The sequence below is a fragment of the Osmia bicornis genome, chromosome 7, assembly GCF_907164935.1.
Source record: "Osmia bicornis bicornis chromosome 7, iOsmBic2.1, whole genome shotgun sequence".
Lineage (NCBI taxonomy): Eukaryota > Metazoa > Arthropoda > Insecta > Hymenoptera > Megachilidae > Osmia > Osmia bicornis.
Genome location: NC_060222.1, coordinates 1710 through 135679, shown reverse-complemented (window position 1 = coordinate 135679; position 133970 = coordinate 1710). Strand labels below are relative to the sequence as shown.

At 37.3% G+C, this 133970-nt stretch overlaps 22 protein-coding genes and 1 long non-coding RNA gene across 88 annotated transcripts in view; 12 read left to right on the top strand and 11 right to left on the bottom strand.

The window, feature by feature from the left end:
* Nucleotides 1-737, bottom strand: part of LOC114878390 — a 3756-nt gene extending 3019 nt beyond the window's left edge. For both annotated transcript variants that reach the window (XM_029192159.2, XM_029192160.2), the window contains exon 1: nucleotides 1-737. This exon is cut by the window's left edge and continues 1021 nt beyond it. In XM_029192159.2, coding sequence (XP_029047992.1) covers nucleotides 1-613 — 613 coding nt within the window. In that variant the 5' untranslated portion in view covers nucleotides 614-737.
* A 398-nt stretch (nucleotides 738-1135) lies between these two features.
* LOC114878378 (regulator of MON1-CCZ1 complex) lies at nucleotides 1136-4452 on the top strand. Its single transcript, XM_029192128.2, has 11 exons — nucleotides 1136-1533; nucleotides 1615-1920; nucleotides 2024-2198; nucleotides 2283-2442; nucleotides 2536-2641; nucleotides 2708-2861; nucleotides 2948-3011; nucleotides 3078-3297; nucleotides 3368-3537; nucleotides 3643-3918; nucleotides 4033-4452. Exons 1-11 carry the CDS (start codon nucleotides 1414-1416, stop codon nucleotides 4292-4294), a joined length of 2013 nt encoding a protein of 670 aa, XP_029047961.2. The 5' UTR covers nucleotides 1136-1413; the 3' UTR covers nucleotides 4295-4452.
* Nucleotides 4453-4888: 436 nt separating this feature from the next.
* LOC114878380 (GTP-binding protein Di-Ras2) lies at nucleotides 4889-10552 on the bottom strand. Of its 2 annotated transcripts, none has more exons than XM_046286512.1 (5): nucleotides 9807-10552; nucleotides 6682-6949; nucleotides 6470-6615; nucleotides 6125-6390; nucleotides 4889-5765 (listed from the first exon to the last, which is right to left on the bottom strand). In XM_046286512.1, the coding sequence occupies exons 2-5, from the start codon at nucleotides 6866-6868 to the stop codon at nucleotides 5558-5560; spliced, it is 807 nt and encodes a 268-aa protein (XP_046142468.1). In that variant the 5' UTR covers nucleotides 6869-6949; nucleotides 9807-10552; the 3' UTR covers nucleotides 4889-5557. The 2 variants fall into 2 exon arrangements, with proteins under 2 accessions (XP_046142468.1, XP_029047967.1); XM_029192134.2 differs by lacking the exon at nucleotides 9807-10552 and adding an exon at nucleotides 7053-9800.
* Nucleotides 10553-10649: 97 nt separating this feature from the next.
* On the bottom strand, nucleotides 10650-23267 carry LOC114878379 (protein N-terminal asparagine amidohydrolase). Of its 3 annotated transcripts, XM_029192130.2 has the most exons (8): nucleotides 22668-23267; nucleotides 18377-18513; nucleotides 13837-14024; nucleotides 13706-13771; nucleotides 13364-13546; nucleotides 13059-13267; nucleotides 12807-12968; nucleotides 10650-12736 (listed from the first exon to the last, which is right to left on the bottom strand). In XM_029192130.2, the coding sequence occupies exons 3-8, from the start codon at nucleotides 14021-14023 to the stop codon at nucleotides 12611-12613; spliced, it is 933 nt and encodes a 310-aa protein (XP_029047963.1). In that variant the 5' UTR covers nucleotide 14024; nucleotides 18377-18513; nucleotides 22668-23267; the 3' UTR covers nucleotides 10650-12610. The 3 variants fall into 3 exon arrangements, with proteins under 3 accessions (XP_029047963.1, XP_029047964.1, XP_029047965.1); XM_029192131.2 differs by lacking the exons at nucleotides 18377-18513; nucleotides 22668-23267 and adding an exon at nucleotides 14368-14466; XM_029192132.2 differs by lacking the exons at nucleotides 18377-18513; nucleotides 22668-23267 and adding an exon at nucleotides 14108-14239.
* A 19-nt stretch (nucleotides 23268-23286) lies between these two features.
* On the top strand, nucleotides 23287-32328 carry LOC114878376 (zinc finger protein 652-like). 7 transcript variants are annotated; one of them, XM_029192127.2, is made up of 3 exons: nucleotides 23287-23376; nucleotides 23701-23769; nucleotides 25434-32328. In XM_029192127.2, the coding sequence occupies exon 3, from the start codon at nucleotides 27236-27238 to the stop codon at nucleotides 29669-29671; it is 2436 nt and encodes an 811-aa protein (XP_029047960.2). In that variant the 5' UTR covers nucleotides 23287-23376; nucleotides 23701-23769; nucleotides 25434-27235; the 3' UTR covers nucleotides 29672-32328. The 7 variants fall into 7 exon arrangements, with proteins under 7 accessions (XP_029047960.2, XP_046142467.1, XP_046142465.1 ...); XM_046286511.1 differs by having other exon boundaries at nucleotides 25258-32328; XM_046286509.1 differs by having other exon boundaries at nucleotides 23701-24610; nucleotides 25258-32328.
* Nucleotides 31654-37435, bottom strand: LOC114878375 (lysosomal alpha-glucosidase-like). The gene is made up of 17 exons (XM_029192121.2): nucleotides 37111-37435; nucleotides 36443-36827; nucleotides 35888-36360; nucleotides 35617-35791; nucleotides 35449-35539; nucleotides 35205-35373; nucleotides 35014-35083; nucleotides 34842-34946; nucleotides 34508-34765; nucleotides 34218-34420; nucleotides 34014-34121; nucleotides 33724-33901; nucleotides 33506-33654; nucleotides 33332-33416; nucleotides 32981-33251; nucleotides 32687-32886; nucleotides 31654-32623 (listed from the first exon to the last, which is right to left on the bottom strand). Exons 1-17 carry the CDS (start codon nucleotides 37122-37124, stop codon nucleotides 32561-32563), a joined length of 2997 nt encoding a protein of 998 aa, XP_029047954.1. The 5' UTR covers nucleotides 37125-37435; the 3' UTR covers nucleotides 31654-32560.
* A 9168-nt stretch (nucleotides 37436-46603) lies between these two features.
* On the top strand, nucleotides 46604-48598 carry LOC114880734 (tryptophan--tRNA ligase, mitochondrial). 2 transcript variants are annotated; one of them, XM_029197050.2, is made up of 6 exons: nucleotides 46604-46833; nucleotides 46963-47130; nucleotides 47311-47573; nucleotides 47758-47882; nucleotides 47972-48242; nucleotides 48328-48598. In XM_029197050.2, the coding sequence occupies exons 1-6, from the start codon at nucleotides 46795-46797 to the stop codon at nucleotides 48560-48562; spliced, it is 1101 nt and encodes a 366-aa protein (XP_029052883.2). In that variant the 5' UTR covers nucleotides 46604-46794; the 3' UTR covers nucleotides 48563-48598. The 2 variants fall into 2 exon arrangements, with proteins under 2 accessions (XP_029052883.2, XP_029052882.2); XM_029197049.2 differs by having other exon boundaries at nucleotides 46611-46869.
* Nucleotides 47514-47860, bottom strand: LOC114880735. The gene is made up of 2 exons (XR_003790124.2): nucleotides 47768-47860; nucleotides 47514-47689 (listed from the first exon to the last, which is right to left on the bottom strand). It is a non-coding gene; the product is annotated as an uncharacterized LOC114880735 (long non-coding RNA).
* On the bottom strand, nucleotides 48577-50648 carry LOC114880733 (reticulon-4-interacting protein 1 homolog, mitochondrial-like). Of its 2 annotated transcripts, XM_029197046.2 has the most exons (7): nucleotides 50515-50648; nucleotides 50010-50278; nucleotides 49701-49933; nucleotides 49422-49631; nucleotides 49235-49347; nucleotides 48893-49160; nucleotides 48577-48796 (listed from the first exon to the last, which is right to left on the bottom strand). In XM_029197046.2, the coding sequence occupies exons 2-7, from the start codon at nucleotides 50257-50259 to the stop codon at nucleotides 48689-48691; spliced, it is 1182 nt and encodes a 393-aa protein (XP_029052879.1). In that variant the 5' UTR covers nucleotides 50260-50278; nucleotides 50515-50648; the 3' UTR covers nucleotides 48577-48688. The 2 variants fall into 2 exon arrangements, with proteins under 2 accessions (XP_029052879.1, XP_029052878.1); XM_029197045.2 differs by having other exon boundaries at nucleotides 50010-50648.
* A 4418-nt stretch (nucleotides 50649-55066) lies between these two features.
* LOC114880736 (protein still life, isoforms C/SIF type 2) lies at nucleotides 55067-77598 on the top strand. 12 transcript variants are annotated; one of them, XM_029197057.2, is made up of 30 exons: nucleotides 55067-55323; nucleotides 56717-56901; nucleotides 56985-57103; nucleotides 57499-57706; nucleotides 57931-58178; nucleotides 58253-58820; nucleotides 59637-59990; nucleotides 60061-60117; nucleotides 60189-60459; nucleotides 60682-60909; nucleotides 61192-61324; nucleotides 65969-66114; nucleotides 66178-66445; nucleotides 66521-66664; nucleotides 66725-66907; nucleotides 67232-67486; nucleotides 67573-67743; nucleotides 67847-68033; nucleotides 68453-68719; nucleotides 68790-69070; nucleotides 69135-69329; nucleotides 69433-69541; nucleotides 69654-69833; nucleotides 69898-70016; nucleotides 70139-70315; nucleotides 70433-70620; nucleotides 71038-71450; nucleotides 71565-71633; nucleotides 71706-71786; nucleotides 72151-77598. In XM_029197057.2, exons 1-30 carry the CDS (start codon nucleotides 55157-55159, stop codon nucleotides 72327-72329), a joined length of 6150 nt encoding a protein of 2049 aa, XP_029052890.1. In that variant the 5' UTR covers nucleotides 55067-55156; the 3' UTR covers nucleotides 72330-77598. The 12 variants fall into 12 exon arrangements, with proteins under 12 accessions (XP_029052890.1, XP_029052889.1, XP_029052891.1 ...); XM_029197056.2 differs by having other exon boundaries at nucleotides 71703-71786; XM_029197058.2 differs by having other exon boundaries at nucleotides 71565-71786; nucleotides 72151-72216; nucleotides 72687-77598.
* An 88-nt stretch (nucleotides 77599-77686) lies between these two features.
* LOC114880737 (NPC intracellular cholesterol transporter 1 homolog 1b-like) lies at nucleotides 77687-84994 on the top strand. 3 transcript variants are annotated; one of them, XM_029197064.2, is made up of 23 exons: nucleotides 77687-78539; nucleotides 78618-78838; nucleotides 78924-79054; nucleotides 79163-79301; nucleotides 79393-79579; nucleotides 79664-79780; nucleotides 79888-80105; nucleotides 80175-80273; nucleotides 80346-80548; nucleotides 80674-80874; nucleotides 80939-81143; nucleotides 81227-81343; nucleotides 81410-81590; nucleotides 81710-81837; nucleotides 81920-82183; nucleotides 82247-82410; nucleotides 82489-82604; nucleotides 82683-82819; nucleotides 82935-83131; nucleotides 83189-83420; nucleotides 83507-83620; nucleotides 83696-83858; nucleotides 83976-84206. In XM_029197064.2, the coding sequence occupies exons 1-23, from the start codon at nucleotides 78314-78316 to the stop codon at nucleotides 83990-83992; spliced, it is 3777 nt and encodes a 1258-aa protein (XP_029052897.1). In that variant the 5' UTR covers nucleotides 77687-78313; the 3' UTR covers nucleotides 83993-84206. The 3 variants fall into 3 exon arrangements, with proteins under 3 accessions (XP_029052897.1, XP_029052898.1, XP_029052899.1); XM_029197065.2 differs by lacking the exons at nucleotides 83189-83420; nucleotides 83507-83620; nucleotides 83696-83858; nucleotides 83976-84206 and adding an exon at nucleotides 84856-84994; XM_029197066.2 differs by lacking the exons at nucleotides 83189-83420; nucleotides 83507-83620; nucleotides 83696-83858; nucleotides 83976-84206 and having other exon boundaries at nucleotides 82683-82833; nucleotides 82935-83027.
* On the top strand, nucleotides 84930-85819 carry LOC114880752 (mediator of RNA polymerase II transcription subunit 10). Its single transcript, XM_029197112.2, has 3 exons — nucleotides 84930-85155; nucleotides 85396-85479; nucleotides 85546-85819. Exons 1-3 carry the CDS (start codon nucleotides 85034-85036, stop codon nucleotides 85733-85735), a joined length of 396 nt encoding a protein of 131 aa, XP_029052945.1. The 5' UTR covers nucleotides 84930-85033; the 3' UTR covers nucleotides 85736-85819.
* LOC114880743 (chitooligosaccharidolytic beta-N-acetylglucosaminidase) lies at nucleotides 85807-89486 on the top strand. Of its 5 annotated transcripts, XM_029197086.2 has the most exons (8): nucleotides 85807-86023; nucleotides 86263-86470; nucleotides 86579-87027; nucleotides 87318-87732; nucleotides 87799-88245; nucleotides 88354-88865; nucleotides 88955-89085; nucleotides 89158-89486. In XM_029197086.2, the coding sequence occupies exons 3-8, from the start codon at nucleotides 86957-86959 to the stop codon at nucleotides 89388-89390; spliced, it is 1809 nt and encodes a 602-aa protein (XP_029052919.1). In that variant the 5' UTR covers nucleotides 85807-86023; nucleotides 86263-86470; nucleotides 86579-86956; the 3' UTR covers nucleotides 89391-89486. The 5 variants fall into 5 exon arrangements, with proteins under 5 accessions (XP_029052919.1, XP_029052916.1, XP_029052921.1 ...); XM_029197083.2 differs by having other exon boundaries at nucleotides 86263-87027; XM_029197088.2 differs by lacking the exon at nucleotides 86579-87027 and having other exon boundaries at nucleotides 85912-86023.
* On the bottom strand, nucleotides 89381-95098 carry LOC114880740 (adenylate cyclase type 2). 6 transcript variants are annotated; one of them, XM_029197073.2, is made up of 20 exons: nucleotides 94714-95098; nucleotides 94419-94492; nucleotides 94101-94273; nucleotides 93706-94035; nucleotides 93410-93604; nucleotides 93217-93323; nucleotides 93011-93122; nucleotides 92663-92790; nucleotides 92436-92594; nucleotides 92230-92362; nucleotides 92087-92163; nucleotides 91721-91826; nucleotides 91588-91652; nucleotides 91348-91539; nucleotides 91024-91264; nucleotides 90787-90956; nucleotides 90450-90693; nucleotides 90111-90365; nucleotides 89929-90046; nucleotides 89381-89823 (listed from the first exon to the last, which is right to left on the bottom strand). In XM_029197073.2, the coding sequence occupies exons 1-20, from the start codon at nucleotides 94722-94724 to the stop codon at nucleotides 89558-89560; spliced, it is 3156 nt and encodes a 1051-aa protein (XP_029052906.2). In that variant the 5' UTR covers nucleotides 94725-95098; the 3' UTR covers nucleotides 89381-89557. The 6 variants fall into 6 exon arrangements, with proteins under 6 accessions (XP_029052906.2, XP_029052908.2, XP_029052907.2 ...); XM_029197075.2 differs by having other exon boundaries at nucleotides 90450-90612; XM_029197074.2 differs by having other exon boundaries at nucleotides 91024-91246.
* Nucleotides 94524-101106, top strand: LOC114880746 (epimerase family protein SDR39U1). Of its 4 annotated transcripts, XM_029197100.2 has the most exons (8): nucleotides 94524-94765; nucleotides 99456-99640; nucleotides 99746-99852; nucleotides 99932-100202; nucleotides 100274-100539; nucleotides 100621-100734; nucleotides 100800-100941; nucleotides 101008-101106. In XM_029197100.2, exons 2-7 carry the CDS (start codon nucleotides 99616-99618, stop codon nucleotides 100926-100928), a joined length of 912 nt encoding a protein of 303 aa, XP_029052933.1. In that variant the 5' UTR covers nucleotides 94524-94765; nucleotides 99456-99615; the 3' UTR covers nucleotides 100929-100941; nucleotides 101008-101106. The 4 variants fall into 4 exon arrangements, with proteins under 4 accessions (XP_029052933.1, XP_029052932.1, XP_029052931.1 ...); XM_029197099.2 differs by having other exon boundaries at nucleotides 99519-99640; nucleotides 100800-101106; XM_029197098.2 differs by having other exon boundaries at nucleotides 100800-101106.
* LOC114880742 (histone-lysine N-methyltransferase E(z)) lies at nucleotides 95379-99512 on the bottom strand. 6 transcript variants are annotated; one of them, XM_029197078.2, is made up of 12 exons: nucleotides 99289-99512; nucleotides 98395-98708; nucleotides 98039-98305; nucleotides 97724-97955; nucleotides 97542-97562; nucleotides 97249-97349; nucleotides 97011-97188; nucleotides 96559-96933; nucleotides 96185-96475; nucleotides 95885-96067; nucleotides 95637-95802; nucleotides 95379-95565 (listed from the first exon to the last, which is right to left on the bottom strand). In XM_029197078.2, exons 1-12 carry the CDS (start codon nucleotides 99422-99424, stop codon nucleotides 95505-95507), a joined length of 2325 nt encoding a protein of 774 aa, XP_029052911.2. In that variant the 5' UTR covers nucleotides 99425-99512; the 3' UTR covers nucleotides 95379-95504. The 6 variants fall into 6 exon arrangements, with proteins under 6 accessions (XP_029052911.2, XP_029052913.2, XP_046142452.1 ...); XM_029197080.2 differs by having other exon boundaries at nucleotides 97542-97565; nucleotides 97739-97955; XM_046286496.1 differs by having other exon boundaries at nucleotides 97739-97955.
* LOC114880751 lies at nucleotides 101106-102173 on the bottom strand. The gene is made up of 2 exons (XM_029197111.2): nucleotides 101628-102173; nucleotides 101106-101494 (listed from the first exon to the last, which is right to left on the bottom strand). Exons 1-2 carry the CDS (start codon nucleotides 101725-101727, stop codon nucleotides 101118-101120), a joined length of 477 nt encoding a protein of 158 aa, XP_029052944.1. The 5' UTR covers nucleotides 101728-102173; the 3' UTR covers nucleotides 101106-101117.
* Nucleotides 102174-102178: 5 nt separating this feature from the next.
* Nucleotides 102179-106591, top strand: LOC114880749 (autophagy-related protein 101). Of its 4 annotated transcripts, none has more exons than XM_029197107.2 (3): nucleotides 102179-103163; nucleotides 103478-103566; nucleotides 103975-106591. In XM_029197107.2, exon 3 carries the CDS (start codon nucleotides 103983-103985, stop codon nucleotides 104637-104639), a length of 657 nt encoding a protein of 218 aa, XP_029052940.1. In that variant the 5' UTR covers nucleotides 102179-103163; nucleotides 103478-103566; nucleotides 103975-103982; the 3' UTR covers nucleotides 104640-106591. The 4 variants fall into 4 exon arrangements, with proteins under 4 accessions (XP_029052940.1, XP_029052939.1, XP_029052942.1 ...); XM_029197106.2 differs by having other exon boundaries at nucleotides 103410-103566; XM_029197109.2 differs by lacking the exon at nucleotides 103478-103566.
* Nucleotides 104037-110630, top strand: LOC114880745 (prolactin-releasing peptide receptor-like). 5 transcript variants are annotated; one of them, XM_046286507.1, is made up of 4 exons: nucleotides 106690-107482; nucleotides 107569-108915; nucleotides 109232-109451; nucleotides 110369-110630. In XM_046286507.1, coding segments are annotated over exons 2-4 (1194 nt in total). In that variant the 5' UTR covers nucleotides 106690-107482; nucleotides 107569-107943; the 3' UTR covers nucleotides 110371-110630. The 5 variants fall into 5 exon arrangements, with proteins under 5 accessions (XP_046142462.1, XP_046142463.1, XP_029052928.1 ...); XM_029197095.2 differs by lacking the exon at nucleotides 110369-110630 and having other exon boundaries at nucleotides 107569-107779; nucleotides 107863-109404; XM_029197093.2 differs by lacking the exon at nucleotides 110369-110630 and having other exon boundaries at nucleotides 107569-107779; nucleotides 107852-109404.
* Nucleotides 110631-111364: 734 nt separating this feature from the next.
* On the bottom strand, nucleotides 111365-114142 carry LOC114880748 (N-alpha-acetyltransferase 30-like). Of its 3 annotated transcripts, none has more exons than XM_029197103.2 (4): nucleotides 114059-114142; nucleotides 113469-113784; nucleotides 113000-113175; nucleotides 111365-112709 (listed from the first exon to the last, which is right to left on the bottom strand). In XM_029197103.2, the coding sequence occupies exons 2-4, from the start codon at nucleotides 113743-113745 to the stop codon at nucleotides 112392-112394; spliced, it is 771 nt and encodes a 256-aa protein (XP_029052936.1). In that variant the 5' UTR covers nucleotides 113746-113784; nucleotides 114059-114142; the 3' UTR covers nucleotides 111365-112391. The 3 variants fall into 3 exon arrangements, with proteins under 3 accessions (XP_029052936.1, XP_029052938.1, XP_029052935.1); XM_029197105.2 differs by having other exon boundaries at nucleotides 113469-113714; nucleotides 114063-114093; XM_029197102.2 differs by lacking the exon at nucleotides 114059-114142 and having other exon boundaries at nucleotides 113469-114052.
* Nucleotides 114143-114259: 117 nt separating this feature from the next.
* Nucleotides 114260-116256, top strand: LOC114880750 (40S ribosomal protein S8). Its single transcript, XM_029197110.2, has 5 exons — nucleotides 114260-114356; nucleotides 114850-114980; nucleotides 115292-115543; nucleotides 115643-115772; nucleotides 116130-116256. The coding sequence occupies exons 1-5, from the start codon at nucleotides 114353-114355 to the stop codon at nucleotides 116237-116239; spliced, it is 627 nt and encodes a 208-aa protein (XP_029052943.1). The 5' UTR covers nucleotides 114260-114352; the 3' UTR covers nucleotides 116240-116256.
* Nucleotides 116257-116752: 496 nt separating this feature from the next.
* Nucleotides 116753-124040, bottom strand: LOC114880739 (protein kinase C-binding protein 1). 6 transcript variants are annotated; one of them, XM_046286492.1, is made up of 10 exons: nucleotides 123957-124040; nucleotides 122995-123146; nucleotides 122830-122895; nucleotides 122628-122758; nucleotides 121424-121917; nucleotides 121028-121349; nucleotides 120738-120918; nucleotides 118528-120642; nucleotides 118081-118442; nucleotides 116753-117498 (listed from the first exon to the last, which is right to left on the bottom strand). In XM_046286492.1, the coding sequence occupies exons 5-10, from the start codon at nucleotides 121873-121875 to the stop codon at nucleotides 117370-117372; spliced, it is 3561 nt and encodes a 1186-aa protein (XP_046142448.1). In that variant the 5' UTR covers nucleotides 121876-121917; nucleotides 122628-122758; nucleotides 122830-122895; nucleotides 122995-123146; nucleotides 123957-124040; the 3' UTR covers nucleotides 116753-117369. The 6 variants fall into 6 exon arrangements, with proteins under 6 accessions (XP_046142448.1, XP_046142447.1, XP_029052900.2 ...); XM_046286491.1 differs by lacking the exon at nucleotides 123957-124040 and adding an exon at nucleotides 123388-123475; XM_029197067.2 differs by lacking the exon at nucleotides 123957-124040 and adding an exon at nucleotides 123388-123475 and having other exon boundaries at nucleotides 116753-117495.
* On the top strand, nucleotides 123604-132172 carry LOC114880744 (inositol hexakisphosphate kinase 1). 10 transcript variants are annotated; one of them, XM_046286503.1, is made up of 11 exons: nucleotides 123604-123667; nucleotides 124414-124660; nucleotides 125181-125307; nucleotides 125539-125662; nucleotides 125728-125807; nucleotides 126036-126211; nucleotides 126363-126568; nucleotides 126798-127079; nucleotides 129974-130237; nucleotides 130637-130848; nucleotides 130919-132172. In XM_046286503.1, exons 2-11 carry the CDS (start codon nucleotides 124535-124537, stop codon nucleotides 130990-130992), a joined length of 1671 nt encoding a protein of 556 aa, XP_046142459.1. In that variant the 5' UTR covers nucleotides 123604-123667; nucleotides 124414-124534; the 3' UTR covers nucleotides 130993-132172. The 10 variants fall into 10 exon arrangements, with proteins under 10 accessions (XP_046142459.1, XP_046142458.1, XP_046142457.1 ...); XM_046286502.1 differs by lacking the exon at nucleotides 123604-123667 and adding an exon at nucleotides 123676-123847; XM_046286501.1 differs by lacking the exon at nucleotides 123604-123667 and adding an exon at nucleotides 123676-123856.
* The last annotated feature ends 1798 nt before the right edge of the window (nucleotides 132173-133970 follow it).

The following is a 133970-nucleotide window of genomic DNA, read 5'->3' as shown; positions in this document are numbered from 1 at the left end:
CATTCGATGGTTCCTTTGCAAGAAATAAAAGTCTCTTTTTTAATCTATTTTGTTTTCTTTGGTTTTTCATACTTTTGGGTCTATATTTATCCCCATTTGGTGTACTATTAATACTTTGATGCAAATTGGTTTCTGTGTACTTCGATTCAACTTGATTAACATTTTTTTTTTCAGTTATACAAGTAACATTGTTATTTTGAGCGGTACTTGATCGATCGTCTATAGCATTTAAAACTGTACAAGTCTTAAGGGATAGTTTGTTTTGTTTATCAAACATTTGATTAGTTTTGGTTAATATAGCATATTTTAATTTTTCACAATGTCTATTCAAAATTGCATCATTGTAACTTATTTTTTCTAAACTTACATTTGCAATTTTTGAAGGAGATACAGGGCTATGATTGACAAATGTTTGCTTGCCATTGGAGCATCCAGGTTTATTATTTCCTAACCATGTATCATCATGATACTCGATATCTGTTTGTTTGAGCGATTCGTTACCAGAATCTGTCAAGTTTGAACCACAACTTAAATTTACTTTTAGTGAACTACGTCGATGCTTTACGCTCTCATCTAAAATTACTTTAATCTTCTTGCCTTTATTTACATTCATCGTTAATTCAATTAACACATGTCTGGTCACAATTTAAAAGAAAAATTGTAACGGGTAATTGTGGATCAAGTACATATTTTTACATAAACATGTTCGTACACGCAGCCAGTGACTACAGATAGTAGAAGGCTGGACTGGACATGCCTTTGTTTTCGAGGGTCATGATTTACGGGGTCCCAGACACCCCCATAAAATGATTTATTGAAATTGGAATTTGATGAATGATGAAGGAATGAATGTACAGAAAAGCTATTTGAGTTTTGTTTATGATAAAATAAATGATTAACGAAAATGTTTGGTAAAGGCGACGTTGAGAATTACTCCTGAATGAACATTTTCTTCTTTATCGATTTACGACGCCGGCCGCCACGAACACGGGAACACTGGCGCTATCTATTTAAAAACGGCTGAAACTACTCGACAACTTACCGACCGACCGATCGGTCGGTCGGTCGGTAAGTTGTCGAGTAGTTTCAGCCGTTTTTAAATAGATGGCGCTGGAGGCGAATTAAAAAAATAGCTTGTGGTTTTTTCCTAAAATACAAGTTTTTCGAATTTGAGATTCCTTTTTATGGACGACTTGATTTTGCAATTAATTCATGATTAACGTGTGACGTCATTAAAAGCTTCACAACGAGCATACTTATTTGGTATCGATGATATTTCAAAGCAGTAGAGCAGATGACGCCCGTGTTGATAGCGCAGATTGTTATAGAAACTGAAACAATCTGAATCTGACAGCGTTAAATTTGACAGCAATCAGGTGTTTTTATTATTTAACTTAATCGTAAAGTTGTGAGATGGAGACTGATGATCAGGATACCAATGACGACTATTATTTGGAATTATCATGTGATCCAATTAAGTTTGAGTCGATTAGTTCTCTAACAAATGTATTCTTTGACGATTCTAAACAACAGGTTAAGTTTTCGTATAGCCCTCTTTTTTGTTTCCATTTATATGTACATATATGCATTCATTTAAAATGTATTCATTTTTAGGTATTTGCAGTTCGATCAGGAGGTGTAACAGGTGTTTCAGTTAAGGGACCAAATCTAAACATAAATTTTCGAATGGAAGATAAGGGTGCAGTGATATCTATAAAATTTTCTCCCGATATGAATATACTGGCTATACAACGATCCAATTCTTCAGTTGAATTTGTTAATTATTCTCCTGTTGCTGGGCTTGATAATATAGAATATTCGCAACCGTGTAAAGGAAAAAATGCGAGTATATTGGGATTTGTTTGGACGCATGGAAATGAAATATTACTCGTTACCGATTATGGAGTAGAATTGTTTCAAGTAAGGGTTCGACTAAATAATATTTATGTTTTTGCAGCTGGCAAGAAATCTGAATTATTCTGAATTAATCTGAATTAATCTGAATTAATCTGAATTATTTTAGGTAAATCCGGAAAAACGAACTGTCAGAGTTTTGAAATGTTTAAGTTTAGGTGTAAATTGGTTTGTATTTTGTCCAGAAAGTTATTTAGTTTTACTATCATCTAGTACGGCAGGGAATCAAATGCAAGCATTGCACGTAACACCTGGAAATCTTCATAAACTAACAAAATTTGAAAGTATGATATGAAAAATTGAATAGTTAACAATCGTCAACATTTGTAGAGATATACGTATATCGGTTAACTAGGAAATTGTTTCAGTGGAAACTGGTTCAGCAAAACCAGGTAAACTGGCCGTTTCCGAAAGAGACGTAGCTTTGGGAGTTTTGTACGGAACACCCTGTATTATTCTGCTACGACATCAACCAGGTGCTAATCGTTCAACGGGATCTGCTTCCGTATATGTATATACTGTTAATAAGTATGCTTTTTAATATTCTGAATTTGATGAAAAGTTTGACAAATATATGCTACATATATATCGTTCTGTACCTTTCCATTCGTTTATAAATAGAATGACAACAATCAGAAGAAGTCATATTTTAAAGCTTGACGTCAGCGGCAGATTTGCCATTAACGTTGTAGATAATCTTATAATTGTTCACCATCAAGCATCAAAGGTGAGTAATGTTGGATATAAAATAAAAGGGGTAAACGAGGTATAATTATTCCGAACGATTTTCCAGACATCGATGATTTTTGATATCATGTTACCGGGTGTGAGCGATGGTACTGTAATGCATCACACTAGCGTCGCACCGGCAAAACCGATGAAACCGTATAATTTAAAAGTACCAGGAGCAACGTTATCGAACGAAACTTATCAACCTTGTCAATTATGTATCCTTGCAGAAAAGTTGAATTTATACATATAACGATATTGTAAATTAATGCAATTAATCCTTAACGAACGAAAAATGGTATAGATTCGCCAAATTGGGTTGTTTTTCAGCCAAACATAATCATCGATGCAAAATTGGGTTGCCTGTGGTAGGTGAATTATTTTCTCTTCTCTTCTGTCTCTCTATTTTAAGTTTAAAGTTTTACTAATGACAGGTTCGTCGAATTGAAGTTGGAAGCTTTGGTAAAACTTATCACGGATAAAGTATTGTTAGTTGAATTTTTAATGCAACGAACGAACGGAAAGCATATCTTAATACAAGTGTTAAAAAATTTCATGATACTGTTACCTATTAGTTTAATGGATATGCCAACGATATTCGACAAGTTGAATTGTGTATATAGGAATCATTTAGAAAACGAAATACAAAATCAGGTGAGTATAGATCGATAGAAGAAGAAAGTTAATCAATTTATTTGTTTAATAATAGTAAAAACATGTTTAGATGGGAACACCTTTGCAAAATAATATTAAAAATCTGAGTACAATAACAGAAGATTACAAATATAAGGTATCGCTTGATCAAAGTGACATGTACAGTTACATATTATCGAAATTTTCGGAAAATACAATCGAACCGAAAATGATTGTATGGGTTCTCTTGGAATATATTAGGTAGATTTCTGATTTCTGATTTCTGATTTCTGATTTCTGATTTCTGATCAGGTGGTATACGTCTGAAAACTTTCTAGACGCGTTATGTGTGCCCATTTATTTTAGATCTCTAGCTGAACACGAAATACCCGTGCAACATTATTTACACGAATTAATTATTACGACGTTAGTACAACGTAAAGCATATTATCAGCTTCACCAATTATTACAATATCACGTAGTGGCGGATTCAAAACCTCTAGCATGTCTGTTACTTTCTCTGGAAAATCTATATCCAGCTGCGCATCAGCTTGCTTTGGATATGCTTAAACGAGTTGGAAATGCTCACGAGGAAATAATCGAAGTTCTTCTCTCGAAGGGTTATATTTTAGCAGCGTTGCGGTAAAATCTTATCATGAAATAAATAATTAATGATGAAATGATGAAAATGATGAAAATGATGAAAATTATAAATATAAAAGAAGAAAAAGATGCACTGTTTCTTTTGTATTTTAGATACGTCCGGTCAGTCGGAATGGTAGATCAAATGTCTGCTAGGAAATTCTTAGAAGCGGCAAAAGCAACCGAAGATGCGACGTTATTTCATTCGGTTTATAAATTTTTCGAGCAGCGTAACTTACGACTGCACAATACTACAGCTTTTACAAAAGGAGAACACTGTCAGCCTTACGTTCAACATTTCAAATATTTATTCCAAGGGACAGATAACGGTTGTAATTCGGATACAAACTCGAACGTGACAACGATCTCGTCATGAAATTCTCATCTTGTTGATGCTATTTATTCTTTATGTTTCTTTATCGAACGAGAATGCAGAGAATGCAACTTGCTTTTATTTTTTTCATAATAATGTGGAATAATATGGAATAGATTTGAAAAATATATGTATGTATGATACAAGCAGAAGATTTATAATTGGTGATAAAATTTATTTGACACATAATAATTGCACTTGTCAAATGCGCGGATGAAAGGTGTTTGATACGTATTTATTATACGTTCAGAATGAAAAGAAGGGTGGTGTTATGGCCTCCTAACGATAAGTAGTTTCATTGGCGACGTGGTCCTAAATTAATGAAATTGCAAAAGAAACAAGTACAACTAAGAAATTTCAATGTTTAAATTTGTCAGTTTTGCAAGAAACTGAAGAGAATAATAATAATCTATATTAACGCAGGTACATGAAAAGATTTTTCCTTACTTAAGCTATTCGATGGTACGAACATGTTACAGATAGAAACGGACGGACCGGACCGGACCGGACAGGATATGCATACACTGTTTAATGACTGGACATAAGAAGATGCGAGACAAAGATAGATTAGAAGTACATGACATGTACATACATATATGAACGTTTTGGTTTGATTTACTTTCGTTCCATTATTGGTTTGTATCGAATTTCAATTATACATATATGAATTTAGATACCTATACGTATACAGATCTAGTTTCTTAAATAACGATAATAGTTTCGTACATGTTTGAAAGTGAAATTTAATTACTGAACAATAATGAAATTGTATAACTGATAATTAATAAAAAATTCTTGATAAATTATTATTGGAGAAAAAAGTAAAAAAGAGAGTAAAGAAGTGAACGAAGGCGAATTCAGATTGGTCCATTTATGTTTGTCTTTAACGAGACACAATGAAAGAAAAGAAAAGAAAGAAGGTGCAAAAGAAGAGGATCGAATATTAATCGTATTTTTGTAAATACATTATTAAAGCTGAAACTGTTGGTCCTTCCTTTATCGTTAAGACAAAGTTTTCAACAAGCGATTTCAGTACTTTGACATTGAGATTGACAATTAAATGACAATGCGGACGTTTCAACTACTATTATTCCTTTTTCGCTTTGGGTTCTTTTTTATTCTTCTTCGGAGAAGAGCGGAGAAGAGCTGGTAGAGCGTTAATTGATATACTCTGAATACGTATAAGGACGCGGTTCGAAAGGTTTTTACCTTTTTTAGATAGGATATAGGATAGGTGTGATAGAGAGATAAAATAAAAGGAGTAAATTAGGAAATGTTGCAATCGTCCGTGTGAGCATCTCTGATCTGCTGTTTAGTTTTTCGCGATGTGCGTCGGATCAAGCTACGACTGCGCGGTTTGCATTTTGCTTCCTCGTTGACGACCACGGGGACGTTGGAAGTTTGCGGTGCGATCACTTGCTGAGAACTGCCCCCAGAGCCGGCGCTTCCGGTTCTGCCGCGTGGACTGCCAGACCTAGCGATATTTGATTAAATTCACAGGAAGAGGAACGAGGAGGATCGTGCGATCGAAAATGGAGATCGAAAATAGATTGGTAAACGAGGGGAGGGGGCATTTTCCTTTTATTCGATTATCGACTTTTATCGAACTCTAACGAAATTACGTTCATTGATTGACGGTTTACGAAACATTCGATTGGATTACGAGGACCAAAACGCGTGTCGCGCGTTTTCACAATTTAACACAATTTTCACTTTGGAAAAGTTATACAATCAAGAACCATTGAATACGCCTGAATGAAAATGAAAATGAAAATGAAAATGAAAATGAAAATGAAAATGAAAATGAAAGGGGAAAAAGAAGCGAAGGAATACCTGCGCGATCCATACGCCGAAGATCTTCGTCGGAGACCGGATTCGTCCGCTTCACCGGTATGATTCTTCGGCACGATTTTCGACAGAGTGATGAAACATCGAAAAATGTCTTTGATATTGTAATCGTCTTTGGCAGAACATTCCATCACTTTGGCACGAAGCTTGGGTAACTCGCAAAACAACCATTCGCTAACATCCTCGATCGGTACTTCTCTTCGCGTCGAGGCAAGGTCCACCTTGTTTCCGGCAACGACTATTGGTACTTCCTGTCGCGAGAAACGTTGATAAAGCTACCTCCCCTTGATAAATTTTCTCTGTTTTTCTGTTTTTCTTTTTTCGCGCTACCTGAAAGTCCGGTCGTTGTTCCCTGACTTCTTCGAAACATCGTTTCACGCAGTCGAAGCTCGGCAAGGAGGTTGTAGCGTAAACGAGAAGAAACGCGTGAGCCGTGGCAATGCTCAGCCTTCTCATAGCTGGAAACTGCAAGTCCCCTGCGAAATGAAATACATATAGAGAGACATAGAGAGTAGGTACTTAGATGGAACGAATTTCCTTACCAGCAGTGTCCAATAGATCGACTTTTAGCGTCAGCGTGCCGAGAACGCATTCCCTCGAATAGAGATCCTCGACGGTGGGTCTGTATCTCTCGCTGAATCCTTGACCAAGTAGACGACGTATAATTGCGCTCTTGCCCACGCCAGCACCGCCCAATACCACCAGCCTGATCCTTTCGTGATCGGCCATCCTCTCGCGATCTCAAAGATGAAAAACTCGCAGAGCAAAAACGAAAGCAATCGTTGGTTCAAGGAGGCATTTTTCCGTTTGCTGAAAAAGAAACGCGAGGACAAAGGTCGAGAGCTGGTAACGAGAACGAAATCGGGCTCGTTATTATTTATTCGCTGATACGATCGCGCACCAAATTAATTACCGTATTTATTTTTACTGTCCACAATCTTGTAGCTATTTCTACCAGCCTGCCTGGCAATCAACGCGTTAGTTAATCGGTAACTCCTCGATGTTTTAAATTACCGGTTAATCGATAAGTCTTACTTTGTTCGTTCATCGAGAAGAAATCGCGCAGAGTCCAAGGTATCGATCGAATCAACTTGGAAGAGAAATCTCTGCTCTTTGAAAGACTCTATTGGGACCGCTATCCGTTATCCGTTATCCGTTATCCGTTATCGGTTAACCCTTCTGTCGCGAGAACCGTATCAACCTTCCTATTTGCTAGTCGCGGTTCTCGAGAAACAAGCAACTTTCTACGATACCAGATTCATCTCGTAACTAATTCCATTCTACTGGAATTTCACCGATAAACCGACGCGACGAAGCCGAAACCAAATGTATTTTCTCCAAACGTCTCCCCTTTGAGCAGCTCGAATGCTCAAATAATATTTCCAGAATCCGTTGTCAACTTGTTGCTACTTTTTACATAAGTAGGTTAATTATGTTCGTTAAAACGAGCTTTCCTGCCTACTTTCGCTCGTATAGCTAGTCATTTACGCCTCCTCGCGTACAATAATACTCGTATGTAAAACAGAAAGATTGTTTAAAAGTGATCGGAATGAATTTTCGAGTCGTTGGCTATGTTAGAATTAGAACCACGCAAACGAGCGGGCGCGGCGCAAAGCTTTTATTTGCACGCAACCTTGGGAAACTAAAATACCGAATACCTAACCACTTCCATTTACTATTTACTATTTCGTCAGATTAATGTAACTTTATAACTTTTTAACTTTTGACTAGCTACGCAAATGAAAAACACGATATGTGGCGAAAGAGGTGTGGGTGTTAGGGTGTTAGGGTGTTAGGGTGCTAGGGTGCTAGGGTGAGGAGAAGGCCGGGTATGGGACGCTTCGTGTATCGAAACTGATCTACCGTGAAACGATCAAAGCCAGTGGTCAGAGGGCTGTTACTAGCTCATCTATTTCTAACTATTTTCCCTTTCGTCTTCCTCTCTTCGTCAATCTAGTCAGCCGACCGACCACCACCCTTCTCTACTTCATCGCGTTCCTTCCCTTTCGCGCGTTTTCCTAAAAGATCCTAAAGCTCGTTTATCGGAAAAACACTCGCATCTCGACCTTTCCTATCGATCGGTGCCAGTAAAAACTCTACGTTCCTCCTGCGCTTTCCGAAGCTCATCCCCAATTATTTCTACATTATTTATTTCTCTTCGTCCTTCTCTTTTATTTTTTCTATTTACATATCGAAATCGAACGGTGATTTCAGAGAACCTGTTCAATACGAACTCCGATGTCAGTTGCAACCAACTCTAGTAATTATTCTAGCAATCAACCCTTTTCATTGTTCGTTGTTCGTTCTATTTTTTTTTCGATATTAATTTGTGCGCAAAGTAATCGGAAATTTTATCGGACCGTCGCGTCGCGTCGTTAATGTCAAAGGTCGATTCTCAACACCTCTATAATTGGAACGTGTTTTTCAATTGTGTTTCGAACAAGATTATTCGCATGTTCTGTTACGGTAACGGGAAATAGAGAAAATACTTGATTAAAAGTCACAGAATACCTAGCGACAAACTTGAGACAAACTTGAGATAAAACTCGAAATAAGAGCGTGATTCCGTTCAACTGGAGGAGAAGAAGCGGAGCGCAATATCTTTGAAAGCCACGGACGTCTCGAGAAAACGTTATCACGGCCGTGATAAACCGATCAGCTTCCAAATGACGCGCCAAACAAATTTATTGTCTTGTAGCGATTCAATCGTAAAAATAATAACGATTCTTACCAACCTCATCGATATCTCTACATTTAGACGCGCTTCTCTTATTTTCTTTTTACCAATACTTTAGTATACGCTCTAGAAATTTCAACTGAAAAACACACAACCCCTAACTATGCATAAACGTTTCAAAGAATGGGAAGAAAAGAAGGAAGAATATGATTTCATGATTGTAATATATCTACAGATAAGTGAACCGAGATTCGAACGATTCATGCTTCTTTTAACAGAACAATAATTCCTTATTTTAAACTTACACTCGTTCAAAGAATCGATTCGATTCGATTCGATTTCTGCGATCGTATCTTAAGTCGGCGAAAGACACAGTAGGTATCGCTGTAATCGTTCGCCTCGATTAATCGAATTGTTTGAACGTATTTGTTCGAATGAAATTTTTCGTGAAAGAAACGTAAAAAACTTTCCGTTCCTAGTAAATGCTTCTCTATATCATTGGTCGAAACAAACATCCACATAACCTTAAAAATCTTAGCATTCTAGCGAAACAATATCTAAATAATCGTGTGTTTTATTGAGAAAATGAAAAACAGGAAAAACAGGAAAAACAGGAAAAAAGACAATAAAATGGAGTTGATAAGACTTGTTGCGATATTAAAAAAGGTGTCTGGACATGCATACGTATATATGTATAATTATGCGTTCGTCGAACAATTAAACAAATGAAAATCCAAGTTTCAAAATAATTTCTTTGTTCGTCGATAGACGAAAAGAAAAATATTTCACCAACGAATGTATAATGGAACGAACCTAACGAGATCATCTGCTCTCACATGTACATGTACGTTCACGTTTTATTTGCGAATAATGAAAAGAAAAATAAATAAAAATAAAATAGCTGTGTTACAACGATCAAAACTGACAATGAGAGGAATTATTTATAAATGATATACCGATAAATATAAATACGATGGAAAAATGACTTACCAAACACGAATAATAACGCGAACGTTGGTCGATAATGCTTTAAAAAAGACGTTTGAACGGCGTGCAACAGCAAATCGAGAAATAAATTTCCATAAACACCTTCCCCACCCGCTGTTCAGGCGGCACTGAACCAGCTCCTTCAGCCAGTGTTGTGACTCGCGTTAACCGCCGAGTACTACGAAAATCAACTTTAAGGAGCGTGCGCAGCGTTATCCACTTTATAATAACACGGTCGATTCTCCTACACCTGTGGAGTAGGACGCGGTAAACCGTTTTTCCTTTTCCTTTTCTTTTTCCTTTTCTTTTTCCTTTCCTTTTTCTTTTCCTTTTTCTACCCTTCGCTTACTTCCATTCTTCCATTATACGCAGAAAAAGTCAACATCAGTCATCGTTAAAATTCGATAAAATACAGCGACCTACTCTTGATGTTAGCGTTCTGCCGTAAAAAGTTTTGCAGAACGTTCTCTTGTCTCACGCCATCTATAAAATAATTCAATTTCATTATCTATCGGGTTCGATAATTGAGAAACAAAAAAAACTTATTTACTTTAATTACTTTAAGGTCGAGCTTTCATTTTTCTTTATCTTTTTCTTTTCTTTTCTTTTCTTTTTTATCGTCACTCGTCCGACAGCATACATTGTCAGTAATTTCCACTATATTAGCGTTTCTCTTTCCAACTTGACACGGTAATACTTGAATTTCGTAGTCATAATTACTAAGGATCGTAAACGACAACTCCTGAAAAGTAATTAGAAAATTTCAGATGCTCAAAAGAGTTTGTACAAGTTTCACGCTATTAATTATACGCTATCATGATAAAATAACGAGAAAAACAGTTGTCAAAATGTTTAAATCTATTATTTATTCCATAAATATATCACCACATAATGTTACGGGAAGATCGTTTTACGTAACAAGTAAAAAGAAAACGAAAGAGATCAAACGAAAAAGCGTGACGAGAAGCAGGAAGAGAGAAGAAATGGAAAAAAAGGAATAGGAATACATAACGTTGATGTAACTGATGTTGTAGGCAGAAAAGCGATACACCGTCGGAAAAGATATTTAAAAAAAGAAAGAGGAAAAAGAAAGAGTAAGAAAAGAAAAGTGAGCGGCGATCAGTCATTACAAAGTTCTCCTCTTCAAGTTGTAAAAGCTTTCCCAGTTTACCATCATCATCATCATCATGATCGTAATCAACATTAACAACATTAGCGTTATCATTACTGTTCCCCTACCATCATTGTTATCGTCGCAATCATTATAAATGTTGATCGTTGTCTACGCATAACATAGTAAAAATATATCTCTTTGATTTCTATAAAATGTTTTTATAATTAATATTAACTTTAATTAGTTTTTTATATATCACTATCAGAACAATGGAAAATGACGAATCATTCTTTCCCTCGTGTTAACATGCACCATTTCTCTTCTTTTTTTACATCCTTTCAGATGTATATTTCCTTTTCTTTTCAGAAACTCTAGGGGCGAGAAAATAGCATAATTCTATTTCTTCTTTATACGCTTTCGTTAACGCGGATTTCGTGTTCTTCAAAGCTAACAGCAGCTAGAAAAAAAACTGATACGTATCAGTAATCGATCCGAACTTTTTTTTTTTTTAATTGATCTCTTATTTTCTCGCGGAGCTCCCATGCGACGTAGAAAAGAAGTTATTAATTTCGCTAGCTTTTATGGCAAGTATGGAATGTTCGTTGCGCGAATTCCTCTACTCCACCTAAAAAGGAAAGGAAATACGAAAAAAAAGTAAAAAGTAAAAAGAAGAAGAAGAAGAAGAAGAAGAAGAAGAAGAAGAAGAAGAAGAAGAAGAGGAAGAAGAAGAAAAAGAGAGACACGCGATATCGCAGTTTTATAAATGACTATTCTCATTGTAACAATTTCTCGATCTCGATAATAACGCATCGATGATCAATGATAATTTATACACGCGTACCTACCTACATGTATATTTAAACGAGTTGCATCGAGGTTACTCGTCATTTTGGTAAATCAAGAGAATTTTCAAACAATTTGAAAGTAATCGAAAACATTATTAATTAATAATTAAAATAAAACTATTCGTTCGCAGTATGAACTCGTTGTTCGATTAAAATTACTCAAATATTTACCAAAATAAGGGTAAAAACAGTTTTGTAGTCAGCTAACTCGTCTATAGAGAAAAATGGCTTGCAAGAGAAACGAGTGGAAAAGTTAGAGAACGAAAATCAACTACCGCAGACTATATACCACTGATTACATTACCGCTCCTAACAATAATCGTACGAAATGACACGTTATCGGTAGTGTAACAACGATCGCGTTCGATTATCGAGTGTTGGTCGCGTTTCAACAATTACTTTATTCGCGCATAATCAATACCAGTTTGTTGCTTTTCTTATCGTCGAATAGCAAAGACAGAAACTGGAAAGTTTATTGGACTAAAATATTATAGAACAACGACAACGACGATGGCGATGGCGACAACGACAACGACAACGACGCAACAACTGATTGGAATAGAATATTTGTAAGAAATCGCAGTCGCGCGTAGTATCGTTTCGAACGATATTGTATCCTTGCTTGAAAAATAATAAATTTGGAAAAAAAGCGTTCAACCAAGAGCGTTCGATAAGATAAATGGCAAGACACGTGCCGATTACGATACGTCCACTTTATTACGGTGGTTCGTTCGTCGATTGGTAAGTTTATTTTTGGATTTGATATCACCAGGGAAATTTTCGTAAACTGCCTTTCTTCGTGTTTTCTTTACCACGAGTCCACGTACGTGTAGTAACAATAGCCATTATTAATATCTGATGGGTTGCCAAACACCGGTGGTTTCGTCCCGACGATAATAATGAGGTCTGTTATCACGGAAGACGGTGACGGCCGGAAATTGATTGTCCTGTATATATTTCAGCGTCGCTCGTACCTAAAGCAAATTATTTCGGTGAAAAGAAACCAACGGTGTTGCGATTTCAATGCAATATCTAAACAAGTACCTGTGATACAAAATGCGGAAGTTCGACTTCTGGTGAAGTCGAAAGATGTTGTAGAATAAATTGATCGGATTGAGCTAGCCAGAGATCAACCCCCCTCAGAGGATCGTAGTTGAATGGTCCGATTCTAAGCAAGCCAAGCGTGCAATCGTAAACGTCCAGAACCTGTGTGCGCAACGATACCAATATCTCAATTACGTCCACGCATGCTGGTCGCATGATTTTCTTTATTATTATTGTATTCGAGTTACACACCTGTTGACCACCGGTCAACTGTCTGGCGCATCTTAGCGCCTGCTCGGGACCTTTGTCGGGGAAGGTTGCAGGAAAGATCTCGCCCGTCTTGACGTTCAAACCGATGCCGTATATTACCGGCCAATGAATACCTCCTCTGACGGTGGTGTTCAACTCGCCCACGCAACAAAGAGTCAAATCAATCTCAACCGGCTGTTTGTGAAATGCGGCTAAAATGAAATATCATGAAAATCGTCGTTTACCTTATACGTTACCTTTTTCTTTTCTTTTCTGATAGAGTAGGGAAAAAAAAGAGGAAAGCTTACAAAGAATGTTGCAAAAGAGCTCTTCGGAATAATTCCTTGGATCGGAATAACCACCGACGAGTTGCAACTCGAGGCGACCCTCTGGAAATCCTAACGCGAGCTCGGTTACCCTCTGAACCATCGCCGCGGCTGCATCTTCCGTGCCAGCTCCATCCAGGTGCGCCAACGCCGCGGCACCCGAACCTACGCATCAGCACGCCTCATGTATATATTATTATGTATACATATACGATATTATTTGAAAACGTTCGTCGTCGTCGTCGTCGTCGTCGTCGTCGTCGTCGTCAAGTAAGCACATTTAATTACCATCTAACCTAACCAGTAACGAGAATTACGGCTTACCGGAATGCCTCACAACAACGATTATGCAGGTAGTCATATCGTCCGAACCGATAATGCTCACGTTTTCTGAAAGTAGAGAAACAAAAAGGAAAATATTTGGTAAATTTAAAATAAAAAAAGCGTATACTTACTATCGTGTGGCAAGGTTGCGGCCATTTCTCGTTGCTGGACGTACAGCAGACCCATAGGACCCACCAATTTTGCTGGCATCGAGTGTAATTGCGCTGCAGTTTCGCGATACACCGGATGGGCTGCGTACAAGGACCTACTGTCCGTTGGAATGTCCTCCTGCAGGACTCCGTTCACCACCAACACCATCCTGTACCAAGAAAACACAAGGACTATTATAATCACAAAGATCGAAACAAGTAAAAAAGTTTTTTCGGTTAAGATAATATGGACTTGGATCGTTGGAAAATGAACGTTCAAAACGAAACCCTCGCGATAAAGCATTCCTCTGCTTATCTGAATGCACCATCTGCAAGACGTTATACGGCAAAGCCAGTTACAGGAACGGGAGATCGAAAGATCGAAGATCGACGACGACGACGACGACGACGACGACGACGGAGGGTATTGTTGAAACTCTCGGACTCTGCCGCTAGCGTTAATCGCGTTAACAATAAAAGCCAAGTCGTTCTCCTCTCTTGGTGCTAACTTACTCTAAAGGTTAAGGTCGTTCGCCTTCGACGACATTCTGCGTTTAACCCTACGTTTGTTTAACGAGATTACCAACAAATCGAGAAAAGAAATTAGATCGAGCTTCACCCGAGATACATGCGAGTACGCGTATCTATCGGTCGTCGCTACAACGGAACGGAGTTTCATTCAATCGTCGTCACGAGCGCTCGACTCATTAACGAATCACGCTAATTATGGCCTCTATTATCGGTTAAAATGCCGATTGGTCGATTGGAAGAATCCGCGCTCCAGTAGTGGGATGGGTTACATTCCAGTAGGGGCCAATCGGAACGGTTCTTAACAACGCAACGCGCAACGATCAGATATTGAAACGACGCGTCGCGCCGCGTCGCGTCGTGGCCTATATGTAGATAAGTTATTCTCGCGGTGATCGTCGTCGTCGTTGTTATTGGTAGCAACACAAAGTATGTAGAAAATAACTTGTTTGTTTCATTTCGATCATTCTTTCGAGACAGGCGATTTAAAATCACGTTTTTTTTCTTTTTTTGTAAAAATCTAATTTGTTTATTAAACTGTTCGTTATCGTTCACAAGAGATATACTTTTCGAATCGGTTCTGCGTAATCAAAATATATAACGTACATACACGACGAGCGTGTTGCCGATACTAAATTCTTGTTTTAATTTTAAATTATCATTTTTGCTGTCTCTTGGACAGTTTGCGTCGCGTTCAATGTTTCGACCTTTGGTCGAGCGCAAAGTTTTGAAATTCAAAATGCGGTTGTAGAAAAATCAAAGCGAGAATACGTCGAGGAAAAAAGGGAGAAGAAATATGTAACGATTAGACGATAAACATCGGGGAATAGGGAAGTCGTTTCGATAGTCTGCTTCGTGCTCGGTTGCGTAAACTACATATTTTAAACTTTAATGACCTTTATCTCGATCGACCCATCCGTACGTACATATGTTTACTATGCCGTACACCCCACCAACTTGTTCTTATCGAGGAGGAAAATCTTTTTTTCTTTCGACAAGATGCGTTTCGACACGAACCACATACATATATGTATACAACAAGATGGAGAAGAAACGCGATCGACTCTATCTACCGAGACTTGAAAGGAATAAAACTGTTCTCGATCCCGTCGATCTCTCGTTAAAGGAAACAGCTCGAGCGAATAACGGAGCAAGGGTTCGACGAGTTTGCCAACAATTCCCATGACGCGTGGAAAATTAGGAGTATGCCGACGGCAAGATTATACGGTACGCTTGCCACGATACAACACCATTGTTATCAATGAAAATTACACTCTTGAAAATCCATTGTACCAGATTGTTGGTCGCGGCGCGGGGCGGCGTCGTTTTCGACATTCTTCAACTCTTTCTTCTCCTTTCCTACCTTCTCGTTCTTCCTTCCTTTGGAAAGGAATTGAAATTCCTTAACAATTGCAGACCGAAAAAGCGCAAACTCGCGCAACTTTGTACCAATATAATAACCAAGTGATCTCGAGATATCGAGATATCGAGATTTAGCTATATACAATTATCGAGGAAAAAGGAGAAGGAAGAGGTTAAATAAAAATAAAAATAAAAATAAAAATAAAAATAAAAATAAAAATAAGAAATAAGGAAAGAGGGTCGGTCGAGGCTATAACAGAGAGAAACATGGTGGTTGTTCGTGACCATAATCGGTGCGGCGCCGCGGTGGAGGCTAGTTGGTTGGCTGTGCGGATCTGTGCGGATCGAGCCACACGGAAATCCACTTGAAAAGTAGCCATTACCTTAATTATTGGTCTCTCTAAGAGAGTTTGTGTGCACGCTGCCCGGAACGTGGAACATCGTGTTCGTCGATTCGCTTGCCCGTTACCATCCTCCAAGAATTTCTTTGCGCGACATATTTCTCAGGGTATTTATTCCTCGCTTTTTTATTCTTTTTCTTAGATTGTTAGAAAAACTAGATCGAATCTCGACGAGTCGGTGATGTATTACAATTAATTCGACGCTTCGTCTGATTCTGCAAACTTGTATCGATCGAAGCCTTTCTCATCCCAGCCACCCCACCCCATCATTGCTCTGTTCGAGGGTGGAATTTATAAATGGCATACCACAATCCTCGTATCCACTTTTTCTCTATCCTTTCCTATTTCTTTTTTCCTTTTTCTACCGATTACTCGTAGAACCATAGAGCAAAGTGTATGGTAAATGAGCGCGCGTAATTACACAGTCACGGCTAGCCAAGACGCGCTACAGCGGCGGCGTAGTCACTTATTTATTTAAGAAGCGTGCAAAAGGGCCGTAACCATTAACGGGTGCCTTTCCTCGAATCAGCCTGTTCTTTGTGGTCGGTATTCCTAATGGCCGGTGATTCCAGCGTATCGAAAACCGACCAAAATGAACCCGATTTCAATGTTATACCTGTACGAAATTGTACGAAATTGTACGAAATTGTACGAAATTATAAGAAACTATAGAAATTAACGCGTAAACGGCAAAGAACTGAATGAATGATAGAGATAACGATTAATTAGATGGCCAATTACCGTTATCGCGATCGTGATCTTAGGCGTATCTCGTTGGATAATCATAATCATAATCATAATCATAATCATAATTATAATCGGTCCTCGAAGACCGAGATGCAAAGATACGGACGCGAGCCGTGCTCGATAGCTCCAGATTACGCGGGCGCCATCAACCTCTGCTTTCCGAGATTTATGCTTCACATTTTACGTTTTCGCTTTCGCTTTCGCTTTCGAATAATACGTTCGATTATTATTATCGGGTTAGGCGCAATCTAACCCCAAACGACGGGGATTTTCATCACCGTTTGATTTGCAAAGCCACATCGCGCATGTGGTATACGCTTAAATGAAAAAGAATATTTTGGCGAAACAAGATCAGAATAAAAGAAAGAAAAAAAGAGGGAAAGAAAGGAAAGGAAAGGAAAGGAAAGGAAAGGAAAGGAAAGGAAAGGAAAGTATCGTTGGTCTAGCAAAATACGATTACGCGCGTACAGAGGGGAGACGAGAAACACGAGCGAGACCAGTGGAAAATTTCACGCCGTCGGTTCGATTGCACTTGTCACGAGCGAAATGATAAATTATTATTACCAGCGGAGAATTGTTTACACGGAATAAGGAGGAAGCAAAACGAGAAATCGAGAAATCGAGAAACGGAATCGAATCGTTTCGATAGAGAAACGGAGAGAGAGGTCGACGTCATTCGCCAAGATAACTTTTATCTATGCTAAAATGCCGGCTGACCAAATCTCGATCGAGTTTCCTGTCGAATAATCAATTCAATTTCTGCTAAACGTCCGAGATTCGTACTCGAAATACATAATAGGATGCGATCATACCGAAAATATCAAATAAATGAATCATTATTATCTTTACCTCGTTGAAACGTTCGCGTACATCGCGAATTGAAAACAGCGACACTAGGTCTTCCGGTCGATTTTGTTCGATCCTCGACTAAAGAGATTTTATTGTCCCGGCGAGGGCGAGGGCGAGGGCGAGGGCGAGGGCGGAGACGAAGCTTTCCCGATGCTCTTCGATTCTCGTTGAACGCGTGTAATCCTCTAGATAGTAAGGATTTATCGACGAAAAGGTTATCAACGAAAAGCGAGCGAAGAACGTACCAACTCTAGTATCAATCTGACCGTTTTTTTTTTTCCTTTCTTTTTATCTACACAAAGCAGCACGGAGAGACGCATGAATAATTACTTACGATCCAAAGCGATTCTCTATCCGCTCGGCTTTTTCCTTCAGAATCACAACTACATATACGTGCAACGATCCTTCATCCTTCCTAGGAAAGCATTATGTAAAAGTATTATGTACCTACATATTTAGTTCTCGAGGAAGAACGATCTTTGGGAGAGCGGTAGAAACGAAAAGAAGATTCGAATAGATTCGATTATCCTATGTTGATCTTCCTTCTGTTCTCGGTGAGCAAAGCTATTAAATCGAAGATACGATAGCGGGAGACGATAACGCGAATAATAAGCGTTAGAAAGAGAGCGACTCACCTTACGTTTCTTTGAGAATTTCTCTTCAAGCCAATCGACACGTCCCCGCCGCCATTTTCAAACGATACTCGCCGTCAGCTCCCTGCTTCGATCGCTCCTTTCTTCTTTTTGCTTTTCAATTTTCCATCTATGATTTTCTGTAACACAAAAAAGGCGCCGCGCCGTGGCACAAGTTTAGTACGAAAAGGAAGGAAAACCGATGAAAGTTGAAGGAAGACGAAAGGAAAGTCGTTTTGAAAAAGTATTTCGAGATGCTTGAATGTTTCCAGAGGGTAATTTTCTTTCGCTTCGATTCGATTCGATTCGATTCGATTCGTCTATCGCTTTAAGAAGATACGAATGACTCATAGTCGCAGGTAACGGTATGTACATACATACATATAAAACGGGCACCGCACCGTTTCGTTTCATCTAATTAAACGCGTTAATCGCGTTAATCGCGTCGCGCGAAACCGAATTATCGAGATGTAAAATTGAATCTTAATATTTGCCAATTTGGTTCGATGAATCTTCTTCTCGTTTATTAAACGATGCAAAGCTTTAGTAAAAACAAATACAGGTAGTAGGTTGTGTGCTCTCGTGTAAAATATACGTAAAACCGGTAGGTTAAATTTGCATACAGTGGCCGGAGCGAGCCTGCAACCGACCAACTCGCTACATATTTATGCTCTACGACTTCCTTCGATTGTTTATAAACGTATTCGACGCAGCCCGCGACGCGACTCGATTCTGCGATTTTTCCACAGTTTCGGCCGTAAAGAGAAAAGTTTAGGGCAGCGCGGATAGATGGAGAGTAAAAGAAACAACATCGGCGAAAAGTGGAAACGATAACGAGAGTAATCGTGAAGGGTCGTTGAAAAGGTGCGTATTCGTACGCAAGAAAGGTATACGGACATGGACGTGGACGTACACTGTACAGATAAGAGTACACGTATACACGTACGGACGAGCTAGTCCGCATTCCATGAGTGGAACAACCGGTACACGGTACACGGTACACGATACACGGTACACGGTACACGGTACAGTGGCTCTCAAGTCGCGTCCCTTAAAGATGTATTCGAACGAGATGGGAATGGTTATGCAACGGAAGACGAGTCCTTCCGGGTCCCTTTTCCTTCTCTTCGTTTCTCTTCTCCCTCCTTCCTTCGTTCTCCTTTCCTTCATCTTCATCTTTATCTTTATCTTTATCTTTATCTTTATCTTTATCTTTATCTTTTTCGTTTTCTTTCTCCCGGCCGTTTCGCCACTTTCGCGCGAACGCTTCTTCCTCCATACTTTACTGCGATCGAAATCGAAAGTTGATGAAAAGTAAAAAAGCAGGTACACGCGTTTCTCATTTTTGTCTCAACTCTTCGATCGCTTTAGAACGAGAGCCAATTTTCGTAATTAAATTATGATATTCGCGAAGGAGATAACGATGCCTTTGCCAGGTGTGACTTTGGCCCGATTCTCTAAGTCACAAGCAAATGCGATTCTATGGAGAAACTATTTCGAAAACAGTTAGCGCAACTAAATTTCTGCTGCTATCTTGCTTTCGACTAAACTCAAAGCCGGAGTTTCTGATTTACGAAAGCCCCGAGGGAGAGTCCAGTATATTATAATACATACATATGTAGATATATACGCGCGCATCCTTGCTGTTGCAACCACCTATCTCCTTACCTAGCTAATATCTGCACTAAACGCGCCCTCACGGTATATGCTATACAGCTTTAGGTAACTCCGACAATGCGATTCGGTTTCGTTGCAACTTTCCAATGAAATCGTTGCTTGGCAAAGTAGCTGTCGCAGGTGAGCTAGCGGCAGAGCAAAAGGTTAACACCCTTTACTAGCCTTAAGAGCGCCTTAAGTTAACTCAGTCAGTTAAGTTCCAAGTGTCGAGAGAAGCATACACCGCGACCTTCCTTCTCCTCCACCACCTTTTCCCGTTCCCTCAGCTTCGATAGCAAACCCTTTCCATCTCAGTCATTAATAATGAAACCGACACGAATCCGTTTGCTACTAGATCTTATCCTATTTCCTCGTTAACATTTTTATTATTAATTTTTATTTCTACTCTTCTCTCCGTCTACGAGAAAAAACGGAAGAGGCTGAGATTAAGGTTGCAAATCCGTGGGAAACTCGCAACTCGTCTTTCGAGTTGATCATTCCATATTACGGTTCGCGCAACTACCTTTCGATTAAAGTTCTCAACCACGACGCGAGACTGTACACTGTACAGTTACGGGGATCCACGGATACACAGCTATTTATATTCAGGTACCTATATGTATACGCTTAGAAATGTACATACTACATTGCCATTCGAAACGGGCAACATTCTTACGAGCAATTTCGAGAAAGAATCGATTTAAATTCGAGTAAAGCGTTCAAGTAAGTCTAACTAAAGCGATTCGCCGTTCGGGGAAAAGGATAAAAGTTTGCTTGCAAGAGGAGAAGTATGTAGTCGGCAGAAAGAGCAGATGAAAAGAAAAGGCGTATAAATAGATCTAGGGAAATCGTGAAAGCAAGATACTCGACGAAAGGAGGGCGGCGAATAAGAACCAGTGGAACCAGTGAAACCAGTGGAACCAGTGGAACCAGTGGAAGAGAAAGGAAATGAAAGGGGTAAAGATGGGTAAAGATGGGTAAAGATGGGTAAAGATGGGTAAAGAAAAAGAAAACTCGCAGGGAAGAAAGAAAAGAGAAAGGAAAAGGAACGAGCCAGCAGTAAAGAGGTACATACATACATACTTACTTACTACAGGCGCACGTGTATGCAACTATCCTAAATACACGTACGTACACCTAAATAAGTACACGTGGTGCAAGAAAACCCGCGATATCGTACCGTGCACATAAGGTAGACAAGATACAAGCGAGGCTCCAGGCGCGGTCAGATTAATGAAACTCATGCGAACAGTGGTTCTCCTCATCTCCACATCTTTTACATCGTTTACAATCATTTTCACGAGGTCATTTTCATTCAATGCATATAAGAGATTAGTATAATATGTGTAAATAACAAAGGCAACCAAGCCTCAGCATACGATTTTCCCTGAAACAATCGATTGCAAACAATTGGCAAAGCCAATATAGTAAAGATTTATTAGAAATTATCTTTAGAATACATTTTCTACATCTGTCGCTGGACATCTTGCGATGATTATTTTCAGATTATTCTTGAAATTCGCCCAATTTGGTGAGTCTCTTCTCGCGTATTACGAGCCGTGTATTTATGTACCTATATATGTATGTATGTATGTACATACGCGATAGTTGACGAATCAAGTTCGACCATTGACCCATTTGACGAGTCAATTCGATTCTGCGTTTAACCATTCGAAAGAAAGAGAAGGAGAAATTACTCTTATAGCGCGCTCGATCAACGGCTTGAAAAGTCAGTGACAAGGTTAAACGATTACTATCTCCCAACCTCTTTCCTTCCGGTTTCATAATAATCAACCAACAGAGAATACTACGACAACTTATCGGAACGCCAGCTTTGAAAATGGCCGTGTATTCGAAAATGAAACGACTAAAATTATGCTTTCTTATATGTATGCCCGATCTAAAATTAGACAGTAATTTTGTTCGTCGATTAACCGGAAAACAATGATAGATAATTACGATGAGATAAGAAAAAATGTTGCTTCGATAGAAAGGCACTATGCATATTTAAATAACCTCGTTACACTTATGATTAGAACGTGAGAGGAGAGGAGAGATGAGACGCGATGTCACACCACGCCACGCGACGCGACACGACACGAAAGAGAGCCGTGATTTCCTTCACCCTGGTCGGATCCAACGCAAGTTATCGTTCGTAAATTGTGCAACTTGTAAATTGTAATACGACGTCTATACATACACTGCTTTTTCCTTGACGTCACTTTACTATCCCTAGTTTTTCATACTTATTATTCATACGAAATTCAAGTAAATTTAAATTTTAAACCGCTCTATGCTTGGAAATCGTTCTATGATGAAAATCAACTAACGATAAGTAGCGACAACGCTACGATACGAATAAAATCATGAAACCATAACTTGATAGTATACGTAATCAAATCTGACGATGACAGTCGGATGATGCACGAATATGTACAATTCGTAAATCGTCTAACAGATTGCAAGCATTTGCACACTCGCGCCTATTATTAATAAGTATTAATAAGTATTACATACTTATTATTCCTTTTTCTTTTTTATTCAGAATCAGAGCATCGTAAAAAATCCAACATCTATGCATAAGAACGAACGAGCAAAGAAAGGTAGTACGTAATTATTTATTAAAAAAACAACTTACCTCTGTTGATGAGCGTGTACCGTGCAAGTAGAAATTGTTTGAATTTTCTCGGGGATCGACGGATGCGGCGCTCGATGCTGATCCTGAACACCGGATGAGGAGGTGGTTGCCGTTGAAACGTAGTTACGCAACACGCAACTGGTGGCACACACGCGACGTAGACGACCAACGACGAAACGTCAGTAGTCACCGTGGTGATCCTCGTTCGCGTAACAAAACAAGACAACAGGAACAGGAACAGCACACGGCACGACGCGTTATCGAACACACACGATGCGACGCGATGCGACGCGATGCGACGCAACGCGATGGTAACTGTGCCTCCGCTAACCAACTCGTCAAACGAGCAGACTGATTGTGAATTGAATGTATATTGTACGATGAAAAAAGAAGCGTCGGAGAAGACGCGATCTTGCTAGGCGCGTCACTCGCGAACCACCGCTTTCACAGTTGAGAGAGAGAGAGAGAGAGAGAGAGTAGAGCGCCTCGACTGACAATCGTGCAAAAATTCAGCAAGATCGGATACGTCGCAGTCGTAACAAGCACGTTCTCTCTCTCTTGCCACACTCGCGAACCACGTCCATATCGTTCGCACTGCCACTCGCGTCTGTGCTCGACCGCTCGACCTCGTCCTCAACGCGAACCTAGCTTCGTTTCATTCCGTCCTTCTTCGCCGCTCGTGCCAACAATGGCGCTGCTTCGACTACTGGTACGTTTCTTTAAATTTCTTTACCACTTTAAATTGTACATAACACAACCAAATTGCTATTATTCGATAGCCCACGCTTATGGTATTTACCAGTAAAAACTAAAATCGTCCAAAAGATATCGCTAAATTTTCTCGTGGTAAAAAAGCATCGATAATTCGCTTCGTTCGCTTCGTTCGCTTCGTTCGCTTATTTATTATGTCCGAATGACACTGTGAATATGATACTGTATTACCGATAATGGTAACGAAAGTGTACAAGTTTGCGACACGTGTGACTGAAAGATCTGCGGTTCTTGTGTATGCTAATTTCAATCTCGTTTACAGATTTCTACCTTTTCCCAAGAGTTGGCCGCGTGGTGTAGCACCAGTAAGCAGTTACATACTTTGGTCGCAGTAAGTAAAACCCCGGGCATACTCCGTGCTCCGAATTAGCATTCTCCGTTTCTCTCTGTTTTTTCCTTATTTTTCCTAAAAGCTAGAATTCAACAAGTATTTACATAGTGTACAGAATACTTGGTCCTTGTTGTTTTTTTTAAATGAGTATTCCACGTAATCGATATTTTGGAAAGCATGAAGCATCGAGCATTGAGCATTGAAATCTCTAACACTGTGCAACAAGCGATTCAATGAATCGAAATTTTTTAAGTAACGATTGAAAATTTAAAAAAAAATTGACCAGTAGTATCGTATAAGTATCGTCGATCATTCGCGTATGTTCATCGTCAGTTAAATCGCTTCAGTTGATATCGTCCGCGTTAGAAACATAAGTAGATACTTACATGCATTTAGGGTGTGGCTAAAACCGCTCGAAAACGGAATCTACAATATCGACTAATGTCACTCTTATCGTATCGATCAGGTGATATTATTAGAAAACCTACTACCCTTTATGGGAGGTCGTGTCTCCTAGAAAATTCTAATTTGTCTAATTCCTTTTATTTAATATAATATGTATCGGTAGTATAGTAAGAAACCGGTGAAACAAGTCGAAAGAAAAAAAGATGCGTTGAGATTTGGCGCTGCACATCTACCAGAAGTGCGCGCGCCATCTACCGGAAAGACGCGATACAATATTTGATTAGAATCGTTTCGCCCCTCTACTCGATTCATCAATTTCATCGGTAGAGTTGAACGTGGTTCGAAGATGGCGATAAGAGGGTAGAACGAGCAGACGCTTCGCAAGGAAGTCTCTTTCTTGCCGTGATAGCCAAAGCTTGGGCTCCCGTTGTGTCAGGTGAGTCGAAATTGAGGTGTCGCGAGAAAAGAAGGGAAACCTTTCGACTCGTTCGACGATCCGACGGTTCTATACAGCGTCGAAATGGCGGGAAATTGTCAGCGGTCTTGCGACGATATCTCGGAATACGAACGAACCTGTTATGTGTCGAGACTGGTCGAGACTGGGAAGTTCAATGCGCACACAGTGTGTTTGTCGCGTCGCAAATCGCGACATCGCGACATCGCGACGAAATGAAACCAGAAAAAAGGTCTCTGCACGCATACATAAATACGTGTGAATGCGGCGATAGACTGGTGTAAAGTTGGAATGTACATACAAACGACTAACGACTAACGACTAACTACTAAAGACTATCAACTATCAACGAACGAAAATATTCATGGAGACAGAAACGGACGGACGGATATGCCCTAACCCGTGTGTCTGTATCACTTTCAAACGATCCGAGCGTGAGACGCCACAGTCGAATAATAATAGATGTAATACTTTTATTCCGTTCCATCTAACCCAGTCAACAACCGACCTATCATTTTTATTGTAATCGGTCTTTGGTATCACGATGACGACGGTGGCAATAATATTGTCGAATTTCTAGAAAAAATTACGTCTACCACTACTCGTGTATTTTATATTTTATATTTTAGTGGGACGGTCGTCGCAACAAGCGTCCTCTTTGCTTTGGTCGTCTAAAAAGCCCGTTTCGTCTTCGAATTTGTATGTATTTATATTTGTATGTACGTATGTTATTGAAATGTCTGGATACCCGGTTAAAATAAAAATCAGCAAAGAAATACCAGCGGTATTTCTGCTTTTCTTTCAGATGGTGGTGGGTTCTTCGCTGTTGGCTAACCAATACAGCGAGTTCGAGGGAAATACTTTAATCTAATCGTATCGGAAACCAATTGCATCGATGCGTTACGTACGTATGTTTCCAACAAAGAAAACGACAATGAAATCAAAGCTCCTTCGTAAACTTTAAACGGTCTAGTCACCGAAGGAAAACCTTTGAAGAGGTAAACTGGATACGTCTAACGATAAGAAAGTATTTTATTTATAATCAAAGTTACATCCTGCTAAGGATGCTGAAAGCCCGCGTTTTCGTTAATCGTTGAAAAATTTGCCAAAGAGAACGGTTTACCAAAAACAAAAGGAAAAGGAAAAGGAAAAGGAAAAGGAATAAAACCAAAGATCAAAAAGACTTGTTCAAACTTGGATTGGATGATAGAATCATAGTCAGAAATATTTTAATTATAGTTGTATAATCGTAGCAAAGAAGAGATTGCTTCTTGAAGAAGACAAAGACTGAAAAGCAAACATAAGCGACATCGAACGAGACATTTGATGGTTTTTCAAGGATTATTCGTCGGACGAATAGAAATAGGTAGAGGAGAGACAGCGAAAGAGAAAGAAGAATGATCGGGGTGGATGTAGGAAAGGATAGATTGATACGGGAGAAAGGTGAGAGCTCGTCAGAGAAGGGTTGGAAAAACGAAAGAGGCAAAGGGGAAAGGGGGGTTTGAAAGAGGCGGAGGGGGATAAAATCCAAGCGATATCGACCGCGAATTGCGCTTGCGCGGAAAAAGGCGCGCAATCGCTCTGTCAAGGAAGCGGCGGTATCGTCGCGGGATATACAGAGAGAGAGACAAGTCAGTCGATCGTCGCAACGAGCAACGTCGTCGACGAGTGACCCTGCCCTTTAATCGATTCCTTTTTATCGACGCAGCGTCGTCCCGTTGTCTCGCGACCGATCGACCGATCCTCCTCCTCCTCTTCCTCCTTCTCCAACATCAGCCCTTGTTGCAACGTTCGATCGTGTTTCGACGGCGAGAAAACTCGTCGCCTGTTCGTCAACCATATTCCGTAAAATAGTTTTCTCCGTCTTATCGTTTCATCCCTTCTGCCCGGAATTCTTTTCAACTCGCGGTGATTCCAATGCGCGCATCAACCAAATCCGTATTATCCGAACAAAACGGATGGGTGCGAAAGGTGAAGTCGTTGTCGATGAACGCGCGCTAGAATCGTAAGTAAGAGCCTTGCTGTCGAAAACGAATTCTTTTTGATCGTTGCGTCTCCGCCGTTAGAAACTTGACAGCAGTCTCGAAAAATTAGGCAGAAAAGATGAAAGAGCAGCAACGCGATTTCGTCTAGTTTCGTGTCGTCAAGCGTTATCGCGATAACGAAGCAATAGCATATTAGGTACACCGAACAGGCAGAAACAGAAAGAAACGGAAAGGGAAATACAAAGGAGGGAGGGAAGGAAAAGAGACGGAATATCGAAGCGATAAGAGTCCGATAACCGAGCGTATTCACTTTAACAACGCGCGTACCCGCCACCGTTTCGTCGTTGACTCGACCTCTCCTTTGCCGTGGCGAAGACGACGACGACGACGACGACGACGACGACCACGAGAAGGATGAAAAACGGAAATTTTCTTAAAAAAGTATCCTCGTGTCATCTACGATACTCTTGGAGGAAGAAGCTGGACGATGATAGCAAGAGCTACGATTAACGGCCGTTTCTTAAGAATAAACGACTCGCTCGCATCCAAGTCTCCCGACACGACTAAACTTGACGAACGTAACGTTTCCTTTCTTTGAAATAAAAGAAGACTAAGGAACCAGATGGCCAGCCTCGATATGCAACAACAGACCGTTTTAAGCGAAATTGTTGAAAACGAAAGAGCGCAAGAGGAAATTGAGTTGACCGAACTACTGCCGGTGAAACAGTGTGAAATCAGCCAAGAAAACGTAATTTTTGCGCGAGCTAACTTTAGCGTGAACGCGGAAGTGGACCCAAGCACGAGCGATGCTTTACAAGTACTTGCAAGTTTCGGTATCGCCGACGAATGCAACAAGGAACAGTTTTCTAGAAGAATTCTACAACGAGCAGGAAAACAGACTCGCGGAGATTGTCGTGGAGAAAAGCCACGGAAGCAGATCGACGATAGCGACGACAGCGAAATCGATCTTGCCGCTAGCCATATCAAACTAGTTAATCAAACGTTCGAAGATGACGAGGCGAAAAGGAAAAGGGAAAGGGAAAGGAAAAGGAAAAGAAAACGGGTGGATAGGAAGGAGGCGAAATTCTGTATCGTCGGAGACGAGGAAAAGGAGAGAAAGGAGGAGGGAAACGAGGAAGAGTCGATAAACGTTTACCTCAGCCACGGGAAAAGAAATTTCTTGATGGAATATAACGAAGAAGAACCAACTTATCTGGATCTTGACAAAAATAATCATGCGAACGATGAAATTTACGTGTTTCGTCGCGAACCTCTGGACTCGGAACAGAGAAGAAACAGAAACAGAAATTCGAACAATGCAGATGAGGTTTACGAAAATAATTACCACCCACCACCACCACCACCACCACCACCACCGACAACTACCGATGGCGCGTTGTTTGATCGCATGGCGATATCTTGCCGAAAGAGAAGCGAAATGGTCGTCGTTGAGAAACAAATCGAAGAGAAGGTAGAAAATCGGACGAACCCTATCGTCGAAGGAAATTATCTCGACGAGGGGGAAAACAACAACGTGGTGCGATCGAATCGATTCAAAATCGAAAACGAAATTGACGAAATTAATCAAGAGGAGAAGGATCGCGACGACGACGATGACGATGACGATGACGATGACGATGACGAGGTCGATACAGATATTTCCAAGGAGGAGAGTCGGCAGAAAAAGTATTGTTGCGTCGTGTGCGAGGCTCGGTTCAAAGGCAGCGGTGGACTTCGCAATCATTACAAAATCGTGCACGGAGCTGGACCGGTGTTCAAGTGCGACGAGTGCGGTAAAGAATTTCCGTTGAAGGAAAGATTAAAGCTACACGTGAGAACGCATACCGGCTTCAAGCCGTACAAATGTTGCGAGTGCGACAAGAGCTTCGCCAGGGGAGGACAGCTGGTGCAGCATCGACGCACTCACAGTCAGGTTAAACCGTATCGTTGCGGCCTCTGTTCCGGCACGTTCACCTGCGCGGCGAACCTTGCGTTGCACGTGAAACGTCACAATGGCCAAAAAGATCACAAGTGCGAAATTTGCGGTCGTGCGTTCGTTCGACGAGACGCTCTGAAGAAACATCTCGAGTGCCTTCACAGAGACGTGAAATCGTTTCTTTGCGTGATTTGCAACAAAACTTTCAAGGGTCATTTACCTCAGCACATGAGGACGCACGCGCGCGATCGACCCCATGGATGCGCCACTTGTGGCCAAAGATTCGCTCAAAAGTCTCAGCTGACGGTACACCAGAGGACTCATTCCGGACAGAGGCCGTTCAGGTGTTTGGTCTGTTGGCAGGCTTTCGCGCATTCGACCGCGCTCAAGTTGCACACTAGAAGGCACACCGGCGAACGCCCGTTCAAATGCGCCGAGTGCAACGCCGGCTTTACACAGTTACCCCACTGGAAGAAACACATGAAATGTATTCACGGCCGAAACGAGCCGTACGCCTGCAACAAGTGTAAAAGTTTCTTTCGAATCAAAAACGATTTGGAATGTCACGAAAAAACTTGTCATCCCGAGTTTCCGATCATCATCTCTCACGATCTTCGCGACCGGCATCCTGACCATCCTGGCCATTCGAACCCTCCTCGTCGAGGCTCGTCGACCAATCCAGCAGCGGCAGCGGCAGCGGCGGCGGCGGCGGCGGTGGCGGCGGCGGATGCTTTCACACCATCAGCCCCGCCGCCACCGCCACCGCCACCCTTTTCCAACGAGCAGCTCGTCGACAAGCATTCTTCACCGGCTTCAAAGTATCGCTTGATGACCGTCGAGCGGATGAGACTGTTGCTCGCGGTTTTGCTCAAGAGGATCAGTAAACAGGAGAGACTGGACGAGCTAGGTTTCGGCAAAAGACTGATCGATCAAGTCCTTCACGATTCTCTCATATCCGCCGGTAAAGATCCGGTAGCGAGCCACGGTCTCTCCGAACTCGAGACTCTGACGAAAAATCTCGAGATATTTCTAAAATGGACCGTACCGAAAGAACACTGGGAACATTTTCGTCGATTAAACAAAACTCCCGAAGACATCTTGGAAACGCTTACCGCTACCTAAATCAAACTCTAAACGACACCAAAGATTATCGAAACGAACACGGAGGCTTTTCTTAAAATCAGCGAAAAAATATAGAAATGTAGTCGAGCCGATTCGATTCGATCCGATCCGATTCGATCCGATTCGATCCGATCGTGTGAATAATAGGGATAAAGGGACAAGGAAAACAAGAGAGAGCGAGAGACTATTTTATTAATTGTTCGTTGTAACGTACCGTAGATAACGAAAACGTTAGTAACGATTTATCAAAAACGCGACGCGCACACATCGTTTACGTTTACGTTTCGTTTAAAGTTAATACGTGCTAGTCCAAAGTGCAAACGCTATATTTATGATAACGTTTTAAGCTGATTACCTTGCACTCTTCGATTCTCTAACAAATCTATCTATTTAATAAGAAAATAATCGACTGATTTACTACTAAAGTTTCCAAAGAAAAGTTCGCGATAATGTTGTTGCCATTTTTTTATTTCTTACTTTTTATTTTATTTCCATCTAACTATGGAAAATAGCTAATGAATTTTCCGTGTGATAAGTTAATTTAATTAACGCGTCGAGTGCCATACCGTTCGCATCAAATAATTACGAATGCTGTAAAACATCCTATGCGAAGCGGTTAATTTTTTTTTCTTTTTTTTTCCTTCTCTAATATACATATTAAGAAGACGAGAATCGCGTTTCGCTAGTAATCGTAAATTACTAGGATCTAATTACGTCGGCTTACCCGCGAAAGAGGCTTACATGCGTGTTCCTTTAAACTTTAAACAGTTTAAACGTATCTAAAAATATTCTTCTAGCAAAGAACGCGTTAGCAATTTTTTATTTTCTTTACGGTGCCATTAATCGTTATTCAACTTTTTCTTGCCATTTTCTAAACATCAACGAACATATTATTATAATTGTGTTCTTATTTCGCGCGGGTCGTATTATTACGGTTAAAAGTATTCAGTTTGTAAGAAACAATCGCGTTTGCTTAAAAATTTCAAAGTACCGTTCAAAAGATTAACGTTCTTTTCCATCGAACAAACAAATGTCTGTTTTTCCACCAAAGAGAGAAGGAACGTTAAGACGCTTCTTGCCAGATTTCTTAGCATTTACAATTTAGATACCACTTTGGATCTCCTTAGGTGATCTGTACATACATACGTATATGTATATGTCCTAAATCGAAGAGGCTAAAATGATATGCTACATTTATACATAATTTACCTTATCTTTTCTTTTCTTTTCTTTTCTTTTCTTTTCTTTCTTGCAATACATTTCTCTTTCATCTTTTATAACGCGTAAAAAAGAAAACACCGCCTTTTCGCGATGAGAGATAATTGAGACTCGGAAAGAACGGGGACTTTAATGCCTATGGGTGTTCTATCATACTTCTTACCACAGTAATTTTCATTAACGCGCGTTATTCGATTTCACCAAATGTTCGGTTACTCGCGTATTCTCCACGCGTTTTTACTTCTTTACGCGCCTACTTTTAAAACGCGACATTCTTTAGGTAGGTATAAGTAAATGTGACCAGACAATAATGATGAAGATTGCAAAATATATATACACTTTTAGATAGATATCGCGTACGCGCAAAATCACACGCATAGTATATAAATATTAGCGAATGAACAAAAAAAAAAAAAAATATATATATATATATATATATACGTATATATTAGATATACATGTTATATTATCGTGCGACAAATACAAATAGAGACAAGATAGTGATAAATATACGTTTCTATGTTCCCTACCGCATTAGCATTATAATAATGCCATTTGAATTCGTTTGAAAAAGGTTTGAACGTTCTATGAAACGTGTAGCAAGGTGCTATTGCGTACTACGTAAAAACGTTTCAAACGTTTCGTCATCACTGTTCGTTTTGCCGGGTAAACCCTGTCCGAATCGAGATTTCAAGAATATAAGAACAATTTCATTTTCGAGATGAATGAATGTTTGTTTCTTCGTTTGTTCGTTTGTTCGTTTGTTCGTTTGAGAACGCATAATAAAGGAGAATTTGTTCGATTTGCATATCGTTGAAATAAATTCATCTTGCTGTGCGCGTTCAAGTTTAATAGCAAATCGCGAAATTGTACATTGATACGAATAACGACGAGACATTGTCACGAAATTTATTCGAAAGATCGAAATCTACTTTTGCGCCCGGTATAGAAATGCAAACAAACCTTGTCGAAAGCATTGAATATAGATCGAGGTCAAAGGGGACTCGACGAATACGGTACAATTCGAGCGGAGATTTCAATGTTTCGACGTTTAATTTCACTCGATTTAAGTTAGACGACGGTGCCAAAGCAACAATTTTTTATTCACCTTGACACACGATAGCTTGCGTGGTCAATTGTTATATGTTTCTTCTCGATTCCGCGATTTCGCGATTTCGCGATTTCGCGATTTCGAACAAACGTTATTTCACATTTATATTTTCCACTCTCCTTTGTAGTTTTCTGTTGAGCGCATTATCGAAAATATTTCAAGTTATATTTATCGTTTTTTGTTATACGCGTGCACGTAAAAACGTGCACGCGTGCCTGTTATCCGCATTCTATTATATTATATTATATTATATTATATTATATATAATACATATTGTACTGTACAGTTGAAACGGTCATTCAAATAAAATGTTTTCTCTTTCTTTCTATTCAAAGTATTTATTTCGGTATATAGAAATATATGTGTATATGAATAATATAGATACATATAATGAAATATCGTGTCGCCAAAGGCAGAAAAACACGATTTACCATGTAATAATATCACAAGTTACTTACGTTCCACAGAATCAGGATGTACGTGTACGTTTTATGATATAATCACAAATACAGCATGCATTGTCAGTCGTTGTGTATGTAATTATTTAATCTAGAATCAACTTATTTCCAAGACAATTTAAAATTCTTTCGCAAATCCGTTTGTAAATCGTTGCAATTCAAACGCTAGAAAAATTTACCATCAGCATAGATCATTCTTATGAAACGAAAAAGAAATTAGAAACTTACATTTTCTTTCGTATCGTACTCGAATGGTATTTTACGATCGTTTATCAAAACTTGCGTAACCTTTCTTGTTATTCCCCATATTTCGATTCTATCGAGCATCATTTTCTCTTGAAACCAACTCTTTTTCGCTTTGAAACTCGACAAAGTATTGTTCTTGATGTTGAACAACAACCACACAAATTGTCCCTTTTCAAACGAATCTAGAAGCGTTTTAAATAAAAATAGCAAAAAATACAGTCACACGTGACAGTGCTGTGGTACGTTACACTAGGTACGTATACGTATGTCTAATACCTAAGCTGTCACCATCGTCCCAATACAATTCTCCTTTTGCTTCTTTAACGTGATCCAACGTGATCAACAATTCCAATTTGTTTTTTCTACTGTACGTCGTGGTATTGGCTGCTTTCTGTACCGGTAAAATTGATCCACCGCGAATCATCAACGGTATAACGTCCAGCGGTGCGTTCAACGTGTAATATTTACCAATACAAAACGAGGCTTTCTTTGTATAAAAATCATACCATAGACCACGGGGCAAATAACCTCTTACTTTTACCTTGTTCTTTCGATAAAACGAGAAATTGGAGAAATCACATCACCTCTTTATTTCAATTTATCACTACGATCACTGAATTTACTTACTTCTTCTAAAACTGGTACGATCATCAAATAACTTCCCCATAAAAATTGCGTATCGATACCGTAAGTAGCTGAATCGTGAGGAAATCTAAAATAAGAAAAATTAATCTTTCTGCTGCTTCTGTTCTATATCTTAAAAAAAAGAAAAAAGAACCGTGTGCGTGTGTTCGCCCTTACTCGAAAAACAATGGCCGCGCTACGGTCTCTCCAAACTTATGTGCCCGAAAAAATAAGGTGTACAAATAGGGTAAAAGCCAATAACGTATCGTAAGTGCACGTTTCGATGATTTCACTACCAAATCGCCCATTGCGACAGGATCTTGTTCCTACAAGGCAAGTAGATAGGAAAAAGAATAACGATAATGATAATGATGATAATAATAATGAATACGAACGATCGTATCGTCGGAATTGTGATTACGTGAAAACGGATAAAAAGCACCGAGTTGCATCCAACGATTGCACAATGCAGCTGTCGTATTTCCATTGAATCCACAAATGTCTGCGCCAACCATCGGTATTTGATAAAAATTTAACGACAGAATTGCAGGAATACTCATTTTTAAATCATGCCTTAAATTATATAACGATTAATCTGTACCATTTAAATCGTTATACGATACCTACGCCTACCTTTCATCATTTATTCTACATACATAAATACATATAATGTATAGTTACTCACCACGACGAATAAACATCTCCTGTCCAGTGACCGGCATAATGTCCGTGTCCCAACCACGTTGACCGGGATATTATAAATGGTCTTTTACCTCGGATTTTACTCAGTGCGCTGCACACACACACACACACACACATATATATATATTCCTTCGAACTTGGATTCCAATTTTTCTCTCTTACTATTACTAATCGATTTGCTACTTACTAATTAGTTGTTATCGCTTGACTCGTTCCATAGGTATTGTGAAAATCGTAATGACTTCCCAAGTAATGTTTCGCGTTCATGCACAAAGTTTTCGTCGCAAGTATACCACCGACAACATTAGGTACGTATTTCGGATAATCCAAATTATTTTGCGAACATCCATCTTTACGACCATTGTAAAAATTAGACGGTTCGTTCATATCCTGGTAAAGACCAATTCATCTGTATACGTGAAAATTCGATAAAAGAAGAAGAAGAAGAAAAAAAAATAAAAGTATCGATACACATACGATCCAGGCACCGTCGTACGCAAATTTTTTATGCATGTCTCTCATCATCCGAAGATAGTAACCTTGCGTTTTAGGATTCGTAAAGTCAGGCCAAACAGTTGAAACTAAATTCCAAACTTTTCCTATAAACGGCCGATTAGTTGCATCGTCCTTGACGAATATATCTTCTTTTAGACCTTCGTCGTACGGTAAATAGCTACCGTTCATTTCAGAACCAGATATTCCAGCATCGATCAAAGGGATGTAATGCATTCCTCTCTAAAACGTATATGTACACATCGTACGCGAATTCTTCCTTAATAATTACTAAAAAATAATATTAAAGAAATCATACCGAATGAAGTTCATTCACAAATTCTGGCAAATTCTTAAATTTATCCAAATTATACGTAAAATCATTATTTTTATCCATATAATCTAGATCGTTCCACTGCGTATCCTACGAAAGAATATAATCTAATTGAACCGATTTCTATCTAAATAGAAATATAAATAAAATACATTACAAATGGAATTTCCGCTGCTATGGTTCTCCTCCACACTTCTTTGGTCTTTTCTAAACTCTTATATCCGTATCTGTTTAACAAGTTTCAACATATTTCAAATGGAAATAAACAAACAAACGCAAAATCATTTTCTACCACGTAACGTATAACGTAACATGTTTAATGATAATAATAATAGTGAAAAATAATACCTGCACAAGTGAAAACCAAGGGACCAATAAGGAGGTAAAAACGGTTTGCCGACTATTTCGGAATATTGTTTTATAACATCTGCTGGACTTGGTCCTAGGAAAAAGTATATATCAAAGATACCGCCGATGCTTCGAAATGTTATAGCAGGCGTTGGTTGCAATATCACATCTGAAATAAGTCAATGCTCTGATGCGTATCCGTTACTTATCACGTATCAATGAAAACGACTCGATAAATCATTACCCATAGCGTTACTGTTCAGAAAGAGAACTCCATGAGATTTACCAGAATTTTCAATCATCAAATAAAATGGGTGAGATCCGTACAGATTTGCCTAAATTCAAAAAGAATGGATTTATAGAAATCAAGATCAAGTAAAAAGTACGTACACAAACGTACGAAACGACGTACATTCTCGATCGGTTCTTGATCCTTATTAAATAAAGTAAAAGACTGCCAATTAGTGTTTAGCTTTAAACTGCTTCGATGCTCACCGATACCATAAATATTATGAGTTGGCAACAGAGCGCTTATTTGTAAAAATTGATCGGCAAATATAAAACCTCCGACATTAAAAGAATCGAATCTGAAAATATAAACATAAATTCCGTTAATTCCGTTAATCTAATTTCTAACTACTTGGATTAATCAACATTTAAACATATTCAAACACATTACTTACATGGTTGTACCATCTAACGTTCTATATATTTTCAAGCCAGGTTTCACATCATCAATATCTACTTTGTATTTTGCATTTACGTTTTTCTCACTGAAAGGTTTAGGATTCGATCTATGAGGCCATGGTGGTTCGTACCGTTTTTTTAGAGGATCGTACATTTTTACGCGGAAAATTGAATCATCCACGGAGCTAACTTCTACCTTAATAAACGGTAGATCAGTTTTGTAAAAAGAATCCTTTGTCTGTTTTAGAAATCCAGAAAACTCATTTCCTTCCTTGCTAAAATTTTCATATTTATATATGGTCCAATTTTTTGAGTAATAACAATACGGAACATTCAGAGGAATTCGTTTTCTTCTGGAAATTTCTTTATTAACTGGACTCCAGCAACAACCTCTACTTGCACATGATAATTCTGATGCCCCTTCTTCGGGATGACAATCAAAGCGTAATGCTACAGGAATGTTGTTGCACTGTTCAGAATGAATAAAAATTATTATAAATACAAGCTCTTTTAACGACATTAAATTTCTCAATTGCACATTTAAAACTTACTTGCATACTTTCACCACTTTCAAATCCTGTATCAACCAACGTTAAGTTAATCTTATATTTTTCCTTAACGGTTGATACAAAAAACGTATCCGATATGTTTTCATGGATATCATCAACAATTACATTTATTTCATATTGTTCAATAATAGTATATTTTGTCTGTCTTACAAGTAATAGCAAGATACATAATACAATGATGATCATGATCATGATCAATCTTAAAAAATCATATGGTATTACATATTTCAAGTATTTCTTTAAGGCCACATTTTGTGCCATAAAATCTATTTTTCTGCTATTCTCCCGCATTTTCTTTATTAGTATAATAATCTTTCTCTCCTTATTGGTAAATATTGTGCCAGATCGATTTATTTTCTTTTTTTTACTACAAACAAAGTATTAATCAAATATTATAGAAATAATAAACATAAACGTTCATTTTATTTAATTTCCATAACTATCAAATAGTACAAATAAATTTTATTTTACAATTTATAACATAACCTTAATACAAAGTTACAAATATATACATCGAGATTATATGTATATTATATATACAGACATAAAATAAAAACTAATTATGTATGTACATCATTTATACGCATTTTATATACGCGTAATGTTATGTTTAACAATAGTATATTTCATATTTTATAGCACAAACTTACCATTGTAAATACATATATAACTATATAGAAACCTAGCGACTCAACTTGTCGTTACATTTTATTTTTAGAACGGTGATTTATATTTATACGTATCAGCTTCTTTTTATTATCCTCAAAATTCTTTCATACATACAAAATATTTAGATTTACAATTGCTAAATAACACATTGTTTTCGTTGTTTAACAACAATTAATACCTCTGTAAATATCAATTGTTTCTAATACTTAATATATATACGAATATGTATTTATTTATGCATGTACTTATATAGAAATTGTAGTGATTCAAACATAAAATCTTTGATCAATGTTATTTGTTAACCAAAATCCTAAATATAAGAGAAAAAGTTATATCATCGGTGTTGAATCTTGTATCGTATAAGCATGAAGACGTGAAAAAGGTAAAACAGACTACAAATTTAGTTCCTCGTTTTTTCTGTAGGGAGCAGTTCCTTCGTTTTCTCCGCTCGACGACGATACAATGTGTCGTGGAGAATAGAACGTTCGTGCCTGGAAGCAGCGATGAACAAAATATTAAATATTAAATTGTGTATTAGGTATCAAAAATATAAAAAACAGAAGACAAAGTTAAAGAGATGACCAGAGTCGTGACTTCTGACATCATTTCCACATTGTCTTCAGAAATGCGTAAGCTGAAAATTTATATTCTATTTTCTTGATACAGATACGAATTAAAATAACCTATTTCTCATTTATTCTGCTTTTATGGTGATAATTTATTAAATACCATTAATATCTTATGTATTCTTCTATCTTTTTTCTTATATTTCGGTGCTTTAAAGTGAAAAAAGTTGACTATATTTCTTGACTATATTTCAATATGGCGTTGATAATTTTCAACGAATCTTTCCGTACTTCTAATGTTAAAGTTTCAAAGCAATTCGAAACTTCTATCAATGGCTGTGATTGGTCGTCTATTATGGCGTCCTTCCATTTCGACCAATCAGGTTTATCGTTGTAGGGTGCAATGCGCGGAAAGTGGTGGCGTGCAACAGTCGTCTTCGAAGCTTCCTCCGTTTGGCACGTGTCTGCAACAGGTAAGATTAAATTATCTTTAAATACTAAATTGAATTGCCGATCGGGTGTTAAAAGTACAAAAAACAGAAAGAAACATCGAAGAGAAGTCTGAATTCTTGATCTTTGACATTAATTCGGCGTTTTCTTCACAAATACATGAGTTGAAAATTTTTGCTCTCGCCGGGAATGTACAGTAAGAGTGGAACAGCAGAATCTGAATTATATTCTCTTTTATATCGTTGAGTTCCTAAACATTATCGAATGTTTTTCATATTGTTTTACAGAATTTGCTGTTTTTAATTTAATAACGTTTTTTCTTGAACATCGTAATATTATTTCTGTTTAGACCTGTTCGTGTTCGTGTATGTACTTCGTTAGGTATCGGCCGGTAGCAGAATATACCGAACATTTCCGAGCGTTGCCGAGCGTTGCCGAGCGTTGCAGAAGTGCCGGCCGGTCTCCGATGGGAAGGAAGGTCTCGCCATTGCTCTCTCGAGCGTCGAAGCGAGAAGACGTGTTGAGCTCGTGCTCCCGTATAAGTAATAGGTACACATTGTATCCATTAAAATGTTTTCTATCAATTATAGTTCGATCGTTTATTAATAATAACTTTATTATTGTTGATTAAATTTTATTTACATAAATTCGTATTTCTTTTTTATTACAGATACTTGAGAGATTTTGAAAGGACACCATGACACATGATATGGGTTTGGAATAGAATTTCATAATAATTTATTGTTTTAATTTATTCTAATCAATTATTAACGTTTATTATTACTTTTTTTTCATTGATTCGTCGTTAATTGTAAGCATTTTTGATAATTCATTGGTACCAAGGTATCAAGAAAGAAAAGATTAGAAATATTTTTTTTCTTTAATCAATTCATAGAAAAAGAATAATTAATTTTTCATTTTATTAAATAGTTTCGTCTAGTATTTTAATACGTTTGTTTTAAATTAGAAGAAAATTGAAATAATTCGTATTTTACTGCAACTGATTGCTTCTCTTCTGCAATTATAAATTATTTTAAACAATCTATTCTTGTTAAATCGTAGTAATTATATTACCTATAATATCCAGCTTTCGATGCAAGTTTAAATTAAAATAGAATCACGTTTTTAAATCACATGTTGTTTAATCATGATTAATTATTGGACTTTGTTTATCGAAAAGAATTTAGACAATTTATAAATCACGATGTAATGGAATTTTCAACAATTTTTAGTGTGCTTACAATTTTAACAACAGAAATCCACTACTTTAATAACATAGTCTATTATATTTATTTTAATTTAAATATGATTTTCTATCCATATAATATTCATTGAAATAATTATCAACAATTATTTAAAACATTTCATTATTACAATATAATCGAGGATCAATATTCAACTTGAATAATATTCGTGTTCGTTGAAAATATTTCACGAACACTGATATTTTCATTTACAAGCCATTAATAACAGTATTTCCGTTACGAACGCTGAATAAGAAGAATGTTGTTTTGTATATTTCCACCCAGCCCATCCCTGCTCACTTTGTAAGTTTTTCTTTCAGGAATTGTTGTGGCCGCGCGCAATGCGGTCGGTAGAGTCAGTGTTTGTACGAACATACTACATAGTTTCAATGTTTTGATTTTTGCAAGGGCGAACTGGCCCTGAATAGAGTTGCGTTTGTATGATTAGGAATCACGCGAAAGTAGAGTCAGTGTTTGCTGCGTATTATAAAATATTTTCTAGAGCATCGCGGCTCTGATTGTTCTTTTTCCATCGCGGAAGTAGAGTCTCTTCAATTGTTCGCCGGAAATTATTCACGGTCGCGTTACTAGTACTTTATATCTTTATTTTTATTTTTAATTTTTTTTTTTTTTTTTTTTTTGAATTGCTCGATATATCCGGTATTAGAGTCACGGCACCACTGAAGAGGAGTCTTGGGCGTTGCTCCATAAGGAAAGAGTGTAAGTATCTTATTACTTCAATTAATTTTAATTCAAATAGAATAATTTACAATTTCAACGTTTAATAATTGAGAGTTCTTTTTAATTGCTATCAAATCCAAATTCATATATAATTTTATTAGAATAAAAATTGATAATTTGCAAAATTAATCGTAATTCTTCTTTTTTTGTTGCAGATGAATTTTTGGATTTCCTGGTCAAGTTCCTGGACATCCTTGATGGCTTTCTTGACGACGTCCGTATTCTCCTACGAGGCAGCCTCCTACCTGGAGACTGTTTGACTGTCGGAAGAAGAGTATATCTGCGAACGGTGAGTCGCATGTTTTATGGTTCCTCCGGTGCCCAATCCTGTCGTAGGACGAATGGTCCGAATCGACACGGGTTACCGGTTGTATACGTGATTAGCGAGCACAGTGACCATGGGTATGCTTCTTATACTCATGTGTAGTAACATTTTTATTCTCTTTTATTTGATTTAGTTCAGGCTAGGTCTTCTTGCACTTTGCGTTTAAATATTATTTCTATTCCACATATTCGAATAGATATTTATGAAATATTTGAATGCTTTTAAATATTCATGATAGAATTTTATAATAAAACGTGGAATATGAAATATTTTCAAATTAACTAAATACAGAAACAATTTTATTTAGTTTTTCTTTAAAGGAGAAGTCAGATACCATCTGATTTAGTTATCATAAAAGTATACTAGATATACATATTAATTATGCTTTTACATTAATTTAATTACATTTTATATATTGTAAATTCAAATATAATTTGAGAATTTTTTCCGAGTAGTAATAAAGTTCAATCCCTTCTATAGCGAAGTTTAACTTATTTACACGTTCATAAAAAAATGAACAATTTATGTGCAAGAAGACAATTCGTGACGGGTAGATTTCCAAGCCAGAGTGATCTATTTCAACACATTTTGCGTATTCTTGAAAATTCACTCTGAGGAGGGAGTCGCCCGAGGATGTTTTATTAAATTTTCAGAATAAATTCTTGTTTCATTGCAGAGAATTCTTAATTAGAGACATTAAATTCTTTTTTATTAAAATGTTGCATTTCTTAAATTAGTGTTGCGCGAGAGTAAATATGACGATGCACTGACTAGTATTCGGTGGGAATCCTTTTGGTTTTTAAACTCAATCCTTTTTATTATTTAATTAATGAAATTAGTTACAAGGATTCCGCGGCATAAGACCGTGAACACCATCTCTGGGAGATATACCCATGCATTACTAGGCCTTTGCAGGCGCAGCTTTAGAATACGGAACATATGAAACCATATGTTACCATATTCTAAACTGCAGTCCTTTTGTCTATACTATGGGCGTCCGTCAATCTGACACCGTTGGATGCAACGTGTTGGACGGGCGGGTAGCGCTCTTAGCGAAGGGGTGCACTCTGTCCTGGCGTTACGACGTCCAGGCGGGGTGGGTGGTATGTAGCGTCTGGCGTATGAACTAGGGGGCGTGAGACCCTTCGTTGCCAGCTGATATTAGCAGTGCACCATGTTTGCGTCATAGTTGCTCTATTTAATTCGCTTTTCAGTATTTCTTCTTAAAGCTTTATATTTATAAAGTCGAGTCACTTTTATTAAAATAGTAAAAATATTAGCCCGTTAGATGTTTATGTACTAATCATCTTTCTAGATCAGGATTTTCAGATTTAACCCCTTCCGTGTTTATTGCCAAAGCCCATTCACGTGCCCAGGTGCTACTTGGATGGGTAGAGGCAATGGGCACGATGACACCTAGTTGATAAGAATAATAATTAATAAGCGGCTGGCATTGTGTTAGTATATCGTGCACGACGTAATCTCCACATATGGTGTGTATGTTTTTAGGCTGTGGGATTGCGTCGGTTTAATAACTTTTTTTCATTTACTTTTAATTTGAAATAATATTTTATTCAACAAGATGTACGATGAACGTATAAACGAAATACTATTGTTATCATTACTATTACCATGATTATTACCATTACTATGAAATATTCTATATCAAAGTAGTTAATTAAATTTTGTAATTATCATTATACGCAATGATTGCTAGCCTTGCCAGACGATTTCAGTGAAAAATGGTACGTACCGTAGAGTGTGATGTGAGATGAAACTCGGGTGACGGAGGCGTCCCGGGACGTTCTCCCTAGTTTAGGCTCATGCGCCCGGGTGGAGTGTATGGGGGTCGTGGAATGAATTTTTGTAAGAATGTGATTTTGCATTTTTTAAATATAGCGTTAGGTAGGTAGGTAATATACCTTCTGGTGTGTGTGATAGATTGTAAGTAGGTAGGGCCGGGACAGGTTGTCACAGTCTCTTGGTCGGGTAGGCGCGATTTCGCGTGATCAACCTGTACCTGGAGTATATTTGAAGAATTGACGATACGATCGATACGAATGGAGTATGCCGTTCGCCTTTGATCTATCTGTACAATTTTTCAAATTTTTGGCGACTTGATAAGTCGTCATACGCGATCGCGATGTTAGGCACGAAACGCACAAGTTCTGCTCGAGCACGGCACGTGTGCACGAACAACGACTTCAATATATAAAGTCCTTTTTCGTCCACGTGTCAATTAGAGTTTCGCGGTTTTTTTTCTGTTTTCTTGATTATTTTTTCTTTTCTTTTCCGAATTTGGAAGTCTCGAGCTTTAGATATAAGTTTCAGGTGGGTGGACCGCCCGAAGAAAGAAAAGGCTATATGCCGAAGCGCCCCGACAAACTGTCTTTCAAGAGGGGAACTACTAATGATTTCCCATCCTTTTTTGCAAAAGGATGGGAAATCATTATCGTTACTACTTTGTCACTGTGCTTGCCTGTAGTTGTAGTTTTGTAATTTCAGGACAAGAGGGGGCCCGTGACCCCCATGATTTTGGGCAAATCGCGTTTTTAATTTAGTGTTGCGAATACTGACCACGGTTCAATTTAGTGTTGCTAACTTTAAATATCGCGTTTCTTATTTCTTGCATTGCTTTGAAATAGAATTTAACTTTTCAATGTTGATTGCTTTAAGATTTTTCAGAGTTTTGCTTTTTAATGTTCATTGCGTTAGTGTTGCGAGTAAAAGATTCACGGTTTGAGAATGAATCCCCTTTTTTTTGCATTTTAATTGCATGTCTGTTAAATATAGCGTTGCGAGTGACATTAGCGCGATTGTTTCCCAGTGTTGCGACTTATAAATACGCGATTGCTCTTTGCATTAGTTTATAGAGTTACCTGCTAATTAGTGTTGCGGTAATGAATATTCGCGATTTGCATTAGAGTTGCGATATATGATGAAATGCCCAGAAACGATCCAGTGGAGTTGCCATTGTCCATAAGGCAGCTATGGACCAGCTGCCGTGATACAGCCTTGGATTGGCTGTACCCCTTTTTTAGATTAGTGTTGCGTTACAGTTCGCGTTTTTTCTTTCTTTCTTTTTTTCTTTTTTTCTTTTTTTCTTTTTTTCAGCTTAGTGTTGCGCATAATGGAGCAGCCTTCACGCGTACGCTTTTGTACATATTATATAATTAATGAAATTAGTGTTGCGAGTAAAGAATTCACGGTTTGAGAATCCCCCTTTTCTGCACTTTAATTGCATGTCTGTTAAAGATAGCGTTGCGAATGACATTAGCGCGATTGTTTCCCAGTGTTGCGACTTATAAATACGCGATTGCTCTTTGCATTAGTTTATAGAGTTTCCTGCTAATTAGTGTTGCGGTAATGAATATTCGCGTTTTGCATTAGAAATGCCCAAAAACGATCCAGTGGAGTTGCCATGGTCCATAAGGCAGCTATGGACCAGCTGCCGTGGTACAGCCTTGGATTGGCTGTACCCCTTTTTTAGATTAGTGTTGCGCCTTACAAAATTCGGTAGATTTGAGTAGTGTTGCGTTACAGTTCGCGTTTTCTCTTTTTTTTCTTTTTTTCAGCTTAGTGTTGCGCATAATGGAGCAGCCTTCACGCGTACGGTTTTGTACATATTACATAATTAATGAAATTAGTGTTGCGAATGAATTCGCGATTGTTATTAAATTAGTGGAAGTAACTATGACTCACATTCGGTGGGAGTCCTTTTAAGGATTCCGCGGCCTGAGACCGTGAACACCATCTCTGGGAGATATACCCATGCATTACTAGGCCTATGCAGGCGCAGTTTTATAATACGGAACATATGAAACCATATGTTACCATATTCTAAACTGCAGTCCTTTTGTCTATACTATGGGCGTCCGTCAATCTGACACCGTTGGATGCAACGTGTTGGACGGGCGGGTAGCGCTCTTAGCGAAGGGGTGCACTCTGTCCTGGCGTTACGACGTCCAGGCGGGGTGGGTGGTATGTAGCGTCTGGCGTAAGACTAGGGGGCGTGAGACCCTTCGTTGCCAGCCGATGTTTTGTCATAGTTCAGAATGTTTGCAATTTTAAAATTAGTGTTGCGTGTGATTTCGGTTTGTATGATAGGGTTTGCTTAGGGATTGCTCTTATGGCCAGTCAAACTTTTCTTTTCAGGTTCCCCTGTACCCTCCCTCCCACTGCCCCGCCCCATTCTTTTTTCTTCCCTTTTTTTAATTTTGAAAATTTTCAGCATACAGTTCTTGGAAATACTGTTAAATAATATATGAATTTAATGTTTTCAGAATATTAGATATTAAATACGATGAAAGTTCATTTTATTTTCTTATGATTGGTGATAAATTATTTCAAGGAATATTTCTTCATTCGAGATAGCTTATTAAATTTTAATACTACTTTATTTAAACAAATGTAGTGAATAATTGTTGTTCGAGTTGTTTAGTTTTTATTTTAGATCGCGATGTTTTGTTTCAAGCTTACGGAGAAGCTAATTAAATTTACTTTTATAAATTTTCAAATTCTTTTCCTGAAAAGCAAAGTCCACTCGTGATTTTTTTTTTTCTTCAGTTTTTCCATTTACAATTTACAATAAATTTGCATTGAAAGGTGTATTGAATAATATAATGATAATGCAATAAAGTCGAGTAGAGTCGTGGTTGTACGTAAGTACTATATGTATATTGCAGTAAAAGGCAGTTGTTTCAATTAAAATATTGTGTGCTATTTGTCGCGAAATGAACGAATTTTTATTAAATACAATAAAATGAAATAATTAATGTTCTTAATTCAAATCATTTAACTCACAATCAAATATATATTTTTTTCTGATTTATTTCTCTTTATTTTGGTACTGAAGTTTGCTTTAAATTAATATTTCGTATCAAATTGATTTTGAATTATTAACAACCACTCTGACTTTTATAAAATTGTATTCTTACTAATTTTATTGTTCTTTCCAGCTATTAATTTTTCTTTGTCATTATCTGGATTCAATTAATCAGTTTCTGTTACAGAGAAATATCTTTATAGGAAGCATGAAATAATAATATCGAATAATCGACTGGAAGAAATATATGTAATATAAAATCTATCGTCCATAAATGGAATTCAATGTATCCAATTAAGTAAAACAAGGTGAAAATGATTGAAAAGGAAAAATGACTGTTATAAGTGGTAATATTTAATCCTTTTCTGTTTATTTCAGGCAGGTTGTAAATTTATGATTAAGGCTACATGAGCCTTATTATTTTCTTAAATTATGTTTAATCCTTTTCAGTTTTATTTTAGGAAGTATTCTATTCTGATGAGGACAACAAAATCAACAAATTCATTGGACTTATTTATGTACATACGCATGTAGTCATTAAGATATATGTAATCGTGAAACACTGCAGTGTTTAATTAGGAAGCGTTAGATTTAAGCGAACTTTTAATATAATTACGAGCGCTCGTATAGATAGATATTCTTACGTTAGTAGTATAAGTATGTAGGAGAAATATGCAATTGCATATTTATTAATTACAGATCTGTAATGAAAATCGAAATTAAAAAATGTTGCGATAGGAATAAAAAGCAAAAATCTACGTATAAATATATGTATGTATAGATAAGTACTTACTTAGATAGGTAGGTAGTGAATAAAAATAATGCTCCTTTTGTTGTTCGTTTGTACAACAGTGAAAAACGTTTTGCAAATGTGCATCAAGAGGATGATGGTATTGAATAAAAATAAAAATTTGCATAAATGGAGGGTGGATGGGATGAGGTAGGGCGGGTCTCCACCCGCAGCAACCTCCCCGTGGTGAGACCTGGGCAATCGTTATTATTTCATGACTAATTAATAATTGTATCATTATTTCTATGGTATATTTATTAATTATGCAGCAAATAATACGAGCAAATTGGCTGCGAAAATGCTTTTTTTCTATTTAATCGCTGTTATATTTTTTTCAGGAACTACACATATGTCTTAAAGATTCTGAAGTGTACCACATTGCAAATACAATTTTACGGAAAGAAATGTAATAATAATGAATGCATGCATGGTCAGTGTCGTTTAATTATACATGTACTTATGCATATGTATATGTATGTAGCTATCGTAGCATACATATTGCCGTTAGTTGGATGCAATAACTGAGGTGAGATGGCGTTTAAATCAGCTCCGGTTCAAAGATGAGCTGTTTTACCGATGCGGAATTCGAAGATGATACCTATATACATATGCATATACGCTGATATACGCACTATACGATGTTGATATTGTCTTCCAGAACTGAAGGTTTTTTAACAAGCTTCAAATAAATACTCAAGTAATTACGTATGATTGTGCATTAAAAATGTTGAGGGAATTGAAAAATATTATTAAACTTGAAAGAGTAGGTTTTACTTGTGTCAGAGAATACAGTGGAAAGGTTAATGTTCATTGTGTTTCACCAAGTTGGCCGCAAAATATCGTATCTAATAATTAATATCTAAATAATTAAGTAATGAAAAATAAATTGCAGGTGTACAAAAGTAATTATCCAAGGAGAATATTTTCTGGAATACAACCGACTGGAAATGTGCATTTGGGAAATTATTTTGGTGCCATACAAAAGTGGGTACAACTTCAAAATAACGGAGAAGATGTTCTATGGAGCATTGTAGATTTACATTCTATTACTTTACAATATGTAAGACAATGATAAATACGTAGGAAATATGTATATAATAATATATAGATGCTTGTTGTTGTATTATTTTACAAGTATAAAAATGTTGAATTTTAATTTACCGCCGCACTATGATATTGTACCACGATTTTATATACCAAGAAAATACTTAATAAGAACTTATTAATAATAAATCTTTAGGACCCTAAGAAATTATACGATAACGTGTTGGAAATGTGTGCAACATTATTGGCATGTGGTATAAACCCAGAAAAGAGTATACTCTTTCAGCAATCTACCGTTGCTATGCACACTCAGTTATGTTGGATTTTGGGATGCTTAACAACATTGCCAAGATTAGGACATTTACCTCAATTCAAAGAAAAAAGTAAAATGCTAAAAAATGTTCCATTAGGTTTGTATATTTATCCTGTTCTGCAAGCAGCTGATATATTACTATATAGGTAGGTTTTTATTCACGCTAAAACAATATTAGACAATGTACATTAGATGTACGTATCTATCTACATATGTAAATAATACGCTTTTCGTTGGGTACGATACATGGTTTCGTAGTAACCTAAAACAGAAAGTAGTTTAACAACACAATATTGATAATAAAAGTAACGTTAAATATGTAAATTGCAGAGCGACTCACGTTCCCGTCGGGCAAGATCAACTTCAACACATTCAGTTAGCGCAAGATTTAGCTGCTATATTTAACAAAAAGTTTGAAGATGATATCTTTCCTATCCCGCATTCTTTGGTCAACGGTAAAACCTTTTAATCTCAAATTGTGGTAAATCTTATCGTTAGATCGAGGGAATAAATATCTGATATATCCATTTATCTATATTTCCAGAGAATGCAAGTGAACGAATAAAGTCTTTACGAGATCCTTTGAAAAAAATGTCAAAATCGAGTATAGATCCAAAGAGTAAAATAGATATATTAGATGAGCCTGATGTACTATTAGAAAAGATGAAAAAAGCAGTAACTGATTGTACATCAGAGATAACTTATGAACCTGAAAAACGAGCCGGTGTTGCAAATTTGCTCGTCATTCATTCGTTGCTTACTGGAAAAACACCAGAGCAAATATGCTTAGAAGTTGAGGGATTAGACACTGGAAAGTATGTGAGATTAAAAATGAAGAAATACAAACGAATAGTACATGTATGTATATTACATAAATATATTTTCGTTTCTATAACTCAGGTATAAATTGATGCTGGCTGATTTACTTATACAAGAATTAACTCCAATTCGTGAAGAATTTTCAAGACTTATTAAAGAGCGATTATATTTGCAAGAAATTTTGAAAAGTGGTTCGATCAAAGCAACCGAAGTTGCTAGCGATTGCTGGAATCAAGTTCGAAAATGTGTTGGCTTTGAAAATGATATTTTATCTATAAACGAGAAGGAAATGGAAAACCTAATACGCAAAATATAATAGTATATTTGAAATAAAATTTACTTTTAATTTTTATTTATTTATCGAACAATTAAATTCATCTGTAATACTGGAATTACTGAAATTACTGAAATTACTGAAATTTCGAAATTATTTCTAACGATACTACCTCATATCGATGACCAATTTACCCCTTAGATGACCATGGGCTACTCTATCATAGGCTAATGGTAACTCGTGGAATCGATATACCTTTTTAACGACGGGCATTATCTAAATAAACGTGTAAAAGAAATGTTGTGTATTAGCTAGACACGATCAGAGGAAGAAGAATCGAAATTAACGTCGAGCATAGTTATAGAAGCACACCTTTCCATTTTCAACAAACTCTTCAAGTACTTTAATTCCTGTTTGAGAAGGTGTAAAAAATCCCCATTTTACAGAAGCTTTGCTTTCACTAATCGGAATATTGTATCTCACTAATTCGCTGATATTTTTCATTGTTCCAGTAATCAGCCCATGTTGATCAATATTTTTTAATAACGGGGAATTTAAAGTTATGTAAGAAGAATGGGGATAACCTTTCGATCGTACATGATATGCTCCTTGATTGGCACAGTCTAAAATTATGTAGTAGCTAGAATTGAAACGACAAGTTATTTTACATCCATGTTTTGTCTTGTATACGTTAACGACATTCAAATTACATACGGTCCTTCTGTAATTATTCTTGAATCTGCATCTTCTAATTTATAATCTATTACTACATCGGCACCTAATTTTTCTACCAAATTTACAGCGTCGCTGCTACAAGTAGTAACAACCTAAGAAAGAAATCAGTTTTTATAACGTTTCACAATTTATATGTAGATCTTGTCAGTCTTGTAAACGATGGTACATGCATGCCCCAAGCCTTTGAAAGTTGTACAGCCAAAGTTCCAACTCCTCCGGATCCTCCTAATATTAAGATTTTATTATTCCTTCTCATAGCTGACTCAGATTTGTAACATAATCCACCGGTAATCCATAACGCGGACCATGCTGTGAGCCCAGCGTACAGTATACTGGCTGCCTCTATATAGGATAAATTTTTAGGGCATAAATTAACCTGCGAACAAAGAGCATTTTCTCAAAAGTTATCCAAAAATGAATGTTAGAAATAAGAAATAATATTTACCATAGCACTATCGACAAGTACATAGTTGGCGTGACAACCTTGCTGTTCTACCGGTACTACACCCCACACTTGATCTCCCAACTTTAATCTGTCCCCTATTCCATGTCCTTTCGATACTATTATACCAGAAAAATCTCTGCCTAAAGTCAATGGAAGTTCTAATTCATCGTATGGAGCACCAGCGAAATTTCTTGCTTTTCGCATCAAGTTCAAAACTGTTGCGCCATATCCTCCTAATAAGATGGCAAATGGACTGAATGTTTAATAAAAATTGATCAAGAGAACGATGAGAAACGAGATATCGTATACTTGTCATAGCGATGTCTATAGGATTAACACTAGATGCTTCAACTTTTACAAGAACATCTGTTGGTCTAGCGATCACCGGAATTCTGACATTTGAAAGTTTTAATTCTTCCAAGCCATCGTACGAGTGTATCTGCCAAGCTTGCATTTTCTCTTGGACATTTTCTTTAGGTTTCATTGAGAAATTGCTAAGGAAACATCGTTGTGCGTTTCCGTACGTCAATTTTAAAGGAAATGCTAATCTTTTTAACATTTTAGATCGCGATTACAATCTATATAAGTACATACATCTATACATACATACATACATATATATTATATATATATATAAACATTTATAAATGAAGAAGCATGAAAAAACAGGTTATATCAGAGAAATAATTGAAATGAATTAATTTATTCGTTTGATCGAAGGAAATATGAAAATAAATTTTTAAGCAATCAAATTGAAACGAACACTCGTATTTATACGAAATCCTGTTGATCCTATTAAATTTGATAAATTTACTTTTAACGTTTCTTCATGACCAAGTTGTTTGGAATAAATGCCTACTGTATATACATACATACTACTCGCAGTCTACTCGGTACCAACAACAATATATGCATATATTTATGTATACATGTGTTGTATGTATGAATAATATGATATATGTGATATGTATATAATAGAATTTACTATCTCAAGTAGTATATATAAAATATATACATATATATATATACATATGTATGCAAAACATATGTAAAATATGTATATAATTTTAATTTCTTTGGTTCATCTTAATAAGTAAGGTTCTATCGAACAAATTATTTGTATTTTATTTATTACTTAAATTAATTAAGTAAGTACACATATAGTCTAATAAGTAAATGTTGCTCGATTGAAGTATAGCGCCTTTATTAGAGAGTCGTTACAGTTTTCTTCGGATAGATGGAGCTTGGTGATGCAGAAATCATTACACATATATATACACATGTGTATTTTACGCAACTTTTAAATGTTTCACTTTTTAAGCGATCAGTGGATCGTAATACAGTAAATACAGGTAATACAGTAAAGGCTAATTTAAGTTTTTCAACATATTAATATTGAAATACTGATTTATGGGTAGCTGTTTCAAACGTTAACATATTTATTAGAAACAGAAAATTGAGAATGTTAGACGTAAATAACTTTTAAAATCGGATTTAATCTCGGAAATAAGTTTATCGTTACATATGACAATTTAGAATAGAGAAGAGGGAATTCAGAATGAAAGTTTGGATAAAATAATTTGTTTGAATCGTATTTGATGGCATACGAAAGAAGATGAACCGAAAATACACAAGTATTGTAGGTATGTAGTTTGAATTAGGAATCACTAGTAGAAAGGTGATTATTTGATCGTAACAAGTTGAAATAATTGCGGGGTAAGTTGTTATTTGTCATAAGGAATCTGATAGAGGGTATGGATAATCGAGAAATTATGTTTATACATAGGAGAAAAAAAAAGAGAGAGAAAAAGGAAGGATGGAATAGAGCGGGGGTGGTTCTTTCAGTTTTAGGAGTAACTACAAGAATGCGCATGGCAGATATTGATCGGTAATCACTATGGTTACGCCTCGGTATAGAAGCACGACAGCGACTACGACAGCGACGACGACGACGACGACGACGACGACGACGGCGACGACGACTACGACGACGACGACGACGACTACGACGGCGACGGCGACGACGACGACGACGACGACGACGACGACGACGACGACGACAACGGCGACAACGGCGACAACGACGGTGACAGCGCTCACCCTGCTGCCGTATTTGTTTTACGGTGAGTTTAACGAAAGATGGACCGGTCGAGACCGAGTGTAATCGAGCAAGTATAAAGAGAGGAGAGCAGTGATAGAAGGGAAGATTTGAATTTGCAAAGTGAAGAAAAGAAGTTTGTGTAAATAGAAAATTTTGATAGAACGAACCTGTTTCTCGTGCGACAAGCCAATTAAGTAGGCGAAGGGATAAATTCCCAGAAATCGAGAGAAATTAATCGAGGATAGAAGAGAAAGAAATAGAGAGAGAGAGAATCAAGTAAGAATCAAGTAAGGAAAGATAGGAGAATATTGTAACGGAGAAGGGTAAAAGGTAACGAAAGAGGAGAAAAGTGAAAAGAGTGAAAGAAGAAGACAGGCATATATGTATATTTGTAAATGTTTGTAAGTGTATGAGTGTGCGAATATGAGAGAAAGAGAAGGAGAAGAGAGGGCGAGGATTAGAAAAGGAGAGGAGGGGTAGAGCAAAGGGGTTGGTCGAGGGTGGCGGAGGGTGGCGGAGGGTGGCGAAGGGTAGGGGAATGGAAAACGCATGCAGAGCTGTTCAGAGTAACGTGGAGCGCATCGCGGGCGCAGCAAGAGAGGATATTGACATTTTCGGTCGAGGGGCGCGCATTCGTAGAAGAAGGGGTGGTGGGTAACGGGGCAGTCGCCTCTTTTACCCGATCCTGCAGTATCCATGGCTACGTCGTCCGCGAGGATTTCGCGCGAAATACCGGGAATTTTCTCCTCGTAATCGTTTCATCTTCTTTTATTTTCTATACCGGTACTAGTGAGAAGTGTCGAGTGGCCGAATATTATCGAACGGGCCGCGCCATTAGAAAGATTGACCGGCGTATCGTTGCCGAATTAGTTGCTTTCGAAAAGGGTGGATACCGTGATCTCACCCCTCTACTACGATCACGGCAGCCCATCCCTTCTTTGATCCTGTCCCTAACCCCTCCCTCCCTATCTACTTGCTCGTTTATCTTTTCATCTCTTACCTTTTCGCCTACCTCTTCTTCTCTCTTATCCTTCCTCTCTATCTCCGTCTTTGTTCCGTCTCTCCCTTTTCCATTTTACTTCCGCTCTCTTCTACCGTCTTTTATTCAAATACAACATACGATATACAAGATACTACGTACAACATGGTTTAAAATTGAAACCTATCCAGGCAATATTATATTCTTCATTGTGCTGATAAAACATTACTCCAATGGTGGTGAGTCTCGTTTCACGATAAAGACATGGTAAATTTGCGAAACTGTACGGGCAAACGAACGAAAAAATGTGTTGTACCAGTGTGTGGTGGGGTAAATTAGGTGTGACACCAATGGGGCAGAGAGAGAGAGAGAGAGAGAGAGAGAGAGAGAGAGAGAGAGAGAGAGAGAGAGAGAGATAGAGATAGAGGGGGAGGGTGAGTAGAAAAAGGAAAAACGAATGGGTTGGATACGAGACAAGTAGAGGGTTAAAAAGGAAAAATATCGTGGGAGGATAAGAGATGAATATTCGAGCAAAATAGAAACATGCAGGATGAGATATACCTATCTCAGCAAGAGTAATGCGTAACGGTGAAGGAAATCTGTCTTGTTAGGATTTCTTTTCTTCAAAGATTGGATAGCGAGGGGCGTTGATTAAGCATCGAACATCGAACATCGAACATCGAACATCGAACATCGAATAACGAACGGGTGGTGCATCCAGCTTGGCGCAGTGTTTATTCGAGCGCCAGGCTCAGGTGCCTTCGACCAGGACTAGGCGGTGTCGCTCCTTTTCTCCTTTTCTCCTTTTGCTAAAGTTAATCGTGCACTCTCTCCAATAATATCAAAAATATAGCAGCCTTTTTTAAGAAAGTTTTCTTTTTTATTTCTTCTTTTTTACGACGGTACCTACTTGGTACGGTGTACTTACGATTAGATTTAAAGAGACGCGGATCATTTAGACTTTAGGCTGTGAATAATTATATTTGCATGGCTGGTTTTCGCACCCCCCTGTAATGTTTAGGCACGGACGATGAGTAACGGCATCACACTCAAAATCAATATAGTGTTTAGCAAGCTGTTTTTACTCAACTTTCCACATTTTTACCTTTATTTTTATTTCCAAGTGCTTTCTAGTATGATTTGCTCAAGTTGGTATCGCTTCAAGCTCTATTTGATAAAACCTAATAATTCGGATTTACGATAACGCGGTGAGTTTTACTGTGAAAAAGCGAAGAAATAGGTACCATATGTTTTGTTTACGAGGATATGAAACGTAACGTAACGTAACGTAACGTAACGTAACGTAACGCAACACGGCTCGACGCGGCCGCGTCGAGAGAATGAAATGTTCTTTTATACATTATCTTATTTTATATGATAAATATATGTATTTATGTATAGGTGAAAAGTCGGTATATCGGTTCAGTAACCCTAGATGCAGCGACGCCACCCCTATTATATTATCGGTTTTCGCTTCATTGATCTCGCTACAATTATTATATGTATTTCTTTGCAATTATCCGAATAGGTTGTAACTCATAATAGGAAAGCATAATAAATATAGTCTATAGCATAAGAAAACAGGAAACAGCTTGTAATTGTTTAACAGAAGAAGAAAACTTTGTTTCGCACGTTTCTTTCCCTTTTCCGTTACCGTCTGTATTCTTCGAGAAGAAAGCTGGAAACGAAAGCAACATTGAAAGAAATGAAATGTATAATAGACTTGTAGACTATGTAATAACACGTAATCGTTTTATTTTCAGCGATCATGTCAGGGGCAAGCTGATGACCTTCCGAACGGCTGCAATGATGTGACAATAAAGATACTTTCTCCTGCATCCTCTCTTATATCACCGGGGTATTATCCCTGTTACATAGTGCTTCCCAGAATAGAAGGAGAGAAGAAAATTGGTGGAGTGATAGGTTAGATCGGTGACTGATAGAAACGGTGCCAAAAGTCGACAGACGAGCCAATCAAAGTGAATTTACAACATCTAGAATCTAGATGTTTGGATAAACATCGATGAGCATCGTGATAATTACGGGAAGCGAAGAAAAGAGGGAAAAGAGGGAAAAGAGCGAAAAGGGAGGAAGAAAATAAGAGGAGTTAGCAAGGAGAAACTGAAGAAGAAACGCGCACAACCGATACAACGTCGACGAAAAATAATTGACGAGCAAGGTGATTGGTGGAAAGAAAGGTGAAAGTGTTTGATTAAACAGGAGAAAGAGAAGGGTGGCAGGAAGAAAAGAGGTGAAGGAGGGGGAGGGGGTGGAGGGGGAGGGGGAGGAGGAAGAGGAGGAAGAAGAAGAAGAAGAAGAAGAAGAAGAAGAAGAAGAAGAAGAAGAAACGCGATACAAGATCGTAAGGACAATAGAATGGGCAATAAGTTATCTTGCAGTTGTGCTCCTCTTATCAAAAAAGCGTATCGTTACGAAGATTCTCCATGGCAAGCTGGGGCTAAGGGCGTAATGGGCGGCAGCGGAGGTCGCAGGGGTGACACTGGCCACTTGCTCAGGTGCGGAAGCTTAAGAGAAAGGAAGAGGTGCGCATACCATACCATACCATTCAATCGTTCAACCATTCCACCACTCCATTCAGCTCCATTCTCAGTCTCTATATTTTTTCGTAAACATTTTCGTTGAACGCATTATTATCGCACCCACAGTTTCTCAGGTAGAACGTAAAGCCTCTATCTCGTTTTTTTAACAACATCGCTGTTAGAAAATATTATAATTAATCTTACAATGCTTGTTTTCCAAATATTTATCTCTGATTTCTCTGATACTTATTTCTTATTTCTTAATTGATATCTTGCGTATTCTATGTCCTTACTTACTCTTGCTCGGTTGCTTGCTCGCTCGCTTGCTTTTTCTTTCTTCTTTTTCTTAATCCGTCTTCTTCTTTCTCCTCTTTCTTTCTCTTCTTCTACAATTAGTTTTTATCTTATTGTTAGTCTTTTACTTCTTCTTCTTCTTCTTCTTCTTCTTCTTCTTCTTCTGTTTTCTTCACCATTTATTTTTCTTCTTTGTCTCTTTCGAATATACAGAGACACGCACACGTAATCGTATTTACATCCCCAAATATGCGTTTAATCGAATCACTTTCTCTTCCTTTCTCTCTATTCTGACTTTGATTTCTCTGATACAAGTGTATCCTACTTTTTTATGTATTCCTGATTTTCTTTCGTACGTCTGTCGTATCGTTCGTCGTTTAAATTTATAAGTTTAGATTTCGTAACGCTGTCTTGCTGAAATAGTTAATGACTATACATATAAAAGCATACTAATTTTTATGTAACTTGCACAAAGTAAATAGGAAAAGTTGTTGAAATCTACGTAAGTATGTGTGCGATCCTGAGGTCTCCTCATATTATAGCCATTTGGCTATTATATAGAAAAGCACAGGAAACACGTTTCTCTCTCTTTTAAGAGTATTTTACGTATCGATCGAAATATGACGAGTACTTCAAGTTGCAATTTTTCCTCTTCTTCGTCTCTTTTTTTCGAGAGAAACAGACGTGAGAAAAGTGTAGAAATTTTTCTCTTGTAACACGATGTGTAAATGGATATCGTTTCTTCACCGAGCAACAGCGATTAGCCCTTTTTATCCGAATCACCTGTAATTGTCAAGCTGTTTTAGTCGCGGAACAAAGAAATATGGTGAGAGAAATACATTTCAACATGAACGTTGAAAATGTTGCAAACGATTTGTACCATACGCGTCGCGACGCGACGTTCTTATCGAGAGTCGAACAGAATCGACGAGAGTCGACGAGAGTCGACGAACGTTACAACGGCAGTGTTTCAAACATTTTCTCTCTTTTTGTTTGTTGCTTTTGTTGATTTTTCTTCTAGTATTGTTAACCTGTTCGATGTTTCGACGTAAGAAACATTGTTGGTATCGACACGGACGATTCAGGAAGAAAAGTTTTGTAGGCTGTGGGCAGAAGTGTTCCATGTGAGTGCGAGCGGTGCAGGAACCGTCAAGTGGCAGCAGGTCTCTGAAGATTTAGTTCCTGTAAATATCACCTGCATCCAAGATTCACCGGAATGCATCTTCCATATTACCGCGTACAACAGTCAGGTGGACAAAATTTTAGACGTGAGATTGGTTCAACCAGGTGAGATGATATTCATCCGTTTGCCCATTTATCCATCCACCAGCTGTCCATTCGTTTTATATTGTCTTTTTCTCTTGTTTAAGGAACACGTATCGGCCAGGCATCCGAGTGTTTTGTTTACTGGAAAGACACAATGACTAACGATACCTGGGGGTTGAATTTCACTTCTCCGATAGATGCGAAACAATTCAGAGAGTGTTGCGTAAGTTTACAACACAAATTCGTTTTTCTTTCTTACCGTTCTCTTTTAGTTAAAAAATATTTGCGAAATTTTCCTGATAACCGCTTTTCTTTTTTCTTTTTTCTTTTTTCTTTTTTCTTTCTTTTTGTAATTTCTCATTTTACAGCAAGTGAGTAAGTAAGTAAGTAAGTAAGTAAGTAAGTAAGTAAGTAAGTAGATACAGTATAATTAATTTCTTTAATAATTTTCTTATAATAATTTCTTTCTTCTTTTTTTTTTCCAACTATTTTGCCGTTATCGAATTCGAAAGGATCGTTTATTGTCGAACAAGTGTAAGCACAAAAACTGTAAGCTTGTGTGCGAGCACGAGACTAGAATTTGTGTAATTTATAGTTATTAGTTAATTTTTCGTACAGTCACCGTCGTTCAAGATTTCAAGGAAAGCGTCCTCTTCTTACTCGTTGAAGCTCGAACCACCAAACAAACAGAAGATTAAAACACGGAGGAAGCCTCTATCGACACCAGCCTCACCGAGCAGATCCAGGGAGCCTCAGTGTACTTGTATGACCCCGGAACAATTTGCCAGACTCCGAAATCAAGAAGCTCGATACCGAAGTTTCATCGGTACGATCAATTTATTCCTGCGTAAATCAACAAGCTATCGTGTCCGTATGTACGACGTATCCTACGTCGTCGTATCTTCAACATTAGGCCTATTATTAAAAATAGTTTTAAGCCTATTTATTAAAAATAGGATGCAATTTCACTCGGTTACAATTAACTAAATAAGATTGATCTATATTGTTGTGTGTGTGTGTGTGTGTGCTTGTGCGTGGGTGTGTATACAGGTACTTCGACTCTTCCAAGAACTATGGCGCGATCCACAGAGATGGAGATGACTCCGGCTCGCGAGAAGATCACCGCGGCAACGTCCAGCGCCTCTCTTTACGACAATGTGAATAATGCAAATGCGACACCAGGGAAAACGGCAAAGGTTAACGAACCGACCAAACAAAAAGACAAGCAAAACGAAACGTGTCAAACTACGCCAAAAACGGCAAATGTTGGGATCGAAACGGTCACCGTTGGATCACAGGTACGTTATTTATTGACATGATCATGTTGACTGATTAGGAAGAGAAATTGAAAACTGTTGTGTGCACGTTGCAGATCGATAGTCCGGAGGAGAAAGGCGTGTCGTCGTCGATCTCGCCGAAAAAGTCTCAGAAACAAAGCCAAGATACGTCGACTCAACAAAATGGTAGTGAAATGTTGAAATCAGAAGGTACCCAAGCCGGTGGTACGTTACAAAACAAGTCGTTACGGAAGGAGCAATTACATCATACGAAATCAGCCGATTATACAGATCTGGAGATGCAAAATGGTAACATTTTCAATATAGTCAACAATAATCACAGTGCAAAGAAATCGAAAAGCAAAAGCACGGACGACATGAGGATCGAGAACGCGCAAAACGGTGGAATCAGTTTAGATTCAAACACTTTAAAAAGAATGCTGAAACCTATGTCGAGCATCGACAGTCCCGTTACATCGCCCGAGATGACCAGAAAGAGGCATAGTCACCACAGTTATCATTATCATCCGAGCAATAACAATCAGAAGTACATGATGCAAGAGACCGATAACGAAAACTACGCGCATCCGTATCGAGCTCCGCCGTATACCAACAAATTCCAGGTTTCTAGGAGCGTGCACGACATGGGACGTCAAAATGCTGGTATATATTCAAATGCAATACATACATATATATATATATATATATATAGTCTTTAACGTTAAACACCGAAAAATTAACAGAATCTACAGCTAGATATTATTACGGTTATTACTTTTTTTCTTTCTTCTCCTTTTCCTTTTATTCCGATGGATACGTTAACAATAATAATTTATCAGAGTTTACGAGATCAGAAATGGCAGAAAAATGTTAATTTTTTAACTAACTTACTTAAATGCGACATGCGACACGCGACAAACTACAATACATAATTGAATGGTTACGGTATACGTATAACGGAGAAGAAAATATTAAGCGAAAGAAATGAAACGTGTATGGACATACGTAAGCATCCCTGTTTCAAATACGACCCTGTTCCAAGTCGAACGCGTTCTCGCAAACAGTTTTATTTTCTTCAGTAAAATTCATCTAATGTCATAGTATCGTGCGTGTTAAAAAATTAAAAAGTAAAGAAAAAAACAGAAGAGGAGGAAGATGATGATGATGATGATGATGATGATGATGATGATGATGAAGAAGAAGAAGAAGAAGAAGTAGAAGAAGAAGAAGAAGAAGAAGGAGGAGGAGGAGAGGAAAGGTATTAAACTCTATAATTAGAGCGATAGGGTGCGTAGTTGATTAACAGGGGTGCATGGCGCATGTCAACACATTGTTGAACCATTCCGAAGACGTAATAAAGTAACGATTCTATTCGATCAACAGCTGAACAGCTGAACAGCTGAACAGCTGAACAGTTGAACGTGTTGTTTGATGCTACGTTTTCGCTAGCCGCATGAAGCACCTGTTACTATGTCGTAGGCGGCAGGGGCAGGACCTATTTAGATTCGGAACGTAATCGGTGCACGGGTGACATGTCGCCGCCGTCGGATAATGTGATTTTCGATAATCAGTGTTACGCCACTACGCCAAGTTCGTCGAATGGTAATTCGGACATGGAACAACCGACTCACTGCAATTCGCGTCGTTGTAACGCTGGCCAGACATATCAACAACAAGGCATGCAATCGGTCTCAACGCCTGGCAGTCCTACCAGTAGACTTCTTCTTGAATACGAGATGCATCTAAGAAACACGTTGGCTCAAGGTATGGACGCCGAGAGTTACAGTTTGCGTACCTTTGAAGCATTACTGACGCAAAGTATGGAAAATCTGGGTAAGTTTAAGCTTCGCTTACCTTAATTTTTTATTTCTTGGCCGTTTACAAATAAACATCGATGTTACAGAATTCGCAGAGAATATACCGTTAAACGTTCAACGCACACCTCATGTTTCGCGAAGGCGTAAGTCTGATTGAACTTTTTCAACCATTTCCAAGAGTATCGTTTCACCGATCATTATGCTTTCTTTCCAGGCTCTGTTTCCAATAAATCGTCCACTTTACCGTTGTCCTATCGCTATTGCAACGAAAGGCAAAACAGTAAAGACAGTAGAGATGGTTATTACAGCGATCGGAACGAAATAATACGAGAAAGAAGGGAGAGAGATAGAGACAGGGACAGAGATAGGGATAGGGACAGGGACAGGGACAGAGACAGAGACAGAGACAGAGACAGGGACAGAGATAGAGACAGAGAAAGAGACATTGATCGAGATCGTGGATATCTCAGTGATTATAATTCCAGGTATGTACCTGCTTAACTTAACAATTTTTATGCTTTTAATCAAAATTTTCAAGTTAGATATACCGTGTAATCTGTATATCTGTACATTATCGTGTATTACTTGAAAAGTACAAACTTGTTTTCGCGAAACAAATGTGTGGTACGAAAAAGAGAAGAGAAGAGAAGAGAAGAGAAGATACTCGTAAGTAAGATAGTAATGCGAGTACGTACTGGGCTTTTAAGATGCGCAAGCTGTATCGGAGAATCGGCACGCGCCCAGTGGTTTCGACATTCCGATGGATGGCAGTCGGGTAGTTCGACTCTCGGTTCTGGTGCTTCCAGTTCAATGAATCCCAGTTACTCTGGACATAAACGAGAATCTCCGTGGGATTCTTTGCCATCGTTGAGACACGAAGGCAGCCTAAACGATAGCGGATACAAATCCAACCGAACCGATTCTCTGGAACAAAGGTACGGATTTCCGTAGATGAGCTATCCACGTTAAGGAACGCGTAAACGGTAAATAGGTGACTATCTTTAGATTTAGATTTAGAGTTAGAGTTAGAGTTAGAGTTAGATTTAGATTTAGATATAGATTTAGATTTCAATGTACAGATTGTCTCGGATCAGATGGAAAAAAGTGATGGAAAAGTTGTTTGCTATTTTGCACTTAACAAGTTGCAATTTTCCACATAATATCGTTCCACATAATACATATAGCGTAATATTTGTTTCTTAACGTGTGTCTTTCAGGGGCACTTTCGATAGACAAGACAGCGTGAGATCGGATTACATGTCCGATAGAGATGGTGGTAGATACGGAATCGTTCAACAAGCTTCTCTGGAGAGTACAGACTCGAGACTATGCTACTTGACGTCTTCGGAGGTGAGTCGTGTCTAAACAGCTGTTGACCTTATCGACCAATTCAGTCTAGTATGTGTATCTACACGTACCTACTATGTACCTATGTATTGTACTTGGACTCGTATATACATATGTATGCAATCAAGATTCCACCCTCTAATTTCCCGGGTATAAGTATAAGTTGTACCGAACATTCGTACGTATAAAATTTCCAATGTTAGTACGGCTAATTACTAATTACTAATTACTAATTACTAAACGTAGTTTCGTACTTGTCAGTCATCTTTCCAACTCTGTCTACGCGATTTTTGCAAAAACACTCTAATACCACGGTATTTTTTCCCCCTTTTTTCCGGCTTCCTGGAGATTTCAACGTGTTTTCTGCATCTTTGAAAGCGTATAAATATACATAGTAAGAGAATGTCGATAAATCGTGCGCGCAAGTAAAATTAGGATGTAAAAAGCTGCGTCACCGATAGAGTTTTCATCGTCAACAGGTGCATGCGCCAACTACACTGCTGCACCGTATTCAGTGTTATCGATGCACCGATGTACCTACAGTCGAAAAGTACCTAAATGATATTTTGACTTATTTATTTTTGACCTATTTATTTATTATTTATTATAATAATAATATCTTGGCGTATCAAAGAGCATTAACGGATATTTTTCCTTCGTTTCGTTTCGTTTCGTTTCGTTTCTGAGCATATATGTAGAATAGGGGTATTCTACCGATTTGATCGGACATTGGTCGGATCGTTGCTGCGTGACGTAGCTACAATAGATGTACTCGTTTCGAGTGTAAGCGAATTTACGCTGGAACCGTATCGAACGAAAGGGTTAACGAGAACGCGTCGAATACGTTGTTGACACGGTAGCGGAATTGGTTGCGCTCGATTGGGGATCGCGTTGCGTCGCGTTGTGTCGCGTTGCGTCGCGACACCCTTCTAACACCCTTTTTGTAGGTGGCTGCTTTCGAAATGTTGCTTTTCCTTTTGCTGGCTAAAAGTTTCAGTAACGGCGCGGCGGTGGCATGCATCAACCCCATTTATCTCCCTCCATGCAATTCAACCCCACCAGCAGCAGTGTGCTTCCACCACCAGTACCACCAGTACCACCAGTACCACCAGTACCACCAGTACCAGCAGTGTTCTGGTATCGTCACCCGTTTTCCCATTCCAACCTCGATTCCAGCCTCTTGCCGTCCCCCCGCGGCAACCTTTCCTTTCCCTACTACCGGCTGCTGCTATCCCGACACCCCCTTTCGCTCTCCACAAGGACCGTGGTATTGATTCCCCTCGCGGTAGCAGCTCCGCTTCCCTGTTCTCCAGCAGCGCACCAGTCTGGAGCAACGACGCACCTCCGTGGTTGCGATCTACTTAGAAATTTACACCGTTTGTTCGCGGAAAGTCAACAACACCACACACAGCTCGACGATCCTCGCGAGCTTGGACGAATCATTTTTTTTTCAAAAATCGAATTCGATTTCTCTAATCGCGTAGGTGTTCGTACGTTGCTCGTTACCCGTTACCCGTTAGTTGTGGCTACGTTACGTTCGTCGTTAATACACGTATCGCGAACGGATTATTGTCCAACGATCGGAGGAGCAGTATCGTCTTGAGATGATTCGCGTTTCGCGATGGACGGGGACTTTGGTTACGGGACGTTGAAAGACTGCCAGCTGCGACAAAGACACGCGGAAAGTTTCTTTCTCCTGGATATTAAGCTAATTCTAATCTCGGTTTAGAGTTTTATCGAGATCGGCAACGATCGAAAGCCTACACATCTGGGATAAGAAGAATCGTCTGTTAAACTTGTCGAACACGCGCGGGTTCGCGTCAACATGATTTCCACGTTGCACAACAACTCTATCTACCAATTAACCAGCAGCAAATCGTTTAATTAATTTCAAACATTTATACGTATATCGTATACGGGTGATTTCGTACCTGATGAAGCGTATTTACTATTTTCATTCCTTCGCTCTATACCTATTTCGGTTAGCAACGATTTTCCAACATTCGGATACGCAACGTTAAACGAGTGGCAACGAAAGAGCTGAAAATAATATGAATTTCTAAAAAACGGAGAAACATGTCTAGTCCGTGCAAATTCTTATCAAAGTACAAAAGGAAAGGAATACTATAAGAGACGTAGGAAAACGTAAACCTGAGAGAAGAATAAACCGGAAGAAATTACGAGAGATGCCAGTGGTGTGCGTAACGAGAAAAACATCGGAGATGGAAGAAAGAAAGGAAGCTGTTGCTCGATTAAGAAAGAAACGACAAGTATAAAGCGAGAAGCGGGATCAGAAATATTCGAATGGAATATTTATCTATAGAGAAACGGAAAAACACGAGACACGCAAACGTACACGTATACGTATACGTATACGTACACATATAAGAAAATAAAGACGTAAGAAAATTAGAGAAAACGCGATATCGACAAAAGTTGGATATTTTTATACGGAGAGTTCGTTTGTACATGCGCGTATCGCAGAAATATTCTATATATTTACTTTTAACGCGCGAAATATAGGCTATACACAGTATAAAAGCTTCGCTCCCTAAGGAGAGACTGAAGAGGGACTGGTACATGGGATTTTTAAAGAAATTTTACGAATCGTTCCAAAAGATTCGAAAGGTTCGAAAGATTCGAAAGATTAGCAGGAAACGCGTAAAAAGATTCGATACGTCGCGTCGCGTCGCGTATAATAAAGAATATAGTTTCAATTTATCATAATTTGAAAAGCTCGTTCACGATATTGTTGTTTACAAGAAAGAAATTATTTCTAATTGATGCGAAAGAACCGTTCGGAGGCGATCGAAATAGTGCAAAAAGGATTTGCCTTAATTAAGTAGAGATTAAACACGTACAAATAATTGGAAACGGTATTTGTCCATGAGAATGATAGTTGATAAGGTACCAGCCGAGTGGTCAAAGAGATCCGTTTCTTCTCCTTTTCCTCCACCTCCACCTCCACTTCTTCCTTCTTCTTATTCTCCTTTTCTCTTTTTCTCGTTTCTTCTATATGGTTATCAAATGGTAAAATCGAAAACAACAACAACAACAACAACAACAACAACAACAACAACAATAGGAAGAAGTATCGATGAGAGCGATCGTTGGCTGATTCTCATGGCTGTCAAAGCCGTCGAAGCAGTGATTTAGCATCGATGGAAAAAGACTATGCTGAGAGCTGGCCGGCTTTGCTTCTTCTATTTCGTGTGTACGTTCATGATCGGTCTTTTTCGTTTGCTTACGAAAGAATTGGAACCGTTGGCTGTTACCTTTGTCAAACAGATCGCTCGAATTTACGAGCATCGCGACAAACAGCTTTAAACTGGAGAGATTCCTGGAGGAAATGAGCGAGAACGCACACCTGTTACGAGGATCATTCTTATCTTACTTGAAATTGTCCACTCTTGGATCGTCGAAAGACAATAATAATAATAATAATAATAATAATAATAATAATAATAATAATAATAAAAGAAGCCGATCAAGTTGAAAACTTGATTGTAAATTGTATATTATTCGAGGCGTTTGCTCTTTCTAGAGTTTAAAATTTCGAGTCTTTTCGGTTTGGCTCGACGTAACCCCCGACGAATAATGGTAGAACCAAGATGGTCGACCAAGTGCACCGATAGTAGCCTGAGTTTGTTGAATTTGAGCAGCAGTTGTACAGACTTGAAAACGTTGCGCAGAAAACGTTGTAAAAAGTATTTTTGTCTTTGCAAAAGGCATACGATCAGTGCGATATGTATCAATGAGACGAGAAAATTGTATTGGTTCAATTGCAAGAACGTTCGGGAAAAAGTGAACCTTGGCCTCGGCGACGGTTATTATTTCAAGTTGCTGAGGATCGTTGACAGTGCTTTGAACGCTTGGGCCCAGCGTTACATCGACGGGCTGGACGTTGCTCGTAGGGAGATCATGTTCAAGATCAATGGTACCGCCAAGAAGAACATGAAGCTCTTAAAGGAGGCTTGCTATTGTCATTACCATCCGCACATCACAGCGGATGCTTGCAACGCCGATTTTCTAAAAAAAGTTGTAAGTTTTTGGGCTGGTGAAAGTCTTAGAGGAATACGCGACAAGCTCCGCGGTATGACGAGTTACACTAAAAAGGTAGAGACCCGAGTTTCGCGTATTTGTACCAGCTATTTATATCGTTATCGTTATCGTTATCCTCCCTTACCCTTACCCTTACCCTTACCCTTACCCTTACCCTTACCTTTTCCCTCTATATGTACCTATATTTGTTCTGGAATTTACAAGATTAATCGTAATAATTAACAGCGCTCTTCTTTTACGCTCGTTAATTATATCCTCCCTCCATCCTTTCCTTCCCTCTACTGCATTTAACCACCACCAACCCCCTCTTACACGCTCGTTCTTTCTCTCTTGTATGCATATAACGTTGTCCCCGTTGTGCTCTCACTTTTTCCTCGCGTCTCGATAGGTTCCGACACACACACGCGTCATCCTTTCGTTGCATCCGCGTTTACTTTACACCTTGCTCCCTTTGAAAATTAGTGTTGCATTTACGTCCTCTGTACATATCGAAAATGTTCGGTCCCGTCGATTATGGTTCTATGGTAAGACGAGAGCTTATCGATTACGGAAAATAAAAAGATACTAAATAATTAAATGTTACAGATGTCGGACGACGACAGAATGTCGTTAACTACCGCTGTCAGTGACGATGACGACGGTGAGAGTGTGATAAACTCACCCTACCGAGGAAAGCAGACTGGCACGGCTGCAGCTTCGTTTAATTGCACAGGGGCGGTTCGAAAGGCTGGGTGAGAGACAACTTGTCTTTATATTATACCTATTATATTACATTCGCATATTAAATATCCTAGATTTCTGAGCGTGAAAAAATGGCTACTGAGGAAGAAGCAGCAGATCGAACTAGCCAGGAAAAGAGGCTGGAAAGGTTATTGGGTTTGTTTAAAGGGTACTACGCTTCTCTTCTATCCGTGCGACTCGCAAGAAAGCAGAGCCATGGAAGCGGCGCCAAAGCATTTGATCATAGTGGACGGCGCGATAATGCAACCGATCCCGGAACATCCGAAAAGAGATTACATATTTTGTTTGAGTACAGCGTTCGGCGATGCTTACTTGTTTCAAGTAAGTTGAATGAGTACGTAGTAGGTAGAGATACGAGTACGAGTACGAGTACGAGTACGAGTTGTCGGATTTTAGGCACCGTGTCAGGTTGAACTGGAAAATTGGGTGAATAGCATACACTCGGCGTGCGCTGCTGCGTTCGCGCGTCACCGTGGTAAAACTGGAACTCTTCATTTGCTGCAAGAAGAGATATTTCGGCTGGAAAAGGCAATCGAATCGGTGAATAGACTATCATTCGACTATCATTATCCTTCTTTTCTTATTTTATTCCTTCTCTAGGATCACAAGCTAAAGCACATGGCGGATCTTCAGCAGTCCGTTGTGTCCGACGTGGAGACGAAGCAACAAATTACCAATCAGATTGTCAAATGGGAAGAAAATTTAGAGCGATTACACTGCGAGCAATTTCGACTGAGATGCTACATGGCTAGTCTTCAAAGCGGCGAATTACCTAATCCGAAAGTAAGTAATTAGGTATTCCAAGTTAAAGGGATTCGTACGAAATTTAAACGCGAAAATTATTTTTGCGCTTAACGTATCTGATTAATTAAAGATACGATAAACGTTATAACGAAGGCTAGTACACACATATCGATCAATGTAAGCCACAAATAGACTGTTGCCACGAGCTGTTCGACGAGCTTCGACGAGCTTCGACGAGCTTCGACGAGCTTCGACGAGCTTTGACGAGAGAGCCAGTTTTCGCTAGATTAACAAAGGACGTCGATAATTACGACGTAGCGATATTCGCACCTCGATTCGAACGATATTACCTTTTCTTCGCAGAGTTTATTAACGCACGTGTCTCGTGCCACCAAGCAAACGCTGAACAAACTAGGAGTCTTTACGGTTTCATCCTTCCACGCTTTCATATGCGCTCGCAGTCCATCGTTACTGAATAATTTACTGGCCGGCCGTGGAGCTACCAAAAGAAGACCCCCACTGCTATCGAGATCGAATAGCGGATCCAGCAGAAGATCCCTTCAGATTTCCTCCAGAGACGATGAGAAGACTGTAAAAGTATGCGTACCGGAAAATCAGGTAACATCCTGCTCGCTACCATCATTTATTATTCTACAACACATGCAGCAATGCAGCAATCTTTCAGTTTTTTATTGCCTTTACAGTTGGTCTCTGTATTTTTGCGCGACGCTATGACGGTTGAAGAATTCCTTGCAAGCGCTTGCAATCGAAAAAATCTCAACCCGATGGAACATTTTGTTCGCGTGAAAAAACGACGAGACATGGAAGATCACAACTATTTCGTACCTCATAGAACCGACTTGATCGACACCTACGTGAGTGAAATTTCCTTAAAATTTCCTTAAAATTTCCTTAAAATTATCAAATCGTGATATCCTATTCTTTGATCGTTCGATTTCGACTGTTTCGATGTTTCAGTTGCATACGCACGAAATCGTTGAAGTTTGCGCAAAAATCTTGTACCAAGTAGAATTACAAAGGAACACCCTCGAGCAAATGTGGGGCTTTTCCGTCGAAGCAGAACTTATCGAAAATTCTGATCGGCAAGACGAATTATGTTGTTACGTTAGCAGAGTCGAAGATAAAAGTGTGGCGATGCAAAACGGTAAGCTTCTACTTTTTCTTTATTATTTCTCTTAGTTGTTTTATCGATTTTATCATACGTACGTATATGTTTGGTCAGTCGAGCCCAAGATATCGTTCTCTCCTTTACCCTTGTTTCGTCTAATTTAAGAACAAAGGTGAGATCCACGAGGAAAACACAAGGACGGTTGGCCTCGATAACATTCTTTTTTATCCACGTCCTAGAGAATCAGCCATTGAATGGCATTGAAAAACATTGATTTTCTGTATTTTACCCTCTACTGGCCGAACAAACGAGTTATGCTACCTACTTATCGTTAAATGTGATAGAAGCTTTGACTTTGACAAAGCGTACACCTAATCAGCCTGATGTCGCATCGCGTCGCAATTTATTTCTAATTTAGTTTTCTTTACCTATCCAAGATGAATAAAATATTTCAGGAATTATTAAAGGCGACGAAATCATGGTGATCAACGGTGCTATAGTGAGCGATTTAGACATGATGTATTTGGAAAGCGTGCTGCAAGAAGAGTTTGGTCTTTGCATGATGATGAGATCGTCTCGAACCGAACCACCGGATCTCACGGGCATAATGAGGGTTACCGATGACATAATCGAAAGCTTGGTTTGTCCACCTCCACCATCGGATCCACCCGTTATAAGCGAGGAAATGATTTCCGGTTTAATCGTTCCGGCTCCTGGATGGAGTAAGTTGACTACTCGTATACCTACACGAAATCTTTTGATAAAACCCCCTTTCTTTCGATTTCTATGCAGGTAAGGAAAGCATCGTGCAAGAGTGTACGTCGACGGCTCATTTGGAAAATGGTAAACAAACGTCTCGCACAAATTCCTTTGAAATTGAAAATCTACTGAAAACCGCGGAACAAGTGACAGGAATCTGTCGATCGCCCGGTGAGACTAGAAAATCTAGTCCTACGGGAAGCGTTGTTAGTTCCCATTCCCAAGCGTTAACGCCAAGTCGGCAATTAAGCGATGCAGAAAAACTGAAGAAAGTCATTTTAGAGTTGGTCGAGACCGAACGGACTTACGTCAAGGTGGGTTTTCTTCTACAACGCTTGATTTAATCGCAAACTTGAAAAACTCGTATAATACTTACAGAATTTAAACAACTTACTCGAGAATTATTTGGAGCCGCTTAAACGAGAAACTTTTCTATCGAACGCTGAGATAAACGCACTATTTGGAAATATTCAAGAGATCATTACGTTTCAACGACAATTTCTGCAAAATCTCGATCACGCGATCGAAATGGAAGCTGATTTTCATAACTTTGACCATCCGAGTCAATTTAAGGTAGATGATAACGAACAAGGCTCGTTTTTCTTTTTTATTATATTTTATTTCTTTTTATGAATTGAACGAGTAACGCCGAGTTTGCGCCGTTTTCTTGTTAAAGGGTGTCCTGTTTTCCATTGGAAGTGCCTTTTTGTACTACGTAAATCACTTCAAGTTGTACAGCTCGTTTTGCGCCAGCCACTCTAAAGCGCAAAAAGTTTTACATCCAAGTGAGTGTAAAATACCGTACAATCGCGATTTTCCTTTTTCTTTTCCCCTAATTCCTCTTTCTTTTCCTCCGATTCATTCTTTGGCTTCTTTGTCTTGCCTCTGTTCTTGCAGACGAAGGAAATCAGGCTTTACAAGAGTTCCTGCAAGCTAGAAATCCAAGGCAACAACACTCGTCGACGTTGGAGTCGTACTTGATAAAACCTATTCAAAGGATAGTCAAGTATCCTTTGCTTTTGCAACAGCTACGAAATCTGACCGACGAGCGAAGCGAGGAACATCAACACTTGATTGGTAATGTACATTCGAAGAAACTATATGCACCGATCATTGTATTAATAATTCTCGTCGTTTATAGAGGCTTTCAAGGGTATGGAAAAAGTGGCAGAACACATAAACGAGATGCAAAGGATTCACGAGGAATACGGAGCTATTTTCGATCACTTGTTCAGACAACATCAAAAATCTTGTAAACAGGTGAGTAAAAACCTTTTTTTCATTCTCATTTTCATTTCTTTCATACACATATTGTTGAAACTCGAGCAAACTTGAAACGAATAATATGCTAACGATATATATATCATCGTGTATTTCGACAGCCGATCGATTTAAGTCCAGGAGATTTGTTATATTACGGAGGCGTCGACTGGCTGAATATTTCCGATTTTCTCGGTAAAATCAAGAAAGGCTTGGAATTGCACGCAATGTGTTTTGTTTTCAAATCGGCCGTAGTGTTTCTGTGCAAGGAAAGACTAAGGCAAAAGAAGAAGCTTATGGTAAGTTTCATACCCTGTTTCGTTTCGTCTTGGTGTTATCTAAATCTATAGGCTCATACTGGTATAACTAATTTATGGATTTAACGTACGATATACATACATATATACATCGATTAGGGAGTTTCTACCAAAGCAAATTCCAGCGAAGTCGAAATAATTCGCTACCAAGTGCTGATTCCCGTGACAGAAGTACAAGTTAGAGCTAGTTCAGCCAAAGATATGGAATCTCATTTTTTGTGGGAGTTGATTCATTTACGAAGTCAATTACAGAGGAGATCAGAGAAAGTGTACGTGCTTTCCAACAGGTAATACTTATTTTCTTCTTCTTCTTCTTCTTCTTCTTCTTCTTCCTTTTCCTTTCTTCTGAACAACATTGACCCTTCTGTAACCGAAAATCGTCCGTTCACTGTAACAATTTGTAACAGTTTGATTTAAAGACACACATTATCTCTTGCCTTTTAATAATAATTAAAATGCATTTGTTCGACGAGTTTGCCTACGTTAAGTCGATGCCACATCGCTTGTCAGGTACATTATAAACACACTAATCATTGCACATGAAAACATTTCAACACTTGACACCTAACACGAAGCTTCGAAAGACATCTTATCAGAAATTCTTTGTTAAACGACAAAGTAAAAATTGTACATATTTGTAATTCTTTTGCCTGTCTTTCTTTCGTTTTCTTTTTCTTTTTTTCCTTCTTCTCTTGTGTCTCCAGCACTACAGAATTTCGAAACGCATTTTTGAGAACGATTCGTCAAATTATTCGAGAATCGGTACGAAACATGAGCATACCATCGACCAGACAGAATTTAAGCCAACCACCGATGACTATTTCACCGCGAATGTCAACCGGCCACGTGGAGAAATTTGAAAAACAGACAACGAGTCAAGGACAGAATAACGGTGGCAACGGTGCTGGCACGGCTACCACCGGAACATTATCGAAGAAAACGGTGAAACCGCAATTACTACCGACTTCGCATAACGTGAAACGAAAATATAGCCAATCGAAACAGACGATGGAGCAGGAAAGTTCCGAGGATAAGGATGTCGAGGAATCGAACACGGTGAATCAGCAGCAGCAAACCGTGTTTCGTTCCAGGAGCAAAACCATAAGCGACACATCCGGTAAGACGTTGCCTGAAACTTGCCTGAAACTTGCCTGAAACGAGTTTAATCTTTTCTTCTTTTTCTTCTTTTTCTTCTTTTTCTTCTTTTTCTTCTTCATTGTCCGAAACATAGGAGAAGTAAAAGTTGAAATGGATTCGGGGACAAAGTCCGAAGGCGAAGAAGACTCGCAAGCTTTTTTAGGTGAGAAGAAGGCGAACTTGGGTCGCACTCCGAATCATTTGACTTTGAGCACCACTTCAACAATTTCAGCAGGAAGTACCGGTAGTCAAGCCAGATTGATCCAATCTTCCCATCAACCGGAAAATTATCAACCAATTACCGTCAAAGAACTTGGTAAGAAGAAATGATGTCCTTCTTCTTTTATCTTTCCGCGTTAAATGTATTTACATAGGATACGTACGAGGCTTCACTCACCCCGCCCCGGCTACTTTTTTCGAATAGGTTTAACATTTCGCGTTTTACGCCACGAATTTTACAATAGACTCGAATTTGAAATAGTTGTAGCTTTTCAGATGATTTCACTATTCAAACTAATAATCTTCAATCTACATATCTGCATACGTATCATAAAGAATAGAAAAAGTATCAGTTTAGGATAGATATAGATATAGATATAGATATAGATATAGATATAGACAAAGAGGAATAATCAAGTGTCCCGCGTGATATATGATTATTCTATTGTGTTGTGTCGAAGGTTCGCCAATTTGGAAACCACGGGAACTACCTTCCTTAGGAGAATCAACAACATTGCCGCGTAAGGGTAAGTCGGCCAGCGAGTTTGGAGACATAACGTCGTCCCATAGCGCCTCCCGAAAGTCTCTGATAGAAATCAATAATTGTGCTCAACAATCTAACTGTAATAACCATGTTTAAGTTAAATAGATGTTAATCGATTAACAAAGTATCGAGTTAAGTTTAAAAATGGTGAAATAAACCAAGCAACTATTCGATTACCGTGTAAAAGACCAGCGCGCTTGCCGCCCACGCGGAACGTTTTAACGCTGTGTTTCCATCCTTGTACTCTCGTTCTCACTCGTTTCGTCTTCCAAAAGCTACGATAACAAACGTGGCACCCATCATCATCGTCATCATCATCGTCGTCATCATCATCATCATCATCATCATCATCATCATCGTCATCATCATCATCATCATCATCATTATCATCATCATTACTAAAATTATCATCCCTGCTTTGTATGTACAACGGGCGATTCAATTGTTTAACAGGAGAGAAATTCGAAGAAGAAAAAGAACTTTGCTTTTAATGGGAAACAGTTTCGACGAAGAGAAAAAGAGAGAGAGAGAACGTTTCGATCATTGCTACTGAATGATATTGATTGAACAAAGGAGAGAATCGAAAGAATGATCTTTTCCTTGTGTCTCGACAGATTTCAATGTTTCGAAATACATACATAGGTACTGTACGAAACGAATAGGCGGTATGTACCTACAATGTGGCTGTAGCACCGTAATATTAACGATCGCCAAGTCGGGGTCTGCTCGTTCAACTATTGTAGTAACTATCTATAACAAGAAATAACCATTTCTTTTATAACTATAAGAGTATGGAACATCGATGAAACATTTCCGACGCGACGGACCGTCATTCCACTTTTTATGCCTACTATTGTTATTATTATTATTATTATTATTATTATTATTTTCATTATCATTATTATTATTATTATTATTACCATCAGTATTGTTGTTGTTGCTGTTGTTGTTGTTACTGTTGTTGTTGTTATTGTTATTCCTAATATCTACTATTACGTAATATTCGTACTAGATTCATTCCAATTGTATGGAATCACGTTGCTTAAAAAATTCATCAAAAAGTTAACTCTTTTTCTTTTTTTTTTCTCTCTCAATTTTTATCATTCAACGTTACTTTTTCTTACCCTTTTTACTTGTTTTTTCTGCGTGGACGGCAATGCGATGATAAAACCTAATAAACTCTGTACATAATGTAACATTGATATTATCAGTAATGTCATTATTGTCGCCGTCGTCGTTATTATCATCATCGTCAGGATCGTTCAATATCATCGGCAGTCTTCTACCGTCAGTATTCACAGTCCCTGATATATCTGTTATATCATTGCTCTGATTGTCAAACTATTCTTCTTATTTACTATAATTACCTACTTTCCTATTATTTTCATTATCGTCTTCATTGTTACCATCGTGGTTAATACTTTTGCTATTATTCCCTTGATTGTCCGCTGCTTAGTGTTATTATCGTTACTACTATCGTCATCATTCTCGTCATCTTCTTTCTGACATCTTTGTCATTTAGGTCATTCTTATTATCAAGATCATCATCTCGTTGTCGTTATTATTATCAGCGACAAATCAACAGAAGGCATATAATGTGTCGAATAAAAATGGAACGACGACGCGACGTTGCGATTAAACTTTTAGCGATAATATAAGAGTCTAATTAAATAATTAACTAATTAAATAATTAAATAAGATAGTTTATTTAAACAAAAAAAAAAACAAAAAAAGTTATGTGCGTGCGTACATGCATTAATAGTTACGATGTTCACGAATCGTTCTATACCATATGTAGACGCGTGGATGTGTGCGTATCTCTGTATAGGTGGTAATACGTGGTAATACGTGGTAATACGTGGTAATACGTGGTAATACAGAGTAATAGAGATACAGATTCAGATAGATACGATCTTCCACATGTTCGCTGCGTTAATCGCCTTTCGGACCCGAATATTCTCGTCGTTATAGGAAATTTTATTTTTAACGTTGTTCAAGATGCAACTAGTGATCAGAATGTTCGAGCCCAAAAGCGCGAGATCGATTGTATCCATCGTACACGTAGTGACAACGATGATGACAATGATAATGACGGTGACAATGACGATGACGATGACGATGACGATGACGATAATGATAACGATGAGAAACGAGAAAAGTAAGGGGAGAAAGTAAGCGGAGAAGGCGGAGGACGAAGCGAAGAAAAATGAAGAGGAAAGAAGAAAACGCAACCCTTTCGTATCGTGACGTTAGAGAAAATGGTACAAGTAGAGTTGAAATAAAAATGCGAGCGGTGAGACGAGTGTTCGTGTGGAATATCGTTGATAAACATCGACTGATTGCGAGTATGTAATACAGCGGGAATTAAGGATATCTTCTCGATTCGAATATCGCATTGTTAACGATCACTAATATAAGTAAATACAATATTGACCGATCAATACCTGTAAATTAGAAAACAGAAAGTATATCTATATCGATGATACCTATATCTATGTATACATATATGTGTATATATTCGTCTATTTATACATATGTATAGACGAATATCTGCAGCAAGTAACGAAATAACGTGTACCATGTATGTATATGCGCGCGTGCGTGCTTCTTTCTTTCTTTCTTTCTTTCTTTCTTTCTTTCTTTCTTTCTTTCTTTCTTTCTTTCCTTTTTTACCATTAAGCCCCCCTTACAACCCTGGAACCCTACAGACCCGCAACTCTATTACCTGTAACTTACTTGATTACTTAAAACCGCGATAATTCGTTAGGGAAGAAGAAGAAGAAGACAAAAAAAAAAAGACGTAGCAAATTATCTTCGAGATCGAAATTTGACGAGTAAATGGTAAATTGTGACGAGTCGTGATGGTAATAATAAAAATAGAGAAATCAGAGAAAATTAATCAATTTGTTTCGATTAGTACGCGGAATAGATTGCATCTAAAGGAGCTTTGCGTTAACGACATTAGTGTATCTTATCTTTGGAAACCTGAAGAAACAAGGAATTAGTCATTGATACCTTTAATCGAGAATCGTGAAATCGTGAAATCGTGAAATAATTATGTAGAATTACATTGCAGATAGATAACCATCGCGAAACAAAGTTTACCTATCCCTATCCCTATTTATCAAAGTCATCATCACTTGTGCGCAAAGTTGCTCAGTTTTCTTACCGCGTCGTTTCCTGGATATTTGTACACGCGTGCGACTTATACTTCGTACATAGGCAAATGTACACGTATGTAGATATGTCGAACAGTTTGTCGAAGATGATACGCGCCTCGTTCGAAATAAGTAGAGGAAAAGTTATGAATTTTCTCTAAATGTACCAGTTGTACGATTTTCATGATATACATATACGTATCGATACATATTGTACTTGTGCCCAGCTTGAGAGCAGCTTGGAAAGCAGCTGACTGCAAGGATAATTTTGAAAAACCTATCACCCGTATATTTATTACTTGAAATACGTTTTATCGTTCCCTTCGAGCGTCCAATCTTCCAAATATCCGACAATATCGCAATTGCTCTGTGCACAATTTTATCAACGATTTTTTATTGCTACAACAAGTTAAATGGACGTAGGGGAAAGGAAAAGGATTTACAAGAATTTCGAGACGAAAATCTTTATCCAAAAATTACGTTTTTGGATAAAAGTAAGAAATCGGTGATTAAGATAATAGGAAAATGATAAAACGGATACGTGTCGATACGTTGAATCGTGAAATTTAAAGGTGTTTACTTACGTATTCGATCGAGCTATATATGTATATGTATATGTATGTACATGTAGATACACGGATGCGTGCACAGTTTGCGCGTATCGCACACGCGCGCATATACGGTAAATATGTATGTAGTAAAATATCGATTAACGTATAAAAGCGAAAGAAGAAATAACGAGATACATACCTACTTACTTACTGGTTAACTATAGATGTCGCACGTGAGGATTTAACAATTTACGAAGGACCTTTTGTTGCTCGAATTATTGCATTGTCTACTACGTATCCATATACACGTACACGTACACGTACACGTACACATACAAGTAAGACACACGCATCAACATACTTATTAACATAGCGCTAGAAACATAAATATGTGTATGAATGCGCGCGCTCGTGTTTAGAAAAATTTTATCGTATAAATTCTGTCGAGGCATGCCTCCGAGCAAGAGTCGATTACATAATAATATACATATGTTATCATTTCTTTGCAGCAAGCTTCTCCTTTTTTCGACGGTTTCAATTTCAATGTAGATCCAATATCGTTTCTTACAATTTCTTTCTTACCTCCTTTAATATTCATTTCATCGAAATGAAAATTTCCAAATGTTTTCGTACAGACTTTACATACTGACAATCAACGAAAAATTAACACTGATATTTTTCCTCTTTTAATTAACTAACAGAGAGAAAATAAATTTCGGAACGAATGTTAAGCCTGGAGAAGGGGAATCGAGGGTACATATTATGTAGTTGGAAAAGTTTGAAAAGGAAGGAACGACTCTAGCTCGGAGACGTGATCCCAATAGTTGGCCTAGTGACGAGTTTCATATTTTTCGCCCCGGTCGCAGTGAATCGTCGAATGTTTATCATGTCTATTATAATTATATTATAATTATTGACACTCTCCAGAAATTTTATTGACATAAACTTTATCGCTACCGTTGAACATAATATACTTAAATTATGACAGTAACAACTTTGGTATTGTTACGGGCACTGAATATCGAGAAAAAAAGGGGAAGCAGAATATACCGAAAAAGGGATGAATCGAAGAAGAAAAAAAGAAAAGAGAAAAAAATGAATGAGAGAGTAAAAGAGATAGAGAGAATGCGTGCGTGCGCGCGCGCGCGCGCGCGAGAATGAAAGAATGAGACGAAAGAAAAGAAAAGAAAAGAAAAGAAAAGAAAAGAAAAGAAAAGAAAAGAAATTGAAAAAATAAACCCTTTGCGTGTCCGTGAACACCGTGAAAAATTTTAGATGGTTGATAGAATTCTATGATATAAGCGGGAATAGTATACATACATATAAATTCGAAGAAAGATGGGACAGAGTCTGCGAGGGTGGGTTACGTTAAAAGCGAAACAAAGTTATAAAATAAAATAACGATGTAACGAGTATTTCCGTGTTATTTTTTCCTTTCGTTGACATCGCGTGTAACAGATGCGAACGCAACCTAAGCAACGTGCTCTCCTTTATTTCTTTCGTCCATTCTTTAATTAATAATAATTACTTGTGTCAAACGCATTGCGATGAAATTTCTGCTTTTAGTGTTATTGTTCTTTGGTTTTGCGGAAATGTTTAAGAGTAATCGGTTTGTACAATCATTAAAATGATTCATTAAAATATGATTATCTAATACGAAGGTTTCCTCATCGTCAAGATGGTGAAAAGTGCCAGATATAATTTATCATCTTATCCTGCTAGTGTGCTATATACCCTTTTGATTGACGGATTCTTTATCGGTCCCGGCTAATTGTAAGTTAAGTGGGGATAAACCCGGTCGAAGGTAAAACTTGAAATGCGATAAAAAGAGGAGGAGGAGAAAGAGAAGAAGAAAAAATATCATATCATTCTAATTGAGCTCGAGTTAGAGATACCGATAAGACGCAGGTGTGCATCGCTCCTGCGTGGTCCACCGATCGAATCGATCGATCATTATCAAACAGACTACTACCTATATGAAATCATGCCACGTGCAATTATTATTTCTTTTTCTTTTTTTTTTTTTTTTTTCTTTTTCGGTTCTATTACAGATTATTGGATAACGCGATAAGACGTGTAATTTTAACCAAGAAATACCATCGGCCAATTTCTTTTCCAGTCATCTTGTTTTAATCGTCCGACCTATTAAGATCCGATCCGAAACGAATTATTTTTGATTAGTGACAAACGTATCAAATGTAAATAGGTGTAGGTGTCGTTAGTAAACCGGTTGAATTTATAATTTATTGGCAAGTAAAATAATATCAACCTTATCGACAAGATGATCGGTACCTTATCAACATAGAATATCGTATATTTGTATACGTAGAGGAACGGTAAAAAGTGAGCGAGGAAAAAGAAATTTGTGAAAATGAACCAAAGTATCTTGTTGCTAACGCTGTGTTGCGCGTTTACGTTAACGTCTTGCCAGAACAAAGAGAATAAAAATAAGTGCGTATGGTACGGAGACTGTGGTCTGTCGGAGGATAATAGGCCTCGTACGTGCGTGTACAATGGTGCACCGCAACCTGTCAATAACACGATCGTAGCAGACCGTCTACGACAGAAATGTCCGCAATATTTCAAAGATACCACCGGTAAGCTTCCTCTCTATTTTCCTTGCGTTTTTCCTCTTACAATGAACACGTGTTTTTATTCCGAATAAAACGTTTCAGACTCGAGTGGACCAACGTTATGTTGCGACCAGGAAAATATCGAAACGTTGGTCTCGAAACTGGACTTGGCCGAAAGTATCTTTGGCAGATGCCCAACGTGTCTAAGAAATTTTTACAAGTTGGTATGCGACATGAGCTGTAGTCCTGAACAGAGTCGATTTCTCAAAGTCTCAAAGACTGAGGTAAATTCGGAAGGGAAGGAATACGTGACAGAAATTCAGGTAACGTATATAATAATAGGTACATATAGCGAAGCAATTTCCTTTCGAAAAAAGTCAAGTAGGTACAACAAGTCCCCTGTTTTAGATTTATCTTTCGGAAGAGTACATGAACGGCACTTACGAGTCTTGTAAGTATATCGTTAACCCAATATCCGGAAGTTTAGCCATGGATTTGGCTTGTGGTGTGCACGGTGCTAGTCGATGTACGCCAAAATTGTAAGTTGTAACTTCCAACTTCCAACTTCCAACTTCCAACTTCCAACTTCCTCTCCCTTTGAACGATGCATTTTTTCATGAAACATTGATAAAACCTCTTGGTTACAGATGGTACGAATATCAAGGTGATCCTGACACGAACGGTTTAACAAGTTTTCGAATGATTTTCCTCACCGATCAGCTTTCTGCGAATGAGACGGTAGAAATGTGGAACGAACCGGTAAAGAGGTGCAACGAATCCTACGATGTAAGTCAGATGGAATCCTTCTTCTTCTTTATCTATAACGCATGTATACGTAAATACTTACTTACTTACTTGCGTAACAACGTATCGACAGGGTTTGTTGGCGTGCAGTTGCGTCGATTGCCCTAAGGCCTGTCCAATTACGAAATTAGCAGAAATCAATTCTAATTTCCTTATTTTTGAGCACAACGGCTACGGTGTTCTGGCAGGAATTGTCCTCGTTTTATTCGTCGCATCTGTGACATTAGCCTATGGAATTTCAAGAAAAATATTCCGCTCCAGTAAGCGAAATCACTCCCAATTCATTTTTCTCAAAACAGAGATCATCTATTATTAATCTATTATTTATCGATTATTATTCGCAGACGTTCCGAAGGACAAGGAGATAGAAAATAATAAAAATCACAAAGGAGGATGGTATTTTCTTCCTTGGAAAAAATTTCACCAACTATTTCATTCATTTTTTGCTATTTGGGGTAAAGGTACGGCTTCCAATTAATCCGATTAATCCGATTAATCCGATTAATCCGATTAATCCGATTAATCCGATTAATCATACGCCTCATAACTTTTCACACTTCCAACATAGGTTTCGCAAAATATCCAGGCATCGTACTGGTCATCTTTTCTTACGTGTTATTGGGATTAAGCTACGGAATTCAATACCTCTCTATAACTAGCGATCCGATTGAAATTTGGGCAGCACCAACTAGCAGAGCTAGAATCGAAAAAGATTATTACGATTCTCATTTTCAACCTTTCTACAGAGCCGAACAGATTTACATCAAATCCGTAGGACTGGACAAGGTAAAAAGGAAGAAATGAGGCATGAATAAATTGAGACTTTAATTATTTAATTATTATTATTGTGTTCAGGTAACGCACAATACGTCGAGCGGTCTCCTCGAATTCGGTCCAATTTTCAACAAGGAGTTTTTATTGGCGGTCTACGATCTTCAGAACAAGATATTGCAAGTGAGTGGTAAAAACTAAAAAAGATGAAACAACTTATTCAAGCGGATTTATCTTGAACGTTGTTACTCGCAGCTTGGACAAGAGGATGGAGAAGGTTTGGAGCGTATTTGTTACGCACCGGTTCAAAACGATTTCACCGGACCCGTTACATTGGATCTTTGCACCGTACAAAGCGTGTGGGGTTATTTTCAAAACAGTCTCGATATTTTTAACCAAACGATCGTGTCCGATCCGTACGAAATTAATTATTTAGATCAATTATACAAGTGCGCTCAGTAAGTATTTTTAATCGCATATACATATGTATGTACATATGTACCTATACCTAATCGCATACAGATGATAATTACGCGTCCTTTTTCCTTTTTCCTTTTTCCTTTTTCCTATGTTTTTCTTTAAGGAATCCGTTCGACCCAAATTGTTTAGCGCCGTACAAAGGGCCTGTTTTGCCTGCGTTAGCTTACGGTGGATTTCTGCGAGAAGATGAATTTAACTATGATTCGAAAGATTACATCAAAGCAAGTGGTTTGATATTATCCTTCCTGGTGAAAAATTCGTTAAACGATTCGGTGCTCGAATCGATTTACAAATGGGAACAGCGGTAAGTTGAAATCGCTTAAACTTTGAAATAATCCCAACTAATAGGTAGGTACACTTATCTTTAGATTTCTCGATTTTATGAAGGAATGGAACATTAAAGAACGTCCGAAATTCATGGATGTAGCGTATACTACAGAAAAATCAATTCAAGATGAATTGGAACGATCTTCGAAAGCAGAAGCGTTAACGGTAGTTTTCAGCTACCTCTTGATGTTCCTTTACGTTGCGTTTGCATTAAGCAAAATAAAATGTTCCCTGAAAGAATATTTCGTAAGTTTCGTAACGCTCTTTTCTGGCTTTTCTTCAACTTTTTCTCACTTCTTCTTCAATGTTTCGGCAATTTTCAATTTTAGGCCAACGGTAAAATGATGATTAGCATCGGTGGAGTTTTAATAGTAATAGCCTCGGTAGCTTCTTCTCTCGGTCTATTTGGCTATATCGGGGTATCCACCACGCTACTTACCATCGAGGTAAGCGAGAACGCTATATGTAATATGTTTTCTCAATAATTTTCTGAAATTACCTATAATGCCTAGGTGATCCCGTTCTTGGTATTGGCCGTGGGAGTGGATAATATATTTATTTTGGTTCAAACGCACGAAAGAAATCCGAAACACCCCGACGAATCGATACCGGATCATATCGGAAGAATTATGGCGAAAGTTGGTCCATCGATGTTACTTACCAGTACTTCCGAGTGTCTTTGTTTCTTGATCGGTTAGCCTAATCTACGTAGATTCATCCAACTTGCCAGAATATTTATCGATAAACAATTTATCGTTTACAATTTACAATTTACAATTTACAATTTACAATTTACAATTTATAATTTACAGGAACGTTATCTTCGATGCCGGCTGTAAATACTTTTGCGCTTTATGCATCTTTGTCGATTTTCATCAATTTTATTTTACAAATAACAGCTTTCGTTAGTCTGTTATCACTGGACGAACAAAGATACGAGGTAACCAAGTTCTCCTCTATCGTGTCCTAAAGCGAAATCGTTTCATCTTTTTTTTTTAATTACAATTCTTCCCACCTTTCAGAACAATTTGTTGGATATATTTTGCTGTATGAAAACGGAAAGAAGAGATTCCGCGGAGGAGGAGGAGGAAGACTTTGGTTTAATACACGCGATATTTAAACGATTTTATACACCGTACCTGATGAAAACACCAATCAGAATACTTGTATTGATCGTATTCGTGGTTGCTCTTGTGATGCATGCGGTACTTTTGCCAAATATTGGCATCGGTTTAGACCAAAAGCTATCGATGCCCGAAGATTCTTACGTTTTAAAATATTTTCAGGTAATTTCCACGGTTACGATTAGTTTCGTCTCGTTTCGATTAACAGAAATTCAATGATTCTAGTTTATGGAAGATTTATTGTCAATGGGTCCCCCAGTGTACTTTGTGCTTACCCCTGGCCTCAATTTTACTCGTAAGGAGGTTCAAAATGTAATTTGCGGAGGTCAAGGATGCAATACCGATTCCCTTTATACACAGATCTATTCGGCAGCCAAACAACCTGCTACGTTCGTATACTAAATACTTTACTTTTTTCTTCGCAATTAACCAATTAAGCAATTAAACAATTAGGCATTCCGTTACAGATCGTATTTGTCGAAATCCGCTTCGTCTTGGATAGACGATTATATAGACTGGTCTGGGATTAATGGTTGCTGCAAGTACTTTAAAAATAATCAATCGTTTTGTCCACATACGGAAGGTAAGAATGTCAATTAATGATGAACTTCACTTGTGATGAACAAAAGTAATTTACTCACAGAAGAAATGTTTCTTCCAGTTACTTGCAAGACATGCGATATCGACCTCGATGCTTCCCGACCAAACGATTACAGTTTTCGAAAATATATATCCTATTTTTTGCAAGACATTCCCGATCAAGATTGCGCAAAAGGTGGACGAGCCGCGTATCCGGACGTAAGTAACTAATCGTAAGTAGTACTTGGATAGTACGTTTCAACGGCATCGTCCTTTACGCCATTTACGCCATTTACGCCATTTACGCCATTTACGCCATTTACGCCATTTACAGGCATTAAATTACTACGTTGACAAATATGGACTAACGGATGTTGGGGACAGTTACTTTATGGGATATCATACTCCGTTGAAAAAGTCCTCGGATTGGTACGAATCATTGAAGTATTCTAGAATGATTGCAGCAAATATTACAAAGATGATAAATGAACAAAATTTCACCGATAACCAGATAACCGTCTTTCCATACAGGTTCGTTACTTTTATTATTTCTATCTTGAGCTAAAAATGAAATTCATTTATTTTCAGCGTATTTTACGTATATTACGAGCAGTATCTTACCATTTGGGTAGAAACGTTAACGTCCTTGGGTTTGTCTCTCTGCCTTATTTTCCTGGCGACTCTAGTTCTTACAGGATTCTCCTTATTTTCGGCGGTAATGGTGCTATTCACCGTATTCATGATCATCGTAAACATAGGTGGTCTCATGTATTGGTGGAACATTGAATTGAACGCGGTATCTCTTGTTAATTTGGTAATGGTACGTTATTTCTTTCTTTCTTTCTTTCTTTCTTTCTTTCCTTACGTTCATTCGTAATCGATGCCTAAACTTTTGATTAATTAAAGGCTGCCGGTATATCTGTCGAGTTTTGTAGTCACACGATACATTCCTACTTGAAATCTACAGCATTTACAAGAATCGATCGTGCGTCCGAAACTTTGAACAAAATGGGAAGTTCGGTGAGTCTAGCGTGAGTCTAGACTTCTAGACTATAATATAATAGTAAACTCCATCTTTTTCTTCCTTTATTGTAGGTTTTCTCTGGTATCACTTTAACGAAAATTATAGGAATCGTGGTATTGGCATTCTCCAAAACTCAAATCTTTCAAGTATTCTACTTCAGAATGTATTTGGGTATAGTAATTTTTGGCGCTGCGCATGGCTTAATATTTTTGCCTGTATTGTTAAGTTTCATAGGTAAGATGAAGAAGAATTTCAATTTAAAATCATCGTATACTGTATACGGACATAGTAATACACTAGCCCAATATTTCTTGTTTTTTAAATGTTTCATGAATGACAACAAAATTACAGGTCCCTCGAAAACGTGACGATACTTGTTCAAATCCGAATGAAGAAAGAAAAAGGATAGGATAGCTTCGTCAAACATTTTATTCTGCGATTTTCAATTAATCGCTCTCAGAATCAGTTAAACAAAAAACCATAACCATGCAATTATTACGATGGTTGAAATCAGTTGAAATGTTAAAAGACGCTTTACGTTAAACATCGAGCGGATTAATTTAAGCATTTTATGCGTTATACGTTAAAGTAAAATAGTATTATTATTATTATTATTATTATTATTATTATACGTGTATGTATATATTATTACGTGTATATATGTATAAAAGTATGATATTTAAATACACATATATATATATTTATTGAAACGTACAAATGTAATTGAGACACATGAAATAAGGTTTATATTCGCAACTAATTGTGCATGCAGCTACAAAATGATTGTGTGAATAATTGCGTTGTCAAGCATTTCACCAGAGTCCATAACTGCGAAAAGACCAGTTTTCGTTCTTTGCGCATCTCCAGTACGCATCTTCGCCCTGATTGGCGATACTCCGAAACAAAGTGGAAAGCGATTAGCAGAGAGCTCGCTGCGTTCCCCCACCATCTTCCAACCTGCGCGTCGCAGTTATGAACTCTGGTGAACTGCGGTATACTCACGATCAGGTATACTATACTAAACGAAATCGTAGTTTTCATTATTTCCTTTTGCTCTATCCGACCCAAAGAATGGCGCTTTGGTCTCTATTTGGATATACGATTCGCCATTTTCTTGACCGTGGACAAACACCAATTTCAATATTTTATCATTTTTTCACGATTTGGATAAAATAAGGACCAAAGCGCCATTTCTTTGCAATCTGTTTAGTAATTGAGAACTCGTTTCTAGGGATTTTTCTAGGGACTGTCGGTCAAGTTTTCAACGTTTGCATCACCTGAAACCTGGAACCTGGAACCTGGAACCTGAACGAAGAATAGAGGAAAAACGTTCGTTGCGAATGGTTGCGAACGTCGAACGTCTATGCTAGGGATCATTAGGGACTATCGATATTATTATTTATAGAATAATGGCGTCTGCTTTAGAAAATCTGGAGACCCAATTGGAGCTTTTCATAGAAAACGTAAGACAAATACGTATTATAGTAAGTGATTTTCAACCTCAAGGACAAAACGTATTGAACCAAAAGATGTGAGTATTATAAATGTATTTTATCTGCTCTTTTTTTCTACATACACTCGTGTTAAAAATATTTCATTAACCTAAAGATGGAAGAATTTATTTGGCTTTGTACATAATACGGATACATAATGATATGCTATGATACAAAAGACTGATATTTAAACGTTGATTCATAAGTAGAAAGGGTTATGTGCTTTGGTACTATTATAATATAGATTTGTTTTTGTTTATGTTTTTATTTTTTTTCAGCCAAGGTTTAGTTAATGGTTTACAAGAAATAGATAAATTAAAGTCCCAAGTTCAAGATGTTCATGTACCTTTGGAGGTTTTCGAGTAAGTATATAACGTATCTGTATCTGTAGTAGAAACGAAATTATAAATGATCGCGTGCGATTTCAGCTACATCGATCAAGGCAGAAATCCACAGCTGTACACAAAGGATTGCATAGAAAAAGCATTAACTAAAAACGAGCAAGTGAAAGGAAAGATCGATGCTTACAGAAAATTTAAAGCAAATATGCTCGTAGAATTAACTAGAGTTTTCCCGCACGAATTGGCAAAGTACAGAGCGATACGAGGCGACGAGTGAATACACCGTTAATTTTAATATTCTTCTGTAATCGTTTGTATAAGAAATATTTATTAAAATAAAAAAAGTTTCGGCTCAACTATACTTTAGGGGACACAAAATTATCCACTTTTTTCTTCTCAATCTAATAGTTTTCGATTCGTAGAATCGAAAAATGCAGCAGTTTAAAAGTTATGAGCGTGTAAAGTTTGACACTTTTGGTGCATTTGGTACGTTAATGCGACGTCATATTGGCTTCTTGTCCAATGAACGGTGTCGCTGGGTGTCGCTAGCAGCATACAGAACCAGGTGGGTGACGACCATTTTAGCGGGCGAAGTGAAATGCACATACTAACAGTGAATCACAGTATCAAGTTTGCAAGTGTCAATTCTATGTGGACTATATGTAATTGCATTATTGTTATACATGTATTTGAATTCGGTTAGGTTGGACTATATAATTTCGGGGAGGGGGTGCATTTATCATACCGCCAACGCGTTTATTTCTTGATAGTATCATATCAATTTTGCAAAACATATAATTCCAGGTACTGATGAAACTCACACAGAGAAAATTGAATCCACTTGGCGTTTGGCAAAAGATTGGATGAGAGGAAGGAAGGGGGCGATTTCACGATGACGAATTTGCAGACCGCTTATGTGAATATTTGTGGAGGCGGTTTTGTCGTCACCATAAAATAGATTTATTTGGATCTATGATTGAAGCGATTCGAAGTCAGTATGTTTTCAAATAAGGTAAACGGAAATCACAGTGTGGTCCGTGCGAGGGGCAATCAAATTCAGGATGAATGCAATATGGCGTCATGCTAACCTCAGAAATGTCCTAAAAACGCTTCATTTCAGATACGTGTAACTTGTAACACTACGTGTCATTTCGACAATTACAACTTGCATTTTTGGATTTTGCGTATAAAAAAGTATTAATGTGAAAAATGTTTAAGACCCGTGAAACACTTGCGGAGGCGTAAGGGTGGGCTGAACCCTTTACCCACCTTTACCTGCCTTTACCTGCCTTTACCTGCCTTTACCTGCCTTTACCTGCCTTTACCTGCCTTTACCGAAAGAGAAAAATAGTAAATCCGACCCCACATAAATAATACCCCACTCCTTGATTCCCCTTCTTCGCGATGCTAGCGAAATAAAATGATTGAAACGAAGACGCGTGTAGTCATTCGCGAGAGTGAAAGATTAAATAGCTATCGATAAAGCTAAGAAAGAATTATGATCGCTTTATTAATCATCGTTTCTATCGTTGGAATTTGCAGTAGCGTCGATGTCGAAGATAAGTATCGGTAAGATGCGCATTAAGATTATAATATTATATGCATAAGCATTATTTCACTGTCACGCGTTTTACGCTTATACACGCAATATACAGAAAATATATTGTAAAGGAACTAGCTGAGCTGAGCTGAGCTGAGCTGAGCTGAGCTGAGCTGAGCTGAGCTGAGTGATTTTACTGTGTTACAATTCATGTAGCACGAGTGAAAGTATGATAATTCTAGATTGATAAGTACATATGGATAGGTACGTACGATAGACAAGTAAAAATGTGAAAAAGAAAAATTAATTTTCCCGACAGTTCACCGTGGCATTACAAATGCGAGGGTGGTCTTTGCAAAAAGGAATTAATTAAAAAGGAAATGAAATTGGCTGTCCCGTTGGAAATATGCGAATTGTTTTGCGATGCATCCAGTTTGTTGTGGCCAAAAGCAACCGGTCACTTGTCTCTTAGCAAAAAGATGGTTCACCTTGATCCCGAGAAAATCGAATTAATCGATACGCCGAGTGGTACACAAGTTGAACATCTTCTTGAAAGGAACATGGATTTATTACGAGAGAATGCAAAGAATTTGAACGGGAAATTAATAGAAAGTGGCGATGGTGGTGCAGGTATGGTTGTACGATTTACGGGACTCGTTAAAACTGACCGTATCAAATTGACCTTGCACACGGATGAAAGTTACAGTTTAACTGTGACACAAGTAAACGAAACGGTGAGTCGTTTAATACATATGTACTTAACTTATTTCTTATTTCTCGATACTGGAAACTTATTATAGTTGCTGGAAACAAGAGTGACCGCGAGATCGTATTTCGGTGCACGACACGCGCTGGAAACGTTGAGTCAGATGATCGTTTTCAACGATTTTCGGAATCAGATTGAAATTCCAAATGAAATCTCGATTACCGATGGACCCGTATATCCGTACCGTGGACTATTACTGGATACCAGCCGTAATTTCGTCGACAAGTCAAAGATATTAAAAACGATCGATGGAATGGCCATGTCAAAGTTAAATACTTTACACTGGCACATTGTCGATTCTCAGAGTTTTCCGTATGTCAGCAGAAGGTGGCCAAAATTTTCAACGTTCGGTCGTTACGCTCGAAACAAGATCTACGATCAGAAAGACATTAACGAGATTCGGGATTACGGGCTGGTTCGTGGTGTCAGAGTATTGCCGGAATTTGACGCACCAGCCCACGTAGGAGAAGGATGGCAATGGGTATAAAATATTTATCTCTTCCCTTTTTTAATTCTAACCACCTTCCGAAAAGTCCTCTTCCTCGAATATACATACATACATACATACATATGTATAGAAAATTTACAGGTAGGAAACGATGCGATCGTTTGCTTCAAAGCAGAACCATGGAAAAGTTATTGCGTCGAGCCACCCTGCGGTCAACTTAATCCAACCAGTGATTTTGTATACGAAATTCTCGAAGGAATATACAGAGATATGTTTGAAGATTTTCAACCAGATCTATTTCATATGGGAGGGGACGAAGTGAACCTAAATTGTTGGAACTCCTCGGTCGTTATTCAAAATTGGATGAAAACGGTGAAAGGTTGGAATCTGTCGGAAACGAGTTTCTACATGGTTTGGGAATATTTTCAAGAGCAGGCATTGGAAAGAGTAAGGCTGGCTAACGGAGGCAAAGAAATACCCGTTATTTTATGGACCAGCGGTCTAACCAACGAAAAGAATATCAATCGTTTGGATCCGGATAAATACATAATACAAATTTGGACGACCGCAAAAGATCCTACGGTCGCTAGATTATTACGAAATAATTTTAGAGTGATCTTTTCGAATTACGATGCCCTTTATTTAGATTGCGGGTAAATAAAGTTGAAGACTTAATAAGTTGGACGCTTTCTTGTTATTCTTTATTCTTTATTCTTTATTCTTAATCTATAATTTGTTTCAGTTTCTCAGCGTGGATCGGTGATGGTAATAATTGGTGTTCTCCTTATAAAGGCTGGCAAAAGGTTTACGAAAATTCTCCTTTCAAGATAATTAGGTCGCAAGGCCTCGAGATGAAAAGGAATCTCGTGTTAGGTGAAAGACAAGCTTCTTTGTACAATAAATTCGCATATGAATAATCTATAGATATATGCATACGTGTTATAGGAGGCGAAGCGACTCTTTGGACGGAACAAGCTGATAGCGTGTCCGTTGATTCAAAGCTATGGCCTAGATCCGCGGCGCTTGCCGAGAGACTATGGGCAGAGCCAAACTCGAGTTGGATTTATGCAGAGCACAGAATGCTCAGGCACAGACAACGACTCGTAAAAAGAGGTATCCTCGCCGACGCATTGGAACCTGAATGGTGTTTACAAAATCAAGGCCATTGTTACGCTTAATTCTCATTTCATTTCCTTCCAATTCTACATACATATATACTCTCGCATATACTCGTACGCGTATGTAGTGATATTATAATCAATTTGAAAATCGTCTCACAGTCTCTACTATATACATACGCATATGTAGTTTCGTCCGTTCGATCGAATTGAAAAGCAATTTTCCGTTAATAATTTTCTTCTTTCCCATCAAACGGAGTTTTCACAAAGTAGGTGGTCAAAGTCCCCTTTCCTTTCACGTAAGTAGCTCCACGACAGGTCAATTCGTAACCAGCAGCGATCAAAATTTTCCCCGTGTCCTCGGTAACTTGAACCTTTCCCATTTCTCCGCAGCTGTCCATTCTCGATGCCACGTTTACGGTGTTGCCCCAAATGTCGTATTGAGGCTTTTGCGCTCCAATCACACCCGCTATCACGGGACCGTGATTTAAACCTTGCCGAAAGAAATATTCTTTTTACAATTCCTTCTTTCAAAGAGCGCGAGAAAGAGAAGACAGAGAAGACAGAGAAGACAGAGAATTTCCTGCAAAAAACTCACCTATTCTCAATTTGAATCTTTGAAAGGATTCTTTGTTGATTTGATCTAGAATCGTCATCAGTGCGAGAGCAAATTCAACAAGAATGATTATATTATGATCTTGTTGTTTGGTCGGGTCCTAAAATTTGAGGAACAAAGCGAATGTGAATGAAAAAAAGAGAGAAACATGTGCTTTTACATACCTTTCGGTCGGTGTCTTCTTTTCCAGGACTGAGACCGGAAGCAAGCATATAAGTGCTACCGATGGTTTTGATTTTTTCGATCCCGGAAAATTTTGGTTTCAGCAGTAGCTTGTCAAAGTCGCATATAATCTCGTTCAAAAGTCTCAAACACTCCAATCCTTGTTTGTTTATGTCCGTTTCGTCGTAAAACTCTTTGTAATTTGGGATAGACGCAAACATTACAGCGATACTGTTGTATCGTTCGTGATAAAGATCCTGCTTTCGTGATAAAGAAGAAAGAAGCAATAAGCAATATCTTAACTTAACGGAGATAAGTTGGAAGCAAAACTTTTACGTTACCTGAGTAGCTCTAGCGTTCGTTAAGAAATGTTCTGCCACGTGAGCTGGCAATATATTCTCGAGAAGGATCTTGTTGATACCTCTCATCGTTTCTACCTCGTCTTGTTCTATCTTTAGTTTGCTTTGCCAGAGAAAATCGGTTCTCGACGTGTATTCTACTTGTCTATCCAGCACGTGAAGCACAAGGCAGACAAGTGAGAGCAAATATCCGATTTGAAGGAGATAATGAATATTATAATAAGGTCTGCGAATATTATAATAAGGTCGTATTTTTTGGAAAGAAACAAGGGGATAATAAAAAGTAAAGAGGAGTGAATTAGACTGTGACTTGACTTACTCGATCTCTTCGAGCCCGACCGTATAATAGACCCGTACTGCTGATGTTTGCGAGATCGCAACTATCACCGTGATTACCGAGACAAACATCGCGCACAATTTCAACAGAAAGTCGACGCGTAAATGCGTCCATCCTACGACCAAGCACATTACCGCTGAATTTACGTACATCTAAAAAGAACGAGATCAGAGGAAATTGACAAATGCTTTCTTATTATTACTAATAAAGAACAAGTACCGGTGCGATTTCCTGCCCATTCATCCGATCGACATTGATTAGACTAAAAACGGAAGAAACGGTTGCCACAAACACCGTAACCAAGTACACCGTTGATCCGATACCTCTGCCCGAAGCTAATCGGCGACGACGACGACGACGACGACGACGAGCACAGTCGCTTTTGCTCGGCCAAGAAAATATGGAGCACGCGAGGAAAGACACGATACCAGTCGTAAAACAGCTGTAAACCATGATACTTCTGTAATAATAACGGAATTAGCTTAAGAAAATAATGGAAACTTGATCTCGGTAATTACATATAGAGAGAAAGAATACACTTACCTCGGTAAATGAATAATTTGAATAACAAATATCATAAGGTAAATTGTACTCGAGGCGAGAAGATACCAAGGATACTGTTCGTCGATTTCTTCTCGGTATAAAAGTTCTTTGTTTCGATCGTTGAACCGATAAGTAAGGGACGACATGCCCTCGTTACCACCGCGCCACCACCGTCTGAATTCATTCGCACAGCTATTATGCAAGGCTAACAAGTATTTTCTTCAACAAGCTAATACTTACTTTATATCGGTGAAACAGCCAAAATTATTGTTTGCCAAAAGATTAGACTCGATCATAGCAACGCTCTGAAAGAAAGAAATTTCTTTCAATTTCATTGCGTGAATAAAATAAAGGAATTGTCACGACAGCTTACCGTTAAACCAATATTTTTTGCAAGCGTAGCTTCCGCGATATTGGCAAAAGGCTTATCCGCGCCCCAACATTCAACGTACTTGGTCATTTTACTACTCGGCCTCGATCTATTTACAAGTAAAGAAACTTTGTTAAACAACAAAGGCATGCTTGAAAGCAATTGTTTCAACGATCTCAGTCAGTCATGAATGGGGTAGGTAAAAATGACTGGTGGAGAATGGCCCGATGAAATTTCCTGCTAGCTACCTGTCAATCGAATCGGCACACTTCGAATCGAGTTAAGAGATGGTAAATATCGAATAGCCGTTGTGGTCTGTGTTAATAGAGCAGAGTAACGATTAAATTGAATGAGATCAGCCGTGTTCACCTTGACGGTACCGAGGAACCAGGGCCGCCGCGTGCACGTTGATCGTTATCATCCTTGCAATTTTCTCCGCTGCTTTTCTAACAAAATACGAGAAAAGTAGTGATTTCATCCAAGAGACATCGAACAATCAAGAGAGAGCTCACCTCTGGCGGAACTATCAAGAAAGTTTCGACGTTGTGTCGAGCAAGGTAACTTTCTCTCGATCCTCCGTCGCCGGGTTCCACTTCGAAACGGTTTCCCAGTTGAAGCAGAGTGTCTTTGGTAATGTGTACCCTCCTTGAAATGAAATGAAATGAAATGAAATGAAATGAAATGAAAAATGCAATGAATTGAAATGAAATCAACGTACCCGGGTACTCCTCCGCTTTCCATGTGATTTGCTAGCGTAACGTCGTCGCTCCATACATCGAATTGCCATTTCCGTAGACCGAGTACACCGCAGAGAACATTTCCGGTATGGATACCAATTCTCATGTCTACATTGAATCCGGTCGCTTCGCGAACAAATCTAACGCGCAACATTAAACAAACTTTTTCGCGTCCTTTCTTTTCCCTTTATTATTATTTTTACCTTACCTAATCGCTTCGATCATTTGCAATCCCATGTTTACGCAATTGTACGCGTGATTCGGACGAGATATCGGTAATCCGGAAACGCAATAGTAACAGTCACCCAGAATCTTGATTCTCATACATTGATTATCCTAAAAGGGAAAAAACCATTACATTTATGTGAATTACGTTTTCGGTTTGTAAGAATGCATAAAAAACATCCTTTCCCTCAAGTCTAATCCTATCGTATTCTGTTTTCTTTCTATCGCGCGCGTCTCTCCTCTTACCTACATAAGTACATAGATACATATATGTAGATTAATGTAGAAATTAACTAAAATGTCATCCTACTCTCTTTTTTTTTCCCTTTACCTGAGCAATTTGATCGAACCTTCCGAATAATTCATTCAACGTTTTCACTAGGTCAGAAGCCGACAGTTGCTCCGAGAGCGGTGTAAAATTCACTATGTCCGCGTAGAGTATACTGAAATACGCGTAGAAACAGAGAGAAATAGGTATCGTTATCTCTTCTTTCGAGTAGAACTTTGCTTCTTTCTTACTTTTTTCAAACTACTTACCTAACGTTATTGTGTCGCTGAACATACATTTCGTGAAATCTCGTCTGTTTATGTTTGCTAGCTTCCTGACAGGCGTCTGCCATTTTCAGCATAATACTTCTTTTCACCTAGATATCTCGATCCGATCGAAATACAATATCTACATTATAATAAGTTATTCTTGTAATAAGTTATGAAGGCGCAAGAAACTCACCTCGGCGGCGATATACGCTGGAATAACGCTCAACAACAATTGTTCCTGTTGTTCCCTTTCGCATTCTAATTTGATTCTGGATTCGATGACAGTTTTCGTTCCGGAGAAGGTGCGAGTGTGCGCCTTGCCGGTTAATACGCTGTAGTACGATCCTGCGAGAACTGCAGCTAAGAGGAAAACGAGCTCGCTGCACGTCTAAACCGATCATCGCTCGTCAATATTCGTATGGAAATGTATAACGTAGAATATATTCTTGAAATAGGAAAAAGTAGGAAAAAGGAAAAGAACGAACGTACCTGAGCTATGCGTTGGTAGCTAGAATAGTCGAGAAAGGAAAATTGTCTAGCCAAGTGAACGACTATCAGAAGGATGGCAAGAATCGTGGGCGTTTGTCGAGCATCTCTCGGTAATACAGCGATAATCGTGAGAACAAGCAGAAACAAGGGTACCGAGCCACGAATGATTAAAATTCCAATACCTAACACGATCGAAGAAACGAGACCTAGGAGAGACCTAGTTCTAGCCGACGTTGAAGTCGACGGCAATTGTGTTACGAACAGCGAACCCAATGACCAGATCAGCATTACCGTTAAATTTGTTCCAGGAATGATCGCTTTACTCGGATCCTGTAAAAGGATCCTCCTTCATCTCCTTACATCCGTCACTTAAATCGGAAATCGATTCAACTTACTTCCCGATTGCTCAGACAAACGACTCCTAGGGCGACAGTCAAAGCAACCACCGCGACGAGCAATGTACCGGCATACAGAGATGTTGTCAACTTGCCCTCGTATTTATCTCGTAATTCTTCCAATTCTTCCACTCCAGCCTCGTTTACCACCCTTGACCATCCCTCGGATTTCTCTAAAATCCAAATGCAAATTTACAATTGCAAGTAGCAATTTCTCTTTCTCTATCTTGGAAAGTTGGCCGACTGCCATGTCAGTGAGGAGAACTATTTTCGAACGATCTACATGTACGCGCGTCCACAAATATTGCAAACATTTACCTAAATCTTTCATTATTTTCTCTTTTAGAAACGAACGGTTCGTTCGTTTCCTGACTGGTTGCATCACGTAAAGCCTAGAATAAAGAATTCCGAATGCTTCTGCTAGCGAGTCGGTCTAAAGTTAACTCTGGTCAATCGGCCACGGGCCACGGGCCACGGACCGCGGACCGCGGACCGCGGGTCAAGTTCGTTCGCGGAAAATACCTCAATTCGTAAACATTTATAACGAGCATGTATCTATCATTAATGGTTGCAATTGCAATATTAACTTTAATTTTTATCTTCATTTCGTTACCTAAGTTCCATTCGTTACTTTCGTCTTGCATCACGCTTCAGCGGATCCACAGGTAAAAACGTCTTCTCCGTTGTTAATTTTATTTCTACGCGCTGTTAGATTATTTCATCTCTTCCGTTTGTCCGCTTTCCAAATAAACGCATACGAGTTATAAGCAAATTACCAAGAATATACATACATATAGTTTAAAATCCACTTTGTTAACGCTTTCGAAACATTATACGATCATCGTAATCGTTTATTCGTATACACGGGCCGGAATTTCAACGAGCAATTCGTCTTTTAAACGTTTAGTTGCAACGTGCGCAACTTGAATACAGGCAAAAGGATCAAGCGCTCCAACAACTGCTCTCACGAACGTTAAGCTTGCAACTGGTGGTGGTGGTGGTGGTGGTGGTGGTCGAATTACGAGCCAATTCCTATCATTCGTTCAGACTAACTCTATTGCGACTGACTGCAATATACGTATACGACGTACGCACTTTTCTTCCAAAAATAAACACGATTGACTAGTGTTACACTTATCCAGCATTTTGCTGGATGTAAATCGACATTTCTAGTTATTTCTTAATCACACTCGTGCCACATGGTTTTTTAATCAAATAAATATGAAAAAATCCGTTAGAAGCGACACGATGAAGGAATAGAAAACGGCAATAAAGGCGTTACATTTTCTAAAATATATTTTATTAATCGATATACAGCTAAGGAATAAAGAATAAATAAATATTCCGATGTATTTACGTGTACCATATGCGTGTTGATTCTACGTGATATCATACACGCACGCGTTATAAAAATTCCATTTCACGTTCGATACCCACGAATTTTAATTGTTCCGTTGGTCCATATCTATCGGAAAGAAAATATCCGATATATATTTAACAAACTGTTGATCGATAAGCAAAAACAGAGATCTTTACCTGTAGTCAAAAAATAATTCTTCACCAGGTTGAATAGCTCTCTTGGCGAAAATACCTATTCTATGATCACCGTTCACCATCATCACTTTTGCGTAACAATTAGGGTTTATGGAATGATTAGCGAATCTGATTTTATTTCCTTTTCGCGTAGCATCCACAACAAAGTCTGTTTTCAACAAAGTTGAAAAAAGTTGAAGCATCGCAGGTATACTTGTTATATTTCATTACATACTTGATAGAGATCTTACCATTGTTCAGATTGAAAAGAAAACTGCACATGTATTTATCGTAAACTTTCCCTCTTCTGTCAGCCTCGTCTTGACTTATAATTTCACCGCAATATTCCGAAATAAACTCGTTTTTCGCCGCGGACTCTTTAAGGAATATTCCCCAGCCCGCCACGTCGGAAGGTGCCATTAAAAGATGTTTGTCTGAAAAACCAAAGCAATATTATAATGTTAATGTTAATGTTAATTTTAATTTTAATTTTAATTTTAATTTTAATAGGAATATAAAATGAAGCAATTATTAGGAAAAAAAATACATACGAAGACCACGTTGAACGCTAACGTTTCTGCAAGATATCTTAGTAATGTGAAACTGATCTGCACCGCAAGTCTGACAAAGATCTGGATCGCATTCCCTTACGGCCAAGTAACAGGGACACTGTTTCGTATTGCACTGAGCTTTGCATCTACATCCTGGGAAACGATTCTGGCATTCGCTGCTGCACTGGCAAAACTTTTCGCAAAAATTCTGAGCTTGTATACAAGGACACGAGTTATCGCATTGTCTCCCTGGATGGTCGCACGGCGCAAAGTTATGTACGTGATTAGCACCTTGAACAGACAACATTAAAGTTTCATCGATTTTCATATAAATTTTCTACTCGAATGTATTTCCTACAAAGTACGCATCATACCAGAATCCTTTTTCAGCTGTATCTTTCTACAATGCATCGACCAAAGCCGATGTTTCTTCTTTTTCTTTCGTGGCGGAGTAAAGTCCTTTAAATTTTCGATCGTTGGAATATCCGAAGCTTCTTTCTGCGCAAACTGATACACTTGCTGGCAAGTTTTCGTCAACATTATCTGCGCCAACGCGCACGGATTGCCAGGAAACGCCTTGTGAAGAGCTCGAAACAAACTTTGCTCCGAACCGGTCCAGGAAAATTCGTTTTCCGTTTTGACTCGTTTATCGAAACCCAACAGAGTGAACGGGGCTTGATTATCCGGCTGTACTTGATCTTCCATCGATTCTTCCGACTTTCTCTCCTTGTTCACGTTTTGTTTAAAATCTAATTGGCAACATTTTCTGATATTCTCTAATTGTCAACATTTCTCATATCGATCGAATCGAATTAAAATTAATTACCTTGACAGCCAGCTCCTTGCAAATACTTGTTGCTGTCGTTGCTATCTTCGCTGCTCGCTTCGTTACCAGAATCTACGCTAGCTTGCTTCCGCACTTTTCTAGGTCCTCCTCGTTTCTCCTCGTTCTCCTCCTCCTTTATGTCAGCTGCCTGGGCTGCAAGTTTCTCCTTCATTCCTTCCTATACACCAAAATGATCTATCTTTAACGCTCCATATATCGAATATATTTTCGAATTTACCAAGTGCATGTAACATTCGATTCCGCACGGTTCGGAGAACGGTTTCAGATCAGGTCCTTTTCGTTTCTGCAAATTTGGTCCCGGATGACACACTTGAAGCCCTACAAGTAACCATACAACTTTTTTATACGAGATTATACTTATCGATGATATCAAATGAAATGAAATGAAATGAAATGAAATGAAATGAAATGAAATCAAATCAAATGATAATGGAAGAAAAGGTAAGAAAAGAGAAAGATAAATTCGTCTGAATACAAATGATCGCGTTTCTATACAGTGTGATTGTTTACCTGGCGGCGACGCTCCCCTGGCTGCTACAATAAATCAGTAATTATAAATGACTGTAATCAAGAATACGATATACATATATCAGCAATATGTATCTCGATTTAGATTTTCCAAACTTTTCAAAAGTAAAAGCAATACGAGAGCATGAAATCGAGTCGAAGAAAGGAAAATTTTTCCGCGTTACCGTTCCCATACTCACGATGAAGAAAACAGTCGTATTTGAAACATCTTCGGCAAAAAAGAGTGTGAAACGAGTGCATCGTCTGTTCTCTAGGTACGCTTTTCGCGTTCACCCCGTCGATGTTTGGTGTACATTCTGGCGGTAACACGTTCGGATCTGATCTCTCCGTTAGTTCGATGTACTTTTCTTTTAATTCTTCCGGTCTACCTTTGCCAGGAAACATGCTGGATATCGCCTGGAACGTTTATTGGATCTCTTAAACAAGAGGAAAATGAAACAAGATACATAAACTGTTGAAAACGATTGCCCGCTCCTTACATTGAATATATGCATAGATGGAAATGGTGTACTACTTTTATCGGATTTAGCTTCTTCCGAGGATTTTTCGGTTTTCCATTCCCCCTTGCCGTTGCTATCCTTCTTACTCGTATCTTTATCCTTATCCTTATCCTTACCGTCTTCTTTTTCTTTACCTTTCTTCGTATGCTCTCTATCCTTGTCTTCTCTTTCGTACTGCACCAAAGCGTTCACCAGATCCACAAAAATTGAATCGTCCATAAAACCAGATTCTCTATCTCCGTGAACCTAATAAGATTATTTTCTATAGAGCTTGCCGATATACATATAAACGGTCTATTTTCATTTTCATTTTCATTTTCATTTTCATTTCATACTTTTCCATCGTAATTTTTTATCAACTCCTCTATGAACGTGCCATCTTGATCTAAAATTTCATCCCCCATGTACGGTATGTTATGTAGCACAGTTTCATCTTCGACCATAAAATTTTGTTGTATCGGCGCCCAAGTATACATGGTCGGTATAGGAGTAACAGCGTTAATAATTTTAACAGGACAGCTTTGAACATCTCCGTCGGAACTGGCAACTTCAGCTTTTTTCATGCAAGACACGTGGGCTGGGATATCCTGCATCGCGAGCCACATCGCTTTTCCGTCCGCCCATCGTTTTTGTTCAATCGTCAGAAGCTCTGATTTTCAGATCAACAAGATTCGAATATAAAATACCTATTAATTTACTTACATACATACATTATTTATTTATTTTTTCTCTCAAACATTTCTACTCTTCTTTCTCCTCTCCTCTTTTATTCGACAAAGAAAACAAGTAGCATATATGTATATACGGCAGTTGTTCACCAGAGTTCATAACTGCGAAAAGACCAGTTTTCGTTCTTTCGTGCGCATCTTCGCCCTGATTGGCGAAGAGTCCATCATTACGAGTGTATAACGGGTAGCACGATTTTTTACTCACGTGTATCATTCTGTATTCTTCCTATTCAACCGTACGTACTATTGTTTCACCCCGTATATTAAAAGCGATTAGCGGAGTAGGAGTTCGAGGCTCGCCAAGTTCCCCCTACCATCTTCCAACCTGCGCGTCGCAGTTATGAACTCTGGTGAACTGCGGTATACATACATAGAATTTTACTCCCCCGACTTAATGATTAATCCTTTTATCGATCAAATGGTTGGTTTAACATTTCGTTAAATTACGAAGAAAAAGAAAGATCTATTAGTATATATACATATACATTATATTATACTAACCAGACATAACCTTACGATTTTGATTCCAAGCAATCTTCACCTCGTCTGCTCGCTTGTAACGTTTCATTTGGCGTAAACGCATATATTCGGACTTGACGCGTTTCCTCCATTCCGCAGATATTTTTGCTTTCGACATTATAACGCGAAATTAATTCATTGTTAAAAAGAAACAACTCGAGCAGGACCTCCAACTTCCGCTCTTGTGAATTTCATGCAAATTTTAACTCCAGCGAGGAAAGTTCAGGCGGCGCTGAAGTCGCTTCTCTACATGCAAATATTTAGTTGTATAAATATTTTCTCCAACTTTTCTTGAAAACCACAATCAAAATGGCTCTAAAACATGTAGTCATAGGCAAGTTTCTTCTTCTACTTTTCATTCATGATATTTCACGATCGTTAGAAATTAATTTCCAAAATATTAGGTTTTGTCACACATGAGGTTATATAATTGCCTCAGGTGGGGGTACCGGCTTTATTGGAAGGCAGATAATTAATTCGTTAACAGGCAAAGGTGTTTCGCATACGTGTATATCTCGCATGCCTGGACCTAATCGAATATCATGGGTGAGAAAAACTACTTACTGACTTTTATCTTTCTCTATCGAATGCTTGACGATATCGAAATGTCATATAAAATTGATAGCACGATTTGGAATGTTACGGTTTACCTGAAAACACGACCGCCGTAATTAATGTTGCTGGTCAAAATGTACTTGATCCGAAACAACGATGGTCCGAAGGATTTAAACAGAATGTTATAAACAGCCGTGTAAAGACGACAAAGTTGTTGGCCGAAGCTATAATAAATACTAAAGCCGATGCTTTTCTAACAATTTCTGGAGTAGCTTATTATAAACCGAATAACATTGAATACACAGAAGAAAGCAAATGCGAAAAGTATGATTTCCTATCAGGTAACAAAACTTTTATTTCTGATGAAATTTCTTGCTGCACGCGTCTTACATAAATTACAATCTTCTGTCAGAGCTCTGTCACGATTGGGAAAGAGCTGCTCAGCTTCCAAAAGATAGCGCTACCAGACAGGTAATAATTAGATCCGGAGTTGTATTAGGAAAAGATGGCGGTATGATTAAACAAATATATTTGCCATTTTTTATCGGTTTGGGTGGTCCTATCGGTAATGGCAATCAGTACATGCCTTGGATACACGTAACCGATCTTGTTAATATGTTTTTCTTTTCTCTTGACAACAAAAATGTCCAAGGTATATTAAACGGTGTTGCTCCGGAGGTAATTGAAATTCAACCGAATTTGAAATTATTCTAAACAGATTTCTAATAAACTGATAGAATTTCATTACTCTGTCAACAGATTATAACCAATAAAGAATTTACTAAGGTGTTTGCGTCAACGATGCGAAGACCTGCCGTTATTCCTATACCGCGCGTTGCATTAAATATCCTTTTCAATAAAGAACGTGCAAAAGTTTGTATTTAACCTATTTTTTTATTCTTATTTTGAAAAAAATCATTACATCAATTCCTTTTCAGATTATGTTGGAAGGACAAAAAGTTGTACCAAAACGCGTCAAAGAGTTAGGCTTTCGCTACCAATTTCCCGATATTCACTCTGCTTGTTCTGAAATACTTGTTGGTAAAAGTATTGGACGACAGCAATGAAGAAACAGTTACAGTAAAATATGTTTATATATTTTTTATATAAAAAATACTGATGTATGTTTAATTTACTAATTTTCAGGAGTTACAATTCCCTCAACTTACCACCAATTAACATATTAGTGGTACATAGCGTATTTATTTTCTAGATAATAATAATAAAATAACAGATTGAAACGCATTTTATTCAATTTAATTTGAACTCAAAAAATAATTAATCCGTTTTTTCAGTTCTTGTAATTCGTTCCTCGTAAAACCTTGCATACTTAAACATTTCATTTTTCCATTTTTCTCAAGTATAAAAAGTCCTTTTTCGACGGTAACTCCAATGTATCTTATATCGCTAAGTTTCATTGAAACGCACGAATCGTATGCTGCTGTAAAATATAATTTATCTATCCAATTATATCTTACGATAGTAGCTTTATTCTCATCTTTATCTAATAATAAATCCTGCCATTCTCCAAATCCATCCAAAATGAACATAATCAGCCCGAAAAGCAAAACAATCATGCGAACAAGATTACGCGTTAACTGCCAGGATATTTCAGCGAAAATAATTGTCGACACTAAAAACGATAAATTCATTACCATTCTAACATAGAAATACACGGTGATGAAGAAACTTTTAATTAAGTCATCAACGTAAATTGATCGTATGTTGATCGATCAGTCATATTATAAAATACGACTCTATCTTACAGCCAAGTAACAACCATGCGATAAATCCTGGCTTCCGACAAACGTGAATTTTTCGTTGGTTAAAAATGATAATTTCTGGTTTTAAAATAGGCAAAATCATAATGCCAGGATAAAATTTCTTACGTCTAACTTGGTAACAAAAATTTGAATTTGTTTTTCAATCGATTGTTTATCGATTATCGATTATCGATTATCGATTGTCAATTGTCGGTTGCAAATATAGCAGAAAAATAATAATAAAATAACCCCCTGTGGCTCGGGGGGAATAGAATACGGCCACGGTATTCCCTGCCTGTCGTAAGAGGCGACTAAAAGGGGGATGTAAAGGAGCGAGTGAGAACTAATAATAATGCAGAAGCCTAAGAGCGTAAATGTAACGGGCAAAGCGAAAGAAAGAATGTATACCGCAGTTTACCAGAGTCCATATGTCCATAACTGTCCATAACTGTCCATAACTGTCCATAACTGCGAAAAGACCAGTTTTCGTTCTTCGCGCATCTCCAGTACGCATCTTCGCCCTGATTGGCGATACTCCGAAACAAAGTGGAAAGCGATTAGCAGAGAGCTCGCTGCGTTCCCCCACCATCTGCCAACCTGCGCGTCGCAGTTATAGACTCTGGTGAACTGCTGTATAAGTAAGTCCACTGCGCGGGAAAAGGATTGGCAGGAATGCCAACCTTGTATGCGCGTGGATGACAGCGTTCGTTGGGCAGAAAGGGACAGCCAAGTCCCTAAACCACGCCACCCTCTCGTCAATTAATTTGACAAAAAGAGGGGAAAAATACGTAAATGCGAACAAAACACCTCGAGTGATAAAGAGAAAGAAATAATTGGACAATTATCGTGACTCTGTAATGAATGGCGGGAATCAGTTACGTAAATTGAAATTAAAGATGAAAAAAATTACATTTATTTACACTGCGTACGATACGAGGCTTTAATAAGATTTGTTGTTGCGATAAAATTGAAACATGAACAAAAATTTCAATACTTATTTATGTATGTATGTATGTATGTATGTATGTATGTATGTATGTACATACATATACATGTAGAGAATATTGTATAAAATGGCGTTTGCTACGAGAACAGCTGTTGTTTACTGACAAAAAAGAGAAAACAAGGATTATAGTCGATTTAGATTGATTTAGATGGAATGATATAGTATATAATTTTGCACAAAGTGCAATTTCGTGGATGCAAATTAATTAAAATCAATTCAAGGCAGACAGTAAAATGAAAATGTTGTGCTTGAAATATGTAGTAGTAAGAAATCAATTGAAATGACAAAACGATTCGTATAGTGGCGGCAGTGGTAGCAAGCAGCAGTGCGATGATAGATGATAGTGGCAGTGGCGGTGGTGAGCAGAGGTGAGGTGATTGTGCGATGAGTGATGGTTGAAGAAAAGACAAGTCAAAGAGAAATTCTTTAGCGTGTCTAACATCGATGACAGTGACTTGAAATTGAACTGGTTTAATCGATTTGTCACAAGAGAAGGAACAAAATTAAATGCAACCACTGTGAGTTGGAGAGAAGTAAGTGAATGTTGCGTTTAAAAGTCCAAGCAACACTTATTTCTCGAATGTTTTAACATTTTTCTAACCATTGTTACGTAAAAGTAAGGATAAAGTGTCGAAAGAAGCAACAATGAAATCATATTCATAATTTCTCATTTAATATTTCGATGCGAACACAACATATATATATATATATATATATGTATATATATATATAAATACATATAATACATGTCGGATATTGGATTTTCAAAATTTTCAAAGAATCAATGGATTTACTTGTATGACGTTACTCAGCGATTATTTAATCGTATTTTCGGAATACTGGACAGTTTGCTACGACTAAAAGATGACCAAATATCGTCCAGTATCGCAACCAGTCTCCAGTGATAATCATCGTTTCTACCACTGCTTTCATGAGGTTAGAGTTAATCGACACAATTACATTTTTTTCTTAACATATTATTTTTCTATTTATCGTTTACGAGAAATATTCGAAAACGAATATAGTTTAATTTCTCGCCATTCTAAACAGAAATAAGTGTACTTTTAAATTTGTAATATAATTTTATGTTGTTTTTTAAATTTATAATTATGATAATTATGATTTTATGATACATAGCGTCAACATACTTGTTGTTGTTGTTGTTGTTGTTGTTGTTGTTGTTGTTGTTGTTGTTGTTGTCACCATTATTATTGCCAGTAGATATTTGTTTTAACATTACACCAGAGCACAGAAATGTAAAATAATGGTCAGATGCTGTGTTATTTTTAGATCACGTACCATCATTTCGTTATACTTTTTTAATATTGAAATCTTGTTTGATAGGAATCACCATGAATGCCAGAACTCAGTTGTTCGAGTTAAGTATGGAGGGAAGACAAGTAGACGAAGCGGTAGCAAGCATTTTCCACAGTGTTCTTTTTCATAGAAGCCTTGGTAAATTCAAGTACAAACAAGAAGGTAGTTATTCAGTAGGTACCGTCGGGTATCAAGATGTCGATTGTGACTTTATCGACTTCACTTATGTCTGTTGTTCGTCGGTGCATTTGGATCAAACTTTGAAACGTGAAATATCAGGTTTTTCTGAGGCTTTACGTTCCACCGATAGTCCAGGTTCCGGCCAAATATCGTTGGAATTCTTTCAGAAGAAGAAAAATCGTTGGCCGTTTCAACCAGAATGCATACCATGGGAAGTATGGACAGTACGTTTGGAACTTATCAAATTAACGACCGAACACGAACGACAAATATGCAGAGAAAAAGTCGGGGACTTGTTGACGGATAAAATTCTGTACATAACAGAAGTAATGAATCGACACGATTATCTTCCGAAAATGCCAAATCAAGCTGAATTGGATTTGATCTTTGATACGTCGTATCCCGACATACAACCTTATCTATTTAAATTATCTTTTACAACGTCTAGCCCGTCGAGTACGACGATGGGTAATACTATGAAGAAATTGATCAAAGAGACATTATCTATTTAGTTGTTTACTCTTTCTTGGGGACTTTTTAGTGCAATGCATCTATAATGCAAATTTCTTAATATAAATAACATTGGAAAGTTGTCTTTACTAACGAAAGACTCGTCGTTGGTCGTTATCTATCGAATATGTTGCGCTTACAATTAGATGTACATACATGACTCGATATCTCATTATTTTCTTTTACTTGTTGTTGTTGTTGTTCACCTGTTTCAATTAGCCAAGATTCAGTGTTGTACGTTTTATACATATGACGCGCAAATGGAGTTTCAAGCTTGCTTCGTACGGTAACGAAAAATGACAATGATTATGTGCGATGAAAAGACTAGTGCCGACCAGTGTATTATATTCCAGGTGTCTGTGCTGACAATACTTGTCAGAAAATCATCCGATGCATTACGGTTGTATAGACTTGAAATATTTGGAAAAATTTCTATAGTACAAAGGAAGCAATCGTGGTGTAGCAGTTACTTTTTTGTAAACATACTGTTTCAACTGTCATTCAAGTCCATTGCATTAGTTTTCTAGGTAATCGGTTATACATTAAATATTTAAGTAAATGATTTTATAATTACGTTATTCACTATTTCGAATATTACTAGTAATCGCAAAATAGAACCAAGTTTGTACAACCTTTGGGAAAAAAGACGGTTATTTTTCGTTGTTTGAAAAATAGGAAATTTATATTTAAAATGTTTAATATATAGCTGGAACCTAGATTCATTACTGTAAATTGTAAATAAACGTGCAAGTGCTTGTATTCTCGTCTTTCTCGTTTACGCGTTTTCACACGTAAGTAAGTAAGTAAGTAAGTAAGTAAGTAAGTATACATATATACATATTAAAAGGAAATCGTTGCTTCTTCAAAATTATAGGGGCCATGATATAAACGCGTTTTACGCACTGTAATTAAAGTAATGTATTTTGGGAAGCGTGTATGTACATTATAATCAGTTGAACGTGTTTAATTAAAATGTATACGGTGTATTCTCAAGATTGAACTCGGCAGTTTCCTCGTTGCAGTTAAACTAGTAACGTATTTAAAATTGAATTGTTTTAGATTTTGAATTTAGTTGATTTACATGCTTTATCGATACATAATTGAAAAGAAAGTAAGATAAAATATTGCGTATACGAAGGTATCTTGTCGCACGTAACGCACTGAACAGGCAAAGAATATTCATCTTGGCAATAATAAACGTTATGATGAACGTCAAAATCGACAAGATGCATACATGTACAATAATATCCTGATTGAAACGATCACGTTATATACATATACTTATACGAACATATTTAATTAACGAACGAACGAACGAACGAACTCTAAACAATTAGATAATAAGTATGATGCGCAAGAAGAACGGAGTAAAAAATAATAAATTAGGAAATTTGATACGTTGCACGGAAATAATTAAAAAATAATTAGGATTGCGTCGGAAAAGCAAATACGTATTTCTTGATAAAAAGAAATAGAAGAAGCGAGTGAGTTAGTATCGTCGGGAAAATGAGAAAAGTTGTTGAGAAAAAAAGAATGTAAATTTCCACGATAGGTTTGTTCGTTCGTTCGTTCGTTCGTTCGTTCGTTCGTTCGTTCGTTCGTTCGTTCGTTAATTGAATCGAATTATTTGCTATGATAAGAAAAATAAGCCTTGTTAAGAAATTTGTATTTTCTGCGTAGTTGTCCGATTGTTTTGCATTCGTATTGGTTATTAAAAGATAGATTTACGTTACTGTAATTTTTGAAGAAAGCAGAGAGAATAAGGCAAAATGTTAAGTGTTTTATGCAAAATAGGAAGGTGATGTCGAGGTTTGTACCGTTCAAGTACATTCGTGTAAAAATAACGAAATAGGGTGAAGAAATAAGAAGGAGGAAAGGACCGCGTCTCGTGAGATGTACCTTTAAATTTGAAGGGACAGAGATTTCTGAATAAAGCGATTCTTTCATATTTTTACACGGCTGGCTGAGAATTTTCTAAACCTTAAACGTTGTATCTAGTGGATGGCACAACGAGATTATATGAAAATGAAAATGAAAATGGAAAACGATAAGATAGGGGAAGGTATCGTATCGAACAATAGTAACAGAGTGAATGCTTTGAGAAATAGAAGCACTGGTTTACGAAACCGCGGTGCGATGGCGAACGCGTGCGCGAAAAAACGGCGGCTCCTCGGCTTAACTTAACCGACAGCGATTTTCCATTTTCAGTTGTCGATAGCGTTCCGTCGCGAACACAACATCGAAGCAACTCGTGTCGCGTGATTGTTCAACAAACAGTTGACACATAGAGAGAGAGAGAGAGAGAGAGAGAAGGGGTCGATAGAAGCCGGGGAGCTGCAAAGAAAAGTGTTGTACGAAGAAATAAAGGAAGAGGAAAAAGAGCCGAAATTGAAATATTCATAAAGCGTTCATGAAGCTGAAATCAGATTTAATCCATAAATTGATTTGTATCAACGTTTATTACCACCGATATTCGTTTATGTACAATCGGATCGGATCGGAGATTTATTTGTTATTAATTTTCTATTTCTTTTATTTATTTTCACCTATTTAATAGTGATAATATATTCGAAATTCGAAGAGAAAGGCAATAACATGGACTGTGGGAAGAGATCGAAGCGCGAGACGGTCAACAAGTGGCTGGAAAGCGAGTATCCGGCTTAAGGTTGCACGTGCTCGTTAAATTTTCGAGCTACGTTTACTTGAAACTATTGTTTTCTGTGAAATTTGACAAGACGAGACGAGACGAGACGAGACGAGACGAGACGAGACGAGACGAGACGAGACGAGACGAGACAAGACAGTTGTACGTAGTAATAAAGGAAATAGAATAGCAAGCGGAGGGGTAAGTTGTATAAGTCTTTCAAATAAGTTTGTCCGTTTGATTTTTGTTTTGTAGGAATAATCGAGAAAGGATTTGTCCGATTTAAGGGAAAGAAGAAGAAGTTATAGGAAGAAAGGAAGGAAAGAAGATCGGACGAGTGACGATAACGAGGATCAGGCGATCACACGCGTGTATACCGAGCATCGTTCTATTTCGGGGAAATGTTTTTAACTCGGTAACCTCGAGAAACGCCAGATTTTACTATTTTTAAGAGCCAAGTATTTGAATTTGAATGAACCGGAAGAGGATTCATTGGTCGTAAGTACATAGTAGGTAGCATTAAACGGAACTGAATGAAAGCCAATCAACTACATCAATATACATATGTAGAATGATTAAAGGTGCAAAAGTATCGTTTGCAAGACCTACCATTTATTAACGTCCCTAAAGAAAAGAAAAGAAAAGGGTAAAAGGAAAGCGGAATGGATAATGGTAGCGGTACATCGAACGAGAGTACGATGCAAGTTTTGCCAGGGGGTGGTGGTAGCGGTGATGGTGATAACAACTATTGGAAGGATGTAACATCGAACCCCATCGTCCAATTAATATTTTACGCGTTTTACGGAAACATATTTGTGCTGGGTGTGTTTGGTAACGCGTTGGTGTGTTTCGTGGTCGCACGAAATCGTCAGATGCAGACGGTAACGAATTTGTTTATCACGAATTTGGCATTGAGCGACGTGCTGCTTTGCGTGTTAGCGGTCCCGTTTACGCCTTTGTATACTTTTCTCGGCGGTTGGATATTCGGCCGGACTCTTTGTCACTTGGTGCCGTACGCACAAGGCGTTAGCGTGTACGTGAGCACATTGACGTTGACCAGCATCGCGATCGATCGGTTCGTCGTGATCGTGTATCCTTTCCATCCTCGCACCAGACTCGAGGTTTGTCTGTCGGTGATCCTCGGTATCTGGATAATCGCTTTGACGGTTACTCTACCGTATGGATTGTACATGCATCTCGAGGAGCCGGAAACTTATTGCGAGGAACACTGGCCGAACGAAAGATTTCGCAAAGTATTTAGTTCTTTGACGACGATACTTCAGTTCGTCCTACCTTTCTTCGTGATCGTCTTTTGCTATACCTGCGTGTCGATCAAGCTGAACGATCGAGCCAGATCGAAACCCGGTAATAAAACCGGGAAGAGGGAACAGGCGGACAGAGAAAGGAAGAAACGAACGAACGGAATGTTAATCGCCATGGTCACCGTATTTGGTATCTCTTGGCTACCGCTGAACGTCGTCAACGTTATCGACGACTTTTATTCCCCGGCCAACGATTGGTCCTATTACAGGCTTTGCTTTTTCATGGCCCACTGCCTAGCCATGAGCAGCACCTGTTACAATCCTTTTCTTTACGCTTGGCTCAACGATAACTTTCGCAAAGAGTTTAAGCAAGTACGAACTTTTTATACTTTTCTTCTACATTTCCTTACGTTTGCGAATCCTGCGAACGATCGTAAAACGATGCAACCAGTTGGCAACCAGTACATATACATACCTACATATGTATGTAGTTTACGCGAGAAACCTCAACGAATCTCTTGCACACATTTTATACGCGTTTTCTGGTTAAATTTTATAGTCGAGCTCGTTGCAATTACTCGTTGCAATTACTCGGAAAAGGTTGTTGGTTCTATCGCATACGCTCGTATAAGGTGCTGTTGGACCATCTTGGATATTCGACCGATTATCATTCCCAATTCTTTTCAAGGTGCTTCCGTGTTTTTCGAAAAGAAAATCCCAGGGACACGGTGTAGCAGCGGCCGCCGAAGAAGAATTGCAGCTTGATAAAGCGCCTAACGGAAATAACACGCTGCAAGAATCCTTGTTACCGAGTCAAACTCGAATCCGAATTTCAACTCCGGACAACTGCGAGTTGATCGTTCTCGAACCGACCACGACCAACGCCTCGAGAAATCTCGACGAGCAATGTAAGTGAGCCCATTTTTTATTCTTCATCGTTATAGATTATAGATATAACTAGTGAAATTATCATTTAAGCATCCCAAAGCAACCCCGTTTCTTTCGGTAATGTTTACGCCGTACACGTGTAACGTGTATACCAACCACGATGATGAATCACGACCAGACAGATATTTTATCGATCGGAATAACGCAAAAGAGTGTTCTGCTCGAAGCCGATTACCTTATCTATCCTATCAGTTAATGTCGTTGTCTTAGTCGTGGTCGCTGTTGGCGTTAGAGATTACCCCATTCCGTTTTACTAATGCCAAAAAGTAACTTGTCAGTACTTATTCAAGTAGCGCCGCGCCGCGCGCCGGTCGAAAGGAAGAAAAATGATCTCGTTATTTTTCTTTCTTCCTGTATTTTTTTCCTACTCGAATAGGTACGTAACATGGATTGTAGATAAGGATTTAAGAAAATTATGCAGCAAGTATAAAAAAGGAAGAAAGAATTTCAATTTTGCGTCCCTTTCATTTCTCGTTTTAGCCACCGTTGTTCTCTAATTCTAATATAAACATATCATTCCAAGATTTTTCGTTTTTTTTTCTTTCATCTAGATTCTAGAAGAGATGGATAATCCGATTGTACCCGATCGTATCTTTATTCGTCTCTTATTGTTAGCGATACGTATAACACGTACCTACGTACGTACGTACGTACGTAAGTAGGTACTTACGTATTTCCTTTCAGGAAATATGTATATATGTATATTTAGATAGGATATATTTGAACGGCCAACGCGCGTTTTATTTAGTTTCGCCTCGAGGAAGAGAACGCTTGTCTAACGATAAGAACGCTCTTTCGGTCAAATACTGTTCTTTTTGCAAGTATTTAGAGAGGTGAAAAATTCTAACGATGTATCTATGTTATTGTCATGTTACAGAGGCAGTTGTGTTTTTCATGGAACTTGATGGAGCGCTCCTTGAGACTCTATTCTTGCAGTGTAACTTCCATCGAACGTACTTACAGTATATACATAATCGCAAACTGCAATCGAATGCAAAAGATAGATATGAAATTTTCTATGATAAAAGAACTACTGACGATAAGGAAATTGTTGTCTTACCGATCGACGTACAACGTGTATTTTACAACATATGTTATGTATATGTATGTATGTTATAATATACATATACATATACATACCTACCTACCTACCCCTATAATATACTTGTATATTAAATCCGTCTATGAATCGACGGGATAACGATCTTCCTTTCTTCCTCGTCGTAAAGTCACCACCCTTTAGAAATTCGCACGACGCTGTTTATCGAAAATTTCTCGATAAGGAAATACAGAAGGAGGGTGAGGGTGGTCGTCGTCGTCGTCGTCGTCGTCGTCGTCGGTCGACTGATTAAAGTTGATAAGAGGTTCGTTTGAATCGACCACTCTCGAGAACGCCTTCTCCCCTTTCGTTCGTCTCCGATTTCAATTCCGCAATAACTCCTCATTATCCATGGAAATCCGAGTACGTTTTGACGATGCTCGTCGTTGCTCGACGGACACGTACTTAGAAAAGTAACTTGGTAGCTTGGTCGGCTGGCTAGTTTGCCAGGAAAACGAGATTAGAAAGAATATAGGTACAGACAAATGGAAGAAAATAAATTTTTGGTAAACTGACATTTTATTCATTCCGGAGGAATAATAAATTCACAATGATAATAAATGGGTCAATTGAAATGGTGCGTGTGTGAGAAACACCCTCGCTTTTGATTATACATATATACGAAATTGATGCATTTAAACAAGATCAACATGAAAATAAAAATACTGACCGGAACCATATCGTTCGATTCCTTTTACCGTCTGTCGTTTTTCTTACGCACCACCCTATTCTCCAACCGTTCTCCTCAAACTAACAATAATCGCCAACTATACAAACATTTACGTATTTTTATTAACATTTTTACACTTTTTAATAGTTACATCATAATTCGCCATTCGAATTTATTTTATACAAAGAATACGTGTATGTAGTAGCATGATAGATAACTGAATGAATCCGACAAAAGCTGCACTTTCTTTCGAAAGTACGAAATCTTTATTTTAATTTACCAAACTGTACCAAATTTACCATCTTTCTTTATTTTCGCTTTCGCTTTCGCTTTCTCTTCCTTCCCGTTCTCCCTTCTCGTTATGCACCTTTTATCCTTGTATGTACTATGCGTTCACTTACTATCTTATACAGTATTTCATGTAACTTGTTCGATATTTCATCTCGAATAAGGTATCGTACATTTCGAACAGAATAATCCGGTTGTATTTCATTATGCGTATGCGCATGCGCATACCTTTAATACTATGTCCAAGTTAATTATCGCGCCTGTTTTTTTAAAACTTTAATACATTTTTATCAACAAATCTATCCAATCGGTAGGTTATCAACAAACCTATTCTTCAAATTGTAAATATACTAAGTCGCGATAATTTCCTTTCTTCGAGCTTTCTATCAGATTATTTCGCGTTTCATTGCCCAACAGCCACGAAACATACTTTTCTCACTTTCATCAATTTTCCCTCTTATATTTTTAAACTGTACTTATACTTTTATTTTATTCCCCGGTACACGTTAATGCCAGACGAAATATCTACGTAAATACATTAAATAGAACAATTAACCAGCTAACTATTGAAATCACAAATTATGCCTTGACAACCTTTTCATTCATATTTATATTGATATTGCTAATGGATATCGATGATGTAAGATAAATTAATTGTTTAACATCAGTACAAGTTACTTGTACTATTAATTTTCTTTAAAAAGTTCATGTTTTGTGCGCATACAACGGACACTCCCTTTGGCATTAACGTCGAATATTTCATTTTCATCTTCTTCCCTTTTCTTTTTTTTTTTTTTGACGTTACAATTATTTCAAATTTCCTCGATTTGCCTTCTCTGAATTTCATCTGAGCCATAGTTTCAATCGAAGGGCATCTACACCGTTCAAGTAATACCGAAATAATCGCTTATCGCGCACGAAACCAAGATTTTCGTACAAACGTAATGCTGGTCGATTAGTAATTTCCGTTTCCAATACTACTTCGTCAGCATTGTCTTCCACCATTGCTTGGATCGCCCTTCTTACCAGATTCGAGCCAATCTTCCGTTTTCGATATTTTACATCGACCGCTAACATTGCAATATATCCACGTTTTATCACCTTTCTGTGGATGTCCAGCTTGCAGACAATGGCACCAACACACTCGTCTCCGTGCATCGCCTTGACGAACAAAAAGCAAGAGTTTTCTGTAAATTCTACACATGCAAGACAAACGAATCCAACCAAAGCTGGCCAATATTTTCTTTTTCTTTTTCTTTTTCTTTTTCTTTTTTTCCCCATTTCTTCATCAACATTTCTAAAGTTGAAAATTTTGTTAATCGCCCTCTCTTTGTCACGCATGCGTGCACAAACATACAGATACATATACGTAACATTCTGTTTTTAACTTTTCTCTACAGTACTAATGCTGTTTGAATATATTTCATACTTTTATATGTAAATATACATACCAGGAAGCATAATTTTGGCCAGTTATGGATAAAATATCTGTACGTGTAAATAGAGTAGGGTTCGCTTAGGTCCTTTTGTATTAATTTCATTATGTCAGGCATTTGTAATTCGCTCGTGTAACTAACATACTGGATGTTGTCATCCTTCTTTCCCAGAGGCAACGTATCAGTTTTACCTAAACATGCAGAGAACAAAGAGAAACCATAATAATACACGTGTAAAAACATCATTTGCATAGACTTTATGGAAAACAAAATATTTTCTTTTCTTTCTCTTTCCTGTCTTGCTAGTACATTTACTACTCTATTGCCTATTACCTATCGCCTATTGTATATCGTTTATCAATGCTAATAGATATAAAATTAAAGTCATTTTTTATATTAATAATGTTGCAATCTCAAACAAACAAATACTTTGTAATCAGAGTAAGATATCCCTGTAAAAGCAAAGCTTTTCATTTCCTCGTACCGTGTTGGTTTAAGCGACTAGTTTCCATACTTTGAGATTCTGGAAGATTAGTGGTACTGGCAGTTCTTTCAGGTGAATTACAAATACCATTCACTCGAGATATTCCATTTGTATGCGTTGCTTCTCCATACGTTTCAGTTGTTTTCAAACAAAGCCGAGATTTAAAGTCTAGAGTAGTAATGTCTATCAAGGTGTTTTCACTTTTTTCTTTGATGCTACCTTGTTCAGCCTTGGATTCATTTCCATCTGTAATACTCTCCGTTTTAATGTTTTCCATTTCTTTTAATTCTCCAAATTTCCAAGAGCTCGAGTTTCACTTTATTAAAATATATTTATATATACATATATATATATATATATATATATATCTCTCTCTCTATATATGTATATACATATATATATATATATATATAGTTTAGTTAACGAATTTCGGAGGTAATAGTTTTTACACTTTTTCTGTACAATCAGCTACCGTGGCATTAGAACTGTTACACGTTATATAGACTTTTCAATCGGATTTTCATAATTACGGTAAACCATGTGATTTTTAACATTGATTTTATCTTAAAATACGAAAATTCCAAGTATACCTACGAACGACGGACACCATATTGAATTTTATCTAATCACTGCTAAAAATTAAACATAAACAATGATTTTATAAGAAAAAACAACCATATCGTGAATAGTAACAGATTATTTCTATGGAAATACGACATTTTATTATTTAAGGAGCATACTCATGGTACATACACATATTTATCCTCTTGATCTCTGTTAATTGTTAACAGAGGGCAGCCGAGTTTTCACAAGACGAAAGCCTTGCTATCTTTAACATACCTATGCACACCTAACACCTAGGACCTAGCCACGATCCCGATACGATGGGTGAGTTGTTTCATTTTACTACCAGTATCATATTCATCGTTTTCAATCCACATTTTCTAGTTAACAATTGGCGATAACTAATCATCAGTGGGTTCTAAAAGCATTATATTCTCTCAATTAAATATATATTATTTTGATAAGTTTTACTGGTTAAGTGGAACAACAATCTCTATATATGTATCCATGGTTTTGATATCTCATTATTTTTTCATCAAATATATTTATTATTCTTATTATTACTATTATTATTATTATTATTATTATTGTTGTTATTATATAAATTCTTATATCAATTTTATTGTTAGTTTCTTCTTTTTTCCAAACAGTAAGGAATTGGCGATATTTAATAAATAATTGAAAGTGCATGATTTTTATCTTCGTTGCCATATTTTCTTCACTTTTTTCGCTCGAGTTTCAATGCTTTAACTTTAACTGTTTTAAATGGTATTAAATTAAAAAAAGAAAAGAAACAATCAACAATTATTATATGTAGGTATTTCTCGCGATCATTGGCATAAAAGACGGGCTACCGGAGGCAAAAGAAAACCGCTTCGTAAAAAGAGGAAGTTTGAGTTAGGACGTCCGGCTGCAAATACGAAACTTGGAGCTCAACGTATTCATACGGTATTATCATTGTCGTCATTTTTGCAGTATTTAAAATAAAACATTTGGTATTATTAATGATAGTTCACTTTTGAGAAGCATTTATCAAAGTAATACCAATAAATTTATATACATATGTATTAAAAAAGAAAAAAATTTATAATATTTTAATATTATTTGATCATGAGATGATGACTACCTTTACCTACTCTGAATGATGTCGTGTTGACAAATATTCCACAGCGTGCTGAGCATAATTAATTATTACCCATATAATAGGTATGTAAAGTATCTAAAAAAATTAATCGAGTTTTTATGTCCGTGTAAATCAGGTACGTACAAGAGGTGGTAACAAAAAGTATCGAGCGCTTCGGTTGGATACAGGAAACTTTTCATGGGGATCAGAATGTAGTACTAGGAAGACACGTATTATAGACGTGGTTTATAACGCATCGAATAATGAATTAGTAAGAACTAAAACTCTGGTAAAAAATGCAATTGTTACCATTGATGCAACACCTTTTAGACAGTGGTATGAAAGCCATTACGTTTTACCGCTAGGTCGTAAGCGAGGTGCTAAGCTGGTAAGAAACTAGGATTATATTTTTTCTTTTTTTTTTATTTTTTAATATATTAATAGAAAATTATTAAATATTTTAATGAAGAGTTATACACGTATGTAGACCGAAGCCGAGGAAGAAGTTTTAAACAAAAAACGCTCGAAAAAAGTAGAAGCTAAATACAAAGCGAGACAACGATTTGCCAAAGTCGAACCTGCTTTGGAAGAACAGTTTGCCACCGGTCGTGTACTCGGTAAGCAGCATTTCTAAATATGATAAGTTGTCTCTATCTTGGAAAAAGTACAATACGTACCGCTATAATCCCTTCTACTTATTCGTCGTAATGTTAATTTGAAATGTCGTTACATTTTCATATGCTACTTTTTTATTTTCCGATGTATGTAATTCAACTTTAGAATGCATTATGGACGACACACGGTTCGTATAATAAAATAGCAGTGAAGCATAATGAATATTATTGTACGAATATTACTGAAAATAATTTGCAGAAAAACTAACTAAATTTGAATCAGTGAACAAACAGAAATAGGAATATTCAGACGAATTCTAATCGAATTTATAATTTTATTTATTAACTTTCAAATTTCAGCTTGTATAGCAAGTAGACCTGGACAGTGCGGTCGAGCGGATGGTTATATACTCGAAGGAAAAGAACTAGAATTTTATATGAGAAAAATTAAAAGTAAAAAAGCTAAATAAACATGTAATCAAAGTTGGCTAATAGTTAATTTTTTTTATTCCATGATAGTTTCTCAAGTTGAAAATTCATTCGTTGAAGCAGTGCTCGCATACCGCATACGCACACGTATCTTCTTTCTTGTTATTAACTATTTTATATATAGCACAATAATATATTGCGATAGAAAAGAAAATTCTCTGTCGTACTCTATAACAATGATCGAGCATACGTATCAAGAAGGATAATTTAAAGAAGAAATTTACTTTTACATCGGAGAAAAATGAAAAACCGAAAGCTAAATAAATATGAATAATCTGTTTCAACGCGTATACTGTTCTAAATATTGTTTACACTTATGTTCACCACGTGTATACTCGGTAAAGAAAAAGATATCGCATACTTACACATCTGAACAACAGATCCAACAAAGAAATTTCGGTTAAAAAAATGAAACATAATCAATAAAAACCGCATTACGTAAGTATTTTGTATCTTGTACGTTTTTTGAAAACATACATTCAAAATTTACTCAATGCAATGTGTAAATTATTTTATATTTATGTACAATATTACTAATATGAAAGTTAAACAATTCTTAACATAATAATAATAACAATAATAATAATAATAATAATAATAATAATAATAATAATAATAGTAATGTTATATAAAATCCAATAGTCATTGCAGAAACATTCACGTTTTGTTTGTACATTGTTCCATTGAAGTATAATATCCACTGAAATGTATGTATGAACACTAGACTTTTTTCGATAAACGAAAAGCAGTTTCCTTCCCGCAGCTTACTCGATGCGCTTATTTTTCCTTAGATGCGAGAAGAAGAGGATAAGTAGCATTATAAATATCGCATTACGTTTAATTGCTGTTCGTGCAATCAACAACTACTTCTCTACAACCGAGAGAAGCCTAACTTGCCAACGTAGCCATACACGTACTATCGTAATATAGTTGTCGTACATTTTTCTTTCTTTTTCTATTGATCTTTCGCAGAATAATTGTTAACAGTTCTTCGTATTTACGTAAAGACTTGGGTATCTATTATTCTTTCGTTTCTTTCTTTTTTTCTATATACTTAAAAAAGAAAAGAAAAGAAAAGAAAAAGCTAATTTTCTACCTAAAAGGTGATACGCTATGATGAAGTTTCGATATCTTCTTTAGAGCAAGACAAAGATAGGGATCCTGATATCTCATTCAGTTTGTTATGTGATAACTCATATATCTTGCCAACAGAGCTGCTTACTCTGATATTATGATTCTGAAAAATATATAGGAAATTTTTGGAACATTATATTTTTTTAGAAATTATACAAAAGATTTCTATTTACATGTTATAATTTCTCGTTTCTCCTATGTGATTCTCGAATTTGTCGAAACGTAAAGAGCAGTATGAAGGGTCCAAAGGCATACTCACGATCAGTGTAAGTTAAAAGGTGATAAAATCTATCTTTTAATTTTACTCCGAACGAAGAAAAGAAAAAGTGCCACCAAGTCTTGCATAATATGCATGAATTATAATTGAAGCAAACGTTACTCCTTGAATAAATATATTTTTTTTATTTCTGGCGTTAGAAAGGACAAAAAAATAAAAAGCATGTATAAAGTACTACATATTCCGTTTTAACGCTGTATAACGAGAACGTTTACGTCTAAACGCAAGACGCGAAGAACCGTGCAACAATAAAATTATAACGTGGTATAATTAAAACTTGGAGAAACAAGTATTTATAATTTATTAAAGTTGTGGCTTCGATTTCAGGGACTTACACCGATGTGTGCTCTAGGCCCTCCAAACTATGTCTGACGTCGCATGCGGTGTATTTATCATAAGTCTGGGCATCACCTGCTGCTGCTGCTGCTGTTGCTGTTGCTGTTGCTGTTGTTGTTGCTGCTGCTGCTGCTGCTGCTGATGATGATGATGATTTGAATTTGCACTGGAACTGGTAACGATAGTAGTAAACGAAGGTTTTTGAGCGCATGTTCTCATATGCATTGGCCAATGCGATTGTTGACAAGGATAATCGCAATATGCTGTGTTCCAACAACAGTAAAATAACGCTTCTCGACCACACATTGCACACCATTGTTTACGTTTAATTTCTTCGATACATCGTAATTTTTCTTCTTCGGCTTCTCGACGAGTTTCTTCGATAGCGCGTAAGCGTTCAGCTTCTAAACCTGCTTTCATTTCTCTTAGTACTCTATCTGAAATACATAAGAAACATCGTTTATAAGTCTGGGTAAAATATAAAACGATTATAGTATATCATGTATATAATGCGCAACGTACCGGTATTATGTTTTAATTCGGCTAATTGTTGTTGATGTTCCCATCTCATACGTTCGATTTGTAATCGTAAAAAATGAACGGTCGCTTGATGATTATCAGACGTAATACTCTCGCAATTCTGAGTTTCTTGTGCTGCCTCTTTGTACGCTTCTTCCATTAACCGAGCCATTCTTCTGGCCAAGTCTTGAGCACCATGATATAAACGAGCACTGATAGGCCCTGCTTGAGGCGGTAACATCTGGTATTCGATACAATTTTCAGCCTGATGGGTAACAGGGATGCTGTGCATCACAGAATCGATCGAATTTGATAATGCGTTCACCTGTGCGGCGGATGTATGCGGAATAAGTTGCGGACAATTACGATTCTTATTAGGAAACGACTTTCTAGCTTTGCTTTCCTTTTTTCCTGTTTGATGCGACATTTGCGTCAAACCTTTCGAAGGTTGATGACGAGTTGTCGAAACATCGCTGCGTTTCTCTTTTTCAATCGTTTGCGAGCTATTATCAGCAGGCCTTTTAACGATATTAGGCATCTCATTGTTCGCGACAAAAGGTAACGTATCAGCAGATTGATCCGTAGAAGAAGCTGTTTTATTAACGTCATCGGTATCACCTTCTTCTGATTTGTTGTTAGACGAAACCAAAGTGACTGATGATATCGAATTATTATTATTATTATTATTATTATTGTTGTTGTTGTTGTTGTGAGAATTTATTGAGGCATTCTTGGACGACGTGAAATCGCAATCTTTAACTTTGCTGTTTGGCTCTATCCTTACCACCGCTTTCTCTTTTCCATCGATTTCGATTGATTTTAAAGCTTTCTCAGCATTTATTTTATCGACAATTCTCGTTTTTGGTTTATAAACTTTTATCAGACTTTTGGTAGCTTTAAAATTATTTTTCGACGAATTTGGCAAGCTCTGACCAACGTTCCCTTTATTATTAACATTTGTTTTTAAAAAAGATTCCTGTTTGGTTGTTTGAACATCGTTATCGTTCGTCGAGCGCTTGTTTAGAGACGATGTTATCAGTTGCTTCGATAGATTTTCTTCATTTTTTCTGTTATCTTTCGTTACCTTTTCAGAATTATTACTTTGTTCCAGCGGCGTTATTGTTGTCGTATCAGATTCGTTTGAATTCTGTTTAATCGTGCTACTTTCATTTCCATCCTCGTTCGCATTAATTTTACTCGTAGTTGGTTTTACTTCTTCTCTCTTTGTCGTTTTTAAATTCGTCGCCGACGAATTCTTATCGATTTCTACATATTTTTTATTACTTTCCTTTGTCACCAAACGATCCATGCTCCTAGAAGCATTCGAACTGTTATCTGTACCCCCGATTTCGTTCAACTTATCAGATTCTTCTACTACCTTTTTACAGGCTGGTAAGTCGTCATCATCTATTTTCTTTTGTTCGGTAACTTGGTCAACATCAGCAATTGAAATTCTATTCATTTCGATGTCAGAGGTGGTGGTGGTGGTGGTGGTGGTATCTGCTTTCTCTGAATCGCTTTGCGCCTTAGCCTTAACGTGTAATCGTTTTTTGAAAAATTGCTTTTTCTTAGGAATCAAAAATTGCGAAGATATGTAGTTATTAGAACGAAGTGGATCATAGTTTGGTAACATTAATTTTATTTGCGATGGATCGTGTGGATTGTATTGTACTTTAGGAGGCGCAAATTTAAATTGACCAAACACAAGTTCCAGTTTTCGACAGTGACGAGTAATTTCTCTAACGCATTCTTCCATGTCCAATTTTCTTTTTCGTGGTAACGGTACGGGAGGGTCTTCCGAATATAAATATAAATCTCGAGGCGAAACCCATGCACGATCATGTTCACCGAAGAAACGTACGTCTACGTAACCTTGAGAATTGATTCGAGGCATAGCTTTGGCTGGCCAAAATGGAAAACCTTTCAATTTCGCCCACACAAGCGGATGAGGACGACGGCAAGGTTCGATAAACCACGATGGCTGTGGTCTTGGTAAGTTCCTTCCATGGGCGTAACAATCAGGACAAGCTTCGATTTCCGATACTTCTTGACGTGCCAGTTTGATAATCTGTTTCGCTGCGTTCGTCAACTTGGACGTATCGGCGTACACACCGCCGCCTGTTTAAATAATTTCAACCAAACTGTTAATTATATCGAGGTTAGCCTATTTAATATAACGAAACTTGTAATATAAGATATACCATGTTACGTACACGTGTTAAAGACAATACAATTGTGTTGTATCCATTTGGCGTCGGCCATAAACGCATCCGTACTACCGTACAATTTAGCCCGAACATTTGACTCCAAAAGGCTCAAATCCATCGGTTTTACTACATAGTCTAGATAATTTGGGGCTTCGGACGCTTCAACTGGTTTCCAAAATGGTTCCGACTGTGAGAAAAATTAATTTCGCTTAAATCCAATTGCCAGGGTAAATAAAATTATAAAAAAGACGACGCGAATGTTAACGCGAATATTAACGAAGAGTTAATACACATACACCTGGATATTCTCTCATTCTTTCAACTACGTGTTTCAATAATAAACACAACTGATCAACCGATAACTGTGCCATAGCAGTAGAACGTGTTTCTGCATTTTCTGCTTTCAAAATAGCCGCACATTCGCCGCATATCCAATTTTGGATAATCGACTGTTGCATTCCTATACATCTGCGATGCCACGATCGAGGACAAGCACTGCAATGTGCTTCTACGGATTCTTTGTGGCATCGCCAACAAAACCGATCGTTTGTACTTTTTTTCTTTCGCTTACTTCTAGCATTATTTTCCTCTGATAATAACAAATCTGTTTCTTGGACGCTAAAAAAATTAATCAATCAATCAATCAATCAAATGATGGCATAAAAAGAAAAAGACTATCTACATATACTTACACGGTATTTCGTCTTTTTCGTTTAAGATTGTTTCCAGTTCTAATTATAGTTTCAGTCGCATTAGTATTTTTACTAATCTTTGAATCATTTTCCGCTATTTCCGAAGACATTACATCCGAACTTTCTCTACTCTGTACATACTCTATTTTATCTGTTGTCAGTTTAACTTGTTTCTTATCATTTTCCAGAATAATAACTTCATCCTCGTTTCTAATTTTCTTCTGATCACAGTTTGTTGCATCCAATGTAGTAGTACCTTTAACGGCACTTTTCACGTTTACAATTAAAGTTTCGTTTTCCTTCTTGCTAATCACATCTGTACAAGAAGCTTGTTGATCTTGCGTCTGCTGTGGTGGTGGTAACTGTGAATGATCCTTTTGCAATTCACGTATCATCGGACTTTGTTGATACTTGGAATTCGTAAAATTTTTCTCCTTCTCTGTCGACGTCATTTTCACTCATTGCACGTGTTTAGTTGAAAACATATATGTTTACTTAAACATAATAAAAGAAAAGAAAAAACAAGACAATTAGAAATTTTGATAGATGAAACGATATTTATTAATGATTATGAAGAAAAATGTTGTTTACTAAAATATTATTTAACTTAGTTAAATTAATAAACGGAAAATATCATCCATCTAGTATAACTATACTATACTATTCGGTATAACATGTAACATTATAGAAGTTTATGCAACAAATAAAAAACAAGAAATAGGAAAGATCAGAATAAAAGAGGCGCGTGGTGAGCAATTTTTCTTTTTTATTAATTATACGTTAAAAATAGATTTTACATTTTTGGAAAGTACGTTACATAAAATTTCATCTTATTCAATTGGATATATAAAATAGAAAAAATCTACGTTAACTAAAGAAAGAAAATGCTCTAGTTGCATTAATATTATATTAAATATTGATTAATAACAGTATGATGTAAAGAATGTAATAACAGAAACTATAGAAAAAAGTTTAAAGCTATTTACATACATATGTAAGTATATCTACCAGTATAATGAACAGAGACAAAATAATTACTCTCTATAGAATTCATACATGAAACCAGAAGATAAAAGGTAAAAGTATTTCGTCTGTTTTCTGGTAATTTCTATCGCTTCTATAATTTATTATAGACCGAAGTGAAACAAACCACTTTAATAGAAATCCTAAACAACATGGACAAACGAGATATAATATCACTTACCAACACGACATTGCATCAAAACCGTGAGCATTCCTTCCCCTTCCTACGTGCCGATCTTCTTACCGCTTGTGTCTCCATCCTTCGGCAGTATTTTTAGTCAGCAAAAGCACGTGGTGATTGAAATTTCCAAGCTATTATAAACAATGTTTATTAATTTCGATAATGTTTATTAATTATAATAATATTACAATCTACTACGTACCTATGCGCGTATGATGCGCATTTAAACCTTTGTTATACGCATCTGTGTCCGCGTCCGCGCGTGTCTCTATATACATAAATATATACTTATGTATAATTTATCATAAATAAATAAACAAAATACATTTAATTGTAATTGCATTGCTATTTATATATGCATATTTACTTGTTCATCTATTCATCTTTGAATGCAACAGTCATTCGATAAGAACGACAATTCATTTCCTTTTCTTTATTAACAAAGGTTATATATTTCACCAGTAATTGGTTTAAACGTTTCAGACAACTCAGTGCTGGGCAATCCGATGCGAATTTGTTCTATAACAATTTCGAAAAACAATTAGTTTAAAGATTATTGTCAAAGCGTTATATGTATGTACATACATACATATGTAAATAAGTACTATATATATGTACACATACATATATGTATTTATATATGTACATCAATCTGTAACATTTGTTAAAAACATTAAGTATTTTGTATTTGCCAAACGTATACGTTTTGATTAAAATATAAATGTACAATACTCATTATTCATCTAGTATTAAATCTCACCATATTTTTTTACAAATGCACTGAATAAACAACAAATAACAGTACGCAACATTATTCTGTAGTGTGTTAGGTTATACTAGGATATATATGGTATACATATATTGTATATATATATTTCAGGAGAGTCCATAACTGGGGAAAAAACCAATTTTCGTTCTTTCGTGCGCATCTTCGCCCTGATTGACGATACTCCCACTCCCATACGGTTGCGCGCAGCGTCGCTGAGGCGTCCCCACGCGGTGCATCTGCGCGAAAGCGCATCATTTCGAGTGTATAACGGGTAGGATGGTTTTTTACTCACGTGAAATCATTCTGTATTCTTCCTATTCAACCGTATTATCGTTTTACCCCGTATATTAAACTCACTGTTAACGGAGTGGGAGTTTCGAGGCTCGCTAAGTTCTCCCACCATCTTCGAACCTGCGCGAATTAGTTATGGACTCTCGTGGAATGAAGTAATGTAAGTTAGGTTAGTTTATGAGACGGGTAGCGTGCTTCCCTCTATACATTCTTCTACACACAAAGTAACTTGAAGCCATATCAGTTTAAAACCGCTCAGTTTTACATACGCATAACATTTCAACAAATGGATTTTTTTTATTCTATTCGTTGATTACTATTCGACTGTCGAAAAAGAGATTCTACAATATTTGATCCGTCAAAGTAAAGTTCAATCGTCTTTCCCGTAGCCTGAAGGCTTGTACATATTTAGAACTTGATCTGCCAGATGTCGCTCGTCTCCCACAACTTTCCAAACTTCCATTTAACTTGAACAAAAAAATTGCATCTCTCCCGATCTCTCGTAATCGTAGCACAGCTGATCCATTAATGTCACATGCGATAATCAGCTATACATTGCTGGATATGAAATAACAACTGTGAGGAAACGGTATATGCACTTTGGAGTTGTTACTCGTATGCAGTTATAATAATAATCAAACCGTTCCTTCTTCTGTATTATGTACATACAATACATAGTGAAGTGTTTAAGAGAAATGTATCAATAAAATTGTTCGTTGATATTAGATGGGTTCGAGATACGAAAAATAGCGGATATCGACAAAGAAAAGTATAAACTATTCGAACCATATCCGTTGACTTCTTCTCATCATCAGTCCCGATTATTGTTCAACTATAGCCAGCGGTTATGGTATATTTATCGAGTGTTTGGGGTATGGGAGAGACTAAATCGGAGTGTCACAATACAAATAGTTCTTCCTCCTTTTTACAAGAAAATGACGAAGAAGTTGCATTGTTGCCACTTAAGAATCAGGTGAGGCAATATTTTGTTATTCGTCGATGACGCCATTGTTTCAACAAAACATCATCTTCAAATCGAAATCGAAATCGAAATCGAAATCGAAATGTGTTGTTATCATTTGTTTCTTATTGTTTAACTGTACAGTTTAACTTTACGCGTAACGTTTATTCTCGATGTTAGAAATTGTAATTGTAATTGTTGTTGTTGTTGTTGTCGTCGTTGTTGTTAATTTCTTAGTATATGTGTATTACAATAAAGTAACAATTATTGTTTTGGTCTTAAATAAAAAAAATCAGTTTGTGTCATGTCTATACTTTTGTTGAGTCTAATTACACACAGTGAAAGGTGAAGCAACTTATGAATAAATACATAGCCTTTGTTTACAATATAAGGCTTGATAATAGTGTAATAAATTAACTGAAATAAGAGAAAAGTAACCAATAGCGTTGTACCAACGAATAACTTGATACTTGATGTTATACGAACATGTATTTTATTACATTTTGAGACTTTAACGCAGCATCTTTTGTAGGTTGGTGGACATACAAGATTACTTTTACTCAATCAAAATACTATTTGCAAGCCATTAAACTGCAAGGAACTTGATTTTTATCAAAACATTCCACAAGATATACAAATTTTTGTTCCAAAATTTAAAGGTAAGGCATCTTAAATGTTTTGTACCCCTTCATCCTGCCTGTTGCAAAAAATATTTTAATCCTTGCTCCTTATGTCTACCTCTTTTACTTTCTCATTGCTGTATTTGTTCAAAATGATCACGTATCTATGTTTGTTAATAATAATAATAATAATAATAATAATAATAATAATAAGGCAAAGCGATTTTCAAGAATATAGTAATAATATTTCTTTGTTCTTTGTTCCTGTAGGGGTACTTCAAGCTTCCAATAGCGGCGAGATCACATTGGATAAGCGTTACAGTCCTAGCTTCAGAGAACAAGATAATAGACAGGGACACGGCTCGACTAAAAGGAAACGGGACGACGTGTTGAGGTAAATTCTCTTCTATATTGGAAATTTTGAACGAAAAAATTGATATTTTATATCGCATTTTCTAGGATGAAAATTCATCGTGATAACACTTTAACAGGATTACTGAAACCAGACCCAAATTTGGACAGTGCATCGAACAGACAATGTATGTACGTCGTTATATTTAAAAAACAATATATTATTACAACAATATAAAATGAAATGAAACGAAATGAGAATGATTTATAAATCCTGTAATTATGTAATTAGATAGACCGTTTTATTTCAGTTCCTTTTCTTTTCCATATTCTTCTCCATTGTAATTTATTTGAAAACCGAACGAGTTTCTCATAGATTTGAACAAAGAAAACGCGTTACCTTTCTGTCAAAATAGATTTCCTTCTGTTGGAAAATATAACATCTCAATACACTCATCCATGTATATTGGATCTAAAAATGGGAACCAGACAGCACGGAGACGATGCATCTGCCGAAAAACGAAGTAAACAAATTGCAAAGTGTGCTGCTAGTACATCAGCCTCTTTGGGCGTTCGGCTGTGTGGAATGCAGGTTTGTTATCGCATGAAAACGTTTAACCAAGTACAGAAACGAAGCTTAATCTTTTTTATTACTTTTAAAATGTAAAAGTTTCCGATAATGTAACGATATCAAACGGAGTAGCAATGAAGTATAAAAGAAGGATTACTAATACTTTTTATAGGTGTACCAAGCAGATAGCAATCATTATGTGAAAAAAGACAAGTATTGGGGCAGAGAATTGAACGAAGAAGGTTTCAAAGCAGCGTTGTATCGCTTTTTTCACAATGGTTTTTGCTTACGAACATTAGTTATCGAAAAAGTGGTGTCTCGGTTAGAACAATTACGACATGCCATCGAAAGGCAAAGCAGCTATCGATTTTACTCGTGGTAAGTACATTTGCCAAGTATGTAGAATGATTATTGAAGTATGTTGATGAAATATTTTTAATTTACATGTAAAAATATCTATGTACATACACGTAACTGTACATACATACATACATATATGTACGTAGAAGGTAGTAAAAAGGTGATTTAAAGGCAGTGTATGTGGTATATCTGAAGGTAAGAACACGATGATCGGAATGTTATTAATCGATTGAAACACGTATTGCAGTTCGTTATTAGTTGTTTACGAGGGTTGTCAAACGGACGACGAATCGTCGGGACACGATCGATCTTCGACCACGTTACGGATGGAAGAAGAATCAAGCGATTCTAGTTTCATCGACGATTGTCCTAATAGTTCGGAAGCTTGTTACGATGGTGACACAAGTAATAGTTCCACAGACTATAATGTTTCGATTCAAGAAGAAATCAGCCGAACGACTTTGCAAAAGGAACTTGACGGAACAACCGCTAGAGATGGCAAAAATATAACCAATTTTTATCCTACAAGGTTTGTCATCAATTATTTTTCTTCTTTTACATATTAGCAGAGAAATGATGTTGGTTCACATTTACGGAAAAGAAAGATGGCTCGTTCCATTTCGACTTGCCGATCAAAGCTTTTTACTTGTACTATGAAATTTCGAAAGATTCTTACGTTTCGTTGCATTTCGATGAAAAATAGCCCGTTCAAACACACACACATACACACACACACACACACACACACACACACACACACACACATAGTGTTTGCGAATTTTCTTTTTCTTTTTATTTTTTCGATTGAAAGTAAATAAAAGAGTGTAAGATTATTTTTTCTTTCTTCAGACAATCGAGTCGGTATGGAATGGCCCAAATTAAATTCCTAACGTTGCGATGTTCCGAAAGTAAAATTGATAAAAACAGTCGTTGAACATTAAACGTTTGTCTTCATTCGTCCGTTTATGTATTTATTTATTTCTCTACTGATTTATATTCATCAATCAACTCTTTTACTTATTTAGCTATCTATTTCTTTGTTTCTGTATATACATATATATTTATTTCGATGTATTGCAACACTAGGAATCTAATAAAGAGGTAAACGTTACCTTTGGTAGTAACATAACATAACGTAATAATAACAACAACAACAATAATAACAACAATGAAACTGGAATCAATATACATACAGGGTGTCCCATCTAAATCGTTACAGAGCTCTTATTCCGTAATTATTAATGATATGGAAAAAGGGGGTCTATGTTTTGACCGAAGTGAAAAATCTTTTGCATTAAACCAATTTTTTGTATCATGAATAGTTACGGAATAAGAGCTCTGTAACAGTTTGGATGAGACACACTGTTATACTTAACTCTCCGATATTTTTGAAAAAAAAAAAAAGGAATCACATAACGTCTGTTATCTGGTGAAGTATGTAATTAATTCATTCTTGTTTCTTTTTCTTCTTTGTGTATTCGATGAAATACTATCGAATGAAATGAATTTATCAGTTGAAATAATTAAAAAGAACTAGTCAATGAGGATGTTGCTATTTTATCACGTGACATACTCCATCAGACAATTGGAGGGTTATTTGTTACAATGATTCTTAAATATTATAATATTATATATAGTTTACATCGAACACAGCTTTTGTTAAAAATCGGTTTAGAGGAAATATCGCATTTTCAGTAATTTATCGTATTCATCTGTAATCGTTTATCTCCTTTTATAAGTTGGAGATGAAAAGTTTGTACGTACATGTGTTGAAAGTGCGATATTTTCCTAATTTAAGCATGTATATTTCTGTGTACCATCACTTTTTAGAAAACTGCTCTTTATTACGGCCAAAGTATAATAAAGCGCGGCAATACCAGTCCCTAATCGAGCCCGATCAGTTTCTTACTAGGGGAGGATCGGAGCTGAAAGTGGTGGATTTCAAAATCCTTTCGTAGGTATATCGTTGTTCATGCGTACAGTACAGCTCTACAAATGTTACTAGGTGCGCGATTATTAATGCATTAAAACAATAAGAAAATGAACGGAACAACATACGAATCAGATAGGATCATTTACCTTATTTCACGCATACAGCTATCATATTATAGTGTGTCTGTGTGCGTATAGTTTTATGCAGAAAAGACGTGCGAGTGCGCGTGTCTGCTTGTCAGTCTGCCTGTCTATTTGCATTCATACAGCATACCTACTACATAATATGTAAGTACATATTTATGCAACATAGGCTTAATAAGAAACAATGCGTCTCGACGCCTCTTCACGTTAACAGTTTGCAACGGTATCTTATTGTACAATATTACATATCGAAGAAAAAGGGGCGAGGCGGTGTGGTACGATGATTCCCAATTTTCAAATACGCGTTAATTTAACACCTTTTACTTCTTTTCTACATGACACGCATGCACGCGTGCGATCACACGTCTATGTTTTTGTATTTCAATTAATCAAACTCACTTTTTATAATTATCTAAAGAAAGTAGTATATTATGTACAAGAAGTTCGGTAAACGGTGAATTTCTTCAACAGAAAACATCGTTAACTTTTATTTTTGTTCTTAGCAAGAGTAATCATCGTCAAGTGCTATACGTATTTCGAACATGAAAGTTTGAAAACGAAATGAAATGAGAATAAAAAGAAATGAAAAATGTTTCTTTTCTTCTTCTATCATTATTTACTATCGTTATCATCATCATCATCATCATCATCATCATCATAAGTAAACCATACTCTAAGAAAATTCACCATTTACTCAGCATCCTGTAATTATATAGAGAGAATCGTTAATATCTTTTATTTGTACGCCCGCTGCAGTTTTTGCCGTTATTCAGATGGTTATTCGAACAAACGAGATAAATAAGCGGTTTTATGTCGTGATCTATATTCTAAAAAATCAACAGGGTACGTAAAAGCTTTACTATGTTTTATTCCTAAATAACATCGGTACATTTGGGAATTGATATTTTCTTACGAGTGTTCTAACAATTAAACTACCAAGTTTTAATCATTTCAACGTCCATTTCAATTTCCATTGAAAAATAGGGCGAAAAACATTGGAAAGTTGTAATCAATTCGAATCAACTTCTGTTCAGGCTAAACACAAAATATGTAAATTATGTTACCACTTATCTCGAATGTAATTATTATGTAGAATCATCTTTTAATTTTCGCATGAAAATGTTAATCGGCTGGAAAAAAAGAAAGGAAGAAATAAGAAAACTTTGATAACGTGAACTTTTTGCGTACCCTATTTAATCATGGCTTACATCTTGATATATGTAATAATGAAATAAGAAAACGAAAAAAAAAAAAAAACAGAATAACTAAACGACGCCAACAACAACAATGATAACAATAACAACAGCAACAATAGGTATAATAAAGTTGTAATAATCGTAATCTCAGCAGCGAGGAGACTGTTTTCGTCGAATCTACAAACACCTTGATCGACACAATGCTCCAAACTCCCAGATACGAACAATGGATGCTTTACGGTAGTGCCAACGAGGAATATTGTTTTGGCCAGAGTTCGGATAATGCCGAAGACACCAGCTCCGACACAGAACTTGTACCAGATTGCGGAGCTAAACGACAAAGGCACGAGCACCGTTTGTTCCGCCTTTACGACAAAAAGCAGGAAGAGATTGAATATACCAGTGTGTCGAACAGGTAGAGACATAAAATCAAAGTTTTCTCGAATCGAAACGAATTGATGTATTATTATAAAAACTAATAAAGATAAAGTCGTTTGCCGAACGGTCAAATCTAAGAATCGTCGTGGGCTATCAAAAGGAAACTAGCTTCCGAACAATTGTCATATGTATCTTTCATTCTTTTTTTCTTTTCTTTTCTTTACTTTTTATTATTATTATTATTATTATTATTCATTCTTTTTGTTCTCTTTCTCTTATATGTATATGTATACATAGAATAACTGGAATTTCGTAACATAAGTAAATAAGTTGAAGAAACTTAGACGCCTCGACTTTTGAAAAGTTTAAACGTATACAAAGCGAGAGTGGGTCAGGATTGAAAATTTTTACAGCAAAGGCATCGTTTTGTTCGCAGGTATACGCCTTATTCTTATCGGACGAAGATGAAAGAAAAACCTCAAGAGGCTCGTGTCGACGTAAGAATGATCGATTTTGCGCACACAACGTTTATTCATGGTTCGACCGTTGCGTGTAATTCAAATTCTCTGGTTCATCAAGGACCGGATTGTGGTTTTTTAACCGGTCTCGACAGCCTAAGGCGTCTTCTTCTGGAAATTTTAACCGAAGGTTGACAAGTCTGTGAATTTGTATTCCCCACTGTTGAACTCGAATGTATTTATTATTATGTCGTATACAGGAAAACACAGGTGGACAGAAGATAACGATGAAATATTATCTACGCGGGTATCGCACAAACAGAAACGTAGATGACATTGACAAATCATGCGTTTCGATGACAAAACGTAGAGTTGGTTTCCACGAGACTAATATGTACATATTTGAAAGGTACCATTCGTGCGAGTTGTGTGAATATTCTGAAAGTATGCGGCTGGATGTATGTAACGATAGTTGAACGAAAACCACGGGAATAAGATGAAATTCATATGATACATATTATGCGCGCGCACACGAACACACACCTATAAAAATATACGCACATACCTTATGCAAGGTGTTCCTCTTTGCTCTAATACATAAAATATTTTTCTATCGGTTCATATGATTAAAATAACGAACGGAAAAGTTGTGCTGTTCGATACTACAAGTACGTAGGGTAAATAGTATATAACCATTAGTAGTTGTTAATCGTTGCGTCGTTATAAGCGACAGACGGAATGAAAAATTGCTTGAGAATGAAACAATGCTAGTGAACGCGACGTTTTTTATATCGTTACAGGTACATATACTTACTTGGGTTCTTTGAACTGCGTAACTTTCCCTTTAGAACTATGCGAATCAGAGCAACAGTTATAAAGATATTTATTAAAGCATTGTGATCAAGTGAGAGGCACTTTGTGTGCGTATGTGCACGCGAGCATTCATGTATATGTATTTGTATATACATATGTATATGTAGATAATGATACGTATGTATTTCTGAGTGAATGCTGTTATCCAAGTGTTGTATGTATGTATGTGTGTATTGTATCAGTAATCGAACAAAAAGGCACAGAAGAAAGAGGTTTCTTTTTTTTGTTGAAACGAACGTCTACGGTTTATTCTTTTTAGCGTTATCAGAGGTAATTCAAAGAATAGCAAATCGCAAATTCAAATTTCACGAGAAAAAAAAAGAGGAAACTTTCAATTGCGGAGTTCTTGAAATCCGAAGGATCAAGCATTTCGTTACCAATCTTTTACCTTTTTTGTTTCGTTTAGATGATGGAAAAATGGATGTTACCGCGAACATTGTTGCATATAATTGTTTGAATGATAAATTGAATCAAAAGTTAAGAGATAATTATCTATCACGTTGAAGTATAAACATGATTATTCCAAAACGTAAAATTATCAGTATTTACCGTGTATTATGCCTGGAAAATTATAAATACGAAGCGATTGTAAAAAGAAAAAAAAAATAGAAAGAAATAAAATGTTTGTAAAAATGATAAAATAGCATTTCCATCTTGATGCTACAGAAAGAAACGAAAGAAGTGCTGTTTATAATTTGAGACATACTTTATTGGGAAAGAAAATTATCCCAACATGCTGGGAACCCAATCGTAACCCTAACCGTTACATGGTAGAAAATGATCGTAGCATGCTAGGAATCCAACCGCAACCCTAACCCTTACATGGTGGAAAATTATCCTAACATGGTAGGAACCCAATCGTAACCCTAACCGTTACATAGTAGATAATTATCCTAACATGCTAGGAACCCAACCGTAACCGTAACCCTAACATGGTAGGAGACATTCTTAACATGCTAGGACCTAATCGGGACATGGTCTGTAATAGCACAAAATATTGAATACATATTTATGCAATATCAAAAAGAGATTGAATCTCTTTTTCATATTGAAATATACATACAATATTTATTCTTGATTCAAAAAGACATTTTTTTTCGAATATTTATAAAATATTTATTTCCTAACATAAAATGAATATTAATTGAATATTGGTACATCTTACATTAATTACTATATTTTACCATCTCGTATCTTTTCATCTATGGCTTGTTCGTTGTAGCCATTTGTTACTTGCGTGTGCCCCTCTATACGCCGTGCAGTCTATGTTCAGTGAGGTGTCATGGCGTCTTCCCATGTTGTAGTTGACCTGTCGTTGACTGAATTCTATTTGTGCTTCGATATGTAAGTTGTCTATTCTTGTTGTTTACATTATAGAATTGTAATATTAGTGATTGGATTGTTTAACATTTATTGAACGGTCCGTCACGTTGTACTATGTACTAATTTTGTATTCATTTCAGGTAAACTATATTTGGATTTTATTTGGTTGAATGATGACACTCCCGATGAGAGAAGAAATGTATCTCGCCCGTTACATTATAAATAGCTATTTTTCTAAGGTAAGCTAATTAGTTTGTATACATGATTTTTTCCCTTTGCATGCTGTAGGCTTATTAAGCGCTCCTCCAGAAATGAGGCAGACTTCCTTGTACGTAACAGGTATGTGTTGTATTTTTGAATGGTTTTCATGTATTAATTTATTGTGTTTCGTTTGTAGCATGCTATCACCTAACATGGATGACGGTATTCTATTTACTGTAAATTTGCACCGGACCATGGGATAAATCATCTAGTTACGCTCCCCAAGGGTAAGCATGTTTACATTATTTTGTTTATTTGTATCATTTACTTGTACGCTTGTAAGTACCATCAGGTTTGAACCACCCTTTGTTGTTGCACAATTTGTTATTTGGTTCCTTTATCGGTTGTGGGTGGTGTTATTCATTGTTAAATTATAATTATTTATAAATGTACATACAAGGATTGAATAATATATAAAATGATATAAATGAATAATAATTGATATATTTATTATAAATGTATATACATATATATATATATTAATAAATAACTTGTAGAAAGCATGTATAGGGAAATATCATTCGTAATTTGTAGCATATGAATTGCTCCATTTATGTAAGTAATTAGTTAGTATTTTATTATTATTCATTTATTTATCAGTGATTATTATTGATTACTTTTTATTGTTGAACGTTAAGTACACATACACATATATACACTTGTTCTGTTCCAAAAGACTGTTATTGGTATAAGATTAATCCTTAAATTTTTTAGATGTCATTGAAAAGAGCATATCGCATTATGCAAGAGCGACGTGCAATTTTGTCTGATTCCGATTCTGCGAGTGAAAGGCGTAAGTGGTAAGTACTGATGATTATTACGTTTGGTTATAATATATATATATAATATATAAGT

Bases quoted from the DNA above. Each gene is read 5' to 3' on its own strand.
- LOC114878378 (XM_029192128.2), top strand. From the start codon at position 1,414: ATGGAGACTGATGATCAGGATACCAATGACGACTATTATTTGGAATTA. The intron at 1,921-2,023 runs GTAAGGGTTCGA...GAATTATTTTAG, and splicing joins ATGGAGTAGAATTGTTTCAA to GTAAATCCGGAAAAACGAAC. The intron at 2,862-2,947 runs GTATCCTTGCAG...AAAATGGTATAG, and splicing joins TTATCAACCTTGTCAATTAT to ATTCGCCAAATTGGGTTGTT.
- LOC114878380 (XM_046286512.1), bottom strand. From the start codon at position 6,868: ATGGCCGATCACGAAAGGATCAGGCTGGTGGTATTGGGCGGTGCTGGC. The intron at 6,616-6,681 runs GTAAGGAAATTC...TTCATTTCGCAG, and splicing joins CGATCTATTGGACACTGCTG to GGGACTTGCAGTTTCCAGCT. The intron at 6,391-6,469 runs GTAGCGCGAAAA...TTCTCGCGACAG, and splicing joins AACAACGACCGGACTTTCAG to GAAGTACCAATAGTCGTTGC.
- LOC114878379 (XM_029192130.2), bottom strand. From the start codon at position 14,023: ATGGTGTTGGTGGTGAACGGAGTCCTGCAGGAGGACATTCCAACGGAC. The intron at 13,547-13,705 runs GTAAGCCGTAAT...GCTGATGCGTAG, and splicing joins CGTTGTTGTGAGGCATTCCG to GTTCGGGTGCCGCGGCGTTG. The intron at 13,268-13,363 runs GTAAGCTTTCCT...ATTTCATTTTAG, and splicing joins GCTCTTTTGCAACATTCTTT to CCGCATTTCACAAACAGCCG.
- LOC114878376 (XM_029192127.2), top strand. From the start codon at position 27,236: ATGGCCAGCCTCGATATGCAACAACAGACCGTTTTAAGCGAAATTGTT.
- LOC114878375 (XM_029192121.2), bottom strand. The intron at 34,766-34,841 runs GTATGATTTCTT...TATACGTTTTAG, and splicing joins TTGTGAATGAACTTCATTCG to AGAGGAATGCATTACATCCC. The intron at 33,417-33,505 runs GTAAGGGCGAAC...TTCTTATTTTAG, and splicing joins GCGCGGCCATTGTTTTTCGA to ATTTCCTCACGATTCAGCTA.
- LOC114880734 (XM_029197049.2), top strand. From the start codon at position 46,795: ATGTTGAGGGAATTGAAAAATATTATTAAACTTGAAAGAGTAGGTTTT. The intron at 47,883-47,971 runs GTAAAACCTTTT...CTATATTTCCAG, and splicing joins CCCGCATTCTTTGGTCAACG to AGAATGCAAGTGAACGAATA. The intron at 48,243-48,327 runs GTATGTGAGATT...TCTATAACTCAG, and splicing joins GAGGGATTAGACACTGGAAA to GTATAAATTGATGCTGGCTG.
- LOC114880733 (XM_029197045.2), bottom strand. From the start codon at position 50,259: ATGTTAAAAAGATTAGCATTTCCTTTAAAATTGACGTACGGAAACGCA. The intron at 49,348-49,421 runs GTACCATCGTTT...TTTCTTTCTTAG, and splicing joins CAAAGGCTTGGGGCATGCAT to GTTGTTACTACTTGTAGCAG. The intron at 48,797-48,892 runs GTGTGCTTCTAT...ACGTTTATTTAG, and splicing joins AGTTTGTTGAAAATGGAAAG to ATAATGCCCGTCGTTAAAAA.
- LOC114880736 (XM_029197051.2), top strand. From the start codon at position 55,157: ATGGGCAATAAGTTATCTTGCAGTTGTGCTCCTCTTATCAAAAAAGCG. The intron at 66,665-66,724 runs GTGAATAGACTA...TTCCTTCTCTAG, and splicing joins TGGAAAAGGCAATCGAATCG to GATCACAAGCTAAAGCACAT. The intron at 68,720-68,789 runs GTAAGTTGACTA...ATTTCTATGCAG, and splicing joins CGTTCCGGCTCCTGGATGGA to GTAAGGAAAGCATCGTGCAA.
- LOC114880737 (XM_029197064.2), top strand. From the start codon at position 78,314: ATGAACCAAAGTATCTTGTTGCTAACGCTGTGTTGCGCGTTTACGTTA. The intron at 82,820-82,934 runs GTAAGTAACTAA...CGCCATTTACAG, and splicing joins GACGAGCCGCGTATCCGGAC to GCATTAAATTACTACGTTGA. The intron at 83,421-83,506 runs GTACGTTATTTC...GATTAATTAAAG, and splicing joins CTCTTGTTAATTTGGTAATG to GCTGCCGGTATATCTGTCGA.
- LOC114880752 (XM_029197112.2), top strand. From the start codon at position 85,034: ATGGCGTCTGCTTTAGAAAATCTGGAGACCCAATTGGAGCTTTTCATA. The intron at 85,156-85,395 runs GTGAGTATTATA...ATTTTTTTTCAG, and splicing joins AACGTATTGAACCAAAAGAT to CCAAGGTTTAGTTAATGGTT. The intron at 85,480-85,545 runs GTAAGTATATAA...GTGCGATTTCAG, and splicing joins GTACCTTTGGAGGTTTTCGA to CTACATCGATCAAGGCAGAA.
- LOC114880743 (XM_029197086.2), top strand. From the start codon at position 86,957: ATGATCGCTTTATTAATCATCGTTTCTATCGTTGGAATTTGCAGTAGC. The intron at 88,246-88,353 runs GTATAAAATATT...GAAAATTTACAG, and splicing joins TAGGAGAAGGATGGCAATGG to GTAGGAAACGATGCGATCGT. The intron at 88,866-88,954 runs GTAAATAAAGTT...AATTTGTTTCAG, and splicing joins GCCCTTTATTTAGATTGCGG to TTTCTCAGCGTGGATCGGTG.
- LOC114880740 (XM_029197073.2), bottom strand. The intron at 94,036-94,100 runs GTAAGTTGAATC...ATCCTTTTACAG, and splicing joins TTTGTCTGAGCAATCGGGAA to GATCCGAGTAAAGCGATCAT. The intron at 92,595-92,662 runs GTAAGGTAAAAA...GTTGCGCGTTAG, and splicing joins CAAATGATCGAAGCGATTAG to ATTTGTTCGCGAAGCGACCG.
- LOC114880742 (XM_029197078.2), bottom strand. From the start codon at position 99,424: ATGTCGAAAGCAAAAATATCTGCGGAATGGAGGAAACGCGTCAAGTCC. The intron at 97,563-97,723 runs GTAACGCGGAAA...TTATTGTAGCAG, and splicing joins TCATCGTGAGTATGGGAACG to CCAGGGGAGCGTCGCCGCCA. The intron at 96,068-96,184 runs GTATGTATTTTT...TTGGTTTTTCAG, and splicing joins TAGCGTTCAACGTGGTCTTC to ACAAACATCTTTTAATGGCA.
- LOC114880746 (XM_029197099.2), top strand. From the start codon at position 99,616: ATGGCTCTAAAACATGTAGTCATAG. The intron at 99,853-99,931 runs GTGAGAAAAACT...TAAAATTGATAG, and splicing joins GACCTAATCGAATATCATGG to CACGATTTGGAATGTTACGG. The intron at 100,735-100,799 runs GTTTGTATTTAA...ATTCCTTTTCAG, and splicing joins TCAATAAAGAACGTGCAAAA to ATTATGTTGGAAGGACAAAA.
- LOC114880751 (XM_029197111.2), bottom strand. From the start codon at position 101,727: ATGATTTTGCCTATTTTAAAACCAGAAATTATCATTTTTAACCAACGA. The intron at 101,495-101,627 runs GTAAGATAGAGT...TATCGTTTTTAG, and splicing joins CGCATGGTTGTTACTTGGCT to TGTCGACAATTATTTTCGCT.
- LOC114880749 (XM_029197109.2), top strand. From the start codon at position 103,983: ATGAATGCCAGAACTCAGTTGTTCGAGTTAAGTATGGAGGGAAGACAA.
- LOC114880745 (XM_046286506.1), top strand. From the start codon at position 107,944: ATGGATAATGGTAGCGGTACATCGAACGAGAGTACGATGCAAGTTTTG.
- LOC114880748 (XM_029197103.2), bottom strand. From the start codon at position 113,745: ATGGAAAACATTAAAACGGAGAGTATTACAGATGGAAATGAATCCAAG. The intron at 113,176-113,468 runs GTACGAGGAAAT...CTGCATGTTTAG, and splicing joins TAGTCGCTTAAACCAACACG to GTAAAACTGATACGTTGCCT. The intron at 112,710-112,999 runs GTATGTATATTT...TTGTTCGTCAAG, and splicing joins GGCCAAAATTATGCTTCCTG to GCGATGCACGGAGACGAGTG.
- LOC114880750 (XM_029197110.2), top strand. The intron at 114,981-115,291 runs GTATTATCATTG...CGTGTAAATCAG, and splicing joins GAGCTCAACGTATTCATACG to GTACGTACAAGAGGTGGTAA. The intron at 115,773-116,129 runs GTAAGCAGCATT...TTCAAATTTCAG, and splicing joins TGCCACCGGTCGTGTACTCG to CTTGTATAGCAAGTAGACCT.
- LOC114880739 (XM_046286492.1), bottom strand. From the start codon at position 121,875: ATGACGTCGACAGAGAAGGAGAAAAATTTTACGAATTCCAAGTATCAA. The intron at 118,443-118,527 runs GTACGTTGCGCA...TATGTATTTCAG, and splicing joins CGAATTAAAACATAATACCG to ATAGAGTACTAAGAGAAATG. The intron at 117,499-118,080 runs GTGATGCCCAGA...CTATATATTTTT, and splicing joins AACAGCAGCAGCAGCAGCAG to CAGAATCATAATATCAGAGT.
- LOC114880744 (XM_046286503.1), top strand. From the start codon at position 124,535: ATGGTATATTTATCGAGTGTTTGGGGTATGGGAGAGACTAAATCGGAG. The intron at 125,308-125,538 runs GTAAGGCATCTT...TTGTTCCTGTAG, and splicing joins TTTTGTTCCAAAATTTAAAG to GGGTACTTCAAGCTTCCAAT. The intron at 125,663-125,727 runs GTAAATTCTCTT...CGCATTTTCTAG, and splicing joins AAACGGGACGACGTGTTGAG to GATGAAAATTCATCGTGATA.